We start from the raw sequence: 128214 nt of genomic DNA, 5'->3' as shown, positions 1-128214 counted from the left end.
AGATGAGGAAACAGAAGCTAGAGCAGTTAAGTCACATGTTCCAAACCTCCAGTAGAAGATTCTGTTTGGGTTTTAACTGAGTTGTCTCCAACTCTTTCTTCACACGCTCCTGTAATTTGGTATCAGTCCAGCAGATGGCGACCTTGGCAGGAAAAAAGAAAAAAGATTTTATTATAAAGAGAACGGATTTCTTTGCCATAAGAAATAAGGCAGAAAGAGCAATTTCTTGCAGTGGCCCTTGAGAATTAGGTGTTCTTACTAATCCCTGAAGTCTCCCACATTTTTAACAGTTCAACAATAGACAAAGAAAGACTTCAAAGAGACATTTTAGTCCATTCTTTTTATTTATTTATTCATTTATTTATTTACTTGTTTTTAAAAAAATTTTTTTTTGAGAATGAAAAAATGATGGTCCCAGGGCTAAACACTTAGATATCAGGCCAAGCGCCATGGCTTGACTCACCCTGCAAGTGCCGGGATCCAACTACTCCACTTCCCATCCAGCTCCCTGCTTGTGGTCTGCAAAAGCAGTCGAGGATGGCCCAAAGCCTTGGGACCCTGCACCAGTGTGGGAGACCTGGAAGAAGCTTCTGGTTCCTGGCTTCAGATTGGTTCAGCTCTAGCCATTGCGGCCACTTGGGGAGTGAACCAGTAGATGGAGGTGTCGCTCCTTCTCTCTGTAAATTTGACCTGCCTTTCCAATAAAAATAAATCGTTAAAGAGTGAGAAGCAAAACTGATAGACTTTTTTAAAAGTCTAGGGATATTCTGAGATTCACAGATGGAACATAGAAGTTGGGCTAAAGTTCCGTTTACAGTAGGAGTTGGCAATCCACAGCCTGTGAGCCTTTGTATGGCCTATGCATTAAGAATGTTTTTAGACATTTTTTAATATTCTATTTTCTTAAGATTTGTTTGTTTTCATTTGAAAGGAAGCTTTACAGAGAGGAGAGATCTTCCATCTGCTGGTTCATTCACAAATGGCCTCAAGGCCTGGAGCTGAGCTGATCTGAAACCAAGAGCTTCTTCCGGGTCTCCCACACAGGTGCAGGGTCCCAAGGCTTGGGACATCCTCTACTGCTTTCCCAGGCCACAAGCAGGTTGCTGGATGGGAAGTGGCGAAGGCAGGACACACACCAGAATTAATATGAGATCCCAGCACTTGCAAGGTGAGGATTTAGCCAGTTGAGCCATTGCTCAAGGGTCCCCTTTGTTGTTTTTGTTTTTGTTTTTAACCTTCTTTGATGGTAAAAAAAAAAAAAAAAAAAAAAAAAAAAAGGCAAAAAAACCTTTAAAAAATGGAGGCCCTATGTGAAAATTGCATGGAATACACATGTCAGTGTGGAAAGTTTTCATTACAATACAACCCCACTGGTCAGTTCCACAGTTGGCCTGCTCTCGGGGTACTGTGAGGCACGCAGAAACTGGCAAAGACGAGAAGATGGACTTTCCAGGAAAAGGTCGCCAAACACAGGTTCAGGGTGACTTTCCATGTGAGAACTTCTCTGAGAGAAACAGGATTGTGTTTGCTAACACTTAAAGTGCTCTGCCGGGTTTCTCACCCTACCCACTTCATCCCTCCTCTGCCTTCCTGGGGCAGAACTTGTAAGAAGTGTGCTTGGTAGAATTCACCATCCTTTACAACTCTTAGGATGAAGTGCCGCCTCCCGTGTGGGCACCGTACCCGCGAGGGTAGCCTGCCCTCTGCGGGTCGGACCCTCGAAGGCGCCATGCGGTTGCCCGGCCCTTTAGGAAAGAACCAAAGGCAGGTTTGGATGGAGACGGGAGAGCACAGAGAGCACCATGCCGGGGGTGTTTCTCCCGGGCCTGGGCCCTGATGTCTGAGAACTCTCCTCTGTGACCCCTGGTGAGAGAATCAAACTGACACATCCCGTGGGTGAGGACTAGTGGGAGTAAACAGACCCGGTGCGTAACGCCCACTGACAAGGGACAGCTGTGCCAGCTGCTCGCCAGCTTGGGGCAGTCCGCCAGCATCCCAGCAGCACCCTAGCAAGGTCCGCCCTACCAGGACTCAGAAGTCTGGTTGACAGCTGGCCTTTTATCGTCATCCTCATTTTTTCAAGGGGAGGGTGAAGACAGACAGAAACAGCTTCCATCTACTGGTTCACTCTCTGAAGGCCCGATACAGCCAGGACCAGGCCAGCCCTGAGCTGGAAATGCAGTCCCAGCCTCGTATGAATCATCCCTACCACCTGTCAGGCATTAGCAGCATGCTGGAGTTGGGAGACCAGGAGTCAGATCCAGGGCACTCCGCAGCAGGCAGCAGCGGGCTGCCTTTTCCAAACCCTCCGAGTTTGGTTAGTGGTGAGTGGAACCGTGGTCTGACTCTTGGGATGTGTGTGGTCGCCAGCTGGGAAGAGGGTTGAACTTTTGTGAGATGCTGCCATGTTGGTGTGAGGGACGCGCCACCTGCCAGAGCCCAGAATTGCCCAGGAAATGAGAGGCCCTCACCGGGCTGGGAAAGGGAGGTTAGACAAGGAGCTTCCCCTTGCCAGGCCCCACAAAGCAGAGGTAAGAGGTAGCAGGCAAGCTTCCAGCACCTGCTAGAATTGGCACATCATTTCCTATTGTTTGGAGTCGAGTGTATTTGGGGACCAAGAGCAGTAAAGGAAGCTTGAAGCCAAGTACTCAAGAGCCTTGTGTGAGGCAGGGTTGGTCTTCATCTGAGAGGCAGCAGATACACGACTCCCACAAAACACTGGTAGCAGCCAAATGCCAAGATGTGATCTGTTATGTAGAATCCCACCACAGCTGCAACGTGGTGACGGGGTACCCAAATGGTCAGCAGCTGGGACGTTATAAAGAGGGCCAGCTCAAAAAACAAACAAAAAAAAAAAAAAAAAAAAAGAGGGCCAGCTCTGTGAGGGTAAGCTCGAAGGTAGGGAGGAGCCTGGGGACTTGGGGTGTGAGGGGCCGAGAGGTTATTATACCCCGTGACCCCTGGAAAGTGCGGGGCAGGACCTGCCAGAGAATCGGTGTGTTTATTGTGCAAAGTGATAATGTCCATTTTCTAGAAGTTAGCCATGAGCTCTTGAGGCTGAAGCTATCCAAGAGAGGCAACATTTGGAGAGCCTGTGAGAGGTTGGGGATTGAATAAGCATGCTGTGGCTTCACCAGCAGGTGGAAGTAGAGACCACACCAGAGCTGCAGTGGTCAGGCTGAGTAACTTAAGAGTTAAGACATCCCTGGGCAGCTGGTGGCGCTGTGGTGCAGCAACTGAGCTACCACCTGAGATGCTGGCATCCCCAATGGGTCCCAGCTGCGCCTCTTCTGATCCAGCTCCTTGCTTATGACCTGGGAAATCAGTGGCGTGTGGCCCAAGGCCCTGGAACTCTGCACCTATATGGGAGACCTGGAGGAAGTTCCTGGCTTCTACTTAGCTTCCATCCCCTAGCAGTTAGAGGATGGAAGATTTTTCTCTCTTTCTGTCCCTCTGTAACTTTGCCTTTCAAATAAGTAAAACAATTGAAAAAAATTAAAACTTTCCCAATGGTCTTTTGCCCCTCATGGACACGGGTTCTTATCAGAGAAGCCAAGAGAGCCTCTTACAACGTCCACCTGTGCCGACCTTGTGCCACCTGCCCCAGAGTGGGTGTGCCTGGGGCTGTCTAGAGGACCATCCTTGGGAAAAGGAAGAACTCCTCCACCTCCAGGGTGGAAGAGAGCAGGCTACAGAGGTAATTAGTATTTGTGCAACCAAGGGTCTGGCCTATGTCCCACTCTGAATTTAATCAACTCAATGCCTGGAAAGATTGGGAAACAAAAACAGCGGGAGAGAGATGCTTGCACATGAAGGCTGCCTCTCTGGGGACCAACTCCACCGGCTGCAGGCAGAGCAGGTGTGAACCCAGGCTCTCGCTCGAGTCTGCGTGGTTGAGTGATGGTGAAGGGGGGCAGCATGGCCTGGCTGAGGAGCAGAGGTCCAGGGGCACCCAAGTTAGGCCCCCACGTATGGGAGCGGTCTGCTCACAGAAGTGCTCCAGGACATTTGCATCATCCCGGCAGCACCTCACATTGCCTGGAGGCCTCAGGAAGGCACAGAGGAGCAGGTGGGAGTGGAACTTCCAGGAGGGATATGAATGTGAGTGTTGAAGTTGGCCCAGGGCCAAACAATTATACAAGGTGTCACCCAGATGATTCTACACATTCGAATAGTACACACATTGACAAGTGTGTGTGAATAGTTTTGTTTGTATGCAAAAAGTATTAGTTGCATGACCAGCTGGTGATTCGAAGAATAATCTGCTTTTAGAACATAGTTGAGGTGGATGTAAGTAACAAACAAACAAAAAACATCAGGGGAGGGATCCATTTCAAGAAAAATATTCAGGGAAGAACTCACACAGGGAAAGTATGAAAAGGAAAAATCAGAGAGTGGATGCAAATAACAAGTAGCAAACAGAAAAATAAAATGAAAATAAAAAGAAATCTCATGCTTACCTGTGGTCAGAGAACGAGGTAGATGTTGTAAATGAAATCCCCAAAGGGCGTGGGCGCTGCCCGGTCAGCACAGAGCACACAGCTCACAGTACTGCTCCATGAGATCCCACTGGGGCACCTCACTGAACCCCCACTTTACAGATGAGGAACTTCAGGCTGAAGGACTTTGTTCCCCAAGGTCATGGTCAGTTAGGCGCCAAGATCTGACTCGAATGTGCAGAGCCTTGGTGAGACAAGACGGGCGAGGCATAGCCAGGAGCCTCATCAGGGATGTGCTGGAGTCCAGCTCTAGCCGAGTTCGGAACTTGAGAAGGATGCGTGGATGAGGCGTAAAGAGGAAAGAAATGGACCACTACGATTTCGTGATGATAATGGACAATGTGGGGAAAGCTGTCCGCTTTATACAGAAACAAACTCCGGCTCAGACTTTCTACGTCAAGTGGGTATTTCTAAGGATAATTCTGCCATCTGTTTTGCCTAAAAACAATAGAAGTTCCTACTACAATTTTTATTCTACAACTTAATCTTGTATCACAAAGAAGAGGACCTAAAGATCAAGGAAAGAATGAAAGCCTAAATATAGATCCCTTGATTAGCATAAGGTCAATGGGGACAGCTAAGACAGTAGGAATAATAGAAGGCCCTTTTGCAAGATATTATTATTGACATTAACCTCCAAGCTCGCATTGAGTAAAAAAGCCAACTCCACAGTAGCAAACAATGCCTGAATGGATTAGAGTTCTTCAGCGGGGTGGTCCAGTGTCCATGCAAAGGAAGGTGGAGCTGCATTCAGGTGGTTGTAGAGACATCCACCGGGCCCTGCCAAACAGCGGGAAGTTCCTTGCAGCCCTGCCTGCAATGGAACAATAGTCTTCACACCTTTGCGTCTCCCCCCACATCAACTGCACAGACCCCAACAGGGATGTGACCCTCTGGGACCCCTGCCTCTTCCATCATCAGCTAAGGGGCTCCTCCTGTTGCACAGTGGCCCCCGGCCAGCACAGGTCCTCCACACGGCCCTCTCCCAGTGCCCACATCCATCCTCAGGTTCTGCTTGTGGCATGTTTGCATCGCTTGCAATGCCTCCATAAGTTGTCATTGTACTCTGCACCAGGACACTGTGTTAGAAGCTGGGACACGGAGGTAGTAAGATGCAAGCCTCCCTCCTGCAGCCGCTGGTCCGATAGTAGGGGCAGATAAGAAGCGAGGGACCTCTACCACCAACAGCTGGAGAAGAGGTTCCCAGGCAGCCTGAAGGTGGTGACAGCCCTGAATCCCACCAGCAGGAGGAGTTAACTCTCCGGGGGTGTGTTCTGGGCAGAGAGAGGAGCAGGTGCAAAGTGGCAGAGGACAGAGGTACTGGCACTCTGTGGAAAGAAACCACACTAGGTTCAGGAGCAGGCATCTAGCCTGGCACTGAAGATGTGCCCACTTCATATCTGAATACCTGGGCTCAGTCCTGCCTCCAGCGAGGATGGCTCAAGTAGTTGGGCTCCTGCCATTGCTGAGGGAGACCTCAGTGGTCCTCTCCGCTCGCAGCCATGGCTGTGGTGGACACTTGGAAAATGAATCAACAGATAGCAGCCCCCTCTCTCTGTCTAGCTCTCCCTACCTCTGGGCCTCATCAATACGTTTTCTTACAAAGGAATGGGACATAGTTTGAACTCATTCCATTCAGAGTAATAAAATCATAAAATACTTGCTGCATGCCAGGTACTATTGCCAGCACTCTACACACATACACAAACACATATGGACACTTACATAGATGCACATGTATATACAGGCATGTAAACTGCACATTAATTCATTATACATGCATCAGTATACACACGAGATATGAGTTAATTATGTTCATGTACATATATATACCGTGGGACGATGAATGCATGGTTTAATGTTCACTCTTCCCCTGCCCAGAAGCAAGCGCGGCTACTATTCCCATTTAACAAGGACAGAACTGTACATCCCCAGGCCACACAGCTGGGCTTTGAGACCAAGCCGTGTGACTGCAGAACCTGGCCTGTTCTCCACCGTCTGGTTTAGGGGCAGTGAGGCCTCCCAGGCCTCCCATGGTCTGTGGAAGGGCCCTGACTTGAGACGTTCTGGAAGTTAGGTTTGGAGCACAGATGGAAGAGGCGGCTTTGTCTTGGGGAACGCTGCTCCATGACAGTGTCGGGGATGGTGGGATCCCAGGTTGGAAGCCAGATCAGGGCTTCAGGAGAGGCCTGGCCTGAGGGCACAGATGGGGGCACCATCAATGAACACACTGGCCCCAAAGTCTTACTCTTAGCTATTTTGAATCATGCCCAGGCAGATCTTGTATAATTTTTTAGGGACAATTTCCACAGGCATCTGTCACCCACCCAAAGGTTAATGTTCCCTGTGCTGCCCCTTCTCTGCCTCTACAAACCCTCCCTCACCTTTTGGGATGCCACCTGCTCCTGTTCTCATTCTTCCTGCCACTCTCCCCATTTCCCATGACTCTTTCAGATCCATGGAAGCACTGGGGTTTCCTAGGTTACATTCTCAGTTATTTCTTACCCTGTTTTCTTGGGGAGCCTTCCAAGTGGAACTGTCTTCCCCTGCGTGTTCGTGTGGCTAAGTCCCTTGCCTCCTTTGAGCCCCACTTTCCATGGAGCCTTCTCAATGAAGCCTAGCCTGACTCCTGCACTCAAACTGCAGACTGCATCAGCTTCTGGCTGCCCCACCTGCCATCCTGACCTCGTGGTGATTTTCCCATCAGACCTAGCACCTGCTAAAGCAATAACCAGTGTGCTTACCATTGAACTGTTGGTCTTCCCTTTGCAGACGGTGGCTTCCCTAGGGGTGGGGACTGTCACATGCCAGTTCACACAGTCCTCCAGCCTGCAAGGGAGATTGCTGGTCACACAGTCAGCACTTGAACGTGCTCAACAGTCCCCCAGGTACACACTGGCTGATCAAGCCTCTGTTGGGCCATGACATTGGAGCTCAGGCGTGTGATCATCAAGGTTGTTTTGCTCTTCCTGACCTATGTAGGAGGCTCGGTCTTCAAACTGGGACTGTCCAAGATTTCTTTCCTTGGATACATCACTCGGGATAGGCCAGACAACTCCAGGAGAAGACAGGGAAACAATCTGCATTTTGGAATTAAAAAAAAAAAATCTAATTTTCCTGAATCTCACACACTGTCTTTTCAAAATCATCTCTGGTGGTCCTCTCAGCAATTCTCCTTGTAGCCCCCACCTCCCCCACCCCAATCCCTGGAACATGCCACCAGTGTCAAGTTGATGGCAATTTGCAGCCCCAGGACAGGAAGGTTGGGCCAGGAGCAAACAGCATAGTTGTTTTCATTACAGTACACTTCAAAAGCCAAGGATAACAATATCAGCCTAGAAAACAGAGTGGGTCTCTGCTTTGGGTATTTCCCAATAACTAGCCTGCGGTGGCAGTGGCTCAAAGGAAAGCTCTAACTACATGAGAAGTCAGGAAGAACGCGTTTGGCCTCCCCGTAGAGCTGGAGAGCAGCCGGGACACAGGGAAGGGGCAGGTGGCGCTCTCTGCTCACGCACGCATTATTCCTTCTCTCGCATTGTATGTTTGAAGCTGGAATTTCCTGTGTTGACTGGTGGATGGCCTTCCTCCCCCACCCCCTCCCCAGTGCAGTGTTGCAAGGTGAACTCTCCCCGGAGCATGCTCTGAAATGCAAGCTCCAGCGGCAAGCACAGCCCTTCACGGTCACCCAGGGCCTGCGGCTCTCTGCAGGGGTGTGTGGGTGCGTATACCTTGTCCTGCTGTCCTGTTCCTTTCGCTTGTGTATCTTAGCCTTTTTGTTCCAAGAACTGATTTTGTTGTTTTAAAGAATGCGGTAAGTGTAATCTTATGAACTCTTCCTTTATTCTTTTCCCTTCCTTGATGGTTTCATTTTTTACACTTTTCACGTGTTTCTGTAGTTATGCAACTGGCATGCATTGCAGTGTATGACTGATTATGGCTTCACCTTTGATTGGACTTTGTGGGGTGTAAAACATGTGAGATTTTCTTGATTCCTTCCAGAAGCATGCTGTGACCTTACAATATACTTTGCGTTTCTTCTCGTTCATGTAACCCTTTGTAGCTCCAGGTTCCACATGTGTGTTGGCAACGTACTTAAACCTCCTGACTCGACAGACTAGGGTGTATTCATTTGTCGATCCATTTGATGTTAACATGGTGTTTAGTTCTTATCTTCTGAAGTTGAAGGAGACACACAGAGGTGGTTTAGCGCCCAGGAACTTCCATTTCCACCTTTGGGGGTCTGAGGCCTTTCTCCATCAGGGCCCCCTGCATGTACTGGGTCCTCAGCTCCACTAGAAAAGGAGGCGCCTGCTCTGGCTAGCTTACGGCCTCCTTGCCAGCGCCTGAAAAGCAGGAGCGCCCTGAATCAGGAAGGATCTTAAATACTCCGGGGACTTTTTGTTATTTCTAAAAGGCAACGGACACATCTAAAAGATGCCTCACAAAAAATGTTACAGGCAGGTTTTAGACCATCGTTTTTGTGGCCGTGCTTGCAGAAGACAGGACTGGGCCCCAGAAATCACTGAGACGAAGCGAACATGACGAAAGCTTGATCTGAGGGAGGACACGAAGGACTGAGATAAGGAGTGGGAGGACTTGGTGACCTACTGGGGGTCCCCATCTTTAGACATCTTTAGGGGTGCCGAAAGATGACTTCGTGGTTCTGACTTCATAGCGGCTGGTGAAACCCGCTATGATCCCATACCTGTGCATGTTTGCCTGTGGGTTTCGCCCTAATCTGAAAGTAACGATTTTAGACGCTTTGTTTTGGAATCTTTATATGACCAGTGTTACAAGTATTATTGTGTGCGGAGAGCAATGCATGCAGTGAATGAAAGTAGCCAGAATAGTAAATACGCAATTTTCGGATCCAGTCAAGGCCTACATATCCCATTCAATCATAGTTTTAGCTGACAACCAAGAAGAAAGCCTGGGTAGACTGGCTTCCCAGCTGCTGCTTTTGTACAAGTAGGAAGTGAACAATAAAGTTTAGTTGAACGTCGATGCGCCTGGACGTGGCCCCGCCTCCCGCATCCGGATCCGCGATTGGTTGGCAATGGCCGCCGGCCGCCTTTGGAAGCCCTGATTGGCGAAGGCCGCTGTCGTTCCGGAGCAGCGTCGCGGCGCCGGCCCGCCCTCCTCGCCGCGTCGCCGGTTCCTCGGCCGCCAGCTTCGCCTCGCTTCTCCTCTCCCGGCCGGACTCCGGGGGGCCAGAGCGAGAAGCGGGGACCATGTTCCGCCGCAAGCTGACGGCGCTCGACTACCACAACCCGGCCGGCTTCAACTGCAAAGGTGAGGCGGCGGCCATGGTTCCTCCCTGGGGAGCGGCGGGACCCTCGGCTGGCGGCCGCGTTTCTGCCTAAAGTCCCTGGGCCCCGGCCCCTGTTCTCCCCGACGCCCTGTGCCCCCCGTCCCTGTGCTCCCCGACGCTCCGCTGGCCCCTGTGCTCCCCCACGCCCTGTGCCCCTCGGCCCCCTGTCCTCTCCGACATCCTGTGCTCCCCGACGTCCCCCGGCCCCCTGTGCGCTCCGACGCCGCCCCCCCCCGTGCTCCCCAACGCCCCCTGTGCCCCCCGGCCCCTTGTGCCCCCGACGCCCCCTGTGCCCCCCGACATCCTGTGCTCCCCGACGTCCCCCGGCCCCCTGTGCGCTCCGACGCCCCCCTCCCCGTGCTCCCCGACGCCCCCTGGGCCCCCGGCCCCCTGTGCTCCCCAGCCCTGCCTCGGCGTCGCCGCTCGCCGTCTTGTGCTTGTCACACCGGCTGCCACCTGTGCCTGGGTAGCTGCTAGCCGGGGTGGTGAGGCAGAACCTCGCGCACCTGCTGGGGGCCGGGGACGGTGCTGAGTTAAGTATCGCTCATTGCCAGGCACCGAGCCCAGGGGCTGGGAGGCCTAGCTCGCAGGTGCAGGGAAGGAATGGCAGCTGGGCGGGCTGCTGACCCGGCCTAGGGTCATGAAAGTGGGTGGCGGGAAAGCAGGGAGACCGCGTCGGGAGAACTAAGGGATAAGGCTTTTAATGGTATTGAAATTATAGAGGGCGACGATACTGCTGACGAACGTAGCTGTTGCTAGCTTGCTAAGTTTGAAGGGGATCATTAGGTCCAGCTTCTGGTTACCTGCTCAGCTGGGCACTCTCAGCTGGGTGGGTGTTGTTTACCCCCCCTCGTCTCCCTGTTGCTTTGTAGTGTCTGGTTTTTCTTCCTTGCCTTTTACTTAATTGCAAAGCGTCAGTGGCAGTGTAGCTCAGTGGGTTTGCATGCTCAAGGCTCGGTTATCTTGTGTGTAAATCAGGACCATCATGTGGTTAGGATGTGCGATGGGGCTATGCCCAGTGTGCACTAAATTGGCAGGTAACAACACGTTGCCTGTAGTCCCAATGTGTGCAGGCTTTAGTTTCTTTAGTGTTTCACTTTAGCTTGTTACTATGTTAAAAATTTAGCTTTGTCCCATCTCTCCTCTCCCCCTGGGAAGGAACTGGAATGTTAGTAGCATTTAAAACAGAAAAGCTGTGTGCTACATAGGCACTTGGTTCCTTGTATGAAAGTTCCGTGAGGATGCTAAGTCCTGTTCTTAACCCATTTTGTAGTTGGGAAATTCTGGGACATGGAATATGCTGGTGGGGTGTCCGGTGCGGTAGCCTAGTAGCGAAAGTCCTCGCCTTGCATGTGCTGGGATCTTAAATGGGCACTGGTTTGTGTCCCTGTGGCCCCGCTCCCAGTCCAGCTCTCTTGTGGCCTGGGAAAACAGTGGAGAACAACCCCAAATCCTTGGGACCCTGTACCCACATGGGAGACCCGGAAGAAGCCCTCCGGCTCCGCTCTGGCTGTCGCTGCCGTTTGGGGAGTGAATCAGTGCACAGAAGATCTTCCTCTCTGTCTCTCCTCCTCTCTGAACATCTGACTTTGCAATTAAAAAAACCTGCAGGCAGCTTGTCCGCATTCCACATAACTGGTGCTTGAATGTTATTCAAGTGTTTGCTCATGCGTGACTCCTCCAGTGTGTACTTTAAAAAAAACTATGTTTATTTTGTTTGAAAGAGGAACGGGGTGGGGAGGGCCGTCGATCTTCGGTCACTCCGCAGATGGCTGCACCAGCCCAGGCTTGGGCAGGTGTGGAGGTTCTGGGTCTCCCGTGGGAGCGCAGGGGCCCCGAGCGCGTGGGTCGGTCCGCGTGCAGAGCGAGCTGGATGGGGAGCAGGGCAGCCGGACCTGGACGCACACCCTGTTGGGTTTTGGGTGCTGCAGGTGGCGGTTCACAGCACTGACCCACCGGTTTTTACTTCAGCTCCTTCTAGCTCCGTGAACTGTGTTTTGGCAATTGGCAAAGTCGACAGAACCAGTTATCTGGAGAAGGAAGTGTTCTGGTGGATATTATTGGCGATGTAATTAATGATAATTTTTATTGCAGATGAAACAGAATTTAGAAACTTTATCGTTTGGCTTGAAGATCAGAAAATCAGACACTACAAGATTGAAGACAGAGGAAATTTAAGAAACATCCACAGCAGTGACTGGCCCAAGTTCTTTGAAAAGGTAAAGAGTGAGGGGAAGTAGAAGAAAAACGGGAGCTTTCGTAAAAACAAGCCTGCGATGGCTTTGTTCTTTAAAATAGTGATCACTGCTGCAAAAACTGGTGTCTGCGGTTCAGGGTTTATTTTTTGGTTTTTTTTAATCATGCCGCTTTTGATTGTAGAGAAAATTATATTATCCCTTCCTAACCTTCAGTATTACCTAGAAATAGTTCACTTTGCAATTCCTGTTCTGTGTCCTAATAAGTAGTTTTGCATTGTTTTTCATAAATGGCGCAGGGCAGAGTGTTCATGTTAGGGACTTGGTGTTGTGTGTGGCAGGCCAAGCCAGCAGCGTGCGTGAGCACCTGTCAGTCTCCTGGGGCAGGCCGAGCTGGCAGCCTGCGTGAGCACCTGTCCGTCTCCTGGGCAGGCCGAGCCAGCAGCCTCGGTGAGCACCTGTTCCTCTCCTGGCTGCTCTGCTTGCAGCCCAGCTCTCAGCTGGTGTCCTCAAGAAAGCAGCTTGAGGTGGTCTCAGGGCATGAGTCTTTCGTCCTGGTGGGAGACTCAGAAGATCCTGGCTTCGTATTGGCCCAGTTCTGGCTGATCTTTAAAAAAATAAAAACAAAAGGATTTTTATATTTGGCTAAAAGCGTAATAATCATACATTTTAGTAATTTATCTTATGAGATAATGAGGCATTACTGATATATTGAAAAATGAGACTGTCATGTTCAAGCTAATTTTTACATATTTATTGTACATGCCCTTTGCATACAGTAGAAGTAGTTTTTTTTTTTAAGATTTATTATTTTTTTTTTATTCGAAAGTCAGATTTACAGAGAGGAGGAGAGACTTGGTTCACTCCCCAAGTAGCTGCAACAGCCAGAGCTGAACCAATCTGAAGCCAGGAGCCAGAAGCTTCTTCTGGATCTCCCACACGGGTGCAGGGTCCCAAGGCTCTGGGCCATCCTCAGTTACTCTCCCAGGTCACAAGCAGGGAGCTGGATGGGAAGTAGGGTTGCCGGGATTAGAACCAGTGCCTATACGGGATCCTTGTGCAAGGAAAGCGAGCACTTTAGCCACTAGGCTACTGCGTTGGACCCAGATGTTGTCTTTAAAGGGTCTGTGTGTATGTCATGGTTTTGTTGCTGAATTTTTTTCCGTTGAGGTAGTTTAATTTGGTGATGTTTGTATGGAAAGTTTTTTTTTTTAAGGTGTATTTTTCATGTATTTGAAAGGCAGAGTTAGAAGAGACAGAGATCTCTTGGGTTCCTTGGATTACTCCCAAATGGCCTCAGTGGCGCTGGCTGGGTCAGGCCTAAGCCTCGTAAGATGCCACTTCCTCAGGTGGTAGTTTAACCCATCATGCCGCAATGCTAGCCCTGGAAAAAAATTATTTTCAAATTAGAATACAAATCAAATTTTACAATGTCCCTACTTGTTATTAAAGGTTTCCACCACCTGTTGGTTTGATTTTTTAAGAGCAAAGTGATTAAACAGCTTTGTCCTTATATGCAGTGGTTTTTTGAATTGGGGGAATGGTTAAAGATAAACCCATGCTGTGACCTTGGGTGTGTACATTTTGGTTTTTCTCATAAGTAAATGCAGGTGGCAATGCCAGGTGCCACAGGATGCGGGTGGCAATGCCAGGTGCCACAGGATGCACGTGGCAGTGCCAGGTGCCACAGGATGCGGGTGGCAGTGCCAGGTGCCACAGGATGCGGGTGGCAGTGCCAGGTGCCACAGTGTTAGTGTTGTCTGTACATGCGCTTCATTAGCGTTGTACTCAAAGAGTTCTTTGTAGAGGGAAGGTTGGTCTGTTCTGGTGCAGGAAATGGGAGATCTGTGTCCACAGGGGTTCATTGTAAAGGTCAGAAAATGTGTGTTGTGGAAACCGCATGAATTTAAAAAAAAACCCTTTTTGTACCAAATAACGCTAATTTTGTTTAAAGGTTCATGTATTTGAACATCTCTTTGAAAGCTGGAGTTAGAGGGAGAGAGGTTTGCCATCTGTTGGCTCCTCACTTGGCTGCGACAGCTGGAGCCAGGCCATCTGAAGGTCAGTGTAGGTGACAGGCGTCCCAGGGCTGGTCCTTCTGCTGCTTTCCCAGGCGCGTTAGCAGGGAGCTGGATTGGAAATAGAGCAGCTGGGACTTGAACCCATGCTCGTGTGGGATACTGCTGTTGTACGATTACTCCCTTTGCTGTTCAGGAAATACTTCTCGAGTTTTCATGGGTTTCTTGAGACTTTGACATATATTTCAGGATTTTAATCTTATGACATGTTCGTGTGTGTAAGACAATAGGAAATCTCACATACAGAAGAGTGAGGAATAGTTGTTTCTGATGTAAGTTCCAGGAGTGACAGTAAAGTTAGAACTTGCAGGTGAATGTGTTGGGACTCACCACGTCCCTGTGAACTGGTCTCCTTAGAGAGAATGGTGATGTCATTTTGTAAGTTCTCTCTAGAACTTCTCCTTTGGAATTACTTTACGCATCGTGTGTTAGATCTTTTCAGTATTTTTTTCTTTTTTAAGGTTTATTTATTTTTATTACAAAGTCAGATATACAGAGAGGAGGAGAGACAGAGAGGAAGATCTTCCATCCAATGATTCACTCCCCAAGTGAGTGCAACGGCCGATACTATGCTGATCCAAAGCCGGGAAACAGGATCTTCTTCCGGGTATCCCACATGGGTGCAGGGTCCCAAATCTTTGGGTCGACTGCTTTCCCAGGCCACAAGCAGGAAGCTGGATGGGAAGTGGAGCTGCCGGGATTAGAACCAGCGCCCATGGCACTGGGCTTGGATCTTTTCAGTATTCTTAATATTGCTCTTTAAAAAAAGAAATAGTTGCAAGGTTTTTCTAAGAGGATAGTTAAAAATATGATGTGGTTAATGATTGCTGATTCCATTATTCCTGAAAAGATTTGTAAATGGAAGTTCCAGAATTCTGCCTGAAAATATTGTTGGAATTTGAAAGTAAGCGCTAACACAGGGCCTTAGGTTTGTTTCGGGTGCTCAGTTGTGGGATGGGTGTTCCGTGGAGTAGTTGGGCATGCGTGTGGAAATGCCATACCTCAGCTGTGCTCGCTCCACTCCCAGCTTCCTGTGAGCCACGTCCTGGGGAGCGGCAGACAGTGGCTTGGTCCCTACCACCTGCATGGAATACCAGTAGAACTGACTCTTGGCTACCTGCGGTTGGGCCCAGCCCTGGCTTTAGGGAGCATTTGTTGAATGAGCTGGTGGATAGGTCTCTCTTTGTCTTTCAAATAAACACAGTGGATAAACTAAAAAAGTTTTAAAAGTCCCATTTAATTGTTTAGTGTGTCTTGGGAACTCTAATCAGAAAATTCAGTTTGGAGTCCCAGATGGGTCTTGAACAGTGACTGGCCAGACTCGGTCTCTGTGTCTGTTCAGTGCACAAACTGCCCTAGATTCCGTGTCTGCCTGCAGCCTACAAAGGTACAAACTTCAGAAAAGCATGACACAATGCTTTTCTTTTCTTTTCTTTTCTTTTTAAAGATTTATTTATTTATTGGAAAGTCAGATATACAGAGAGGAGGAGAGACAGAGAGGAAGATCTTCCGTCCGATGACTCACTCCCCAAATAAGCGCAACAGCCAATGCTATGCCGATCCAAAGCCAGGATCCAGGAACTTCTTCTGGGTATCCCACACGGGTGCAGGGTCCCAAGGCCTTGGGCCGTCCTTGACTGCTTTCCCAGACCACAAGCAGGGAGCTGGATGGGAAGTGGAGCTGCCGGGATTAGAACCGGCGCCTATATGGGATCCTGGTGTGTTCAAGGCGAGGACCTTAGCTTCTAGGCCACACCGCCGGGCCCGACACAATGCTTTTCTTCCTTTCACAGCTTATTTAATGTTTTGTAAAGGCAGAGAGATAGATTTCCCATCCACAGATTCCCCCCTGCCCCAAAAGCCCTCGGCAGCAGGGGCTGGGGCAGGCCTGAGCCAGGGGCACAGTCTAGTCTCAACCTTGCATGGCCAGGACACAGCTGAGCCGTGCTGCGGGCAGAGGTGGGTGTGAACACAGCCGCTGGAGCACGGGATGCCCGCATCCAGGTGGTGGCTTCACCTCCTGCTAACGGCTGGCCTGCTCATGTTTTTTTTTTTTTTTCTTTTGAAGACTTTTTAAATTTTTGTTGGAAAGTCAGATACACAGAGGAGGAGAGATAAAGAGAAAGATCTTTCATCTGCTGATTCACTCCCCAAGCAGCCGCAATGGCTGGTGCTGTGCTGTTCCGAAGCCAGGAGCCTGGATCCTCCTCCAGGTCTCCCACGTGTGTGCAGAGTCCCAAGGCTTTGGGCTGTCCCCGACAGCTTTCCCAGGCCACAAGCAGGGAGCTGGATGGAAAGCATGTCTACCAGGATTAGAATTGGCACCCATATGGGATCCTGACTCATGCAAGGTGAGGGTTTTAGGTGCTAGGCCTCCACACCGGGCCTGCTGTTGGTGAATGTTTCCTTTGGATTACTTCATTGCATGGGAAGTGCGGTAATATAAATATTACAAGAAATGGTTAGACAGCCAAAGAGCTCTTTGAACTCCAGGATTCTTTTGGTTTGTAACCGTGGTAATGAAATGATTTTTTTTTTTCTCCTCAGTATCTTAGAGATGTCAACTGTCCTTTCAAGATTCAAGACCGACAGGAAGCAATTGACTGGCTCCTCGGCTTGGCTGTTAGACTTGAATATGGAGATAATGGTATGTTTTGTGGGGGCTCGGTGATTTAAAGAGAGTGAGAGCAAAGTTGGGGAGCGAGGAGGGACGTACACAAGTCTCGGGTCCTTCCTGTGTATCATTGCTTGGGTAAATTTGCCACCTTTCATGGTCTGGTTAGTGTTCCCGGAGTGCTGGTGATGTGGGGTGTTGCTCGCAGCTGGCGTTTCCACTAGAGCTGCAGCGAGGGCCCAGCACCAGTACACACTACTTCCTGTTTTACCACAGATTCGTACGCTGTTGGAGGCTTTTGAGTGTTCATGTCCATCTAGCAAACATTTCTCATTCAATGGAGTATCTCGTCGCGCCTGCCGGCACCTGGCTGCAGCGTGCCCTCTGGCCTGCGTCCTGTGTTCCTGGGCACCGGCTCGGCAGGCGTTTGTGGGACAAGGACTTGCCCTTTCCCTCTCCTCGGAGCTGTGCAGACTCCTGTCACTCCTAAACCCTCTGTTATCAGCTGCTGGGCCCGGCCTGCCAGCTTGCTCAAATTGAAATCTGCTCAGGAGTGCTGCGTGGTCCTTGTTTCCAAAGAGTAATTCCAGTTACACAGACTCCTCACTAATAACTGATTCTCTACCAACGCCCGAGGCTCCTTCGTGTGGTAATCAAGGCCTTTGCTGACTAGCCAGGCGGCCCGAGTGACGGCACCACGTCCTTACAAATATATAGATTATAAATAAGGCTCACATCCTTGTTTTCTCCCTTGGCGTGTGTGTAGTCTAAAGCCTGCCCATCCTTTTAGGATCCTGCTCCGGCACCTCTTTAGCAGTGCTATTTCCTGGAGCTTGGAGTCCTGTTGTAGGTTTTACAGTCATGTACCACTGTGGATTTTGCTTCTGTTGCCTGGCCCAGCATGTCGCAAGCTGACCATTGGCTTTGTTCCATGTGTGGTACTTCTGTTAGTCTCTTATTGCAAATCGCCACACACCTGATAGCTGAGACACAAGTTGCCACTTTGGGCCAGAGGTCTGACATTGATTCAGGAGCTGAAGTTGGCAGCAGGGTTGCTTTGGTTTGGGGACTGAGTGCCGCCTCCCTGCTGGCCTCTCGCCCCTCCGTCTTCCCGCTCCGGCAGCAGAGTATCTTGCTGTCTCTCCAGCAGTGCCCCCATTGCACGTCTGCTCTGTGCTCTGCACCTCGTGCCTCATTCTGAGGGGGCCACTGCTCACCTCAGCCCACGTGGGTCATCCGGAGCCCTCGGTGTGGCCCCGGTCCTTCTCCAGCGCGAGGCGATGTCTGCGCAGGTCTCAGGCATCAGGATGGCATTGCTTGGCAGATGGTGCATTCCGTCTGCCACAGCACCTGGCGTGGTTTCCACTGTGTCACTGTCACAGCGGCAGTAACTGGAGAGTGCAGGGAGTGAGTGTTGCACACACCGGCTTTGTGGAGCAACCGCTCTGTCCTTGTTCAGGCTTCAGTATCAGAAGCCTATGGCAAACAAGTTTAAGGAAATCTCTAAGTTTAGAGTTAATGTATTTCAGTTTTAGTTTACAAAGAAAATTCTTGGGCTTTCCTTAGTAAATATCATAGTTAAGCCTTGTGGCCTTGCAGTAGCGTTGGTTGTCGGGGTGTTTAACAAAGTTCTTTTTAGCTGTCCTGTAGTGGGGTGATAGAAGTAAAGCGGACTGTTGTTTCAGCTGTCCCTAGGAGTCACAGCCGTGTCACCGGGCAGTGTTCATCTGTGTTGAGCCCTGTGTTGTGTCCGTATTTCATGTCTGGCTTTTGACGGGTGTAGTTCACGTCTATCTGATGTGCGCCATATGATCCTGTACCTACAGTTGCTCACAAGTACATTGGTGTCTCAGAAACAAAAGCTTCTGAGATACTACAGACTTTTTGATATTTATAAATTAAATGCTTTGGGGAAGATAACTGTTATTAGAAGCATGTTAGAAATGTAGCAAGGAACATATTTTCATTACTCTTGTTTTTAAAGATTTATTTTATTTATTGGAAAGTCAGATATACAGAGAGGAGGAGAGACAGAGAGGAAGATCTTCCGTCCGATGATTCACTCCCCAAGTGAGCGCAACGGCCGATGCTATGCCAATCCGAAGCCAGGATCCAGGAACCTCTTCTGGGTATCCCACATGGGCGCAGGGTCCCAAAGCTTTGGGCCGTCCTCGACTGCTTTCCCAGGCCACAAGCAGGGAGCTGGATGGGAAGTGGAGCTGCCGGGATTAGAACCAGAGCCCATATGGGATCCCGGCACGTTCAAGGCGAGGACTTTAGCCGCTAGGCCACCGCCGGGCCTCATTACTCTTATTTTTTAATTACTATTTTCCATAATAATATTGTAGGTTGGAGGGCTTCCTCCCTCCCTCTCCTCTCTCCCCACTTGCTCCTCCTGCCGTCTCCCCGCGTTACCCAGCAGTGCAGGCCCTTAGTCACAGGTGCAGGAGTAACTTCCTGCCATTCACATATGGATGGGAGGTGCAGGCCGAGGTAGATATGTCATTCTGCAAAGGCTGGATGTTTCATTGGGAGCCATCTCATTTGTGAGAAGAGGCTTACTGCAACGGATCTGCATCCAGTGTGGCTTCCTCACGATGGTTATCTAGGAGAATCTATGGATGTATTATATTATCTCTATGTATTTTGTACTTTGCATGAAGGCTGTCTTATATCAGAGAGGATATAATGATATTTGTTCTTTTGGGACTGGCTTATTTCATTGAGAATAATGGTCTCCAGTTGGGACCGTTTTGTTGCAAATGATAGGGTTTCATTTTTTGTTGTTTTGGGATTTCATTTTTTATGGCTGTGTAGTATTCCATAGTTGTGCCATGACTGAGTAGATGTACCAGTGGTTTTTTTTTGTTAACCCATTCATCTGTTGATGGGCATTTGGGTTGTTTCCACGTCTTCATTGTTTGGAATTGTGCTGCTACAAATAATAGGATTGCAGCTTGTTGTCTCACATGCTGATTTCGTTTGGATGCATTCCTAAGAGTGGGGGAGCTAGGCTGGATGGTAGGTCAGTTCTCACTGTCTGAGCACTCCACCCTGCCTTCCGTAGTGGCTGCGGGTCTACCCCCGGCAGTGGTGGCTCCGGGCCTTTCCCCGGACCCTCGCCCGCAGTTGTTTGTAGATGTCTGCATGCAGGCTCTTCTCACTGGAGTTGGCTGGAACCTCAGTGTGGTTTTATTTCTATTTCCCTAATAGCGAGGGAACCTGAGCATTTTTTAGCATGTCTAGTAGCCTTTTGAGTTAGTTCTTTTGAAAGCGTGCTCACTGCCCTTGCCCGTGTCTGGGGGTTGGGTCTTTGCTGCTGTTCCGGTTCTGAAGCTCTCTGTAGGCCTGGAGTTAGCCCCCGTCTGCCTGCGCTCTGTGGATCACTTCCTCCTGTTGCTTGCCTCTGTGTTCGTCATTTCCTTTGCTGTACAGAAGCTTCGAGGTTTGACTTAATGGCCTGAAATTCCTGTGCTTTTGGGGGTCTTTTATAAGAAGTCTTTGCTTACACCTATGTCTTGTAGAGCATTCTTTATATTTATCTCTAATAATTTGATGGTTTCTGGCTGATTTTTGTTTAAGATGAAAGGTGGGGGTGGGGTCTTGTCTTACTTGTAAAGACAATCTAATTATCCCAGCAGCCTTTGTTGAAGAGACCAACCTTTCTCCCTGGGTGGTTTTTGTTCTCTTGGCAAAGATTAGTTAACTCCATGTGTGGGCTCCCCTCTAGGGTTTCTGTTCTGTTCCGTTGATCGGCTCTGTTTTTGTACAAGTACCAGGCTGTTTTGGTTAGCACTGCCCTTCTATACACCTTGAAATTGGTTTGGTGATTCCTTTAGTTTTATTTTTGTGGTTTGATACAGCTTAGGCTATCCATGGTCTCTTGTGTTTCCAGGTGAAATTTTGTGTCATCCTATCTAGCTCTGAGAAGAGTGTTCCTGGGATTTTGATTGGGATTGCATTGAATCTCTGAATCACTTCCTGTGATATTGCATTTTGACAATGTTGATTCTGCCGATCCATGAGCATAGTAAATTTCTCCATCTTTTAGTGTTTTCTTCTATTTCTTTAATGTTTTGTAATTTTTATCATGGAGATTTTTTATCTCTTAGATTAGGCTTATTCCAAGGTATTTAAGGTTCCTTTCTGCTATTTTGCATAGAACTCATTTTTACAAGTTCTTTCTCAGATGTAGAGTTTGAAAATTGTAAAGAACAAAAGCATTTTTTTGTTGTTAAAGATATATTGATTTTTATTGGAAAGTCAGATACACAGAGAGGAGGAGAGACAGAGGAAAATCTTCCGTCTGATGTTTCACTCCCAAAGTGACAACAATGGCTGGAACTGAGCCAGTCTGAAGCCAGGAACCTCTTCTGGGTCTCCCACACAGGTGCAGAGTCCCAAGGCTTTGGGCCGTCCCCCAGCTGCTTTCCCAGGCCACAAACAGGGAGCTGGATGGGAAGTGGAGCTGCCAGGATTAGAACTGGCGCCCATTTGGGATCCAGCACCCTCAAGGAAAGGACTTTAGCTGCTAGGCAGTTGTGCTGGGCCCAAAAGCTTTCTTTGAGTTGGTTAAAGTAGTAATACTGTCTGTCATCAGTAGTCGGCGCTGTTGTTCTTTTGTGGTTTTACAGTAATTGACTGCCATCTATTTTAGGATTTATATTTGTCAAAACCATTGTGAAATTTTGTGCTTTTAACTTTCTTAAGCCCTTCAGTGGCTTGACAATTTATTTGACTATTTTACTTTATTGGTGGAGTTTTAAATTTACAGAAAAATTATAATAGTATACATTATTTTAAATACTCATTCTAGAAATTCAACATTTAACTTCATTTCCTTTTTTAATATGATTTTATTTTGCTTTTTTTTACCTTTTTAAATTATGTTTTTGATAATCTTTACATAATTAATTGGGGTAAAAATATTCAAGGGCTACAGGAAAGTGGGTAAGACTATTATTTCCCTATTGTTTCTTTCATGTTTCAAGGAGGTATTAAGGGAGAAGGCCCACCCAATTTCCCACCCTCCCCAGGTCCCGGATGTAGGGTATGTTCTGAGATACTTGCTCAAATGGTTTTGATATTTCACCAGTTATGAATTGCTGTCAATCTTGCCACTCCAAGCACTATGAGGTCTTTGAAGAATCCACTGATTGACATAGTCCATCATAGAGTCTCTGTTTGCCCCATATTTCGCTGCCAACATATAGCTGAGATGGTTGATTGACCTGTTCTGTCTTCTCTCTTTTCTTAGTTAGGGTTCTGACCATTTTGATTGGGGAGATCCCCAAAGAAACTTTGAGGTGTTCCCAGACCAGATTCTTGTATGTACTAGCAGGTACAGGGCTCGGCACAGTCTATGGCCCTGATCAGCTGGTGGTTGCAATTGCTGGGTTGGTTCTGTTTTCAGCCTCAACTTCCACTGGAACCAGCCAGCCTGGTGCTGCCCAGCACATTCTCGGCCCTCACATAAACAAGTGGGAGCTGCAGCCTAGTTGGAGTGACCCGCAATAACCCCCATCAGGTCCGCCCCCTACCCTGGTTTGCCAGTATGTGTAGCAGTAGTCCAGTCTGTCCCACACCCTATTCCACCCCAGCCCCTGTCCTGGTTTTCATGCCCTCCCGTGGAAGTGGTAACCCAAGAGGGAGGAGCCCACTATTTCCCTCCCAGGCCTTTCCCACTCCCAGATTGTGCACTCTCCAGGTAGTTCTGTGGTTTGACTTGACAGATTTAGTCCCCAGTGCCAGCTTCTGCCAGCTGATGCTGTGGCTAAGCCCAACCAACCCTCACCCACTCTGATTTTGTTTGCACCAGTAGGAATAATCAGCCCAGCCTGGCTTTTCCCTGATCTAGTCCACATGAGGCGTACAGGTGTTGTAGCCCTGCTTAGTCTGGTCTGCCCCTATCCCAGCTCATGCTCTCCAGCGGGAGTAGCTGTCCAGCAAAGGAACCCCCCTATATTCCCCCTGCTAGCTCTGCCCCCTCCCTTCCTGGTTCTCACGTATGCTGGTTGGGTGCTGCAGTCACTTCTGACACAGGCATCCTCACCTTGGCATTCCGAATTGTGCACTGGTTTTTGTTGCGACCGAACCTGGCTCGACCCACACTGTTCTGGTGCCTGGATTTGCCAGTGGATGACGTGAACTGATTCAGCCTGGTCTTCCCCCGATCCATGCCAGATGTATGCCTGTGGGTAACTCCATGGCCTGTTCTGAGCTGTTTCCTATCATGCTTCTTGTGCTTACCTGCGGGGACCATGTCCTGCCAGAGGAGTTGCCCAGGCTCCTCCATCAGAACCTCTCCCAATGCCAGATTTTGCGCATACCAGGGGGTCCATGAGCCAGCCCTACTCAGTTCACCTCCTGTCCTAGCAGGAACAGTGGCTTTTCCTGACTGGCCTTCAACCCAAACTGGTCCTTGCTGTTGGATGTTTCAGCCCAGCCATGGCTGGTCCATACCCACATATGGCTCGCACATGGCTCAGTAGGGGTTGAGACCTTGCCTAGTCCATCCCACATCTACCCTGGTCCTCCAGGACACCAGGCGGTGTTGGAATCTGGCCCGGCTCTGTGCATCCCGTCCCAGTCCACAATTGTGCCAAGGGAGACTACAACCATTTCCCCATTCAGAACGCAGCCCCCATTTCAGCCCACACACCCCTTGATGGGAACCTCAACCCAGCTAGGGTTGTCCCCTTAGCTCCCCAACCAGGCCTGTTCCCAGCCGTAGATCACACGCATGCCAGTGGTCGTTCTGACTCAGCTTGGCTCAGTCCTTCATCTGTCCCGACCTCTGCCTTAGACACTGTGGCTTAGCGTTCCTGGCTCATGCAGACCACTAGGTACAAGAGCCTAGCTCAGCATGACCTGTGCTCCCCTCTGGTCTCTAGTTTCGCTTGTGGCTAAGGTTTGCTCAGTCCTGCCCGGTCCTCCCTGTTCCATTACTAATTGACACATTACCCAGCTGTTGGAGCTACTTTGTCCAGCTTGTGCGACCCTCAGGTCTGGACCACATGTTCACCAGTGGGAGCTATGATTCGCCGAGGGAGTTTCCCAAGTTCCTTCACTTAATCCACTCCCAGACCCAGTTCTTATACATGCCATTGGGTTTAGGCCAGTTTCCGGTGAAGTCTGGCCTTCCATTTAGTCTTGTATGAGCTGGTTGCAGCCTGGCTCACCCCACACCTTATTCAGGATGCACATTTGGGTGCTGCTGCCCTGACCAGTCCAGACTGTTGGGGGTTCCTTTACCTGTGGTTGATGGCAGGCTCCTTGGTGACACCTAGCTTAGTCCATCACCACCCCATCTCTTGAGCTAACCAGTGGGGCTAGAATTTCCAAAGGGTTTGGCCCACACATCCCTCACAGAATCTGCCCCCGGTTATTGTTCTAGTGCTAGTTAATGTAGTGGCCCTGCTTAATGTGACCCTTCTCCTGATCCATCATCATGTCAGGTAACAGGGTATGATCTTGCTGGACAAGCTCTGAGCCATAGCTTTTGCATGGACTGGTATTTGGTGGTCAGCATTGTTCAGTGATTACAAGTTTTTCAAAGGAAGAGTTACTGCCATTGGAGATCTTTACGATTGCTTCATGTCCTAGAAGCACAGTGGGTTCAACCTGGATCTACCTAAGCAGCGATTCAAAGAACCAAAACCCCAGAGTTCCCCGGCCGGGTGGCCAGCAGGCGGAGCATGGCACCAAATGGCGCACTGGTCACCCGGGGACAGCTTGCCACGTGCACATGGTGGCTGGCGTGGGATCCAGGCATGAGACGCCCCATCCTGAGACCCCATTTCCTTTTTATTAAGATGTATTTTTATTGCAAAGTCAGATATACAGAGAGGAGAAGAGACAAAGAGGAAGATCTGTTCGATGATTCACTCTCCAAGTGACCGCACAGGCCGGAGCTGAGCCAATCCGAAGCCTGGAGCCTCTGCTGGATCTCCCATGTGAGTGCAGGGTCCCAAGGCTTTGAGCCGACTTCTGCTTTCCCCGGCCACAGACAGGGAGTTGGATGGGAAGTGGCGCAACCAGGAGTAGAACCAGCACCTATATGAGATGCCAGCATGTTCAAGGCTAGGACTTTAGCTACTAGGCCACTGTGCTGGGCCCAGCCCTTTTTCTTTCCTTCACACATCCAGACACGTATATTTTCTTAACTCATCCTCATACACTTGTAGCTTTTTTCTAAATCATTCTCTAGTATAACAGATGATTTTCTTTTCTCACTAAGTGACATTTTTATAACCACAGTACTTTGATCAGAATTAGGAAACAAACTTGGCTACCATACTGTGATCTATAGATGTTACATTTCATCCACTGTCCCAGTAGCATCTTTGTAGTCTGTCCCATCCAGGACTCGGCACACCCTGCTCCCTAACAGGAGCACAGATCAGCCCTGGCTTTTAGGAGGTGTTCTCTTTAGTCTCCTGTAATCTGGAACACTCAGTGACACGTTACTTTGTAGAGTGTTCCTTGAAAGTGTTTCTTGGCTGTATTCCTGGTTTATTCTTTGATTAAGAATGACTCCGGGATGATACATCAGCTTGGACCACTTGGTGCAGGTCTCCCCACGAAGAGGCCGATTCCCCCTCCGCATTAGCACACTGGCTTGTGTGGGTCTGCGCATTTCCCTGCTTGGAAGCATCCCCTCAGTGTGGGTCAGCTTCATGAACTGAGTGTTAGCTACTGCCAGAAGGTGTTCTAGTTTTAGCATTGCTTCTGCAGTCACTTAATGGCCTTGCACTCTAAGGAGTTGTGTGTTTCTGTAAAGCTGTTCCGATGCGTGGGTTCTTTGTTCATTCAGTGGATCATAATGCTTGTCATGGTGTGGTTCTGGATGGGGCTAACTGGGTCCCTTTGACTCCTGACCTCAACTTAATGCTTCTGTTTTCCCCTTGTGTTTCATTAGCAAATCATACAACCATTATATCCTAAGATACTGTTTTGGGCATTTAAACAGCTGAGTGAATTATTAAGTGTCTTTATTAGTAAGTTATTCTTAACTATTTTTCAAATGAGAGTTGTGAAATCTGCCTAAGTCTGAATTTCAAGTTTCCAGGAATGAGTTGTAGGTTTCCATGTCGTGGTGCACTTGATCTGTTCGTTCAGCATACAGCATTCAGAAGGTTTGGGAGGAAGCTTAGTGTTCAGTGGTCTCTGCTTGGCCTCCTCCCACTCTTCTGCCTCCAGTGACACGGGGGGCTTACAGGGACACTTCTGCCTCCCTATAGTTCACATGTTTGAAATTGTCTTCATTTATAAAAATATTTGTGTCCTGTATTTAAGTAATCATTTAAGTTAATTTAAGCCGTGGACACATCTTTTGTTAGATTTTCATGTCAAGAAATAATTCTGGTCAGGTGGATTGCATTATGATTAAGTTTGACACAGATAAATAGCAAGTAAACATGGCGTAAGAGTTTTGAGTGTGCAAATTACATTTTTGCTTATTTTTTACAGCTGAAAAATACAAGGACTTAGTACTGGATAATGCAAAAGCCGATAATGCAACTAAAAATGCAGAGCCACTGATCAATTTGGATGGTGAGTATTTAAAAGGGTGAAATTGAATATCAGGTTTGTTTGTTTTTTAAACTTCCTAAGGTTTAGGTTTACACAGGTCTTAGTATATTAAGCATACTTTGGGACTGGCACCATGGTGTTAGTCAAGTGTCAAGCTTCCATCTGTGCTGCTGATGCCACGTTCGGGTGCCGGTTCAAGTCCTGGTTGCTCCACTTTTGAGCCCGCACCCTGCACCCACAGGGGAGGCTGAGGAAGCGCCAGGCGGTTGCCGCTGTGGCCCTTTGGGGAGTGAACCTTCTCCCTCTCCTTCCCCCCGTCCTCCCTCCTTCTCCCCCACTGTAAATCTGCCTTTCAACTAAAATGCTTAAAAATATATCCGTCTTTGTGCTGACAGTGATTTTCATTGTTAGGCATGTTACCATGCTCTTACTTGATTAACTCCTAGTAATTTTGATCTCTTGCTTTCTATTTAGTCACGGAGGTCATTGTTCTGCCTCCCTGGGTATACAAGGAGAGAAGTCCTCACATTTTGTTCTTGTCTTAGATCCCAGGTGTCTTCTGGTGTGGAGATTCTAATTACCTAGATTGTAATATGTTAAGTACTCTGCCTGCTGGTTCCTTGGGACGTAAAACTGATGAATTATCCTCAAAAATGAGGAAGCCTGTTGGACACTTCAGGGCTGCTGCCTAGAGAAAACTGCCCATTGATGGGATCTGTGGGTTGGAAGGAATAACCTTGGGAAGAAATGTTAATTAAAAATGCTGCCTATGATGAGCCTTGCAGAAATTTACAGGGAAAACTAACAGGAGTTCAGTCATTTTGACTGATGAAATGTATTACTGGAAAGACCAGTTATCTCATCAGTCTAACTGTTGACATTTTTAAGTTATGTGTTCATCAGTTTTTTCCATAATTATGTTTGTGGAACTGTAAAGGGTTTTCTTGTTGGTTCACTGTGTTCATGCTTAATCTGTTATAGTAAATAATCCTGATTTCAAGGCTGGTGTGATGGCTTTGGCTAACCTCCTTCAGATTCAGCGTCATGACGATTACCTGGTGATGCTTAAGGTCAGTTTCACACTCTTAATTCTTGACAGAAACTCTGTGTATACAGAAAAAAAAAATGTATTTATTTTTCTAAATATGAGCCACTGGATGGACATTTAAACTTAGGGTTGAGTGACTGGAGTACAGGGGAGGACTGTATGGGCCACGAGACAGATTTCCTCACTGTAGATTGCCTAATAGCTGATACGGAGGAATGTTAGCTCCATGCTGCCCCTTACTGGACCCTGACAGAGACGGTCCCCCACACGGCCCCTGACGGAGATGATCTCGTGCAGTCCTCTCAGCAGTCAAAAAATGACATACAGGAGCCCGGGACAGTGGTCTAGCAGTTGAAGTCCTAGGCTTGAACATGCTGGGATCCCAAATGGGCACCGGTTTGTGTCCCGGTGGCCCTGCTTCCCACCCAACTCCCTGCCTATAGCTTGGGAAAGCAGTTAGAGATGACCCTAAGCCTTGGGACCCTGCACCTGCGTGGGAGACCTGGACTAGGCTCCTGGCTCCTGGCTCCTGTCTTCAGATAGGCTCGGCTCCAGCCGTTGCAGCTGCTTGGGGAGCAAATCATCAGATGGATCTTCCTCTCTATCTCTCTTCCTCTCTGTATATCTGACTTTGCAATAAAAATAAATCAATCTTAAAAAAAAGGGGGGGGGTGGCATACAGGAAAAAAACAGACTGTAAAGAGGACGCAGAAAGTGATGCAAAGTGATAGAACCAGTGTTTAATATAAGAACTCGGAGTGCTGCGCGTTCACGGCTTCCCGGATGTATTCACTGAGGTTACAAGAATGGCTAATGGTGGTGGAGGGCAGTGGCCAGCAGTCCGGGGGAGTGGCGCTCCAGATACCAGGCTTTGTTGAGGTTTTTCCTGAGAATTGTTACTGATTTTACAAGAGGTTAAGAGTTTTTGATAAGACCTTGTGCCTGTGAATTATTTTAAATTAAGCACTTTTGCATTAAAATGACAATTTTGCTGAGGTTAGATTAAACCAGAATTGATAGTATTTAGGATTATATATATTAAATATATATAATAGGTATCATGTGGGAAGTGCTGATTCTTAGACTCTGATAGTCTGCACTGAATCCGCAAGTCATCTTGGATTTTCTGAACCCAGATTGGATGTCAGGACTAAACTTGCTGTAATGAAATTTAGCTGTTTCAAAGTCTTGTTCCTTCCTCGGTAATATATGTTGTCATGGAACGGTTCGGTTGTCATCAGAAACTGGAGCAAGACAGCACACAGTTAACGGGGTGCGGGTTCCTGTGTTAGACTTTGAAAGTATAAACCAGCTATGGCAAGAAGTTGTCTCTTGTGAATTATCTTGAGGTATTCAAACAGTGCCTGATAGTAAGGAAAAGCTTAATTGTCAAGCATGAGTATGTACCCTGTGGCAGTCAATGTGTAATACATTTGTAACCACAAATATGTACAGAACCAGTAGTATTTTTAATCAGACCAAGTGCTGAGGCTCTTTTCTAGACCCAGAGGAAAAGAGCATTAAACTGGGTATAAAAAGTAAACATGTTGTTTTGGGTTTCTTAGGCGATCCGCATTTTGGTTCAAGAGCGCCTGACACAGGATGCAGTTGCTAAAGCAAACCAAACAAAAGAGGTGTGTATGTACATATATTGTTAGTGCCTTGTTATTGAAAGTCCATCTGGTGTTAGGGTAGCACAGAGGATTCACTTGTTTCAGTGCAATTGAGTTGGTTCCAGGTGCAGTGAACACACCCAGTCTCCGGGCTGCATGCTGGAATTTAAAAAACAAAGAGCACTTAAGGGAAGATGCCGCCAGTGATGGTGCATGGCGTGCGGGCCAGTGACTGCCCGGTTGGAAGGGTCTCCCCTTGTGGAATTTGGTCTGCATTTTCCCTGACTTGCTTTAGCTTAGGCCAGCAGGGTGAAAGGTTACATGTCAGCGCTGTGAGGGTCCCCTGAAACACTTGGCTTCATCTTTAGCATTTGGGGTGCACCGGGCTACTGGGAACTGGATTCGTGATTCAGCTTTTTTCTCCCACCTTGTAGAACAATCTGTGGTTCTGACTTCACAGTGTGAAGTGTGGGAGGCAGCGCACAGTTTGCATGATAAAACTTGGTTTTGCTGTTTCAGATCTTCACGTTACCTCAAACACCAGCCCAGAATAATGTAGTAGAGAAGTTCTCAAATTCATTGTGCTTATTTGTGATTGTTACAGCTAGCATTTGGGGCTTGTGGTCATTTTCAGGACTAGCTGTGCTTTTCCATTTTAGATGACAAAACAGTGTTGTTAACTGTAGTCTCCTGTGTCTCTCCCCCCCATCTTTTTTAAAGGGCTTGCCTGTTGCTTTAGACAAACATATTCTTGGTTTTGACACAGGAGGTAAGTGAATTTTAATTCAGACTCTGAGACACAGTGACTATTTGAGGGAAACACTGTAGGGAAAAAAGGTCTGGTCTAAGTAATGCTTGCAGTTTCCTGTGAACTTTTTCAAGATCTCTGATGGAATGTTTTTCTGAAACCAGATGCAGTTCTTAATGAAGCCGCTCAGATTCTGCGACTGCTGCACATAGAAGAACTTAGAGAGCTGCAGACAAAAATCAACGAAGCTATCGTAGCCGTTCAGGCGATCATCGCTGATCCAAAGACAGACCACAGACTGGGCAAAGTAGGCAGATGAACCGTGAGCTCAGCCTTCCCCGCTACGTCACTGGTGGCATGTATTTGGGAATCTCATGGGAGGAAGCCCGGGAAATTGTTCTAGATATGCCACCACTGCTTTTTTTCTTTAATAAAGTTTGTGAAAGTGGACTTTTTCTTGTAATATTACAAGAAACTATAGATCCATAAGTTGTAGGAAAATTTAAATTTTTATTGGAATAATCTAGAAAAATTGAGAACTATAACATTACATCTTTGGCATTTATAAATGCAGTACTTGTGGTACTTCAGAGGCACTGAAAATTGAATCCTAGCACCTTTTGATAGGAATGCACTTCCGCAGAGGTAAAAGCTTATAAGTTTGGCCGGGAAGCTAAGGGCATCGCTTCCCATCAGTTACACAGAGCCTCTCAGGGTCTGTGACCACATGTGAGTTCTTGGCCAGGTATGCTCTTAAACTCTTAATTTGTTCTTAGATGAATTTGGTTTTTTAAATACTATATAAATGTTAATAAAAAGTTGCTTTAATAAGCAACAGTTGTTACCTGTTTTAACTTTCAGTAACAACCTTTGCTGAAATATACAGTAGTAGTAAAGATTGAGGTATAAACTTTTCACAAAATATACTGTCTTTTCACAAAAAATGTTCATTTTGTAGATCCAGATACTGTAACCGCCAATTCCTTTTTCACTTTCTTTGCAGCGAATGTTCTTTAGGGTCAGGATTCTGGTTGTAAACGCCAAGTCCTCTGCTGGTGCAGTATTTATTTTCTTCCTGGGAGGGAAACGGGCAAAGTAGGTATTTTGTTACTGAGTTACAACAGCAAGTCTGTGTATGTATAGTTGAGCTAGGAAAACAGGGTTGTGAAGACTGGCTTCCCTGTGTATGTGCTGCCCTTAAAGTTTGCCAGCTTCTAGTAGCTGTCTCTATTGGCAGCAAGGTCTGTATCCGTTACCATGGAAATTGCAGCCCAAGCATTTACCTGTGGGGCAGAAGGGGTGGACGGCAGTGATCCCGTAGAGATGAGAGCGCTGCTCAGGGAGATACTCATCCGTCAGCTGGCCGGAGTGTCTGTCCACTGACAGGACGCCATCCCTGTTCCCAGGAAGGAAGGCAGGCAGAGAAGTCAGACACAAAATGTGAGCTTCCATAGAGAAAAGTGTTGGCTTCCTAGCTTCATTTTAGGTATGAAAAGTTGGTTTATTAGTTCACAATGTAGCTCCCAGACCAGTGTCACCTAGGCACCTGTTAGTTTGGGGGACACCTCTCTGAAGTAGGAGACCCTCTGGTCGGAGCTCACTGCTGCCAAGTCCAGCAGGATGTGTGTGGGTACACCCGGAAAGCTGCCTGCTCTTAGAGGAAGACTGGGATTGTTTCAGAGAAAGAGTAAAAGCATTCCTGTTCAGCAGTAAGTGATGTCTGCAGTGTCAGTACAGCTTACAACAGTTTGGACATCACGTCGTCTTGGAAGCCCAGACTTCAACTCATGTGCTTCCTCTTTAGATACAGTACTGCCAGACAGCTTCCTCGCTCTAAAGCAGAAGCACTTCCAAAGCACCACCTTGAGGAATGCTATTGCCGGTGGACAGTGAGGGGGCTCAGCAGAGGACTCCCTTATTCTTATTCTTATTCACTCCCTTATTCTCAGGATGGCATGTGCTCTGGGACAGTCTGCACCTCGCCTCACCTCCTCCAGTCGGTGTAGTAGAAGTGGTTCAGGTGGCTGACCACGCTGAAGGGGTAGTTGAGGTTACTCTGGATGACGTGCCGGCCGCTTCCATCACGCCGTGTACACTCCAGTTTTCTGGTTCCTTTTAAAACATCAAAGGGCAGTGGTGGAAATAAAGTCCTCTCATGCCAAGGAAGAGAAAAAAAGCACTTTTTCAATTACACTTGTTTGGCTTGAGGAGTCTGCTACTAGGGCAGAATAGCAACAGAGTGTATACTGCCACCACATCAATTAGCAACTAAAATTTCCCATTCTATCACTTGTCCAATTTATTGGGTAGCATTCTTGGTTTTTATCAAAATTTGGGAGCCGGGGCTGTGTTGCAGCAGGTAAAGCTGCTGCCTGTGGCACTGGCATCTCATCTGGGGACCGATTTGGCCCTGGCTGCTCCACCTCCACCCCAGCTCTGCTAACGGGCAGGGGAACACAGCAGAGGACGGCCCAGTGCTTGGGCCCCTGCACCACATGGAGACTGGGACAAACTCCTGGCTTCAGGATGAAGCAGCGGGGTCACAATCTAACTCTGCCATTCAAACAAGCCAATCTTTAAAAAGCAAACCCTTGGTTTATTATAAAAACCATTACAAAATATTGCTTCTCACACCCACTGGCACACAGCGCCACCTCCTGCCCACCGGTAGCATTACCTGCATCTGCCCAGCAGAGCATTTCGGAGACGGTATCAAAGGTTAGGCCATTAGGTAATCCAATGTCTTTGCTAATCAGAATTCTTCGACCGGCTCCATCTAAAGAAGATGTTTCAATTTTAGGAGCTTCTCTATTCCAGTCTGTCCAGTACAAGTTACTGTAGATAAATTTTAAAAATCAAGATTGTAAAAGAAGTTAATAGAAGATAGCATCCAGGGTGGCCTGTGATCGCAGGCCCTGGTATTCACAGCCTGAAATGACCTTGAATTTGGGCTAGATTTCGTGTCCTGCTTCTTGCACTTGAGGATGGCAGGAGCAGTGTGCTGTCCCTCAGCATTACCGCTGGGTGCCTGGTTGGTTTGCTAAGGAAGCTGGGTGCTGGGGATACACAGCAGCCTGTGCATACAGGCCCATGTGGTACTGTCAGGGCAAGTGTGTCACTAGAGTTACTCCACAGCCTTGCAGTCTTCTGGTTATTGTAACTGTGTACAGACCCGTGCACATCCTGGCCCTGCCCTGGATCCGCCTAGGTTGTACACTGCATCTTGGGTGGAAACCCTCCACACGACCCGCCTGCTGTACCTCGTCCCTCCTCAGCAGCCCTTGTTACATCTACATAGCAGAATCCAATGGTGCAGGCAAGGATTACAGGCTGACAGTTAAAGCACGGGGAGTCAGGAAAGCCCTTAGACTTGCAATGAACGGGACGAGCAGCTGAGACCAGGAGCGGGAGAGAAGGGGTCACACAGGCGTCACCTCTTCCTGCCGGGCAGGGGAAGCCCAGAGCACTGAGTGCCACAACACAGCTGGAGGCTTGTCCATGCATGCTCAGCTGGGGGCGGGGAGGCAGGGCCTGTGTGTGTCCTTCCTGTGCATCCTGGGTTCTGGCTCCTCCCACCCAACCTGATTTAAGGCCATTCAAAACAGGAAGCCCAGAACGAACGCACACAGAACCTCAGCATTTGGCACAAGCTACTGCTGGGTTCTTTCCGAGTGACATCTACGGAGAGAGAAATACTTAAGAAAGCTTAACTATTCCACCAAGCAATGGAGGAAGACTGGGTCACATGGTCCCATTCAGGCCTGGCTCAGGGTGTTAGAGGGTATTTTTTTGGCTGACGTGACTGGAAAAGACAGACATACTCGCCCAGTGTGGGAAACCACTGAAGTCCAGCATCGAGCTCTGGGCACTCGGGCCATTCAGCAGCAGGAAGCCCCATTGTCAGGCTGAACCCCACTTTCTAGACCTGCTGCCAAGAGGCCTACCTCACTTCCCAAGGCAGCCCGTTCTCGTCAGTGGACACCGTTGTCTTGCTCACTCTAACAGGATGCAAGCTCTGCTTTCAACAACAGCTAGCTTGGCCTGGAACGGCCCCTGGAGCCTACTCAGGCCTTCGGCCATCTGACTGTGTATGTGTGACCTCAGACCTGCTCCACCCAGGCCTTCCCATCTGAGGGCTTCAAGTCGGTCTACAGGGGAAAGGAGAGGCGGGGAGCCCGGCTGACCCTCCGGCTGGATCCACGGCGATGGCGCGGGGATTCACCAGGTCCACGTCGAAGAGGGTCCTGCGCTCGGAGCCGTCCAGGTTGGCCCTCTCCACTCTGTCCCGGCCACTGTCCGTCCAGTACATGGTTCTGTGGACGTAGTCAACAGCGAGTCCTTCGGGGCTCAGGAGCCCTGCAACAAAGAACATGTGTAAGTTAGGAGCAGCGCCCTGAAGCAGAGCATCAGCTACAGCTGACCAAGGGGCTCCGAGTCCCAGGATGAGATCCTCTGGTTCCTTTTTCTGCCCTCTTCCTCTTCCACACTAACAGACCTCCCAGCCTCTGGGTGCTGGGCGCCTGCATGGTAAACCCTGGCCACAGCCTGGGGCTCCAAGTCCAGAGTGTGTGTGTAGAACTGCACCTGCCCCGTAGAGTCCCCGGCATGGACGTGGGCTCAGGGTGGGGCTGTGGAGGGAAGCTGACCTGAGCTGATGATGGTCTCGGGTTCGGCTCCCGCCTGCAGACGGGCGCGACTGATGGTTCGCCCTGCGACATCCGTCCAGTACACTGTGCCTTCCTGGCAGTCGTAGTCAATCCCCACGATGATGGAACCCTTCACAGACCAAAACCACACAAGTCAGCATTCTTTGTACACTTCTCCGACACTGGATCCACAGGCAGCGCAGTCCTTGAGGTGACGCTGGGCCAGGTCCAGCGTGTGACGTCATTCATCTATAGCTGGACCAAACCCGAACGCTTCCAGTGCTGCCCACGCTTTCTGGAAGGGCCTCCCTAAAACTTGCCACCTGTGTCAGCTCCCGCCCCAAGTGCGTTCTGCATACAGCAAGGGCCAGTAGGTGGATACCAAGGGAGCTAGGGATGGTGGGGACCCAGTTTCCGGCTAGTTCAGCTCCCCTCCCTGCTGCACTGGTGACAGCCCTTTAAAAGGCCACACGCAGGACTCAGCTGGATGCACCCCAGTCCGAGAAACACTGTAGGCCTGGGGCCCTGGTTGATATCCGCTCAAGAAATGATGAGTGGAGAAGAGGGGATTTCATGTCCACTGACTGCCAGGGTTCTCAGAGGAAAACAAAATGTCCCAGTCCCAGATTTTTCCTTAAGTGGCTGTGGACGGGGAAGTGCTGGGCTGCAGGGCCACGGACTGTCCATGTGGACCTGAAGCCCATGCCAAAAGGAACATGGGTTTATCATTCAGACTGACCAGCCAAGGCCACTCTGTGGATTGGCTCATTGAGGGAAAATGGACACTGAACCCTAGTCCCCAGTCGCAGCCACGGGGTAGAGACCCCCTCCTCCCCGAAGTGGCAGCCCTACAGGGTGTGGCTCCTGTGCAGCTGAGGTCCCCTGGCCGTTTCTGGGACCTGCTTTGCCTAACCTCCCAGCTGAAGAGCAGGGTCCCTAGGACACGGCTCCTGCTTCCCGAGCCAGCAGGCCCCTTATTATAGGGTACCGCCCCTCCCTATAGAGAGGCCATTTTTGCATAGTGGGGAAGGAGAAAGGGCCTCCCCAGTAAGGTATCCCCACCCATGAGGGAGACGACTCTGGCACCACTGCTGGCCTTCCCGCTCCGGGACCCGCTCAGCCCTGAGCAAGGACAGCGTGGAGCAGGATGACTGCACAGGCTTGGAGGCGGCCATGCCCCTGGTCAGTCCCAGCATGCTGCCTGGCACGAGCTGGCCAGCAGGGTGTGGAGGCCGGGCCTTCTGGCCAAGTCAGTGGGGGTGCAGGCCCCACCCCTGGCTGGGAGAAGTCCCCCTTACATGCACTGACAGCAGGGTCTTGGCCTTGTCCTTCAGAAGCGTGGTGCCCTGCAGGGGCACCTGGCCGATGCGCTGCACCTGGGCATAGAGCAGGAAGTCACCCACGGGCGGAGCAGTGACATCAGGCCGCGGCATGGGCAACATCGGGGGAGGCACCGTCCCAGGGAGACCTGTGTGGGAAAGCAGCGGGCTGTGAGGGGGTCAAGTTGCCACCCGTGATGCCTGCATCTCCTGTTGGTGCTGGTTCGAGTCTCAGCTACTCCACTTTGTACCAGCTTCCTGCCAAAGTGCCTGGGAAAGCAACAGAACAAGGTCCAAGTGCTTGGGCCCCTGCACCCACGTGGGAGTCCCTGAAGAAGCTCCTGGCCTTGACCTGGCCACTGTGGCAATGTGGAGAGTAAAGCAGCAGATGGGAGATCTTTCTTGGTATCTCTCCCCCCACCTAACTCTGACTTTCAAAGAAACAAATACTAAAAAAAAAAAAAAGAGCCAGAACTCTGGTGTAGCATATGAAACCTCTGCTGACGGCGTCAGCTGGTTGGAGTACAGCTGCTGCACTTCCAATCCTACTCCCTGCAGATGCTTCTGGGAAAGCAATGGGAGATGGCCCAACCCTTTAGGCTCCTGACACACGGGGGATCCGAAGAAGCTTCTGGCTCCCAACTTTGGACAAGCCCGGCTCTGCCTGTTGCAGCCACTTGGGGATGACCCAGCAGATGGAAGATTCTCTCTGTTGTAGCTTTACCTTTCAAATAACAATAAATCACTGGGGGAGAAAAATCAGCCAATGCTGTGCTTCTCCTGGGACCCCAGCGTGGCACGTGTCCTGCAGTGTTCTCCGGTGCCCTACACGCCACATGTCTGCTTTACAGAAAGGGTTAAGGGCAAACCCCAGCACCTCGTTCAGATGGTTAGGGTCTGACCTGGCATCTGAGCGACTCTCCTGGCAATCTTTCCCCACTGCCCGGAGGGAGGGCAGCCCGAGTGCTTACATGCGGGAGTGATGCCCGGCTGGGAGCGTGTGCCTGCCACCTCTCTGCCGTCTTTGTCCACACACCAGCAGAAGTCGCTCTTGCCGTGACACTGCAGGGGCACGAAGTGGCCCAGGTCATCACACTGTGGCACGTACTGGTCGTCCCGGGCGCTGCCCCCGTAGTGTTCGAGCAGGCTTTCCTTCCAGCGCTCACACACGGTCCGGGGCCTCTGGGTTGGTCCTGGGTAGACAGGAATAAGTGCCACCCGACAGGAAGACCAGCAAAGGCTGACAGGTGGCTCATGACCCCCCACCTCTGCCCTCTGCCCTCTGCCCTCTGCCCAGCACCAGGTTCTCAGCCAGCCCCTGAGGACTGCACCAGGGAAGTGGGTGGTTCTGGGAGTTCTCTGTGGCACTCACTGTGGTTCTGTCACCTCGGGCCAGGTCCATCAAGGCCACATGGAAAAACAGACAGGTCAGGTGTGCAGTGTGGAGGGCAGCAAGCTGGCTCTGGTCACGAGAGGCCCACAGGCCACTCCTAGCCCAGTGCCTGAGCATGCTCTGCAAGTGGCTTTCACCTTAAAGCCCGCCCTCTCCCGCTTGTTCCAGGACCTGCCACCGCACAGTGGCCTGTGCTCCCTGCAGGACATCACCCAGAGCCTGGCCTTGCCCGGGGCATCTGTGTCTGTGGACAACTTGCCGGCAGTGAGCGAAGCATGATGCAGTTGTGGGAAACAGCTGTGCAGACTCTCAGGACAACCCATTCCCATTAGTCTCAGTCATCTTGCTCCAGGGCCACCCTCAAAGCAGACCCCTTGTTGCCGATCCCTGGCACCCTGTCACAGTGTCACAGCCCCACTCTCTCAGTGTCCTCCCCTCCTTGCCCCTCCCTCACTGCCATGTTAAAGACCGGCCACACTCGGGGGCAAGCTAATCCTCTGCCTTATGGGCAGCAGTTGGAGTCCCAGATGCTCCACCTCTGATCCAGCTCCCTGCTAATGTGCCTAGGGAAGCAGTGGAGGATGCCCAACCCTGGCTGTTGAAGACATTTGGGGAGAGAATCAGTGGATGGAAGATCTAACTCTGTCTTTCAAGAAAAAAATATCTTTTAAAAAATACAAACAAATCAGCAAATCCAGCTAGTCTGGGCCATAGAGCAGTCTCCAGCCAGGCTTCTGCCAGAAGTGCTGTCCCCACCATGGTGACTCCATCTGAAGATGCTGCTGTAGGGGTCGAAATGATTGCTGTGGCAGCGTAATCCAAAGAATTCAAAGAGAAGGATGGTGCTTCTTCCTTTTCAATTCCTGCCACTCAGCTTACGCTCTGTGGTCACTCAGCTTACACTCTGCGGTCACTCAGCCGAGCACCCATAGGCTCTCCAGATACATGACGGAACCCGTGGTATGACCCCAGAACCTGTCCCCTCAAGCCTGCCCCTGTCCCAGTCTCCAGTCAGCAGCGGCCTCACCAATCTCCATGGCTCAGACGCCCTGGCCAGGCCTCCTCCGCTGCTCTGCCCGTGGTGTGATGGGCCACGAGAGCTTGCAGCTCCATGGTCATGCTCTCCTCACCGTTCCCCACCTCCAGCCCACCGCCCTGGCCATCCCCCACCTGCGGCTCCCGCTGGGTCTTCTCACTGGGCACCGTGCCAAGCTCTGGGGAACAGCTGTCCCCTCGGGTGGCTTGGAAGGGGCCCTCCCCATTCCATCGCTACTTCTCATTCTGGCTTTGGCCATGTCCTCTGCCTCGGACTGAGCAGGCATCCTCACCTGCTTTGAGCGGGTGTTGCTGCACAGACGAAGCAGCTCGGGAATGGCAGCCAAGGCCTGACCAGAGCCAAGAGGGAAGTCTGGGCACAAGCAAGTCAATACCAAAGAATGTGGCCCTACTCCGCTCATTGCCTTGGCAGACTTTCAGCCACCCTGCACGGCCCCATCCCAAACATGTCTGCAACTTAGGGCCAGTGCCGGAAAGCAACTGCCTGCGATGCTGCTATCCCAGATGGGCTCTGGGTCATGTCCTAGCTGCTCCCGTTCTGATCTGGCTCCCTACTAGTTTGCCTGGAAAGCAGTGAAAGATGACCCAGGGGCCTGGGCTCCCGTACCAGGTGGGAGACTCGAAGAAGCTGCTGCCTGCTGGCTTCAGAACGGTCCAGCTCTGGCAGTTGCAGCTGTTCGAGGAGTGAACCAGTGGATGAAGGATGTCTCTCCCCTACTCTCTATAATTCTGCCCTTCAAATAAGTAAGCCTTTAAAAAAAACTTTGGTTTATGTATTTATTACACTTTTCATCATATTAGAGCTGGAGTAGGGAACCTTTTTTATTGCCAAGGGCCCTTTGGTTATTTCTAATGAGTCACACACAATTATTAGCTTAAAAATGAGCCTGCGGGCCCGGCGCGGTGGCGCAAGTGGTTGAGGTCCTCTCCTAGCATGCCCGGGATCCCATATGGGCGCCGGTTCTAATCCCGGCAGCCCCGCTTCCTTTCCAGCTCCTTGCCTGTGGCCCGGGAAAGCAGTCGAGGACGGCCCAAAGCTTTGGGACCCTGCACCCGCGTGGGAGACCCGGAAGAGGCTCCTGGCTTTGGATCGGCATAGTATCGGCCCGTTGCGCTCACTTGGGGAGTGAATCATCGGACGGAAGATCTTCCTTTCTGTCTCTCCTCTCTGTATATCTGCCTTTCCAATTAAAAAAAAAAAAAAAAGAGCCTGCCATAAATTGAGTATAATCGAGTTCTATCCACAGGTGCCTCGGCAGGTTCACACCAAATGATTTCAGAGGCTTCACACACCTGCGGCTGGATGAGCCCCACCCATTTCAGTGCTCTCCTCCTGCTTATAAAGACATCTGCTGTAAGAACCTCATGCCGTCACACGGGCAGCAGCCGCACAGAGCTCATGGCTACCAGGTCTCTCTCTCTCTCTCTCTCTCTCTCTCTCTCTCTCTCTCTCTCTCTCTCTAAATATTTATTGAAAGGCAGAGACAGAGAAATCTTTCCTCCACTGGTTCACTCCCTAAATGGCCACAATGGTAAGGACTGGTCCAGGCCAAAGCCAGGAACTTCTTCCAGGTCTCCAAGGCAGATGGCAAGGACCAAACACTTCATGCATATTCTGCTTTTCCAGGCACATTAGCAGGGAGCTGGATCAGAAGTGGAGCAGCCAGGACTGGAACGGTGCCCATACAGGATGCCAGCACTGCAGACAGCAGTTTTATCTGCTACAACACAATGCTGGTTCCTGACCCATGTCTCTTGCCTATGAGAAGAGGCCCCATCGAGTGAATGATCTATGCCTTCTAGGGCTGTGTACGGGCATTCTGCCCATGACATGAAGACGAACCCTTTGATAATTCACTTGTCAGAACTTGGGCCCGGCAGCTGGGAAGGCCTAACTGTATTTCGGGAAGTCTTCTCAATAGTACCGGGGGCCCATGACTGGCAAGCTCCCACACATCACAACCACATGAGGGAAAATGGCAGCTAACCATTCCTACATTTGTGATACAGTGATAATCACAGCTCTACCATTGCTGTGTAACTCCGAGAACAGCAGGAAGCTGTCCAGAAGCCTACCCTTGGCATCTGCCGTGCCCACTCAATACCCATGTCCCACCAGAGCAGCGGGTCCCGAGGATAACAGCCCACTGCAACAGGTGCAGCTCAGGCTCTGTGCGTGCCAGAGGCAGCAACGGGATGCCCGTGGCAGGCTCGCTGGCCACTGCTAGGGATGGCTGGGGATGTCAGGCAAGAGAAAACAAGCTGGATGCACTCCTGGGGCCTTGAGGGCATTAAGAAGTCCCAGGAAAGTGGAATCCAAAGGCAAGATGGCTTGTGTGCAGAAACTCAAAGCCATGCAGTTTGTTCATCACATGTACCTTAGCCAGAAATGTCTGAAATTTTCATAATGAATCGTTTCCATGAACCTTTAAAAATCCCTGTGGGTTCCTTTTCCTATCCCTCTCAACATACCTTCATATGGCTTCCTGTAATTCGGATGGCAGTTATGCGACCCAGTTCCACAGGAAGCCAGTTTTCCTCTGCACGAAGTGCTGAGCGGATGCCCGGGCTCGCCGAGGGCCACACAGGGGCCACCACCCGATCCATACACTCAGTCTCAACCTCTGCTCTTGCACTTGGCAAAGGTCTGAGAGCCTGAAGTCCAAGGTATAAAGGACATCCTGTATGCCACATGTGCAAATCTGCGCTTCCTATAGCATGCCGTGCCTACGGGTGGGCATACCTCACTGACGCATCCTGCAACAGGCTGCCCAAGGATGGGGCCCAGCCTCTCGTGCACAGCCCTGGTGGCTGCTCCTCCACCCCATGTCCTGTTCTGGAGCTGCGGGCGAGTCGGGCCCGCTGGGCTCACCTGGAGGTGGTCCGCAGTGCGGCGGGGTGGAGCCAGGTGGGGTCCGGGTGCCAGGGACCTCGTGCCCGTCGGAGTTCACACACCAGCAGAAGCCAGTGCTGCCGTGACACTGCAGCGGGAGGAAGTCGCCTTGCTCGCTACACTGCGGGATGTGGAGCCGGGCCCCCGGGTGGGTGTGCTGGGCCTGGGCAAGGCGCTGTTGCAGTTCACAGGGTTTCAGCCCAGAGCTGGGGTCTTGCAGGAGCCAGGCAGAGGGAGACACAAAGTGAGAATCAAAGGCCTGCTTCTGCCAGCTAACCCTGGGGGCTCCTGGGGCATCCCAGGCTGAGCCAGAGGCCTGGGCAAAACCAAGTAGGCAATGGCAGAAATAAAACAAGATGCTTGGACCCCACGGCCTGGTGTGCTGCTTTGTCTCATGTCAAGCTGTCTCCAATTAAAAATAAATTCATTAATCAAGCCTCCACACAGGAGACCTTGAGGTTGGCGAGTATCCTGTTTCTTTGCTCCCAGGGACCTGCTGCATCTGGGGAAGGGATGGGAGTGAGGATCGCGCCAGGGCATCTGCTGCCACGTCGATCTGCATCTACCCCATGTACATCTACAAGTCACTCTGCATCTACGCACCCCCCGCCCCCCACCCCGCGCCGGAGTTCACGAGCGAGAAGCTCCAGATCAACGGCAGACATGGGATGGCAGTGCGACAGCCAGGCGGGCGCCCGGGGCACGCAGGCCAGGCTCACCAGCACACTGGCACCTGCTTCATAAGGTGCCCCTCAATTCTGCATGTACATCTCATGCAGGCAAAGCAGGTCACTCACTGGGTGGTGAGCCAGAGCTACTCCTAGGTAGGAGGGTTGGCTGGGTCTGGCTGCAGGCCGCCCGCAGTGTGAGTAACCAGTGAACTCACAGTGAAGTAGACAGCGAAAAGTAACCATGAAAAAAGCTGAGAGCCTCGAAAACCCTCGGGTACAGCAGAAGGGGCCGGAGTCCCGAGGAGGGCCGGGAGATGGGCTGCACCTGCCCCACCCGCAGCCTTACCAGGAGCGCACTGGAATCCATCCCCCAGGTAACCAGGTCGGCAGTGGCAGGAGAAGGAGCCTGGGCTGTTGTGGCAGGTTGCTGCGGGGTGGCAGCTGCTCTCGGAGCACTCATCGACATCTGCAGAGAGCGGGCACAGAGTGAGTGGGAGAGAGGGCAAGGCCGTGAGGTGGGACATGTGAATGGCATGCAACCCGCGCCCCCTTGTGGCTTCAGGACACACAAGTCCACAGGGACTGTCCACCAACCTGCGCCCCCTTGTGGCCTCAGGACACACAAATCCACAGGGACTGTCCACCAACCTGCGCCCCCTTGTGGCCTCAGGACACACAAGTCCACAGGGACTGTCCACCAACCTGCGCCCCCTTGTGGCCTCAGGACACACAAGTCCACAGGGACTGCCCACCAACCTGCGCCCCCTTGTGGTCTCACAACACGCAGATCCAGAGAGACTGCCCATGTCAGGAGGCCTCTGGGAAGGCTACCCAAGTTCAGTGTCGAAATCCACCAGGTGACTGCACCACAGAGCCTGCTGCTGTCTCTGGGACACCTTCTGACTCAGCAACAGCGCCACGAGGACAAGCCACATGAAACAATGGGTGTGGGTTTATTTTCCCTTTTGGTGTTGGCGTCATCTACCTGTCACTCATGCACGGATGGAAAACAGCCAGGTGAGGTTCCCAATACTTCCTCAACCAAGTAGCACACCAATCCAGCTCCCGAGGCCTGCTCCCTGGATCCCTCACAGCACGCCCAAGTTTCCGTCCTTCCCACTTTTCCAAGAGGGAAAATTAGAATGTTCTCATGAGTAGTGTGGTACAGCACATGAGGGAAAATCTAAATCTGCCAGGGCTGTCCAGTACATGACAATGCAAAAGGCTACTGGAACATGTGTTTCATGAAAACCTATGCTGAGATTCACAGCTTTGGCACAGGAATGGAGCCGTCCTCCGACCCCACATTGCTGTGAATGCTACCAGGCATCTGCACCTTGTCCACATGGTGGAATGGGAACTGCTGTTCATGTTTCCCAAGAAGGCAAAACTGCTTTGTATTCCTTTTGTTGTATTTGTTAAAAAGCAGCACCTGGGGGCAACTGCAGGTCACCTGCCCCACCCCCATGCCTCAGAGGTGACCGGTTAAAATGAGCACCCAGAGAAAGGGCGGAGAGCTGACTGGGGCTTGGCCTTGAAAGCAGCAAAGCAAGCAGCAGCCACAGCCGCAGTAACAGTCAGGAGTTACTCTGTAATCCATGTGAATGAGGGAGATCTGGGCGGGGGTGCTGTGATCCCTGACAGGAACGAACTGGGTCCCTCCAGCCCAGCCGGCGGCAGAGGCTGGCCTCAGCCTGGGGAATCCCAAGTTCAACAGGCGTGCTTCCTCATGCAGTGTCCCTGGACCCAGGACTCTCCCTAGGGATCTTCACCAGGCCCTCATTTGGCCTCAGCTCACCGAGCCACCTCCTCATGCCAACCACCAACAGACACATGGGGTACCCACCAGAGGCAGGCTGCTCTCTCTAGCTACAACGAGCAAATCGGCATGCTGCTTACACTGCTGAACTGATTCACACAACCACATTCTTCAAAATGCTCATGGGCAATACCCACCAGGAAAAACAACTACCCTCCCTCAAATGAGTACACTACCCTTGAATTCTACTTTTTGAAGGACCTTCGTACATCAACTTCCTTGGAGTCCCAGAACCCTGAAGGTTCAACACAGCCAAGGCCAAGGCCACCTGGGAAGGCTGTTCCTGGGTGAGGCTGGCCTCCCGGTTGACTTTCATTCTCCAAAGGAAGCTGACTAGCTACGAGCCAAACCAGGTGATCTGGTTAGCCTCTTGGGTACAGAAAATGAACCGCTACTTTCAGATTTACTCAGCCTCGATGTCGGATGGCCGGCTGGGCAAGTAGATGACCACCCAGTGCCTTGGGCTGGAAGTGGCTGCTGAACTGGCTGCTGGCCAAGGCTGCACAAATGTAGATCTGGCCAAAGGCAGGAAGCCCATGCGGGAACAGGAAGCAGGAATTCCTGAGACACGGGGCCTATTTCTGGAACCCAAGGAGCAGTGTCCTGTGGCCGCTTTTGAATTAAGAGGGGATTCCCCAAAGCTACCAAACCATGGATTAAAGCCTGAAGCTGAGGGATTTCCATCTTCAAAAAGTCCAGACCTCATCCTACTCTGCTCCCCAACACATGTGCCACTGTCTCAGATGCTGACATCATGGGCAGACGACAATGGTCATCAGTGACCCAACAAACAGGGAAAACCTGTGAGGCAGCATGGTGTATCACGAGGGAGAAACCCCAGTTCCCAGAAAGTGGCCGAGGCTGGGGCCCCCTGGCTCACAGGCCTGCCTCACTCCACAGCAGACCAGGCGCTGGCCCTATGGACAGGGAGCACTCTCCCCTACTGCCCAGCATGTCCTGTGTCAGGAAAGAAGACCTGGGAGCACTTCCAGCTGGTCAGGGACTGGCTTTCCTTGCTGAGCCATTGGGATGGTGGAGCTGGGGTGGGCACTGCCTTCTTAGAGCCTGAGAAAAGATGGAGGTCACGGTAGTGGTGTTTGAGAGTGAGCAGGGCCCACTCATCCCTCGAAAGGCGGCTCAGTTCCAGCACGGTTCCCCACACCATCATCAACCTCCGCACGTCCAAGAGTTCTTCTGAAGTTCATGGATGGGGCTGACATGGTGGCACAGCAAGCTAATCCTCTCATTGTGGTGCTGGCATCCCATGTGGGTGCCAGTTCTAGTCCCGGCTGCTCCACTTCCAATCTAGCCTAAGAAAGTAGTAGAGGATGGTCCAGTTTTTGGGCCCCTGCATCCAGGTAGCTAATCCAGAAGTTCCTGGCTCCTGGTTTCAGACCAGTCTAGTTCTGGCTGTTGCAGCCATTTGGGGAGTGAACCAGTAGATGGAAGATCTCTCTGTCTCTCACTCTCTATATATAACTCTGGGTTTCAAGTAAAATAAATAAAATTTTTTTAAAAGTTCAAAGAAAATGCATGCTATGAAAACACTGTCATGGATCCCAAACATTGTATGCCAAAATAAACTCAACCTATATTTCCATTTTACGTGAACTTTTAAAAATTGTATTGAAAGGTAGAGTTACAACAAGAAAGGGAGACATTTTCTATCTTCTGCCTCACTCCCCAAATGACTGCCTTGGCCAGGGCTTGGCCAGGCAAAAGCCAGGAGCTTCCTCCAGGTCTCCTGCTTGGGCCATCTTCTGCTGCTTTCCCAGGCCATTAGCAGGGAGAAGGATTGAGGCAGCCAGGACATGAGGCAGCATTCATTTGGGATGCCGGCACTGTATGGGACAGCTAAACCTGTTACGCCATGCCACAATGCTACCAGGTCCTTCCATGAACTTTGGACTGGGCTCCTGGGAAGCTGGAGAGCAGCTGTTAAGATGGGAGTGCCGCTCGCTCTGGCAGCACATGCACTGGACGTGGAGGGGCCTAGAGCAGATTAGTGAGTAGTGTGCTAGAATAACAAATTCATGAAGAGCTCCGTATTTTTAAAGATCTCTATAAGCTCAAAAATGTACATAAATGAAATGTATACAGTGATTTAAAATTCACATGTCAATAAATACTCCTAGGTTCTGTTCTGTCCAGGGCATTCTAATTACTTAAGCTCTATTTTACATCAATGTTTTAAAAGATCAGCATTATTTAACTCAGGTGATTTTGGTTGTTTAATAAAGGGTCCATGTTTTAAAAATCATAAATAAATAAGTAAATATATACATACATACACACACAAAAACCCTCCCATTCAGGTTCCTGCTCTCATGTTGCAACATCCTTCTGACGGTCCTGTGCTGAAAACTGACTGTAACTCTGTGATGGTCATCCAACCGCAGAGCCCGGGCCCTTCTCATCTGCTTCTCAATAAAAATGTTGTCGAGAGAGACAGGCAGAGCGCTCTATCTGCTGACTACGCCCCCAGTGCTCCCTGGAGCTGGGGCTTGGTCAGGCCACAGTCAGGACCAGGAACTCCATCCAGGACTCCCCCATGGGTGGCAGGGACCTAACGACTGCTCAGTGCTGCCCCACCAGGGGTGTGTGAGCAGCAGGCTCAGGTTTGTGGCCAGAACTCCAACCCAAGCTCTGAGAGCCAGAGTCTAGCACTTGGCTAGACGCCTGCGCCCTTCTGTTTGCTGCTAAGCCCAGCAGCAATTCTCCAGCACCAATGTACCTCTAGCCCACTTGGAACCTACGACAAGACTTCCAGTCACTGGCCCCAGCTCTCCCCCAGTGTGCCTGGTCAAGCCCCTCGGGGGCCCCTGTGTAGCACAGTTACCCGCCCTTCCTCTCCTCTGTGACCAGAATGGACTTTTCACTCTCCATTTTTGTCTCTTCTGTGACCATGCTGACTTTACCACACCTTTCACATCTGGTGTGTGTCATGTAACAATGTTTCAGTCAAATGCAGAACTCAGGTACCACAATGGTCCTGTAAGATTAGGGAATCTGGGGTCAGCACTGTGGGACAACAGCTTACGCCATTTGCGACCACAGCAACCCATGTGAGCACTGGTTCAAGTCCTGACTGCTCACCTCCAATTGAGCTGCCAACCTAAGTGCCTGGGAAGGCAGCAAAAGATGGCTGGAGGGCTTGGACCCCTCTAACATGCAGCAGACACAACTGGAGTTCCTTCCTGGCTCCTGGGTTCAGCCCGACCCAGTCCTAGCTACTGCATTCATTTGGGAACTAAACCAGTGGATAGATCTTTGTTTCTCCCTCTCTTTCTGTAACTCCTGCTTTCAATCCATCTGACCAAACAATCTTCCTAAAAAAAAAAAAAAGATGCCATTCAGTGACACTGCTGCCACCCTCATTAGTGCAGGCACACTCTAGGCTGCCTGTGCAATGATTAAATAACTTCAAGGCGGTTTCTGAGAACCCAGCTCGAGCAGCAGTGACTCACAACTACTGCCTCTCACGGCTCTCCCGAGTGACACTGGCCCTGGGTCACAGGCTGTCCGTCGGGACATGCTGCTTTTGCTCCCAGAGAAGTTGCCGAGCACAATTGCCATGCCCAATTCAGATGCAGAGTTGAAGCCAGTTAGGTGGAAAGAAGCGAAGGGAAGATTTAACCTTGTTTCAATCAAGGCCTTCCTGCTGGCTGGCTCAGAGCAGACTGAAACCCCAAATCCAAGTGCAGCCGGTACTAACACACTCATAACCTTCTTACGGTTGGGTCAAGGGAGTGAGCACCTGTGTGTGAGTTTGCACTGATGCACGCCTTCCCCACAGCACAGCTTCTATCCAGCACCCAGATGCAGTTCCTGGTTCCTGGCTCCTCCTGGATGAGCGTGTTCCCTGGGTGAGACACATGTGTTCAGCTCTGAACACACTGGGGCTGGCACTTTGGCACAGTGGATTATGCCTCCACTGGTGACGCCATATCCCGAATGGGTGACAGTTGAGGCTCAGCTGCTCTGCTTCCAATCTGCTTCCAATCCTAATGGCCTGAGAAAGCAGCAGAGGTTGGACCAAGTGCTTGGCTCCTGAACCCACATGGGAGACCCAGATGGAGTTCCAGGCTTTAGGTTCTGGACTGGCCCAGCCCCAGCTGTGACAGCTATTTGGGGAGTGAACCAACAGAAGGAAGATCAATGGACAGATCTCTAACTCTGCCTGTAAGAAGGTGAATCTTAAACACTGGGGACACATATGCCGATACATTTATCCCACGAGTGTCTCCTGTCATGAGCCAAGCCTGATTCATGCAAGGGTTTCGGGAAGTAACTGTTTACTTTTGGAATTAAGCAATTAGAATAGCTGGAGCAACTGAAGGAAGGGGGACTTCCTTACAGAGTACGTGGGATGTGCTGGGTTCCCCTGCAGCCGTCCCATAGTACCCCTGGCAAGCCTCCTCCAGAAATGACCAGACAGGCTCCCCACCTAGCCAGGGATAAGTGCTGTGGGCCCCACTGTCTACACAAGGCCACCTCTGCCTTGCTCCTAACATCTGCTTGGGCCAAAGAAGGGAGCAAATTGACATGGTGCTGTGCATCCTAGGTGAGTCTGCAAACGTGCCAGGGCTGACCAAGAGGTACTTACCCGAGCACTGGTGCCCATTGCCGGTATACCCAGGCAGGCAGGTGCAGCTGAAGGTGCCGTCTCCATGGTGGATGCATCGTGCCTGGTCAGCAGGTGCACAGGTATGAGTGCCATCCTCACAGGGGTTGGAAGGAGGGGCAATCACTGAAAGTCAGGAAGGCAAGGGTGCCCATGATGCCATGCCTGGGAGGTGTGAGCCCTGCACCACCTGTAGGCCTACAGCAGCCACCCACCTTGGGCTTGTAAAGAATGCAAGTTCTTAGGCCTTATCTAGGAACATCAGAGACTGAATTTTAACAATCTTTCTAAATGGTCACATGCAAGTTAAGGTTTGAGAAGTGCTGATATGACTTTGTGGCTAAAACATTAGACATGAGGGGCCAGTGTTTGGGCATAGTAGGTTAAGTCACAGCCTGAAATTCCAGCATCCCATATGGGATGTAGTTTAAGCTGCTCCACTTCTGATCCAGCTCCCTGCTATTGCACCTGGGAAAGCAGTAGAAGGCGGCCCAACTGCTGGAGGCCCTGCCACTCACATGGGTAGATGGAATTGCAGGGTCCTGGCCATCGTACCCGGGTGGGAAGTAAGCCAGTGGATGGAAGATGTAGATCTTTCTCTTTCCCTCTCTGTCACTTTGCCTTTCAAAGCAATCAACCGTTAAAAAGTAGGCATGAAAATTCAGTACCCATGTACTCTTTGAAACTTACAGTGCTGCTAGTAACCTTTGCCCAACTCCAATTTGAGAAGCAACAGATCTTCTTCCAGAGATGGGGGTATTGACCAGACATCTTCATAACCCTGTTCCATGTCTGGGCCAGGAAACCCACCCTGAGAATACCCTATTCTGGGACCTAGATCCTAAAATAACTATTGGGGGAAAACAACACAAACAAAAAGGATAAACTGAGCCAAACTGCTGGGTTCTATCAGTGTCAACTATGTTTTCAGGAAAACCAGGAGGAGGTGTTGGGGCAGGTGTCAGGCCGCTTGCTGGGATGCCTGCTTCCCATACTAATGTGCCTGGGTGTCAGTCCCAGCTCTGCACCCGAGTCCAGTGTCCTGCTGATTTATATCCTGGGAGGCAGTCATGTCAGCTCAAGTAGTTGGGTCCTTGACACCCATCTGGGAGACCTGGATTGAGTTTCAGGACCCCAGGCTTTGGCCTGGCCCATCTGCAGCTATAACATGCATTTGGAATATGAACCAGTGGGTGGGCAGTCTTTAGCTCTCAAATACGTAAGATTAAATAAATAAGAAAAACACATAGGAGAGTTGGACAGCAGAAGCAAAAACATCAAGAGCAAGATTCAGCACTATTTGGGTCAGAGAGAAAAATGATTTTGTGACTCACAGACACAGGTGTGTTGGTCCTCAGCAAATGCATAACCACTCCTGCACTCACACCTGTAGCTCCCAGGCAAGTTGATGCACACGGAGTTGGGACCACAGCGATGGAAGCCAGCTGCACACTCGTTCATATCTAGAAAGAAATGAGAACCAAAGTGTTGCTTCTTCAAAGGTTCCGGGGATGGAAGGGCTGAAGACTCGGCTGTCTCAGCCCTGCGATGTTTAGTGGGACGGGTGCTCAGTGGACTGGACAGGACTAGAAATGCAGGACTGTTGAGCATCCAGTATGAATGCACTTGCAGATCATCAAACCAACACCAAGTCCCAGTCATCTAGGGTGAGCCACAGGGAGGTATGTTTTGAATGGACATTCTAAGAATTCTTTAAACATTTAATGGGTGCTCAGAGGAAAAACATGCCAACAGGGAGGGAGGGAGGCTATAGTGGCTCAAATCAACAACATGGAAAATATTCCACCATAGTAGCACATGTTTTTACAGCCCCAGCCCCATATATGTGAGTCCAAACTGTGAGACTGAGTTCTGGATTTTAAGTAACTATTCAGATTATAGTCTCTAAAACCATGAATCGGGGAGTTGACAAGATGACACATACTTGTCCTCTATAGACACGAGGCTGAGGAGAGCAGAGAGAAAACCAGGGCAGCAAGAAACAAGCCGACGCAGCTCTTACCTGCACAGCTCCGTCCGTCTCCCTGATACCCAGGTGCACACTCGCAGGTGTAGTGTGCCCCTGGCCCTGGATGGCACCGTGCTGTTGTGTCACACACATGGCTTCCATCATAGCAAGGATTCACTGAAGCAGGGCCTGAGTCACCTGGGTGGGTAACAGGAAACAGAACCCAGTCTGGCTGTAGTAATGAACATGACAGGAAAGCAGATGGAGGGGAGTGGGACCCTGACTGGGTGCTCATGTGTGCTTCACGGCACAGCTCAGCACATCCCTAAATCACGAATACTCAAAACCAGAGCAGGGACCCATGTGCAGCTCAGCTTTTCACAGTTTGTTTATTTACCTGTAAGACACAGAGACCAACAGAGACCTCCCATCTGCCTCCACTGCTCTTTAACAGCTGGGCTGTAACCAGGACCTCAAGCTGGGTCCCTAACACATGTGGCGGCGACCATGCTCCGTGAGCCATCACCTGCAGCCTCCTCGGAGCTGGAGCTGGGAGCAGAGCAGACCTGAACCCAGACTCTCTCGAGAGGTGGCCTAACTGCCGTGCCCAATATTCATTCCCGCAGCTCAGTGTTACGCAGCTCTACTTGTCCACCCTACAGACAACTGGTACATTTTCTTGTTTCTATCAGGTTTGTGTCAGGGGAATAAACATCCAACGTATGCTTTTATCGAAAAGTGCTTCTACTGATCCAGCTCCTGCAATTCTCAGGTAAGTCTGTGAAGTGAGCAGCTGCTCCATTCTGGGTAGCTGTCACAGTAAGGAAACTAACAGATATGCAGAAAATTGCCCAGGCTCATAAAGATAGCAAGCAGTCAAAGTGACCCTAGCTCCAAATTTAGCAATGTTTAAGACTCCCTATTATCTTCTTGAATGTCTAAAACTTTATTTTCTGCTTTTCTTGTTTTCTTTTTCCTTTTCTTCTAAGCATTTTAAAGAACCTTAAAGATTTATCACATCACTTAATGCTTCAACCTGCACTTAACATCCTAGTCCAGTGGTCGTTCACCCAGAACACCTGCAACCAGAGATTATACTGATGCAGCTGAGGGTAACGAGTGGTGGGAATGAGACGTGAACTCAGGTTCCTAGTCATTTGTCTGTTGTCACTGTTGGAGTGTTTTTGTCTTTTTAAAAAAGATTTTTTTATTGGAAATACACATTTTATAGAGTGAAAGACAGAGAAAGCTCTTCCATCTGCTGAAAGTGGCTGTAATGGTTGGAGCTGAGCCAATCCAAGAGGGGCAGGAACTTCTTCTGGTACTCCCATGCAGGTGCAGGGTCCCAAGGCCCTGGGTCATCCACAACTGCGTTCCCAGACCATAAGCAGGGAGCTGGATGGGAAGCAGGTCAGCCAGGGCACAAACCAGCGCGTATATGGGATCCCGGCATGCACATGCAAGGCGAGGACTTTAGCCACTAGGCTATCATGCCATGTCTTGAGTGACTGTTTTTTGTAATGGCAAGATGATGTGGTCTAGTGTGCCCAATGGAAGACTAAGAATGGAATTAGCAGGTGACTTGGGAAGAAAAATAATGGAATGAATGGAAGGCCAAGACTGAAGAGGAAAAACACTGGGATGGGTAAGAACAGGGTTCTCAAAGGGAGATCTGAATGTTAGAGCGCATGAGTAAGTGAAGGCATTTAGTGAAAGGATGTTAAGACAGGACATTGAAAGGAGTAACAAACAGGCTCTTGCTTCTCTCTGCACAACTGGAGGTTTGACTAAACCTCACAATTCCAGTTCATAGCTGTTTGAAGAACATCAGTGGCACACACACATGCATTTGTGTTTTTGGCTTCTGTATAGTCAACTTCCACAAACAACTCAGGAGATTCCTGACAGGACTGTCAGGTAGAGTGGGCAATGGAGCCTCCTTCCTAAGTGCGTTCATACTGCAGAGCCAAGGTGGCCGTTTCAGAGTCAGACAGATCAGTCTTTGAGACGCTGGGGGCAGGCAGGGCATCTTGCACCTCACACTCACCTGTCTGGGTTGCTTCATTCACGTAACAAAGGCTATTTCTGCTGCCGCTGATGGGGTTTTCCAGTTGAAAATTCAGGAGACAATTTGTGAAAGTTATTTTGAGGTTTTACTATTATACTGATTTTCATTTTGTTATGGAACTGGGTGTTGACTAGTTCACAGTGACAGATGTAGCTAATTAGCGGCTGGAATTGTGGCATGGCCACTAAACCTGCTGCATGCAACCCTGGCTCGTGACTTGACTGCTCCACGTCTGATCCAGCTCCCTCCTGAAGGTCTGGGAAAGCAGCCGAGGATGGCCCAAGGGCTTTGAGCCCTGCACTCATTTGGGAGACCCAGATGAAGCTCCTGGCTTTGGACTGTCCCAGCCCCGGCTGCTGCAGCCATCTGGGAAGTGACCTGGTGCCTGGAAGATCTCGTTCTCTCTCCATCTTTCCCTGTCCTCTCTGCAACTCTGACCTGCACGTAAGTAAACAAATATATCTTTAAAAAAAAAAACACTAGGCAACTAAAACTTCTGAAAAACTATTTAAAAAGTGTATAGAAAAATCATTTAACATACAGATAGCCAACCTTCTACCTAATTTTTAAAGTAAGATGAATTCACTGATTTTTTATTATCTATTTTTTGTCCCAAGAGCTTTCCAATAAATCTGATATTTAGGTTTCATGGCTTCTATCAGTTGTGGAAGACTCATTTTGGTAGAAAGGTAAGGAACTCATCTTGTGAAATTAACTGTCTGCCTCTGAATTTACATTTACGTATTATTTACTCAACTTTTGCCAGGGGTCTACCTATCACTGTCTTATGTTTATAATAGGAAGTTGGTCAGAAAAAAGAAAAACCCAGCCTCACTTAATGTTTACAATATTTTTACTTGGGTCTGTTTTAAAGGATGGGGAAGTGCTTGCTGGAGTGAGGACCATGGAGATGACAGGGCTGGGAAACACCTGACAGGAGGCAGAGTTGGGCTGTGGCAGAAGGGCCAGGATATCTGGCCAAGGACAACTTGGATCCGAGTTCTTACCATGAACTATAAACCACACCAACAAGGCCTTGCATTAATGCATGCAAAGTTTTTAAACTTACATGGCTCCAAATAGTTGTCACAATGGAATGATATTCAGCCACACAAAAGAATGAAATTCTGTCATTTACAGCACAATGAAGACATGCTGAACAAGCCAGACAAGTAAAGACAAATACCACATGCCCTTCCTTATATGTGAAAGACTGGGGACCCAAGCAGCTGGCTATCGCCCACTGCTTTCCCAGCTGCACCAGCCAGGAGACCGACTGGAAGGGAGACAGCTGGGAAGCAAACCAGTGTTCACACGAGCTGCTGTGTTCACACGAGCTGCTGGCTTCACAGGTCAACCCACTGCACCACAGGCCAGCCCATTCCTTCTGTCATTCCAGACCGAGTGAGCTCCCATCTGCGAGGGCACAGCTGGCCAGAGGCCAAGACTCCAGCCAGGCACTCCAATTTGGGATGTACCATCTCAACCAGAATCCTAAAGACGAGGCCAAACGGCCACTCCGATACCTCGATGTCAGCACTGTCCCGCTCCCAGAATTCCACGGTGCATTGCTGTGGCCTGCCTGGTGGAAGACGTCCTTCCAAGTCTGCCGACCATCTCCCTGGGGCTTGCTTCGCTGCCCACAGGGAGACCCTGGCAGGCTGGGCTGCTGGGAAGTGGGGTGCCCCGACAGAGGGTAAACACCCATCTGCTTTGCAAGAAGCCCCACAGTGTGCCCCGTGGTGGATTCTTCCCGTGTTACTGACCCCATAATTGCTGCTGGAAAACAAGCAAGGCGGTGCCTTCACCTCGGTTCACCTCAGCGCTGCTGGCTGTGGTCACCCAGCCTCGGCTAACACAGCAGGCCGTGGACAGCTCCGGCAGCAGCCGGCTCCCCAGGTCACGCTGAAGGCCGCCAGGACGGAAACACGCCCCAGGGTGGTGTTTGCTGAGCTAACCTGAGGATGCAGACCCACAGTCCAGGGTCAGTGCCAACATGGGGCACCACCAAGACCCAGGGGCTCAGGAAGCCTCCAGCTCTGTTCTCCCCCTCCTCCCTCCACTTGAAGGCTGCACTCACTACTTGGCACAGCCTGGCCAAAGGGGACGTGACCTTGAGGACGCTTCAGTTGATAAACACTAATGCTCAGCCACCTTCTTCGGGGTTCCCGATTCCAAACTTTCAGCTTGGCACATTCCACGGAAGATTAGTAAACTCACGTGGATGTCAGGAGCTTACCCTGCCAGACACGCAAAGGAAAAAACAAACACTGCAGGCCAGAGTGGTGACCGGCAAACCTGGCCAGGATCTGCCCAGGCCCGAGTGAAGCCACCCACAGCGACAGGTTCCCGAAGTACTGTGTGTGTCACCGCCAGGCTCTGTCACTCAACTCCGAGTCCTGGGTGACCCATGACGGCAGGGCCCTTCTTCAAAGACACTAACTGGGGAATGGCACCCCAGAGCTGCCCGCATGGAGCCCTGCGGGGCACAGCACCCTGTTCCCTCAGCTAGCTTCCCCCAAAGTTTAACATATTTGAAAGTCACAAGGAAAAGTGAGAAGAGGGTGGGAGGCAATGAGTGACCTTCCACTGGCTGGTTTACTTCCTAGATGGCTGCAATGGCCAGGGCTGAGCCAGGAACTTCATCCAGATCTCCCACATGGGTGGCAGGGCCTCAAACACTTGGCCCACCCACCACTGCTTTCTCCAGGTACATCAGCAGAGAGCTGGACTGGAAGTGAAGTGGCTGGAACTCGAACTAGCAGACATATAGGATGCTGGCACCACAGGGGGTGGCTCTACCCACTAGGCCCCAAAAACCTTTCAAAATGCATTTCTGGGCCTTATGTGACAGCATAGCAGCTAAAGCCCTTGCCTTGAATGTACCGGGATCCCATATGGGTGCCGGTTCTAATCACTGCGGCCCCGCATCCCATCCGGCTCCCTGCTTGTGACCTGGGAAAGCAGTCGAGGACGGCCCAAAGCCTTGGGGGCCCTGCACCCACGTGGGAGACCCAGAAGCAGCTCCTGGCTCCTGGCTTCGGATTGGCTCAGCTCCAGCTATTGCGGCTGCTTGGGGAGTGAATCATTGGATGGAAGATCTTCCTCTTTGTCTCTCCTCCTCTCTCCATATATGACTTTACAATAAAAATAAATTTTTTTTAAAAAGTGCATTTCTGAAGCCATTCCTCTGCTTGTCCTTCATGGCCTGCTGGTTTTGCTCCCGCTGGAACAAGCATGGTGAGCGAGCAGCATCCTTCTGCACACACCGCCTCCTTCACCCTGACCCTTTTGCCCTGCCAGACTGACTAGCATCTGGAACTCATTTATCCAGCTCATCAATAGAAGAGGGGCTGCCGGCCCCTCTGCCCAAGTCCTCTCCAATCACCCCAAGACCCCCGAGGTGGAAGGACAGGAGGCCCTCCTGGTATTGCTTACTCTGTGACCCTGAAGACACCCACCAACCCCACAGGAAGCTCCAGCAAGGACAAGGGGCCTGGTGGGCGGCAGGGAACAGGGCTGTGAGCTGTAATGACTCAGTGGAAAAGCCACCCTAATTCTGCACCATGCATCCCAGGAGGACCTCGGCGCCCCCACACCAGGTGCAGCAGCTGCGTGGTTTCAAGGCTGGTGACGGCTCTCTCTAGAGAAAGGGGGAGCTCTTAAAAAGACACTACGAGCGGAAAGAACTGAGGCTTTGGTTTTGCTGGCTTTCTTCACTGTTGTTTTTACTTTTTAAAATACTGAGAAAGACAAATATCCCTTGTGTGCAGGTTTACTCCCCCAAATGTTGCAAGGGCTGATGGTTCAAGCCCAAGCCCAGCAGCTTGGTCAGGGAGTCCAGTGTGGACGGCAGGGCACCCAAGTGCTCGAGCCATCAGCTGCTGCCTCCGAGGGCTCCCAGCAGCAGGAAGCTGGAATGGGAAGCACACCCGACTCAACTCCGGGCACGCTGATGTGGAAAGCGAGGGTCCCGAGCAGCATCTTCACTGCTCGGCCACACTCCTGCCGGCTGACTCCACTCATCCCATTTGCCATCTATTCAAGTAGAAGTAGATGATGACGTATATGACGAGATGAAGCCATTAGATGCACACAGTCTCTCTATAGTTTGGTCTCTCCTGAGCCCACAGGAGCAGCGGGGCAGTGGGGGGTTAGAACGTACACTGTGGATCTGGTGCCCTGGCTGAAGTTCCAGATCAGCTCTCCCTGGCAACGACAGACAGAACTCTTCACCTCTATACCTCAGTCTATCATCTGTAGAATGGAAGAGTAATAACTCCCCTATTTGGTCAAGGTTGTTGTGGGAATTCAATGTTAGCTCATGACTGGCATGTAGAAAAGCCCTCAGCACCCTGTAAACCATCCTTTGCCATTTAATATGAATTACTCTCATTTTACTTGGGTAGCAGATTAAACCATACAAAGTCCTAGACTTGGAAGAAAACTAGCTGGCTGATTCTGTGGCTTCCTCTGTGTCTCCAAGCCAAACACACATCACATCTCAGAACGCCTCCAGACTCCAAAAGGCATGAAATGGGTTGGGAGTCCTTCCGCTAATGGCTGCCTAAGCAGATCAGACGTCTGTACCCAGCCAAGGACAGGCCTGAATGTTCAAAGCTGAAGGCTGCTTTTTCCAGGGGGTGTTGTTGAAATACCTCATGAAATCCGCATGATTTCCCTCTGATGGACATGCACCATCAAAGTCACCAGACACCGTCTTGCACGGATTCACTCCCTGACAATCACCTAAGGACACCTAAGGCTTTGTCCCTTAACCAGGCTCCCGAAAATCAAGCCAATCAGCCAGACTGACAAATGCAGGTGGCCCCCTTCCAGTCACACGTGCACCCCAGACAAGAGCTCAATTTCACCCGGACAGGTTGAAGTGACATTTTCACACTGAGCCCGTGTAGGGTCTCAGAGCCTCAGTCCAGTGCGACAGCGTGCCTGCTGACTCACAGCAGTGCCTCCGGGAGGTACCTGCTCTGAGCACGCCATCAACCCAGGGAGCCCTCCCCTCCAGGCCTCGCACATCCCAGAGGAAAACAAGACTTACTGATATTCAAAACTGAAATGCCCCTGGATCCGATGAAGTCACTTCCTAACAATTCAGTTCCCTGACTCCACAGCATCATCCTTTGGCTGACCTGGAGTGTGTTTTTGGTTCATTAGTTGATTGTTAATATGTGCACAGAAACACCGAGCAAAAAGCAGCACTTCCCCTACTCTCGCCGCTCCTTCAGTTTTCCTGAGCACCAACATCCCGCACTAGCGTAGCACATGCCTTCCAAGTGATGGGTTCGTCCTGACACATCCCCAGTCCAGGCATCGCACCAGGGCTGTGTGTGGTCCCGCTCCGTAGACTAACACATGCGTCATGGTTGTCCCCGCTGTTACAGTGTGGCACAGGACAGGTATGCTGCACCTGTCACCCCCTGCCCTCCCACTGCAGCTCCAACAGTCACTGCTCTTTTGACTGTCTGCAGCATCTTCCAGAGTGACACTTCTTCCAGAGTGTCCCATGGGGGCAAATCAGACAGTGTGCAGCCTTTCCAGACCATTCCATCCACTCAGCAGTAGGCCTGGAAGGCTCTGCTTGCCTTTTTTGCCTGAGCACCATGTGACCTGCACCTCTTAATCCACCTCCACAGCTGGTGCACTGATGGCTAAGAATCCCCGTTTTAGAGGTTTCTTTGGCATACATTCTTCTCTCATTGAGACATAAGTCACACACCATACCATGCACTAACTGGTTTTAGTCAGAGGTGCACAATCATCACAGTAAGTTTTAGCATTTTTTTTTTCATTGTCCTTCCCCAGATCCTTGTGCCCTTGAACTCGCCCCATCACATCCCAGCCCCAAGCAACCATCACCACAGGATCTTTGTGCACTGGCCTTTCTGGGCACTCCTGACACATGGAGTCGCACAGAATGCGGTCCTTCCTGACTGGCTACCTTCATGCAGCACACAAATTTTATTCTATAATATTTGAGGGATAGAGAAAAAGAGATCTTCCAACACCTAGGATGGGGGCAGGCCAAAGTCAGGAGCCAGGAACTCCATCTGGTCTCCCACATGGGTCCAAGTACTGTTGTCTTGCCAGGTGTATTCATAGGAAGGAAGCTTGATCAGAAGTGGAGCAGCCAGGATTCAAACAAGCACACCGTGGGTACGGAATGGGGGTACCGTAAGCAGCAGCTTAACCCACAGCACCACAACGCCAGCCCCAGCATAATATTCTCAAGATTTATCCATGCTGCAGCATCATTCAGTATTTCTTTGCTTTTTATGGCTAAATAATGTTCCATGGTATGGCTGTATCAGGACTTCAAAGGGTAGATGGCAGTTTATTTGGTACCAAAAAAAAAAGGAAAACCCTTTGAAATCCACGAGTAGTTGTTTCATAAAAGGCATTTCCACAAAGTTTTTGAAGACCGCCCCCGTCTTTTTTTCTTGACTTATCAGTTGACAGACATTTAGCCTACTTTTTTGGCTAGCTAAGTTGTTTTAAATCCATATGTATTTTTCAAGGGAACCTGTTTTCACTCAGCTTAGGCATACATTTAGGAGTGCAACTGCCTGGATGGTAACTGTGTTGAGCTGTTTTCAGAGCTGCTGCAGCGCTGTACTCCCACCCCTCTGATGGATGAGACACCTGCTTACCCCTCATCCTCACCAGTACTTGCTAGCACGCTTCCCATTATAGTCACCCACGCGATGACAGGCTGTATCTCACGGCAGCTTGGACCTGCGTTTCCCTCATGACTAAGGATGATGGGCGCCTGCAGATGTTTTTGGAGAAAGGCCCACTTGGGTCCTGAGCAGGTCATTTAATTTAGGTGTCCGAGTTGTAGGAGCACTTTTCTTGTTCCAGAGCAAATTATTTACTGACAGTGATTTGCCAATGGTGTCTTCCATTCCATGGGCTGCATTTCCATTTCATCAATAAGGTCCCTTTTAAACCACATTTAAACTTTGTGATACTCTTTGTGTGTGTGTGGGGGGGCACCTTTAAAATGAATGTCTTGCCAAGGAAAGCATCGCCAAATTCAAACTCACAAAAATTTGCTCAAATGTTTTCTTCTAGAAGTTTGGCTCATTTTAAGTTAGTTTTCACACATGTTGTGGAGCAGGTCTACTTTTCTTCTTGTGCATTTGGAATTTAGTTGTCTCAGCGCCATTTGTCAAAAAGGGGACATGCGTCCATCTATTCTGGTGTGTAACTTCTGTCCCATTGCTTTGTACGTCTGCCTTTCCGCCAGGACCACACTGGTCAGATTTCTCTAAACTTTCAAACTGAGAAGAACACATTTTACACATTTGTGATTTCTCAAGCTTGTTTTGGGCTGTCCTGGGTTGCTTGAATTTTTTTGTGATCAGCTTGCCAAATTCTGTAAAGAAGACAGCTGGGACTCTGAGCACTGTGTTGTACTGGCAGACAAATGTCATCTTAATATTATCAAGTCCTTGGGCTAGCATTGTGGCGCAGTGGATTAAGCCTCTGCCTGTGATGCCAGAATCCCATGTGGGCACTGGTTTGAGTCCCAGCTGCTCTGTTTTGCATGTGACCCCCTGCTAATGAATGGAGAAAGCATCAGCAGATGGGCCAAGTGCTTGGGCTCCTGCACCCATGTGGGAGACCCGGATGAAGTTCCTTGCTTCGGTATTGCCTAGCCTTGGCTGTGGCAGCCACTTAGGACATGAACAGTGGCTGGAAGCTCCCTTACTCCACATCACAACTCTGCCTTTCAAATAAATAAATCTTTTTAAAAAATAATATTAAGTCTCCCGATTCATGAACACAGAACCTCTTATCAGTGAGCAGTCTTCAAAAAGGTAACATAAAATTCACATTACCTTTTAATTCCATTTTCCACAAACTTTTTGAAGTAGTTTCCTATTTAGATCTTTTTAAAATGTATTCAAACATGTACGGTAGGTTTAAGTTTATAAACACTGCATTATGTATAAGTTTCGTTCCCTGAGAACTGTACTTTTGAAATTTCACTCTGAGCTCACTCATTGCAAAATGAAATAAAATTAATTATCTGTCGATCCTGTATCCTGCAACATCGCAGAAGTTGTTCATTAGTTTTATTAATCTTTAGTCAATTTGGTCATTTGCTACATGAAAGCTGACAGGTGCTTGGCTCAGTAGCTAAGCTGGCTCCAACCGGTGTGGGGGGAGGGCACCTGGCTTCCCTCCCGGGATTTAGTCAATTTCTACTTCCAGGTCAGACAGACCCCAGAGAGCAGCAGTGACAACTCGAGGAATCGGGTTGCTGCCACCTTCATGGGAGACTAAACTGAGACCTGGGCAGCCAGCTCCACCCTAGCCCAGCCCAGCCCCAGGTACTGCAGGCATCGGGGGAAAGTGGTAAATGATTCCTCTTTTCCTTTCTTCCTCTTTGTCTCAGATAGTCTTAAATAAATGAAAATAGGAGGAAAATGACCTTTAGAAAAAGATTATGTTAGAGTAATAACATTACCTCTTCATTTTCAATTTGGGTCCCTTTTGTTTCACACTCTTGCCTAAGTGCCCTGCTAGAATTCCCAGTACTATGTTGAATGAAAGTGGCAAGAGCCCACTCTTCATCTTAATGGGAAAGCATCCAGTGTTTAATCACAAATGATGATGTTAGACTGTAAATTCTTTGAACATGACCTTCTATTCTGGTGTATTTATCCGAGTCCTGGCTTTTTGCACCATTTAGTTTGGTGAAATCTTGTTAGTTGTTTTAAGCATTGGCTAAAATGACAATTCTTGGAGACTTCTTCCCTGCACCTGCTCACAGGGCACACAGCACCCTACACTTACCCCAGTAGTGACAAGGTCACAAATGCTTGGCCTACCTTGGCCCCAGCGTGTTCACAGGGGTATCCCCTACGTATGCACACAGGTGGGTGCCAGTACAAACCAGCCCCAGGCACCAATCATAAGGAGCCTTGGGAAAGTATTCTAAGTCCACTTCTAGTAACCACAGAAAGCCTTACCTTCCACGGGGCCAATCTGATTGGCAACTGCAAACCTAAGCACGCCCTCTTCATCACTGTACATGGCAAACACCCGGTCCACGGTCAGCTGCTGGGTGGCAGGGATGGTGCGGTGGCTGGGTGCGTGCCTGCATCCCTGGTAAGTGATATTCTGTTGGATGCGGTAGGAGCCCGTTTGGTTGACTGCACCAAATGTGAGGAAGTAGTCTCTGGAACTCGTGGAGGTGATAGCTGCAACAGACACATCACACAGGCATTCCTAGGTAAGTTTTTAAAAATCTTACACGTAGACATGTTTCTGTGGGGTGTGTTTTGTCTATACCTGTTCCCTTGGGAACTCCTTGATTTTATACGGGAAAGTTGCAGGGGAATCCCAAGAAGCTGAATGCGTACTAAGTCACAGGGCTGGAGAGCAGGGTGAGCTGCTCTTGCTGCTATCATCAGCTGCAAAAAAATGAACGCTACCATGTGCAAGACACTACCATGTGCAGCACACCGCCTGAGAGGTGGGCACTTGCCAGGCAGAGGGCTTCAGGGTTCCAATGGTTCCTTCCATTTCTCAGTCTGAGAGTCGGGTGCAAGTCAGTTAGCTGGCCCTTGGCTTCTCTGGGCACAGAGCAAGTCTCTGATGCCCAACCTCTTCCTCCCATCTCCATTAGTGTCCAGTTCTCGTCACAGAAGCAGGGACCCAAGACAAGGCATAATTCTAACCCCCATGCTGCTGAAGAGCAGCCGAGACTGACACAGCTTCTGGCATGCAGGCAGCATTTTAAACACATCACACCTGACACACATGGCTGGCTGCGCAAGGGTACACAGATCTGTGTACTCTCCCGTCTGCAACATGAGAAAAGAGGCTCTCACATGGGAGGTTATCTTCCTCACAGACATTAACACATTTCTAGAGTTATTATTCACTTTACAGACAGAAAGTACCCACTCGCATCTGCTGGTTCACTCCCTAAATGCCCACAATGACTAGGACTGAGCCTCGTCAACCTAGAAACCTAAACCAGGTCTCCCACATGGGCAGTGCCCAAACTACTTGAGCCATCACTGATGCTTCGGGGTCCACATTAGCAAGAATTAGAACTGGGAACTCGAGGTAGTAATCAGAATTCCCTCTAATGTGGAATCTGGGCGCCCTGTGGATTAACTCCAGGCCAAAGCCTGTTCCATACCCTAGCACACAGATTTTAAACAGTCAGTCTTGAATGGCCAGTTAGAATGATTTAAAACCTCACGTTAATTTTACAACACTATCTAGCATCTCTAGGATTCTGCTTTAGTTAAAAATTTTATTTTATTTTATTTTTTTTATTTTTCATGGTACAGTTCCACAGGCTCAGGGGTTTCACCTTCTACCCTCCCCATGCATCTGCATCTCTATGATTTTTAAAGCCGACTGAGATCAATAGCTGAAATAAGGTCATATAAGACAAACAAATTCTAACCATCAGTACTCAGGAATGTCCCAAGAAGAAGGGCTGCAAACTGTACAATTGTGCCACCCTTGCTACTCCCAGAGACAATCCTGGATTGATTTCATTGCATCACTTACAGATGATGGTGTTCACCCTCATGTACAGAGCAGGCAGCTCTCTGCTCACTAAATATTGCACAATAACAAGAGTAAAATCGATCTCAAGCTCATTTTATGCATCAGCCTGTTCTAGAATATTCTATCTCATCCTCACGCGCATCTAGTGAGAGAGATAGCACCCCCATCCAATGGATGTGAAGACTGATGAGGAGTACCTGAGTCTGAGTAGTGGTAAACCTCCTTGTAGGGAGCCAGGTGGGCTGTGAAGTTGGCTGGGATATAAGGCACCTGGCCCTCAATATTGGTCTTCATGCTCAGATAGTTCTCTGGGTCGAGGCCCTCGGCCGTCTGAAGGATGCGAACCCTCTCCTCTCCCGGGTAGAACGTGACCTCCATGTCTTGCACGAATGTGGCACCTGGAGGGAAAACCATTAGCACAGGATGACGAGAGAGGCCACCTCAGTCATCACCAGGTCAGACCCGCTTCAGCTGCCTAAGGGGACCAGGGACATCCAAGACAGAGTCCAACCTGCAAAATCCCCAAGACGGAGTGGGGCTGCACCTGCCCCGCCTCCCACTGCTTCTCTCGGGAGGACAGTGGGGTTTCTGACAAATGCCTGGGAGCACCTGTGACTTCTCTAGGGCTGTCAGATCTAGCAAAAAAGGAAACAGCAACAACAACAACAAACCACGGTACCCACTGACATTTGTGTTTCAGATGAAACATTTTTCGCCTGTGTGTCATGGCAATATTTTGGGTGCGGACGCGTGCACACACACATCACCTGAAATTCGCTCGTGTACTCTATCTTACCTTTAATATTCAAGCAGAAAAAAGGCAGAGGAGTTCAAGAAGAGAGTCCATACACCAATTCACTCCCCAGATGCCTGATATATGGGGCCCAGAAAGTCAGTGTGTGTCTCCCAAGGGTGGCAGGAGGCCCAGTTCACTGACCCATCACTGCTGCCTCCCAGGGTGTAAACAGGAAGGTCACAGAACTGGGACTTGAAACCAGGCACTGAAATACCAAAGGCAAGCATCCTCAACAGCACCTCCTTGCTATGCCAGACACGCACCCCACTGCCTGCTTTCGATCCTTACTCAACCTTGACTAAAGACAGGCTCCTCTATTTGGTACTTGAAAACCAAATTCATGCGAAAACTGAGTTAGAGATACGTTTATTGGGGTGCAAAAGTACTTTGAAAAGGACACACATGATTTTCTAATTACAAGCACTGTCCGTGAGCTTTCCTGCAGACCCCTGCACCTGCAGTGCAGAGAGAACCTGTCCCCCTGCGTTTGGTTTCCTGCCCAGAGAAACAACCTGTGTGGGATGGGCAGGGCAGCAGCCCAGCAACAGCCAACCCTAGCACCACCCTCTGCTCTGAGCTCCTGGTGGAGCCCACCTGAGGACTCCACCCCCGGGGCCACACCTTTAGAACCCACCTTCTCACAGCACGGGAGGGTGACTGTGTGTGCCGCACGCCATGGGAGCAGTGCAGGGACCCGAGGGTGGGAGGAGAGGAGGAAACCCTCCTGCACGCGCCCTCCAAGCAGCAGCTGGCCGCCCTGCTGCACAGGTGTGCAGAATGAGGCAATTACACAAGCATGCCTCAGCAAAGCAGCTTGAGAAGACAGGGATGTTCCTACGGCCCTCGGTCCGTTTCTCAGAACAGCTGGGAGAAGGTTTAGACAACACCTTCAGGAGGACCAGATGTGTAAGGCCCATCCCCCAGCTACACACCGGACAGGAAGCGGTGGACACCCAGGTTCTTCTCCGGCCAGGCACATGCTCCTTGCCTGGAAAAAAGGCCCTAGGCAGCACCCCAGGGATCCAGCCGGCTGCCCTCCTCACCTGTGAGGCTGAAGCCATTCACAGAGCCTGGTTTTTCTAAAGCAAAGAGCCAGCCAAAGAGGTCTCCGAGGGGTGTGAGGGGAAGCAGGGCCTGGGCTGCGGGCTGCGGGATGTGGCTGATGGCCGTGTAGGCTCTGCCGTCGTTGCCCACGATGTAGGCGTGCAGGTCTACGTTGGTGAAGTGCACGGGGGTGTTGCCCACGCGGAGGTGGCCGCTCACCTTCCCGTTGACTCGATGAGGTGTCCCTAGAAGACAGCAAATGTTCTCAGGCTTGGCCATCCACCCAGGCTGGGCGAAGGGGCCCACGGACAGCACAACCCAACTGGCAGCTCCTCAAGTTCACGCATCAGCCAGGGTTCCAAACCTTCCCCCACCTAGCTAATCAGCCACCTGAGGAATGGTTCTCGGGCCGGTGGTGTGGAGTTGAGCCCTTCCAACACCTCACTCCCTAGCTAAGGGCTGCTCTGAGGCCTGGCTTTTGTTGCCCCTCCCTATCCAGCTCCCTGCTACCGTGCCTGGGAAAGCAGTGGAAGACGGCCCAAGAACTTGGGCCTGTGTCACCCAGGTGGGTAAGCTGGGTGGAGCCCTGGGCTCCTCCTGGCTTTGGCTTGCCCTGGCCCAACCCTTCCCACCTGGGTCACCTGGGGAGTAAACCAGTGCATGGAAGCTGTCTTTGTCCCTCCCTCACACTGTTACTCTTTCAAATAAAAGACCTGAAAGATTATTTTAAGAAAAAATAGCTCACTCGTTGGGGCCTGCATTGTGGCATAGTGGGCAAAGCCTGTGGCAGACATCTCATATGGACTCCAATTCACACTTCCAATCCAGATCCTTGCTACTATGCCTGGGAAAGCAGTGAACAAAGTCCCCTCTGACTGGGCTGCTACACCCACGTGGCAGACCCGGAAGAAGCTCCTAGCCCAGTTCCGGTTGCTGTAGCCGTTTGGAGACTGAACCAGTGGACCTTTCTCTTTGTAGCTCTGTATTTCAAACGAATCTTTCATTTAAAAGAATAGCTCACAGGTTCAGCGTAATAGTCTAGTGGCTAAGATCCTCGTCTTGCATCCACCAGGATCCCATATGGGCGCTGGTTTGTATCTCAGTAGCTCCACTTTCCATCCAGCTCCCTACTTGTGGCCTGGAAAAGCAGCAGAGGACGGCCCAAAGCCTTGGGACCCTGCATCTGAGTGGAAAACCCGGAAGAAACTCCTGCCTTCGGAACAGCCTAGCTCCGGCCATTGCGGCCGCTTAGGGGAGTAAACCAGTGGACAGAAGATCTTCCTCTCTCTCCTTTTCTGTAAATCTGACTGCAATAATAAGAAAATAAAGCTTAAAAAAAAAAAAAAACAAACAAACAAACGAAAAACCAAGCTCACTGCTCAAAATTTGTAGCAAAGAAAAAAATCCAATTTTTTCCCCCTCTTTTCCTCTCCTCTCCTCTCCTCTGCTCTCCACTCTAATGAGCTAACAAAAAGGGAAAAACCAACGAAAAAGGACAGAGACTTTTCTGAATAATCCTTATATTGGGAAATCTGTCCATAGCTGTTTATTCCTTGAATATTTAGGCAGCACCAGAAAGTTGCTGACAACTTTCCGAGTTGCTGACAAGTGTCCGAGCCCGTGGGGGAGAGGCAGGGTCCACACGGCACAGCTCCTAAGGGCCCCTGTACTCCATGCTTACCTTCTGCCAGGCAATGCTGCCCATTGCCGTAAAAGCCGGACTGGCAGTGGCAGCAGAAGCCGGTGGCGTAGTCGGTACAGAAGGCGTGCGGGGAGCACCGGCCGTGGTTGCGCTCGCAGGTTTCCTTGTGGTCCCCGTTGTAGGTGAAGACTGCAAAGTAAAACAAACTTGCATGTTGGGGACTGGGCGGATTGGTGGCTGCCAAGCTCCAGCACGCGCCTGCCTCGTGACTTTGGTGGATCCCAGGATGCACATGTGGGGTCGGACAGGCAAGAGGCAGGAATCGCCTTCAGCTGGGGAGAATCGGCGGGATTCGCGTGGCGAGCAGCTCCGCTTTCTGCTCCTGTCTGCCGCGGCCGAGGCTGCAGCGCCGTGGTTTGCGGGCAGCCGAAAGGAAGCTAACCATTAAGTACAATGTTGGGCTGAACTTTAGGAAACCACCATGTTTGCGGGCCCGGCAGAAGCAATGTCCCAGGGTTCCTTCTAGCAGTGACCTCCTGAGAGGAAGACAGATGTGGATTATGTTCAATCGATCTTGTTTTTTAGGGAACCATGAATTTAAGACCAATAGACTACAGCTGGCCTTGCTAACTACCTTTTCCTTTCCCCTCAACAGAATGGGACCTGGAAGAAGGAACAGATGCAGTGACCTGACAGAAACGGAGAACATGGGGGAAGAGACTGCAAATTCAGCTATGAACATACTCCAGGCCCTTTGGGGGGTTTAGTGTGACGGACACACAGCATGGTACCCATTCGAGAGTAGAGAGGGGAAGCAGGTGTAGGTTGTCTAGAAAACCTTGGTGGCCCAGGCTAGACTCAACACTACAGGAACTGTGTCTTCCACTGCAAAATAAGATAAAAGAGGACCATTTGTGCTGCCCAGAAACGGGATTTACGGAGGGGTGGGGAGGATGCAAATGCCCGTGTCCAGGAGGCGGGCATGGCTGGACAGAGGGTGCCCTCTCCCGGGACCCTGAGGACTATGCCCGAGCCAGCACAGCCCCAGCAGGCCCGGGGGCAGGATGAGATTTCTGAATCTGACTGATGGGGCAAAGGTGGCGTGTAGCTCTCCTGTGAGACGCCCCAGGGCCAGCTGCCAAGGAAGAGCGACACGCTCTGCTAGGAAAAACTCGGTTGGAGCCGAGTCCCGTGTTTTGGTCTAAAAGGGAGGTAATATGAAGGGAAGGAAGGCATCTGTTTTACCCAGGATCTCAGCAGAAAACAAACAAATGGAAGGAAACCCAGCACCAGGAGGCTCTGCTGACTTGCATCAGCAAACACACAGATAACACACTCAACATGAGCTTGTTCCAGGTTCCCCTCCACACGTAGGTTCCCAGAGGAGCCCTGGGATGCTGTACCCCCCTGCTCTGCAGTCCAAGAGGCCGGGACTCACGGGAAGGACACAGCAGTGGATGGCACTGGTGGGATCTTGGCCCCAGGCAGCCTGGTTCTGGCATCTTCACCATTACTCACCCTCACCCCTCCAGGGGGACAAAGTGCCCACAACCTGAGCGCCAGCTTACAAGGTGTTGGATTCGGGGTTCATCAGCGTAGACCTCAGCAGCAAAGCACCAAGTCCGGATTTACCACTGAGGGTCTGTGGCAGAACAAGCTATCGGCAAATCCTGCAACACGCTGGGTGAGAAGGCAGAGCCGCCATGGCGCTTACTTCCAGACTGTGTTGAGTGCCACGTGCAGTGGGCACTGCAGGCAGCGCCAAGCCCAGGGCCAACACCACCACTGAGTCACCGTGAGTGAAGTGGAAGATCAGATGAGGGCCACAGTGAGGCTGCAGTCAGCCACTCAAGACAGGATATGGGGCCTGATGACTTACTTGGCTGAGAAATTCAAGCTTGATAAAAATAGAAAATTAAGCATAACTCACTTCTTTACAAAAATCAGAAAAATGGAAAAGAAAAAAAAGGCAAGACAGAAACAGAACAGCTCAGGACAGAAGTGGAGCGTGCCATCACTGCCCACCCATGGAGACAGCAAAAGGCATTCTGAGCAGAAAGAACAGCAAGCCACCGGGGTGTGTCGGAGCCTCGTCTACAGCTCAGGTAGCCACGGCCGCGCACACCCTTAGGGGACCTATACACGGGGGTGCAGTATCACCCCCGGGACTCCCCAAGACACAAGGGGGCACACAACAGCTTTGGAAGGACCCAGGCTCCAAGCCACCCTCAGCCAGCATGCAGGTGGCTGTTAGGAACCCATGGAAACACTCTGCCTGCCTCAGTTTCCTGAGTTAGCACCCCATCCTCACACCTGCTCTGCCAAAAGTCTTTCATCATCTGTTCCTGAGCACCATGGCAACCTGAGGCAGCTGTAAAGCATCAAGGTTCTGAGGCAAGCAAACGAAAGTTAAACCAAACTACCCAGTGCACTGCCCGCATCTCAAGGAAACGACAGGGATGCCTCCTGTCAGCGACTTCGCAAAAGTATATTCCCTGCCAACGCCCGTTCTAGGACGGGGTTATGAAACAGGTGCTGCTGGGTTCTGAGCACAGACCGTGGATACAGAATAGCGCTTCAGTTTCACAAAAGCACCAGGAGTGATCACAGCTTTTACCTAAGCAACTAAAGAAAGGCAACACAAGTTCATTGGAAACCAGACTCTATTTTTCTATGAAGCAACCATGCCCTAATGTTCCCACGAAGGAAATCACAAGACTCAAATTTAATTACGATGACTTAACTACTGATTGGCAAGCTAACCCGGGAGAGCTGTAGTTTTTGGATGGAACCCACTGATCCAAGAACACATTCTTCCCTCCCCCGGACAGCAAAGAGGAATTCGCTCCTAACTGAGGAATTGAACACTCCCTAATTCCTCTTCCACACCTGCACAGGGACACCAGAGGCAGCTAGTTAGGCCAGAGAAATGCCTTTCTGCAATTCTCTTCCACTCACTGGAAACAATTTCATCCACGTCTACTGAGCACTCTAGGCCTGGCTCTAGAGCTACATCTAGTAACTGGAGACATACCAGGGACCAAGAGAAGTGAAAGTTTCTGTACCACACCAATTTGTCCTGGGCAGCAGCCAATACACAACTGTTTGGTAGGATGGGTGTGGTAAGAGCCATGCAGGAAAAAGAGAGAGAGAGAGAAACTCTTGGGAAGGGAGAGAGCGTTGCTGCTGTGCAGAAGTGTGGGAGACACACACCCTAGCCTGGACAGGAACCTCTCTGACCTTTACAGGGGATTTTCTCCCTGGTGGATTCCAGGGTCACCTGAGATGACACCGAAAATGCAAAACCTAAGCCCCCTTTGCCTCAGACCTGCCACCTGCAGCTGGGTGAGGGCAGACCCCATGAACTGGCTGGCTTTACCCGCTGGTCACAAGCCCCATCACGAAGAGAGCGACACATGGGAGAGCTGGAAATCTCAGAAACTGGGACTGTGCATCTGTGCAGTGAAGGAGCTTCCTGCAAGTGAGCAGCTGTGGACAGGGAGAAGGTACGAGAAGGTGGGAGGCGGCTGGTAAGCTCACTGAGAGCTGGAAGTCAGTATTTCCGGCCCACAGGTCCTTGAGCCGCTGCAGTGCACACCCCGAAAAGGTGCCTTGGGGTTGGGGGTCAGGCTAAAGCCCAGCAGGGAGCACCTGCCCTGAGGGAGAGGAAGGTGACCGGCAGGCAGCAGTGGGCTGCACAAGACTAGACACCCCAGATCTGTGGCCCAGGTGACTTCTTGGTTATCTGTGGGAACTGGGGCTCTGCTCAAAGCCAGCCAGCCAGCCAGCCAGCCAGCCAGCCAGCCACCTGAAGGCTTGTGCTCAAGCTCTGGGTCCCCGCTGCAGGGGATGGCAAATGAATGTCCAAAGAAACGTGGCACGTTTTCATCACAGTGGTCCTTGATTGGGCCCCCTTTGGGCCATCCTTTTCCGTGTATAAGGGACACTTCAAAAAGTTCACGGAAAATGGAATTGCAGAAGTTTACTTCTGTATACTTTTGAAATCTCTGCATACTGTGCTCATGATATGAATTTTTTCAAGAAGTTTTTGTATGTATGGATTTCAAAATTGTTTTGCACCAAATTAAACTTAGGTTTGATTTCATTTTCCAACTCAGGTATTACTCCACATTTTCCCATTTAGGTGAAAAGATCACGTCTCCATTTTACAGATGTGAAAACTGAGAATACACAGAAATTATCCTCCCGTTACACCAGCAGTACTCAAGTTCAGTAGATTTCAGAAAAAAACAAAAGATGTGGGTTTAGAAACAAACATGCAGATTAGTGGCTCAGAGAATGAAGCTTGGGAATCAATGTGTTCAACACGGGGCGCCGGTGAGCTACATACGGGTGGTGTGGAGCTCACCCCTGGAGAAGCAGGGTCGTCAGCTCATGGCTTCCTCTTTTCTGACCTTACCCACACTGGTTGGCTGCAGCCAGCCCATCCTGGACCCACCATTTGCAACAACAGAGTGACAGGCAAGCCAGCATCTCGGGGCACTGAGGTGTGGTGGACACTGGGCCCACTGCAGTCAGCTCTATTGGTCACCAAATGTTCATTGAGGTGTGAGAGCTGTTAAAGGAATCCCAACACAAGGACATATTTATTTTAAAAAAAAAAACCTCACTCTTTGTGTCCCATGCAATGCTTTTCTTTACTCTTCTCATATCCTTTAATAGAAAGCAAAACGGGGTGGGGACAGCTCGGAGAAAACAAACAAGGCATTGCCAAATTCCCTGAAACTTGTCCTAACTAGGAATTTTTAACAAATATGGAAAGCCCTGTTCTGCCTGTGCCCAAGCCCATATTTCCCTCGACACTTTTCCAGAAACACTTGGGCACTCGTATTCTGTGCTCGGCCTGCCTACCCTCTGCATGGCAGGGTCTGGCCAGGCTGTACTGGGAGGACTGAGCCCACTTCCCCAGGAGGCAGTGTGCTGTGTCTGGGTGCCCTGTGGTCGGGGAAGCAGCTTCTACTTCTAACACCACTTCCTGCTTCTTCCAGGAAAGAATGGACATTTCCATCAGGACATGTTCTCCTAAGTGGCCCCTCCTTCCAGAATGATGGACTACTTAGAAAAACAAGAGTTGACATTTGTTGCGGTGGTTAAGGCACTGCTTTGGAAGCCAGCATCCCATAAGGAGTGCCTGGGTTTGAGACCTGGTTCAGCTTCCTGCTTCCCACTTTCTGCTGATATGTATCCTAGGAGCAGCAGGACATGGCTCAAGGACTTGGGCCCCATCAGCCATGTGGGAAACCTAGATATGGTTCTTGGCTTTGGCCTGGCCCAGCCCCTGGCTGTTGCAGGCAGTTGAGGAATGGAACCAGCAGATGGAAGACCTGTCTCTGCTTCTCAAATAAATATAAATATTAAAAGGATATTTTCATCTGACTTTATAATGAACAACAATGGAATGTGCATCTTACTTATTTGGGATGTATGGGTGTGGTCCATGGTGACCCCTCTTGGACCAGCAGTGAGGATCTGGGGGTAGGGGTACATTTGCATCAGCTGTTACCACGTCACCAGACTCTCTTTCCACTTTTGGTAAAGGAACAGGATTCCAGGCAGGTAAACTCACAGGGATGGAGGACACTGCTGTCCACAGCCCCTCTGCAACCAGGAGGAACAACTGGACGGGAGGATTTTACTCGTGCAGCGCTGGGCTGGGCAGTGGCACCTGCCCAGTGTCACCAAGGGTGGTAGCAGAGGGAGCCATACACTTCCTTAGTGCTTCCCAAAACCACAAGACAGGAGGTGGGGAGGACCCTGGGAAAATCCCTGCTCATCGTCCCCCACCCAGCACGCTGCCACCCAAACAGGACAGGATGGGATCCCAGCCGGACTACAAACACCTGAGGCGTGAGTTTTCTCAAAGCTGGCACCCCTGTCTCTTTCTAATCTACCTTGCAGACTGACATTAAATTAGGCTTCCCTGTCATGCTGCCACAGCGTGGTAACATGCTTGCCAGGGTCAGTCTCCCCCGTGCAGTTCCAATACCTCCTTCTCCGACACCACTCTCCTCACATCTTTCCTCTCTCTTGCCACAGACCCTGACTCCAAGGCCTGGTTCCAGCAGCCCCTCCTTACAGAGCCCTTAGCCGGGCTCCCTCTCAGCTTTCTGGTTCTTTCCTGCTTTTGTTACCATCTGAGTTGGCCTCTTCCGAGGTAACTTTAGCTTTCACCTGTGTACGATGGGAAAGATGACATGGTCACCCTCACCAGGCTGTCCCGAGGACTGACTCTGACAGTGCACTCAGAAGCAGAGCGTCTTGTTGGACAGTTACAGGCACTCAAGAAATGCCAGCCACAACTTCCACCAGTGCTAGCTAAGAGGCAGGAGCTTAATAGGAGCTTATATCAGAACTACTGGGGTGGCAGGGGCATCTGATCCTGCAGCCCATATAACAGTGCCTGGTGTTCATTCTCAGCTCTGCTCCTAATCCAGTTTCTTAATCCTGACGCAGACCCTGAGAGGCCCCAGGGATGGCTCAGTCGGCTAGGTCTCTGCCTCCCCGTGGGAGCCTTGCATCGAGTTCTTAGCTCCTGGTTTCCACCTGGTCCAGATACAGTTGTTGTGGGCGTTTGGGAAGTTAACTGGCAAATGGAAGCACCTTGTCTGTCCCTCTGCCACTCAAATAACTTGAAATGTGGGGTCAGCACCATGGCGTAGGAGGCTAACCCTCTGCCTGCAGCTCTGGCACTCTATAGGGGAGCCAGCTTGTGTCCTGGCTGCTCCACTTCCGACCCAGCTTTCCATCAATAGCCTGGGAAAGCAGCATAGTGTAGTTCAGGTCCTTAGGACCCTGTATCTGCACGGTAGGCCTGGAAGAAGCTCCTGCCTCCCAGCTTCAGATTGGCACAGCTCCGGCTATCGCAGCCATTTGAAGAGTGAACTAACAGATGGAAGATCTCTGTCTCTCCTTCTTTCAGCAATTAAGTCTTTCAAATAAAAGTAAAATAAATCTTTAAAATGCACACACACATAAAAAAAATGCACACACGCAAAGCTACTGAGGCTGTCTGGAAAAACAAGATCTTCCCCTCCTCCCCTACCTCCCACAGAGAGAAATGAAGTGTCGGTGTTACTGGTTCTAAGGCTGATGGAAACAAACAAGCAGTGGACATCCCTGAGGCCAAACGCACGGTAACTGATTCTGCTTGGAGCAGACACAATCTGAAAGGAATCTAGAGTTCAGATGGAAAAGAAAAATCTGTAAGAAGGCTCCCTGGAAAGAAAAACAAAGAAGAGATTTTTCTAGGACTCAATCTTTTTATCCTGTTTTAGCACTATGTCCACTATGGAGCTTAAACAGGCTTTACCGTAGGGCTGGCATTTCCCTGGCCCAACTGGGATTCTCACCACTCCACAAGGAGGCCTGTGTTGTCTCTCTTTTACAGCTGAGGCGTGTGCGGGTCAAACAGAGCACATGTTTTGCATCCAAGTACAGGACAGAGCTGAGAAGCAAGCTGAAGGTCAGTTGGCACCAAAGCCCGCGTGCTTTCAGCTCCCTCCATGGGAGGGTGGGGCCGGTTCTCGCAGCTGCTACTCAGCGCAGGGGGAGGCCAGGTTTCTCTGATGACCCTCTGGGGCATCAATGCTCTATTTAAAAAAGATAATAACAATCCACCACCCTTTCCTCAAGTTATTGAATTATTTCATGCTTCTAGACTATACATTTCTAAATCCTCTTAGAAATGCCTCTCTGGTTTTTTCTCCAAGGTTCAAAACATCTTAGTTAGATCTTTTTCCCCTAAATATCTCAGTGGACTCATCAACTGTTTTCCAAATGCATTTGGTTATTTCTAAGATGTCAGTGGGCGCCTCCATCCAGCAGCTGATAAATGTCCCAGTCATAGCTCCCCGCACCCTGGAAGGTCCTTCCAGGCACGCACACCACACGCTGGCAGTCCAAGCCTCGCTCACCACACAAGTCCCCGCCAGCTCCTCACCGGATGACCTAGGGGGCTGCTTTTCGATATGGCCAACTCTTCCCACCCTTCCCTGCCCAGGCTGCTCAGAAATGCCTCTTGGCCTCAAATTCGCTTCATGAAAATCCCGAATACTCGCTTCCCTTAAAGATTCACATTCAGCATTTTTTGAAACGACGTGGGTACCTGAAGGGTGGGAAGCCTCCCAACACTGGCTGCACCCTCCAATCCTCAGGCACACAGGAAGGCAGAACCACCTAACGAGCATGCCCTTAATGTCCCACCCAACCCCCACCTGCTCCCACGGGGCTAAAGTTTCTAACACTGATAACTGCAGCCACCATGATTTAAGAGACAACCTACACAGACACCGGGAATCCACACCACATTACAGTGGGAATCCTCCCAACAAAGTCTGGAGAAGATGGAGGCTTGTGAGCTACAGAAATTACCTCAGTTCACACAACCTGACAGCCAGAAATTCTACTGACACCGGACACCAACGCCCAGCGCCCAATGCCCAATGCGTCCCCCCTGCTCTGTACACCTCAGCCATGCCCTCCTTCATCAGAAAGCATTTTCTTCTTCAGTCAAAATCCTGCTGCTCCAGACCAAGCCAGAAGAACCCAGAAGGTTCTCTTTGCTGAGACAGCTTCCCCCTACTGCCCCTTCCCATCCCCCCATCCCAGCAAGGATGGGAAATAGGAAAATTTGGGGTAGAACAAAGGAAAAGGACTTCACCTCTGACCCCTTTCCTCCTGTCTAGGGTCAGATGGGCAGATCAGGAGAGAGAAGAGAGCGGCCATGACAGGCCCATCCCAGGAAGGGAGGGGACCAGGGCTTGCGTCCCGACTAACGGCACTCTCTCCTCTGACTCCCTCCTCTCCTCCTATTCCAGTCAGATTCTCCAAAATGAGGACAAGGCTCCAGGGAGCTGAACGCCACAGCTGCACGGCCATGAACCAGAAATGACACACACACACACAGGTGTTCCCTAACGTTCCCCCACAGGGACTCTCCTCCCCCACACAAGCCAGGCCAGCAACAGGGTCCTCCTGTTGAGCCAACACAGCCTGTGGCTGGAAATTTGGGTTTCTGGAACGTACCAGAAGCCTCCAGCCACTGTGACCTTGCCCAACTCTCAAACTGAAATTCTTCATTCCATTGTAGCACCAGCTCTCCCCGCCCCCACCCACCTCATGAGGCCCACAGAGTTTAAAATAATAATAATAATAATAATAAAAACTCCACATATGATTAATGGTCAAGAGACTCCAAAGGAATCTGCCGGCCAAGTTTTCCTTGGCAAAAGAAACTCCCTCTCCTTAACAACACCGAGTGAAAATTGGCCCGCGACTTTCCCCTTGTGGGACCTGGCCCCTGGCTCAGGGGTGTGCCAGGGAAATGGCAGCAGCCCTGAGCAACGCGGCCAGTAGTTGTGAAACCCGCGTACTGTGGGGAGAACGGCACTCACCCTCAGCATTGGAGGTCACATCCTCTTCCACACCCCCCACGTAGTGTCCTCCACTGGCAAGAGGTAAGGAGGTGGGGACGGAGGCACGCGGCAGGCCCGCTTCTGCGCCGTCTGCAGGCCCGGCCCTCTCCGAAGGCGCATGCCCTCCATCGGGGTACAGTGTGGGGACTTCCTGGAAAGGAGTCCCCGAGTTCCCTGTCTGGTCCAAAGGACGGGATCGGGGATTCAAGTCCTGGCCATCTCCCTCCGCTGGCCAAGAGGCCTGTTTCAGTTGAGTGGCAGATTTTGATGGCGGGTAGTATGGTCGCTGGCTTGATGCTAGATGTGGCAGAGAGGAGGCAGGCTCAGAGTCTGGGGGAGCCAGGTCCCCCACCACGGGCCCCAAGTTGGTGCTGGGCTGGAAGGCAACATCCACCGCACCGTGAGCATGCGAGGAGGCGGCCCCAGGCTCGGCCGGCGGGTATTCCACTTCCTCCTCGTTTTCCTCGTAATAGTCCAGACTCTCCTCAGTGTAGTCGGCCTTCAGGGCTGCGGCCTGGCTCAGGGGATGTTTCTGGGGAGCCGATGAGTGCACTGCTGCGGGCCGGACATTGTCCAACGGGGAGGTGCTGCCGATGTGGAAAGCCCACAGGCCCGGAATGCCCACGTTGCTCAGCCTAAATAAGAAGGAAATAGCTCATTTGTTACGGAAACACCTCCTCACCCTACTGAAGTTTCATTTATTTTATCTATCTCTTTGAAAAGCAGGGAGACACACACACACACACACACACACACACACACACACACACACACACAATCCATCCACTGCTATACTCCCCAAATGCCTGCAATAGCCGGGGCTGCCCCAGACCATAGCCAGGGTCCTGGGACTCCATCCGGTCTCCCATATGGGGGGCAGCGAGCCAGGCACTTGGGCCATCAGCTGCTTGCTGCCTCTTAGGTGCACATTAGCAGCAAGCCGGGATTAGAAGCAGAGCCAGGACTCACTCCCAGGCACCTGCACATGGGATGTTAGCATCCCAAACAGGGTCTTAGCTACTGTGCTGCACACCCACCCCAGCCATTTTATTTCAACCCGAAGAAACTCTTTGGGACCATATTTGGAATTTTCCTAGTATATTAACACCATCTAATAAAAGGCAACTGACATGCTAGCCAAAAACATCACGTGGCAATTTCGATATAAATACCTTTCAACATTATGTTTCAAATATCTGACCGTCAAGTTAAAAAATCTGCTCTACCACCCAAATGCCATATTTAAAATCTGGCTATTTGAAGCTAGCATTGTGACACAGCAGTTGGAACTGGGCCGATCCAAAGCCAGGAGCTTCTCCCTGATCTTCTACACGGGTGCAGAGGCCCAAGGATTTGAGCCATCCTCTGCTGCCTTCCCAGGCTATAAGCAGGGAGCTGGATGGAAAGTGAAGCAGCCAGGACTAGAATCAGCACCCATGAGGGATGCCAGCAATGCAGAAGGAGACAGACTAATAATACACCAGGGCACCAGCCCTTAGATAAATGAATCTTTAAAAAATTGTTTAAAAACTACAAAAATCTGGGTCTCTGAAAACCATCAGGGCCTGTGAGGATATTTTATCTTTCCTCTGCTTAACAGCATGTGGCACACCCATGAGGAAAGTGTAAGATTAACAATCTGCCAAATCCTTCCACAGTAACAACCACCATGTGCTTTTGGTTCTCGGCCTGCCTCCATGCTAAGGGTTCAATACCTTCCACTATAGTACACAGCACAAGAGCAGTGATCACGCCCAGTTGTAGAGGAAAGCGTAGGTTTAGAGAAGCTAAGTCTGATGAAAGCATATAACAAATAGTTGGCAGAAACCGGACCTGTATTCTGTGGGAACGCTAAAGCCCATGTTCTAAACTTATGCAATACGATCTGGTAGAAAACCAACACACCACAGCCAAGCAGCACCTGAACGCTCAGTGCCCTACAGAATGTGGAAGACACCTCACCGTTCACATGGACCGATCAATCAGCTAAGAATGAATTCCTGTTTTTTAAAAAAAATACAAAGGCAAAGGAACATAAATGTCTAGGTCTGAAAACCTGCTGAGCAAACATATAGTTTAGGGAAAAGAAAATAGTTCAGTCAAGATGCAAGGGGGTCATAGGTGAGAAGTCTTTCCAGAAACATCTGGCAATAGATCACTCATTTTTCCCATGAGAGAAGATTATGGATTCCATTTGGTCTTCCAAATACTATAACCATCCATGATTTAAGAATTAAAAACATATTCCAAGGAGAACAATTTCTTGTAAGAGTTCCAAAACTAAGGGAGAAACTTGAATAAACAAGGGCCTGCTTGGCTTGAATACATCAAATTTTGTTCCCTTCCGCTGTCATGCTCCAACTCTCCCATGTGATAAATTTCCTCAAAATCAACAAGGAATAAGAGTGAATGACTCGTAAGATAAGAAATTCATTTAACTACAGAAGAATAAGAGACCTTCACTCCTTTGGGTAGGCACCCATTATGTTCATGTGGATAATATTCTTCAATATAGGGCCCGGCGCGGTGGCTCAAGTGGTTAAGGTCCTCGCCTTGCACGCCCGGGATCCCATATGGGCGCCGGTTCTAGTCCCGGCAGCCCCGCTTCCCTTCCAGCTCCCTGCCTGTGGCCTGGGAAAGCAGTTGAGGATGGCCCAAGACTTTGGGACCCTGCACCCGTGTGGGAGGCCTTGGAAGAGGCTCCTGGCTTCGGATCGGCATAGCATTGGCCATTGTGCTTACTTGGGGTGTGAGTGAGTCGTTGGACGGAGGATCTTCCTCTCTGTCTCTCCTCTCTGTACATCCGCCTTTCCAATAAGAAAATAATAAAAATAAATCTTTTAAAAAAATATTCTTCAATATAATTTGGGAATGTCTGTCTCTTTTATGGGTGTATACCCATTTGAATATGTACAGGGTATTTTCAAAAGTTAGTGGAAAATTAAAAGTTAAGTTTATTTTGGTATAAAGATATTAAAATCTCTACATAATCATTTCACAATACACAATTTTAGATGAATTTTTGTGAGTATTTTTGGAAAAGGCATAGAGACAGAGAGATCTTCCATCTGCTAGTTCATTCCCCAAATGCCTGCAGTAGGCCGGGCTGGGCAGGGCAGGGCTGGACAGGGCAGGGCTGGGCAGGGCTGGGCCAGGCCAGGTTGGATAGGGTCGGGCTGGGCAGGGTTGGGCAGGGCTGGGCTGGGCAGGGCCGGGCAGGGCAGGGTTGGGCTGGGTTGGGCTGCACCAAGCTGGGCAGGGCTGAGCTGAGTCAGAGCCAGGACTCAATCCATGTTTCCCGTGTGTCAGTGATCCAAATACTTGAGCTATCACTGCTGTTTCCCAGAGTCTATAGAAGCAGGAAGCTGGAACTGGGAGCCAGAGCTGAGCTTCACATGTAAGTACACCAACATGAGATGCAAGCATCTTAACCAGTCCATTCCTATATGATGTGGTAGCTGCAGCTACTGCTGCTACTGTTGCAGTTAGAGTAAGAGGAGCACAAGGAATGAAACTGTGATCCTATGTGCAAAATGTGGGGAATTCATACAAGTAAATAAGAAAAACTAAGAATGAGAAAAATCTTAGAGATTTGAGGCTAGGGAGCTTATTATCACATGAGAGGTGCCATAGCTGTGAGGTTTCTACTCAAAGTTAGAAACCTATAAAGCTTCAAAGTGTAGGAACATATAAATCAAGGCAGATAAAAAGCTAAATAAAAGAACCTTATAATTAAACATAAATTGCAATGCTGGTTTTGGTTATTGTACTGGAATGGCAAATTAACCAATCTGGGTTTATGTTACAACACAAGGTCATTTGGAAAGCTCAGTGATAGAAATAATTTATTTCCTAGAAAGGGAAATTGGGCCACAGAAGGGAATTGGAGTTCTTTCTTCTGGGGTTGTTGAGGATTAAATGAGAAGATCACATGAAATGCTTACTAAGCACATCTTCGTGTTTTAGTTATTATGGGAAAAGGTGTTCACATGTACTCTCCAATTCAGCTTTGCAGGAGAATATGACAAATATTAATAATTCTATAATGTGTGACCTTTGTGTTAACAACTTTTAAAGATTTACTGTTTAATTTCTTTGAAAAGGCAGATTTACAGAGAGAAGGGAGACACATATGCACACATGCAGAGTCCCTTTGCTGCTATACACCCCAGATCTCAGATGGCTGCAAGAGACAGGCCTGTGCCAGATCAGAACCAGGAGCGTGGAGCTGCTTCTGCTCTCCAATGGTCATTAGCCAGGAACTGGATTGGAAGTGGAACAGGCAGAACACAAACCGGTGCCCACTCAGGATGCCAGTGTCATAGGTGGCAGCTTTGCCCTTATACTACAATACTGGCTCCTATTTAAGAAAAACAAAATCAGAGGCCAGGATCCCATTGCAGCGCCAGTTTCTCATGCAGGCACCAGTTTATATCCCGGCTGCTCTACTTCCCATCCAGCTCTCTGCTTGTGGCCTGGGAAAGCAGTGAAGGATGACCCAAGGCCCTGGGACTCTGCACCTGTGTGGGAGACCCAGAAAAAGCTCCAGGCTCATGGCTTTGGATCAGCTCAGCTCTGGCCATTGCAGTCATTTGGGGAGTAAACCCACGGACGGAAGAGCTCTGTCTCTCTTTCTGCAAAATCTGCATTCTCGATGAAAATAAATCTTTTTTCTCAAGAAATTAAACCATATACCTTTTCTCAGCAATCCCAGTTTGAAGAAGAAATGAGAATGTGAGCAATATGTATTATGTTGCATATTACAACTGAACAGAAACATTGTAAACATGTTACATGTCATCAATAAATTTTCTTTATGATACACTTTTCCACTGTAAAGTGAAAATGGGAATATAGATTGATCTCCAACGGAGCAGTGCCCGTAAGACAGTGATCACATGGAGATGGCTCTGGCGGAGGAACGTTCTTCACAGGCTTTTTGGTCCCCACTGCCTCCCGTACCCTGTGTGGACATCTGCAATGCTCTGTGATCCTAGGTCTGTTTGCAGAGTTCAAGTAGTAGACAGTGTGTGCTGGGGTCCGTGCAGTAGGTGTGGATGACACGAAGGTGTGAAGAGAACAGCTCCCTGCTTGGCAGGGCCTGGGGAGCTTCCAGCTGTTTGGCAGGGCCCGGCGAATTTCTCTCTGACCTTGATGCAGTCTCACCCCGTTTGCATGGACGCTCAAGTACCCCACTAAGAATTCTGTAAGCTATTGAGGCATTGTTTGCCCCTGTGAGATGGCTTTGGCAACTACTGTGAGCTTAAGAGTTAATGTTATTGATGTCTTGGTGAGTGGGCCTTTAACTGCGCACAGGAGTACAATTAAACCCATGCCATTTCTGGACACCTTATTGTGTGCCTACCCATTGCCCTGAAATTGGCCCAGACATATAGCATGCCTTCTGGGAAACGGCTTAACAAGAATTTTACAAAGTATTGGAAGTGATGGGAGTATGAGTGGAAACTGCTATGGCAAAAAATACAGTTACTGTGATCCTAAAGGTTCGCCTGTCCTTGCAACTCTTTAGAGCATAGAAAATGTAGCTGTTTTAAACGTTTTCATAATTTTTTAACTAGAGGAAATATAGCATGATTCTATTAACATCACAGAGATATACTTTTGATTATTGTTTGATTGCTTATGAGGTTGTAGAGCCTGCAGTTGTAGGGGGATTTAATGTTTGAAACTTTTTGTCTTAGATCCTTATATTTTTTCTCTTTTGATGTATTTCTCCCATTAAGTGATAGATAAAGTTGTGAAAATAAAATGTAGTAGGAATGTTTTACTAATTAGTAGGTAACCATCTGTGCCTTGGCCTTGGAGTTCTGGCTGTCACCTAATGGCCACTTCTGAAGAATGAATAACGGCTTACTTTAAAGAAACTGATTATAGTAACTTACAGAATTATCTTAAAGAGCACCTGGTTGACCATGAAGTAAAAATTAATTGAACATCTGTGTGTGCTGTCTTAGTTCTAAAGTAAAAGATAAAAAATCAAATGCTTGTGCAAAGGCTGGTGATGCGTCTAAGAAAATAAAAAGGACAGCTTCTTCTTGAGCAAAGGAGGCAGCAAAAACGCACCAAGTGCCTGTGTCTGTGTCTTTATCACCGACTCCACGCACCTTTCCCGAGCTCCCAACTCAGCTGGAGCTGGACTCCGGCAAGTGTGGGACCTCTACCTTACAAATCTTTGTAGGTCAAGTGTTCGGCTTGCTGTGAGCTAGGTCAGAGGAGGAAGGCATCTTTGAGTTCCCAAGTGGAAGGGGAGGTGGGAGGAGAGAAGGTGCAGGGTCTGGGAGGGGCAGCAAGTTCACTGGAACCCTATGAAGACTGCCTGTGGGTCCTAAGACAGGGAAGGAGATCTGAGTCAGCGTAAAATACACGGGGTCTTATAAAGGCTGAAGGAAAACATATTCCATGAAAAAACTACCTATGCGATTTCAAAAATGTTTTTTTGCAACCAAAATCAACTTATCTTTTAGCTCTATTTTCCAAACACTTCTCAAAATGCTCTTGGTGAATAATTCTGAGCTGCAGATTTCTTGCTTGGGTTTGGGTTTGGCCACTTCACTTTGTGATCACCAGCAATTTGCTACCTTTCCCAAGTTCATTTGTAAGATCAAGAAAACAGGAGTGTTTCTCTCCTGCCACCAAAGCAGCAAGTGGGAAGTGTCTTGGGCAGTGCATGGTAAACAACAGGCTCTCTATTTAGATGTCAATTCCAAGCACCCATTGCTGGCTTCAGTGTCCACCCTCCAGCAGCCAAGCAAAGCACATAGCATGAAAAGGGGAAAGAATGAGTTAAAGAAGCCAAGAAGCTGTGAAGGGAGGCCCGGAAGTAATCAAGGGATGCATCTGGTTTCTGCACCTGGATTCACCGGAAGCTACCAAACACGACACTGGTGTGATCTGAGCTGACAGATCACAGAGGTGCTCACCACTGCACCAACAGAGGAAGCCACTGCCAGCACTAAGGAATGGGTTCCATTCTGGCTGTTTCTGGGGAAGCCAGCCAGGATGACTGAGTCTAGATATAAAACCACAGAGAAGGGCCAGCGCTATGGCCTAGCAGCTAACGTCCTTGCCTTGAAAACACCAGGATACCATATGGGCAGCAGTGATAACCCCAGCAGCCCCACTTCCCATCCAGCTCCTTGCTTATGGCCTAGGAAAGCAGTCGAGCATGGCCCAAAGCCTTAAGACCATGCACCCGCGTGGGATACCTGGAAGAGCTCCTGGCTCCTGGCTTCAGATTGGCACAGCACCATCCACTGTGGTCACTTGGGGAGTGAATCATCAGACAGAAGATATTTCTCTCTATCTCTCCTCCTCTCTCTACATATCTGACTTTGCAATAAAATAAATACATCTTTAAAATCACAGAGAAAATCTGAGAACTTCTAAAAATCTACCAGCCTATTTTTACCTTTTTTCCAACAGTGATATAACTCCCAATTTTTGTTGTCTTTGTAGGCATGTCTTCAGTTCAAGTATAGGCTCAAATGCCATTGTTATTCCTTGGACATGAACAGAGGCATCCCTTGCAAGAGTTTAGGAACTTGAAAGACCGAGGCAACCCCCAGCTCAGTCCTCACTGCTGACCACAGAAAGGAGTTCCGAGTAGACTCAAGTAACAAGAACTCATGGGGGCAGGGGAGGGCTCCCCCTGCGGTGACTTCCCCTTGCCATCGGGAGATCCTGGGGAGACCACAGTCCGTAGACTGTTTTTGGAAGGCTCAAATACAGCACGGGAATTCCATTCATCTGCTTGTCTACACCCCTAGCTGAGGTGCCATGGGGTCAATGTCCCTCAAGTTCCTGACAGCACAGAGTCCCAAACTGAGGTTCAAGTTCCTCCAGAAAGCATTGCTACGAGTGAGTGGCAGAGTGGGAGCAAAATTGTAGGGAGTTGGGGAAGCTTCATTCGGGAAGGCTGCAGCACTGTTACACTAGAAGCTGTAATAGCACTGCTGTGTCGCACACCACTTCAACTTGAATGGTTTCTAAAAGACTACATCAGGTTCAAGCACAAGAGCAAAGGTGGTTAGGCTACAGGTCAGGGCACCCACCTCCCACGTGGGAATGTCTGGGTTCAGCTCCCAGCTCTGCCTCCTGACTCCAGCTTCCCACTAGCATGGACTTGGGGAGGCAGCAGTGGCTCCAGTATTCACATTCCTGCTGCCCTCATGGGAGACCCAGGCTGAGTGCCCACCTCCTAGTCAACAGGGACACTTAGCGGGGAGCAGACCAGTGAATGCAAGCCTTCTCTCACTCCCTCCCCCCTCTCTAAAATAAATAAATGGCAAAATATTTAAGTAAAAGATCAGATCACAGTACTTCCTCCTATGAAATGATTAACTTAAAAAAAAACCTTCAATCCAAGCAGTGACATTCCTGGACATTTTTATGCGGTTGCAAGAACAATGTTTTTTCATAGCAAGCCTCAGTAGCTCTGCAAACACATGCACACATATACTGATCTATTTCCAGTAACTACACCCAGTAGGGCAGAAAAATAAGGGCCTTTTATACTGTGAAGAGTTTGATCTCCCAGGTCTAATCTAGTTCTTGGTTTGGACATGGGACCCTCAAAGTCCTTGGGCCACTTGAGTTTGGGTATTGCTCAAAACCCTTCTGTCCCACTGGGAAGGCCTCGAGCTGGTGGTACTCACTGGTAGAGGTTTTTCACAGACTGCTCATTGCGAGTCAGGCTGAGATACTGTCCTTCCCGCTTCGGGTCGTCGGTCTCGCCGCGGCAGAAGCCCACCCGAGCTGGCAGCTGCAGCTGGACGTTGTAAGCTTCCTTGGGGCGAGTTCCAAAGAACTGAAGGCCATTGGCAGGATACAGAAAGAGGGCGTAGGCATCAGACGCGTCAGAGGCCAACACTGCCTGGAAAGTGTTCAACTGTGAAAAGAAAATATAGGGAACCTCCTTAAAAAAATAAACAGAAGAAGAAGAAAAAAAAAAGCCCTGAACGTAAGCAAAGCATCACAGAGCATGCAAAGAATTTCTCCTTTTCTTAGAACTTTTTCAACTTGTTGTAAACAATATCCCGGTAAAATAACATCCTCATACTGCAAATATGATTTAAAATTTTTTTTTCCTTTTTTTAAAATCACAGCATCTCTTACCAATTTGGATCAACAGTTGAAATATGTAGAGGCAAAACATAGGCTTAAAAACTACTTTTGAAGTTTTCAAATCTCTCTTACCCCAACCTCTCGTGTAGCAGAACCAGCTCAGCAGAACCACTCCCAGAGAACAGTCCTGTGTCAACCCTAGGGCCCAGGAAGTTCATGTCTGGATCCTTCATTCATTTAGCTATCTCCCACTCGCCCATCACATGCAGACACGGTCTTAGGTACTAGCTGAGCAAAAGACCTTCTTCCTGTTCTTTTTTCCTTCGCATCTGCTGTCTCCTATTGTAGAGTTTTCCTCAGGCCACAGTTGAGGAACCAGAGACCCAGGAACCAGCAGATAAGCCCAAGGCCAGAGAGCAGGTGCAAGGAGACCAGTGGGCCTCCCGGTCCCAGCCCTGCCTCCTGACCCCTTTCTTGACGACTGCAGTCCGGGGCATCTGTAACATTGCCCACGCTCATGCTGCACCTTCATCCAACTACTGTAAGGGTGCCTTAAATAGTTCACCACTGCCTTTGATGATTCTATATGAAGGAACTCAGAAAAGCACATGGGGGCAAGGAGAAATGGAATTATAAGTTAAATTTATTTGGGTGTAGAAGCTTTTTGAAACCCATGGAGAGCTGTTCGTGACATGCATTCATAATGGATGCTTCGAGGACTCTTGGCTCTGTACTTGGCTCCTGTTTTGTCAGCACCTGGAATCCCTCCAACCCTGCTGGAACTGTCCCTCAGGTGCCACCCATCCGAGCCAGTTTTCTACGCCTCCCAACATGGCTGTGGCATTTCTACTTTGATGGTCAGGTGCTGGCTGTCTGGGAATGCCACTCATCTATTCACTCATACCCTGACCAGCCAGTGCACCAACTTGCCCTAGACACTATGCTCTATGCTAATGGTGCCGAAGGGGAAAGCCCAAGAATATTCCTTGGTGAACGTTCAGCAGCCTGACTGTAGGGACCAATGAGGAGGGTACATGCCCAGGGCCTGCCTTGATGAGTATGGAAGGTTCCTTGGAGCAGCCCAGGAATGTGAACAAAGCTGGTAGGAACCGGGTGGGCAGATGGAACCTGGATCACCCACAAACTCAACACCCAGATCCTGATGAACCGGGAACTCAACACTCAGGTCCTGAGGATTGCTCTGGAACATCCCTTTGACTTTCACATTATCAACAGGATGCCTTTCTCCCTTGACCTTCATCCATCTCTCCACACCCTCCTCCCAATGTGGGAGTATTTCAAAAAGATAGTTGGCCAAGGGCTCTTGGCCAACCTCTCTCACTACATCACAGTCCCTTGACATTCAGTGCGGGGGCTGGAAAGGCCGTTTGGAAAGAATGCTTCATGTAGAGTGCACCGGTGAGACACGACTCACTCACCGGGGTCATAAGTACCCCATGGTGCACCAGGAAGAACCTGCCGCTGAACTGCAAAAAAGCATGGGGAAGGAACATGTCCTTCTTTGGTGCTGCCCTAAGCTGCCCTGCTACGCTGGCCCAGTTCTTCTCCACGGTTCATTTTTCCACCCTAGGCTTAATTTTATAGTTCCAAGGCTTTGCTGATAGGATAAAAGAACCAGGCATAGCATGCTTCTAGAAAAGTCAGCCACTTTGCTAGTTCTCTTGTCACCTTGTGCTGTTTGTTGTTGTTGTATTCAATTGGTCCCCTAAATAGGAAATTCAGAGGATCTCTTACTGCTGTTCTTTCCTCTGCAAAGTTAGACTTTCATGCAAACAAAAGGCAAGGAATGTTTTCTTTCTTATTTTTAAAAAGGTTTTATTTATTTTATTGTAAATGGAGAATTACAGAGAGAAGGAGAGACAGACAGAAAGATATTCCATTTACTGGATCACTCCTCAAATGACAACAGCCAGAGCTGGGCCGATTTGAAGCCAGGAGCTGGGAGCTTCTGGGATTCCAATGCCTAGGCCTATCCTCTAATGCTTTCCCAGGCCATAAGGAGAGAGCAGGATGGGAAGTGCAGCACCTAGGACATGAACCAGGGTACACAGGGGATACCAACGCTTGCAGGTGAAGGATTAGCCAGTTGAGCCATTGTACAGGCCCTTGTTTCTTATTTTTTTTTAAGCATGTATTTGCTTATTTAATTGAAAGGCAGAACTTCAGGAAGACAGAGAAAGAGAGGGGGATGGAGGGAGAGGAAGAGAGAGAGAATGAATGAATGAATGAATGAATGAATATGAATCATTTGTCTACCAGTACACTCCGCAGATGGCTACAATTGGCTCTGTGCCAGACCAAAAGCAGGAGCCAGGAGACTCCTCCAGATCCCCCATGTGACTGATGGATGCCCAAACACTTAGTATCTTCTGCTTTTCCTAGGCCATTAGCAGTGAGCTAAATTAAAAGTGGAGCATCCAGCACATAAACTGGCACCCATGCAGGATGCCACTGTAGCATTTCACTAGCTATGTCACAACACTGGCCCCAAGGAATGTTTTCTAGATTTTGTGTAACAGCCCAGACAATAAAAAGTGGTGACAGTAGGGCTAGATCTCTCATTTCCAGGATGTGTCTGTAACCTTTGTTCTTGTAAAAGTCTCAAAATGGGAGTAAGAATACTTATCGTAAGGAAATGTCTCATTCCAGGATGATGGCCTGCTTTTCTTTTACAGCTCATGCAGTAGGTTGGCTGCCCCAAACTGGTTCTGGTACACGGAAATGGAAGGAGTTGTGTGCCTGGTTCAATTATTTGCTATGAACAGGATAGCAGCTCTTACTGATTGGATAGTTTAAAAATGTATGATGCTTAAACTGATTGGCTATTTGTGTTTCATGCCACTACAGCTGACTGGATCATTTGTATTGTGCACTGATGTAAGCTTGGTTGATTGAATGATTTGTATCATGTACCACTGCTCTCTTAACCGATAAAATCATCATTGCTTCAAAATCCCTGAACACAACTGATCAGAACTCATCCTCTTCCACCTGTGGTGGAATGCAGCAGCTCACCAGCTGACTCCTGAGCTTCAAAGAGTCTATCTCTGGTTCATTTGGGGATAGATTTGGTCAACCTGCAACATTTGTTGAAGCTAACAAACCTGAACTTCTGCCAATGTAAACAAAGGCTGTTCTGCCATGTGGTTATATAATATACACATTATCAATTAAATGGACTTAACTGCTTTAGAATTTTACTTTAGTCAGAGTAAATGAAGTTTGTGTGTGGGTATTTGGTACAGCTATTAAACTTCCCACACCCTATATTAGGGAGTGTTGGGTTCACATCCCAGTTCCACTTTTAATTCCAGTTTCTTGCTAATGAACACTCTAAGAGACTGACACATTCTCCAGAAGTGATAACGGCTCAAGAATTGGCTCCAGGTACCAACACGGGGAGCCCTGATTGAGTTTCCAGCTCCTTCTGGCTTCAGACTGGCCCAGCCTTGGCCATTTTGGACATCTGCAGAGTAAATGAATACATGTAAGATCTGTCTTTCTGCCTTTCAAATAAAATGAAGAGAAACAGGCTTCTTAAAAAATAAGATTTATTTTTTTAAATTGGAAAGTCAGATTTACAGAGAGAAGGAGACACAAAGATCTTCCATCTGCTGGTTCATTCCCCAAGTGGCCATGACAGCCAGAACTGAGCTGATCTAAAGCCAGGAGCCGTGAGCTTCTTCTGGGTCTCCCTTGTGGGAGCAGGGTCCCAAGGCTTTGGGCCATCCTCTACTGCTTTCCCTGGCCACAAGCCCGGGGAGCTGGATGGTAAGTGGATCAGCTGGGACATATGGGATCCCAGTGAATGCAACGTGAGGACTTTGGCCACTAGGATACTGCACTGGGACTAAGAATTGAAAAACAAAACAACAACAACAACAACAACAACAAAAGAACAAAGAACAAACCACTCAAAATAATTGACTGAGGTAAGGAAAAGTAATCTGGGAAAAAGAAAGAATCCCATTCTTAAATGTTAAGCTTTCACAGTTGCCAGCCAGATCACCCTAAGAGCAGGAGAAGTCTTGATTCTAAATGGAGATATTGTATGACCAGGGGCCCCTCTGGGTCGGGAAGAGCTGAAAGGCTGGGGGTGGGGAGTGGGGGGGCTATTTTCTGAAGGGGAAGCCCTGGCTTTGGCTGTGAGAGCTGGGTATTTAGCACAGTGCAAACTTACCCAGTGACTTCCACACACCATCTTTTTTTTTTAATTGTTGTTTGTTTCAAAATTGTTTGTTTGTTTTTAATCATTTGTTTTTAAATTGTTGTTGATGTTGTTTTGGGGCTTTTAATTGAGCAGGATGATATTCTGCCAGCTCTACCTTCAGACCAGAGCTGATCTCCCCAAGAAAACGTTGAATTTATCTGGACAATGAGATGCTGGACTCTATGCTTGGTATATGCTTGCAATGAAAGACTCCTGATTGAATTAGAACTGTAATACTGCACCAAGGTGGAGGAATCCACCATGGGGGGAGGGCACAGAGAGGGGTTGGGGGAATCCCAAAGCCTATGAAACATTGTCACATAATGCAACATAATTAATAATAATTAAAAAAAGATTTATTTATTTTTATTGCAAAGTCAGATGTACAGAGAGGAGGAGAGACAGAGGGGAAACTTCCATCTGATTATTCACTCCACAAGTGACCACAATGGATGGTGCTGTGCTAACCCAAAGTTGGGAGCCAGGAAATTCCTCTAGGTGTCTCATGTGGGTGCAGGGTCCCAAGGCTTTGGGCTGTCCCTGACAGCTTTCCAGGCCACAAGCAGAAAGCTGGATGGGAGGTGGGGCTACTGGGATTAGAACCGGCGCCCATATGGTATCCCAGTGCGTTCAAGGCAAGGATGTTAGCTGCTAGGCTACCGCACCAGGCCCCCATACACCATCTCTGACACAAGCCATATCTACAGGTGCAGGAGATTCATTTTCTTGTCATACTCAACTGGGCAGGTTACAGAGGAAGAAAACAAGTTCCTTCCAAATAGGTCTTCTGACTGCAGAGCACTCGCCACAGGATCTTGGGTTTTCAAAAACCATTCTTACACCACGACAACCCCCGTGGATATCCTGTCAGGTCTACTGGATTCTCCACCCAACTGCTAAGGGGCCTGCTCAGGCAGCCCTGAAGGGTTCCTCCCTGCAAAGCACTCCTTGTCTGCCTCCCAGCAGGGAAAGGTCCTCACATTCCCAGCTAGGGCCTCTGGGAGGCGAAATCCTCAGATGGGCTGCCAGGCCCTGCACAGGGGTCAACACTTCCCAGCTTCCCCAGGACCCCGGAGGGGGGTGGGAGGAGGGGGAATGAGGGGGGCAGACAGGGAAGGGAGCAAGCGGCAGGCCAACAGCTGGCCCTCTTCAAGGGTCCTGCCTGCCTTCCTGTTATCAGAGACAAAAGCCAGACCAAAGCCAGGAAGCCAGCAGAGGTCTGCCCTTCCCCGCCTAGTAAAGGACATCACCACTCAGTGCCAGTGTGACACTTGCCAGAGCTGGGCTGATGGACTCAAGCCACGCCCCTCCGCAGCTTCTCCCTCTGCAGTTCATCAATAGCAGCCATCTGACAAAAAAATGCAGACCAGGGCCATCTTGCTCCCCAAGAGTGAAGTACAAAAGGAAAAGGGAAAAAATGTAGGGGGACTCTTGCAGGGGGTCCCAGAGTTCTGCCTGTCTTCCTCGGGGCCCATGCTGTCTGCCTTCGCGGGGCTACTGGCTCCTGACCTTCGTCGGGTGTTCCCTCACCACCACTCCATGGCCTCATCTGTCACTGCTTGGAGGACCCTGACTACGCAGGATTTTCCCACATTCATTTTGTTGTTTACCAGAGCCAGGCCAGGACAAAACCAGAAGCCAGGAGCTTCCTGCAAGTCTCCAACATGAGTAGCAGGCGCCTAAGTGCTTGGGCCATCTTTTACTGTTTGTCCCATTAGCAGGAGGAGCTAGCTCAGAAGTGGAACGACCAGGATGAGAACCATATAGGATGCCAGTATTGCAGGCTGTAGATTTAGTCAATGTGCTATAACAGCCTGTCTGATTCATTTTCCTACATAAAATCCTGTAAGGTCGGTGTCAGGGTTGCTGTTCCATGCGATGCTTACATCCACATCAGAGGCCTGGCTCAACTTCTGGCTGTTCCACATCTGCTCTAGCTTCTTGTTAATATGCCTGAGAGATCAGCTGACGAGAGCCCAAGTGATCGGGCTCCTCCACCCTAAGAAAGAGACCTGGATGGAATTCCTGGCTCCTGGCTTCAATTTGGGCCACTGTCTTATGGGAGAGTGAATCAGCAGATGAATGAGTAAATAAATCATTAAAAAAAATTTCAAACATAAGGGGCTGGCACCCCGACACACGGTAGGCTAAGCCCCCATCTATGGCACCAACATTCCATATAGGCAACGGTTTAGGTCCCAGCTGCTCCAGTTCTGATCCAGCACGCTGCTTATGGTCTGGGAAAGCAGCGGAGAATGGCCCACGTCCTTGAGCCCCTGCACTCATGTGGGAGACCCGGAAGAACCTCCTGGCTCCTGGCTTTAAAGCAGCCCAACTCTGGCCACCGCAGCCATTTGGGGAGTAAATCAGTGAATGAAAGATCCTTCTGTCTCTCCTTCTCTCTCTAACTCTGCTTTTCAAGTAAAAATAAAATAAATCTTAAGAAAAAGGGCAGGAGGTAGGTGCTGAAGAGGGGACTCTGGTAGCTCGGAACTTGTGCTGTAGCACGTGGTAACTAGCCCTCCATCTTTAAAGAGAAAACAATTTCAAAATAAAAGCTCAGTGTTATCCTGTGCCTAACAGAAAAGCCTCCTGGCAACTGATTGACCACAAGCCTTGAGTACTTCTCAGGCCTTTTCCACCCACATGGCCCTGTTTTCTGGGTCTCAGCAGCGCAGTCTCAGATTCAAGGCAAATCCTCCCAGACACACAGCAGTCCTCCCCTCTTCGGGAACTCAGCTGCAGAAGTCCAAAAGCTACCATGGAGGCCTGCATCTGGTCTCCGATTCCCCACCTGTAAACCAACCCTTGGTCAATGGCCACCACCGTTCAGACCAGGGTGTCAGGCCCCTCTGGGAGGTCTTGCTTGGGCGACCTCCTGAGCCTCTGACGTATGTCACTTCCATGACTCCTTCAGTTGTTCGCATTCTCACACCCCCAGCTTGGAACACTCTCTCACTACCTCGTTCCCCATACCCGTACGTACAGCCCCTTAACGCAACTTAAATTCCAGGTCAGCAAAACACTTCCCACCTCACACAGATCTGTGTAACTCAGTTCTTCATGACCTCATTCCTAAAACGACAAACTATTCCTCGCCACAAAGGGGACGCAGCTAAACGCCAGTGCTTTCCGTGCCACCATCAGTAAGTTCTCTGAAGATCAAAGCCATGATTTTTACTCTGTTGACACACCTATGACAGTTCCAAAATATCTCAGATTCATTGGGTTGATAAACTCTATTTGTTCACATTTTTTTTTTTCAGATGAAATTACATCTTGACATCCCTACAGTATCAAAAACAACATCTGGTCATGCCTAACGCCAATACCCACGGAGAGAAAAGGAACCACCTGAAATGATTTTAAATGGCAAAGATGCCATTCCTCTGATACGGTCACAGTTCTAGCAAGTCTGCAAAACAAGGTTGGCATGCCAAGAGTGAAGAAAGCCACACAGAACTCACACTGGCCCACAAACAAGAGAAATGACTCCCAAAATCTACTCCCAAAGACTGATTAAAACAACAACTCAAGACCCAGGGCTCTTTCAAAAGAACTTTCAACATAGGTGACTGAAAAAAAAAAAAAACCACCCTGGATCCAGAGTCCTCATTGCCTTTCTAAATGAAACAAATTCTGAAGCCAATCAGCATACAGTAATGTCTGAAGAATGACTTTAATTGACACAGTGGATGAGGGATGGAATTGCCAATGTTTCCCTACTCTAACGCTCTTTGAAGAAAAAAACGACTGACTAGAAAAACATGGCAGATCGGAAAACTTGGTCTGTGAAGAGTGTTGACAAGAAGAGTTAATATCAGAGCATGCTTACAGGTGAGACAAAGCAAGTTTCCAGAATCCATTTTCACCAAGCCAACGGAGGGAACACAGGATGGCTGAGCATCTGTTTGGGGACCAGAATGTGTCTTGTCAGTTCATGTCCACTACAATCCTGTAAGGCATTGCCTCCCTACTTTCCAGACTGGAAAGCCAAGGCTGTGGCTTGGTCAGCTTCCAAGACCACTGGACAACCCCTTAAAGCCACTGCTTGCTTCTTGATATGAGAAGCTTACTTACATGCTGCCAATATAACTGGGAAAGATAACTTTTTTTTGAATTTCAAAGCGGCTCTGATGAAACTGGGGCCTCCAGGCAATGATACAACCTCAGGACCTCCAAGCCTGTGAGAAACTGCTCATTTTCCCATTCATCTTGCTCAACTTTCTTGAAAAAGACAGCTACAACTGGATCCTCTGCTGAGAACTGAGATACTAATTTGGAAGAGAGATTAGCTTCAAAAGTGCCCTTTGCAGCAAATTTATTCCAAATTCATTCTTCCTTAGAATGAAATGTGGGTCCAAGGAATCTCCTGACACTAAGGCCGCCCTGAGACAGTAAGAGCCAGGACTTATTGACAAAACACCTTTGGGAAAGGTATAATTCTCCACCAACAATCCTTAAATCAAGGAAATAATGCCAGAAAAGTCTGAGAATAAGCCCCAAACAAAATCAAAAGAACCTAAGAATTAATAAACCTGTATTCAAAATCTGCTTTCAACTCGCCAAGCTGGACAAAGGTTTTAGATCTCCTATTTACTACCATCCGTGAAATACAAACACTTTTTGTTAAATATATCTAATAGGATCATAATAAGAAAAGCATAGTGAGATACTGAATAGAAATCAACAAGACATCTTAAACAAATAGTATACATAATACTCATCAAAATATGGTGCCTACACCTCCTCCAAATGGCGCATGCACACACAAAAGAGTTCTAACAATATTTTGAAATAGTTTGGAAGGTAGCCCACTGACAAGGAAGCAAGGTCAGCCTCTCCCCACAGCAGGATCTGCCCTGCCCCATGGCCTTTACAGCCCCATGTCCACGACCCTTTCCCTTCTGAAGCAACACAATCGCAAAACACATGCTGTCTGCACACGGCTTACATGTCACAGGGCATCCTTCTATTCAGAATGTTCTACCACTCAACACAGATTTAGAGTTGCTTTCCCACTGGAGCCCCCGCAAAAAGCAGGGTAAGGGTTAATTCATCCAAGACAAGAGGCTACCATGCTTAAAGTGAAAACTCCTCAAAGTCCCTTCTAAACAAGGAGAGCTTGGAGGATAAGAAGCCGTCCTTTCACACCATTTATCTCAGGACTGACATAAAACAAGTGATCCAAAATGGTCTTTCGGCTAATTCTTGACTGTGTTTCAATGTAAATTATTTATCCATATATAAATATGCCATGTTTGAGATTTCTTTTTAACAAAAAAGCGTAGATTAAGAGTAAAGTATGGGCAGTGGTAAGCTCTAAATTAGTGGGATTATAAATCATTTGCCTTTTTTTAAAAGGATTTTTATTGAAAGGTAGAGTTAGAGAGAAGGAGAGACACAGAAAAAGAGATCTTCCATTTGCTGGTTCACTCCCCAAATGGCTGTAACAGCAGAGCTGAACTAATTTGAAGCTGGGAGCTTCTTCCAGTTCTCCCACATGGGTGCAGAGGCCCAAGCAAACACTTGGGCCATCTTCCGCTGCTTTCCTAACACATTAGCAGGGAACTGGATCAGAAGTGGAGCAGCTGGAACTCAAAGCAACACCTGTACGGGATGCCAATACCACAGACGGTAGCTTTACCTCCTAAGCCATGGTGCTGGCCCCAACTTATGATTTCCTAATGTTCTTCTCTAGTTCATTTTGATAGTTCATTTTAAGTCAATTTATGAAGACACACACAAAAATGATTGAATACTAACACAACAAATGCAGTCTTGTTTCGCTCATCTTTGCAGCCTCTGCAGTCTTCCATCTGGCCCAGAGTCCCGCACAAAGGTGTTCAACCTGTTTGTCTGAATGGAATGTATTCCATGAAATCATAATTGAGTTGTCAAAACTCATGCACTTTTAAAGCTATCCAAAAGTGGTGAGCATCTGCACTAGTGATGAAGCACAGTCTGGGATGCTGGCATCGCCTATCACAGTGCCTGTGTGGCATCTCAACTCCCTTCCTGCTTCCAGTTTCCTGTTAATGTTCACCCTACAGGCAACAGGTGATCACTCGGGCAACTCACCCCTGCAATGCACAGAGAGCTGGACTGAATTCCTGGCTTCTGCTTTCCATTTATCGGCCATTGTAGACATTTAGGGAACAAGCCAATGAATAGAGGTTCACTTTCTCTCTGCTTTAAATAAGTAACTAAAACAACGAAGCTGTTCAATCAACAAAACTAGATGTTGCTTGACCAAACTGTTGAATGGTAAAAATTCCCAAGTTCAAATGATTTTTATTTCTAGATCTTCTTTGCTTAGTATGACTTGTAGGAAACAATTCTCTCACTCTAGAGGAAAACTGAACAAGAAGAGTCAGCACTGGCGGCAGGTGTTTGGATCCCAGTTAAGAGACAACTTGGGGTGCGGGGCTCCTTTCCTGGTGTGCTTGGATTTGAGTCCTGGCTCCGTTCCTGACTCTGGCTTCGTGCAAGTGTGTGCCCTTGGAGACAGCACGCGGTGACTCATGCACCTGGGTCCCTGCCACTCATCAAGGTGACTAACAGTTTCCAGCTATTGAGGGCATCTGGGGAGTAAACCAGCAGATGGGACATTTCCTTCTCTCTCTCCGCCTTTCAACTTAAGTAAAACATATACATAAAAAGATACTAAAAAGAAGAATGGTTACCATCTTGAGCTAGTCAGCATCAGCAGACAAGCTTCCTAACTTATTAGGGGGATACAGGCTATCATTCCAAAGCTAAGAAAAAGTTTGAATTAAAAAAAGAATACATCAGCAGTAGGGGGTATCAGAAGCTGTTACAGGCAACAAAATTTCATTTAGACATGAGAAAGTCCAAGAGATCTAGTTAAAACCGATAATGCACTAGTCATCTGTGGGGAGAGGTGTTTGGCTTAACAGTTAATATGCGTACATCTAACAGGAGAGCCCCTGCCTCCAACTCCTAACTCCGGGTTCCTGCGCAGGCAGGTGTCAGAAGCAGCAGTAAGGCTTGCATAACTGTGTCCCTGTTACCCCATGAGAGCTGCATCACGCTCCCGGCTCCCAACTCGAGCTCAGCCAAGCCTCACCTGTCGGGCGTAACTGGGAATGGAAGCAGCTGCTAGGAGCTAGATCGCACTCTCCCATTTCTTTCCCATCCTCTCTCCTTCTTGCAAGCAAAACCAACAAATTTGTTTAAAAAGCATTTTTTTTTTTTCAGTGCTCTCACCACAAAGAACCTGCTAGGTTTAAATGGGACCATACTTGTTCATTAGCTTGTTGCGGCCATTCCACACTGCATTCGTACGTCAAAACATCCTGTTGTTTATCATAAAGGTCCACAATGTTTATTTCTGAGTTAAACATAAAGAAAGGACTTTCTAAACCAGAGATAAAAGGTTGGTGTTCCACTCTTTAAAATACGAGAACTTAGACTGAAGTTCAACTTCACACAAGCAAGCCCGCGCCCGCTCCAGGAACAGGGCAGGCTGCCACATACTAAGCTAGCCCAGCCCCGCCTCATCCATCTGCAATGTCCCAGTGCTGCTGCCAAGCCTCCCAGATGCGAGCCTGGCTTCTCTCCCTCTCTCCAAGTAGAAACCATCCAACAGATCCAGGACCGTTTTCTGTAAACCAGGGAGCACATCAATTGGTACATGGACATGGACAGTGATTCGGCCAAAGGAATCAAGAGCCTTAATAAAAAAAAAAAAAAACCACCTCCTTGCAGGCCTGCCCAGCGCACTTCCTGGAGCATCCACTACAGACATGCATAGAGGGTTAGATTTTTCAAAAGGTGCTTCAAGGCATCACTTGTAATGACAAAAAAAAAAAAAAAAATGATTAACCTTAACTGAGCACAATGGCTGAGTCAAACCACTGGTTGGAATACCACGGAGCCAACGACAACAATGCTGCAGAAATACAGTTATTAACATGGAACCCCATTCACTATGTGTTACTCAACAGAAAACACCAAGTTGCACAACCGTGTGAACTCATCATTGTCAATGACAGCAACCGTCATAGGCATGAGAAAAGTCTGAAAACCTTAAACATAAAACCGTTTAACACTGGTAGAAAAAAAAAATGAGTGGCTGTTCTTTTCCAAGTTCCTTATATTTTCTGATTTTTTTTTCTTTCAACCAACATTTAATTAGAGAAGCCCGTACACTAAGCGGTAATCTCAAGAAGCAACCAAGCTTTATTGGCAAGCTTCCAGAAGTGGATCGCCGTCCTCAGCCCCTCCCCCAGCTCCCAAGCAGGCTTCTTCAGAGAGCAAGCCCCTGGCCGGGCTTCCGCTCACTTTTTCCACTTCCAAGCCACTTCCCCCTCCTCGCCCCCCGCCCACCCCCGGGGTCACCCAACGATACAGCAGGATCAGAGCAAGAGCTAGCGAGCGCACTCCCAGAAACTCAGGCCAATCCTTGGCTTCCGGCCCAGAGTTCCAGCCCAATCTCCAGGGGCTCAGCACAGCCAGCAACCCCCCTTCTCCCGGTCACAGTCACTTACCTCCTCGGAAGGCGCTGCCCCGTGCCTGACCTCCTCGTAGGCGCCCACCTGCTCCCAGGTGGCCACCAAGGCGTGCGTGGGGCTGAAGGAGGCACGCGGGAAGCCTGTGCGCACGTAGCGGGCGGCCAGCCCCAGCACGGCCGGGGAGGTGTCCTGGCGGTACAGCACCCGTCCCCGGCCGTGGCTCGTGTCGATGTCGGCCAGGAAGGGGGCGATAGCCGGGAAGTCCGTGGGGAAATCGTCGTCTACATACTGTGTCTCCCTGGGGAAGTCCTGGGTGGAGATGATGCCGTTGGTGCCCACCTGGGAGAGGAAAGGGACGGGCGGTGAGGGGGGCTGCAGCCCGAGGACGGACACCGCGAGTCCGGACGTGCCCCCACGGAGGCAACTGCTGCCCCGGCGCGACTTTGGCAAAAGCCCCACACTGTGCAATAGCCCCAGGGCGCATTGCAATTTGCTGACCTCCTCCTCCCCACCCCCTCCACCGGCTTGCACAGCAGGAATCCCCTCACGTCCCTTGGGGAGAAGGCTGGCAGGTCCAAGGAGGAGGCCCTGGGGTCCTGCAGACGCCCTTCGGGCTCCTTGCGGGGCGCGCGGCAGACCCCCACCTCCACTGGGCCCTAAAGCAGCCGCAGCTAATTAACCCCCAGGGATGCGGTGGGCCTGAGTTGCCAAAGGTCCTGGCTCCCCAGCTGCAGCGGATCAGGTCACCGCGTCGGGTGAGCCAAGCAGGGTCGCACCCCGGGACTGACGGCGGGGGCAGGCCGTGACAGCTGGGAGAGAGTCGAGGGGGGGACTCCTTGGTCCCTTCCCAAGCTAGGGGCTTCCAGGAGACACCCCGTCCCGGTGACCAGCGCGCCCGGAGACTCACGTAGAGATGGCTGAACTGGCCGTCGTAGAAGCGTAGGGGGACGGCCAGCCGCACGGCCGAGCTTTCGTCGTCGCCCTCCGGCAGGAGCTGGTCGCCGCGCGACTCCCCGTAGGGGAACAGCTCGTCCGGGTGCAGCGCCGCGGCCCGTGACAGCAGCAGCACCCACAGCAGCAGCTGTGGCGGCGGCGCCCGTCCGGACGCACGGTGGCCCGGCATGCTCGCTCGGCCCGTGGGCAGCCCGGCCGCTCCGTGCGTCCCGCCCGTGGTCCGCGGCGTGCCGGCCCCGCTGCTTGCCCGAGACCCCGGCGGGCGGTCAGCCGGCGTCCGCGCGGTGGGGACTCAAGGCCCGCCCCGGCGCGCCGATTGGCCGAGGCCCTGGGCCGGGAGCCAATCACCGGCTCTGAGAAAGTCTGGCCGCGGGCCCCACATCTGGTTCTGGTTAGGATTACTCGAGGCAGCGGTCTCGGGAGCGGCGGGGTGGGCAGCGAGGATGCGTGCTGCTGGGCTGCGCTGCACCCCGGCCTCGCCCCTCGGCTGCTCGGGGCTCCTCGCCATCCCAAGTGTGTCCGCGTCGGGTGATCCCAGGGACCGGACAAGTTTCAGGGCAGCGACGCTGGAGGGGGCCGCTGCGTGCAGGGCCCAGCGTCCGCGCGCAGCCACTGACCCGCGGGATGCGGGGGGCTCCCGCGACGTTGCGGTCCCCGTCGGTACCCATGCCTTTATGAGGATCAGGTGCTAATGGGGGCGTTTTCGCAGCCACCTCTCTCCTGCCCCCTCCCCAAGGGGCCACTCCTGAGTTCTGTCCCCTCCGGAAACGCCGGCGCCGGAGGCACGAGCACCCCACCCTCTGACATGGCCGCGGGTCGGCTCGGGCGGTGCAGTTTAGCCTCCCCGGGGGACACTCCGCACCAGGGGACTCCGGGCAGTGCGACCCGTGGGATCCGCTCCCTCCGGAACGCCGGGCACCTGATCTCACGGCTGTCTGCGCGGTCCCCGGAGGCTACAAGCACGCACGTCCCCTGGGCCGCCAAGCCTCGGGCTCCCCGACGAGGTTTTATTACCGTGTTTTATGAGGGCCGGCTAGCACTTTCCCAGGTAGTCTGTGTTCCCTCTCAGGCTCCCTGTTGGGGGTCCTTGGAAGCAAAGATATTTAAAGAGGAAAGGGGGAGGGGGAAGATAACCCTTGGAGCTATGTTTAAGGAGCTCTGGAGATCTCTCTGTTTCTTTATTCCAGCCACACACGTCCTGCTGAGCTCGCGCGGAGCCAAACATCACAAACTTGGAAAATGGCAGACCCCGAGCCTCAGCGAATCAACATCAAGTGGAAACGTGGTCCAAAGCCGCTTCTTACCTGGGGCTGTGGAGAGTTGTGTGTTCTCTTTTACAAAGCCGTATTTTCGCTTCCACGTGTTTATTTTCTTACTCTTCTGGGGTCAGAAATTTTCCAGTTCACTGAGAGTTGAAAGCACAGAGATTAGGAAACGTGCCTAATCCAAGGTCACCTAAGTTTACTCCCTTGATTGAAAAGGCTTCACCTGGTTTCTCTCCCTGCCCCCATCGCTCAATTCAGCATAATCATAGCAGCCACTATTATTTACTAGTGGCTCTAAGCTATGTAAACCGGGGAGGCTGACCCCTGATGATGCCCGCTTCCTGCTGTCACCCTCCCCCTTGCATAATTCCTGCCCCAGGAATGCGGACTGCCCCCTTGGACTTCCTCCTCCCACCTCCATTTTCTGTCTTATTTACTTGGGAGATCAAGATGCAGACAGAATTTCCATCTGCTGGTTCACTCCCTCAAATACCTGCACAGTCAGGGTTGGGGGCCAGGATGGAACTCAACCCAGTTCTGCCTGGTGGATGGCAGGGATCCAACCACGTGAATCAGGACCTGCTACCTCCCAGGGTGTGCGTCAACAGGAAGTTGAGAGCAGCAGTGGCCCCCGGGGAATTGAAGTCTGGCACTCCCATAGGCCACGGGGATACCAATGTTAGGTCACCCTTGGCCCTCTAACTAACAAAATGTGGCCAAAAGCCACTGAATTCTGTCTACAGATGTATAAGTGAACTTCCCCACTGGGTTTTGAGGTGCCAACTCAGCCCCAGGTGACACTGCACAGCAGAGGCCCCACGGCAGAGGATCCCATTAAGCCAGAGTCCAAATGCCAGACACTGCCCCTCCCCCTCCCCCCAGTGGAGATTTAAATGCATTTTGTTTTAAGCCATTATATTTGGGGATAATTTATCATGGTAGCAACAGATCACTGATACAGCCAGTGTGTAAAAGAAATTAAGACTTAAAAATACTCACTGTAGATTTTGATGTGAGCTTCTTTGATCCCTTGCGATAGAAACCAACAAGAGGCCAAGATGACACGCAGGCAAGGTTTATTGGGAGCTTGTGCATGGGCACAGGGGACAGCACAGGGGTCATAGGTTCCTGGAGGGAAGAAACAGGACAGGGGTGTGGCCACACCTTCCCCGTCTCTGGCATCTTCTACTCTGCACGGGGCACTGTGCTGGGCATCCAGCCTGTGCTGGGCAGACAGCAAACGCAATGCCCTTTGCAATGGTTTAGTGGATCCCCACCTGCTAGGGCATTAACCACCATGTGATTTCCTAGCCAAGCTCAAACTAACACTCACTCTCCTTTCAAGGCTTGAAGGAAATTTCTCCAGGAAGCTTTCCTGGAAACCACAGTCAGAAGCAGAAACCCGCTGTGTGTGCCCTGTGCTTGCCGCTATCCTATGGCCCATCACACACATCTCGTCATCCTTGGCTTGCGCATGCCCCTTCGCTACCTCCAGCATACCTTGAAAGCAGGGATTTTTGCCTTAGTCAATGCCTTCCTGCCTGACTCATTCGGAAAATTTTAAGAAATAGTGTTAGATGAGTGAGTGCCAGCCAGCCTGCCCGGGACCATGACCTCTGTGTGCTGGCTGGGAAAGCAGCATTCTTTTCCCTACATCACCTTTCCTCTTAATCTCACTTTATCTTCCAATCTGCTTTCCCTGGGCTGCCAAGAGCTAACCCATGCCCTGCTCTCCAGTTTTTTCTCATTCATTCAACAACTATTTCCTGTAAGTTGACCGTGGCAAGCCCAGCTCTGCAAGAAATAAAAAGAAGTACAGGATGTGCCCAGTGAGCTTACAGAGCTTACTATCTGCTTGGGACCACAAAGTGTGACTGACAAAAAGAAGCAAGGCTGTTGTGACTCATGCACTGAACAGCAAAACAGGCAAAAGCGACCAACAGGCTGTCCCCCGTTTGAATGTGACTCAGTACAAGGAAGCAAACGCAATGTACAAGAGCCTGAAATGAAGTCTTGTTTCCCTGTGTGCTTACAGTGGCTGAATTCTCCTTGCAGTGTGAGCCTCTGGACAGCTGTGTTACTGAAGTGGTGCATTTTTTAAAATGCTCTGTGGCACCAAAAGAGTAGTTTTGCCTTTAAAATGCCACTTTGTGTCTTGGAAAGACAGAAAAAAAAAATCTGTCACAGCTATGTCACTGACCCAGGTAAATATTGAAGAAATACTTCTCTGTATCCACAGCTCCCTGCATAAGGGTAGAATTTCCATGACCCGCCAGACTGGCTGAGGAGGCAAGGGTGGGGGTGGGGTTCTTTCAGGCTGAGACTTCCAGAAGTTTCTAGTTCCCTTGGATTGGACCAAGTATTGCTGGAGAAGTAAGAGTGCTTACAGGCAGGACTTCACGCAAGCCAATATAGCATCCGAGATTTTGCACAGTGTGTGTGTGTGTGTGTGTGTGTGCATGTGTGTGTGTTTCTGTTATAAATATCATGGCTTCAACAATGATGACACCCCCTTTAATTTCAACCAAGAGAATGAAAACACATTTGTTCCCCGGGGTGGCAAATAGATGCTGGCATTCAAGAGCAAGTGCTATGTATAGCACTGACAGCCCTGTGGATGTGTTTGTATTAGAGGTGGCCTTGGCAGGGCTCGTGGCTGTTCTTGTTGCACATGGTGATTCTTTGCATAACTTGACTATCCATTAGATTCCAGGGTGGGTGTGTGAACATGTGGAAAAAATAGACAAGCCAATTAGCACATCTTTGCAGACTCAGATTTGATGGACACTAAGTCGCAGAAAAATCTTAGAGGAAGAATTTGAATTAAAATGTGCAATATGAAAAAAAAAAAGAGAGAGAGAGAGACTGTAAACCTTTCCGTCTTTTGGTATAAATCACTACACATGTGATTTTTTTTCCTTGACATTTTTTTAAGCAGAGCGAGCTGGGGTGGCAGACAGCCTTGGATGCTTTCCCAGCTGTTGTCTGCTTTTATGTCTTGGTTTTAGAAATTCCATATTGATCAGGTCATGGGTGCAATGAACCCAGGAATGATGGTCTCTCTCAGGCCTGGCAATGAACTATGATCGGCTGAGGCTAACCATGACTGCAGCAGTCTCTGTCTTTGGGGGTTATGTTCATGGGGTACCTGAAACCATGGGAAGTCCCAGACTGCATACATGTCTATACATTATACACACACACACACACACACACAATACACTTTTCCTTTACACATATATCTATAGTAAAGTTTAGTTCATGGGGCCAGCAGATTGGCTCAAATGGCTAATCCTCTGCCTGTAAGCACTGGCATCCCATATGGGGAGCAGCCAGTTCGTGTCCTGACTGCTTCACTTCTCATCCAACTCTCTGCTGATGGCCTGAGGATAGCTCAGAGCCTTAGGTCCATGCGCCCATGTGGGAGACCTGGAAGAAGCTCCTGGCTTCGGATTGGCTTAGCTTTGGCCCTTGCAGCCATTTGGGCAGTCAACCAGCAGATGGAAGATCTTTCTGTGTCTCCTTCTTTCTGTAAATCTGCTTTTCCAATAAAAATGAATGAATAAATAAAAATAAAGTTTAATTCCTAAATTAGGCTTACCAAGAGTCTAACAATAATAGAATAAAGTAACTGCAGCAATATAATAAAAGCTACCTAAGAGAGTATACATTTTTATTTCTGGAATTTTCCATGTAATACATTAGGATTATGGCTGTGCATCAACAAAATTACAAAGAAAAAACCACCATCCCAGGAGTTCTGCGGCCCACCATCTGCTCAGCATTGATCTAGTCTCCTGTCACATCAGTTCCTTCCGTTTCTGTGGCTTCTTTCCCTTCAGCCTTTAAAAGCATTCATCCCTGTCTTACCAGTATATTAAAGAAAAAAATCTCCCTCCTACCTCGTCACCTTCATTTTCTTTCTCCACAGGAGAGGGGTTTATCCTTGCACCTGTTCTGCTTCTCGGCCCTTCCATCCCCGACCCAGAGCAGCTCAGGTGAGCACCAGTGGTACCAGCCCCTTCCCAGTGCCTGGAGGCACTTTGTCAGCTCTATTTTGCTGGATCTCTCTGGTGCCCCTAACCACTCATTTCTAGAAACACTGCTGTTTCTTGGTGGTGTCTCCCATGAGTCCCTCGTCCTCTGTCTCCACTGTCTAAAGCCACAGTTCCCTGGTCTTGCACTCTTCTTGGTCCACACTGTCCCTGAGTGCTTGAGGTCTCCAACCGCCCCATCTCCCACCTGCATGCTAACAGCTGCCCCCGCCCCCAGTCCTCAGCCTTCGCTGCAGTTTAGGCTTTACACCAACCTGCCTCCTCAGGCTCACATCTAGAAGAAAAGAAACTCCACTCACTTCCTGGGTCCTCGCTTTCAGTTAAAGCCAACAATACCCACTGCTTCTGTATTACCAGTTCCTCATCCCCCCCGCCCGCTGGCTTATGTGACAGAAACGAATGGTTGGCATGGCCAGTGCTTGTTCCAATCTCCTACTTCCTTGCCCTTCTTTTCTCTTCAAGTAGAATGCTTGCTTTCTCAGCATCTCTTGCTGTCAAAAGCCATCTGGCGCAGTCCTGTCCGAACTGCCAGACGTCTGTTCAAAGTCTGGGGGTTCCTGGGTTGTTGCTTGTATTGGTAATTAAGGGAATCATTGTTTTTCCCTATTCTTGCAATTTTCTAAGTGGATGTGATGTTTGGAGCTTGGCCAGCTGTCTTCTGACCATGCTATGCCAATTATGAGGACAAAGATATGGCAAGGCAAAAGAACCCTAAGAGGAGGCAGCCAGTGGCTGTCACCAGGCTCCTTGTTATTCAGAGACAGATCCTGTAAGGGGTCTTCAAGGAGTTCCCAGAGGAGCTGGCATTTGAGATGGTGATTGGCTTGCCACTTAGGTTACCTGCAGCCCATACTGGAGTTCCTGAGAAGGGTCTCAGCTCTTTTCCCCGCTCCAGCTTTGGCCACCTGGGAAGCAGCAGGTGATGGCTCAAGTCTTTGGGTTCCTGCCACCCATGTGGGAGACCCAGACTGAGTTCCTGGCTCCTGGCTCCCATCTGGCCCAGTCTTGGCTGTTGGGGGCATTTGAGGTTTAAACTGGCAAATAGGAGATCTTTCTATCTCAGTCTCTCCTTGCCTTTTAAGTAAATAAAGTTCATGAAAACTATGTTATGAAAACACTATGTGTATATCACAAAAAATTTAAATAAAAAAGGTTTTAATTCTGTTTTTCTGCAAGCTGTTTGAAATTGTCTCACATTCGCCGAAGCCATTGCTTCATGCATCGACACCCAGTTGGGCCCTAAAGTGCCTCTGTATGCCGTTCCTTGTCTGAGACACCTTTTCTGTCATCTGAGGAGTTCTCACTCAGTATTTAGCTCAGGCATCGCATCACACAGGTGATGTGTTTCCTTGGTTCCACCTGCCACCAGAAGCCTCTCCTCTGAACACACCTGTCTTTGCTCCTCACCTATACCACTGAGATGCTCCGCTAATGCCTGTCCCTTCAGCAGGCTAGTGGGCCTCAAGCATCATGTTCGTGCAGTGGCATCCTGTTGTTCCCTGTTTTCAGTACCTTATTCTTGTTCTTTTTCTTAAATCCATTCCCTGATTCCTTACAGATTTATTCCATGTGACAAGTCTGTGGAGATAAAAAGGATTAAGAGGCTTGTCTTTCCTGTTAATCCATGAGATGCATCACTGTTAGATGTATTTAAAGAAGCCATTGCCAATGGTGTTCTCCATCTCTGGAAAGCATGGGGAAGAATAGCTGGTATTGGTCTCTCCACTCCTGTAACTCCTGCTGATGGGTCAGAGTGAACTCAACAATGAGGGAGGACTGACTTATATAACATCTGTACTCCTCATCTTCCCAAAGACTTCTCCACCTACCCAGACTCTAAGTTCCTAAAGCTTCTACTTCTCACTCCCATAAAAATGCCTGCAACCACGTAACACAGGCTGAGGAACCAGAGCTGGTCATTTTCTCATGAGTAGCGACTGCCCAAGGTGACATCAGTTTGTGTCATCTCTGTGGGGTGGTGGCTGTGGCTGTGTTCCCAGGGCCTATTGCTCTGGGCTCCATCTGTGCATCTTTTTCCTAGAGCCTCCTGGGTCACCTCATATCTGTTACACGTGATTTGCTAGCCACTGTTCCTTTCTGAAGTTGATGTTCATGAAGCCCCTAATAAGAAGAGCAAGATTTTTATATCACTGAACTTTTATAATGTACTGAGCTCTAGCTGAGACTTGATGGAGAGAGTACTTCAGAAAGTTCCAGTCCCAGCTGCTCCACTTCCCATCTGGCTCCCTGCTGATATAACTGGCAAAGCAGCAGAGGATGGCCCCAGTTCTTGGGCCCCTGCATCCATGTAGGGGACCCTGAAGAAGCTCTTGGCTCCTGGCTTCAGCTCTGTCCCGGTCTGGCCATTGTGGACATTTGGAGAATAAATCAGTAGATAAGACACTTCTCTCTGTCTCTTCTCTCTCTGTAACTCATTTAAGTAAACAAATAAATCTCAAGAAAAAAAGATAAAATTATCTGAGAGGGATTAAACAACATTATCAAGACTCTCACCAGTGAGGTTTGAAAGCAGAGTAAACTCAAGAAGCAGCAGCAGAGTTCCAGGACACAAGCTTTCTACTGCCCTAACCTGGGCAGTTGATACTTTACTATGCAAATCGGTTGTATTTGCTCAGTAACCTGGGGATAGGGCAAGTATCTAATTTGCTATCACTGAAAAAAGTATTTAAGAGATAGAGTTATAGAGGGGGACAGGGTGGATTAGAGAGAGAGAACAAGGAGAGAGAGGGGGAGATGGAGAGAAAGAGAGAGGTAGAGTGGGAGAGAGAAAAAGAGAGGGAGGAAGGGAGGAAGAGAGGAAGAGAGGGAGAGAGAGAGAGAGAGAGAGAGAGAGAGAGAGAGAGAGAGAGAGAGAGAATATCTTCCATCCAGTGGTTCATTCCCTAAATAGCTGAACTAGCCAAGGCTGGGTCAGGCTGAAGCCAGGAGCCAGGAACTTCTTCCAGGCCTCCCACATGGGGAGTGGGAGTCTAAATACTTGAGCTATTGCTTTTCAGGACACATGTGCAGAGAGCTGGATGGAAATTTGAGCAGCTGGGATCAAACCAGCACCTATGGAATGACAGCATTACAGCAAGGTATGGCTTAATCCACTATGCTACAATGCAGGTCCCTGGTGTACTACCATTTATAAAGTTGGACTTACTTTACTAAATATCATCCCACAAATGCTTAGAGAAGTATAAATATCTAAACTTTGTAGAGGAACTATGACTCAGACTCTTGAGGAATCTGCAACTATATTTGGAAATGATGATAACCATCATTTCTTGAGTATTTCTTATGTAGCAGACACTGTACTGTAGTGTTTGCAATCCTTTGACAACCTACAAGATAAAGAGAATGAGATTCTGAGAATTTAACTGAGTTGCATGGGGTGCCACAGCTGGTAGTTACTGAACTGTGAACTGGAGATCACACAGAGAGTTACACTTTATTAACCTGGTGCCAGGAACGAGAACCATAAGCTATCCAAAGTGACTGTGAGCTGTGACCCAAAAGTCTCTAAGTGAACACCAGAAAGTGCCACAGTAACAAACAGAAAAAAAAAGAAACATGAAAGCTACAAAATTCCTTTTTTTGAGTTACTTATTTTTATTGGAAAGTCAGACTTACAGAGAGAAAAAGAGACAGAGAGAAATATCTTTCATTAGCTGGTTCACTCCCCAGATGGCTGCAATGGCCAGAGTTCAGCCAATCCAAAGCCAATCCAAAGCCAGAAGCTAGGAGCAGGATCCCAAGGCTTTGGACTGTCCTTGACTGCTTTCCTAGGTCACAAGCAGGGAGCTGGATGGGAAGAGAGGCTGCCAGGACACAAACCGGTGCCCATTTGGGATCCCAGCACATGCAAGGTGAAGATTTTGCCACTAGGCTACTAAGTTGGGACCCCTTTGTTATAAAAATGTATTTATTTTTATGTATTTTTTTAAATAGAGAGGTAGGGAGGAAGATGAGAGGGAAGTGGAAGACAGAAAAGGTAAGGAGAGGAGGGGAGGGAAAGAAAGAGCAGAGGGAAAGGGGGCTGGAGGGGAGGGAGAAAAGGCAATTCCATTTAGGCTCCCACTTGGATGTCAGAGACTCAAGTATCTGAGTCATCATGTGCTGCCTCCTGGGTGTGTAAGAGTAACCTGGATCAGAGGGACCTGCATGGTGGTGTGGCATGGTAATCCCTGCTCTGTAGCACCAGCATCCCATATGGGTGCTGGTTCATGTCCCAGCTGCTCCATCTCTGGTCCAGCTCCCTTCTTGTGGCCTGGGAAAGCAGCGGAGGATGGCCCAAGTTCTGGGAATCCTGCATCCATGTGGGAGACCCAGAAGAAGCTTCTGCCTCCCAGCTTCAGATCACCTCATCTCTGGCCATTGCAAGTATTTGGGGGAGTAAACCAGTAGATGAAAAACCCTCTCTCTCTGTAAAAATATATCTTTCAAGTAAAAGAAAAAAAAAATCCAGAGCATGCTGAATTAGAAGCAGAGGATAAGGAAGTGAATCCAGGCTCTCTTAGATGAAATTTGAGTGTCCCACATGACAACTTAACTACTGCTCCAAGCACTTTCTCTCTTTAGTTTTGATTGCATTGAGTAGGCAGCACCTCATCAGGGCAATGCCATATCTTTTAAGAGCCTGCCTCAACAGATTCAACACGCTTTTAGGGAGGAAAGACCTAATCTTTTTGTAAGGATAGCCCACTTCCATGGGGAACAGAATGATCTTTGGGTTGACCCCTGTTTGGGGGAAGTGGAAGAAAAAGCAAGGGGTCCTAACATCTCCCAAGTTTCTGAAAGCACAGCTGCGGCCAGAGAAGGGTCTACTGATGAACTCCACTGGGTATGGCCATGAACCAGGCAGAGAATTTGTTCCACAAAGAACCAAAATCCAGCCTGTGGCTGAGAGCAGTTTCCTGCACACCCCTGGCACTTAAGACACAGCCCGAGGGACAAAGCATTTTTCCATGGTCCATCCCTGCATTAAATAATGCATCCCTGCAGGATAATGCATTTAGATTATGTTATTTCAACACTCCCTCCCCCTGCCAAAAAAAATCTTCACTAAGATTTAGTTTCATGTTCTTAACTTCTGTAGAAATTCTTTATGAGAAAAATCAACCTGATAGACAACCTAGGCTCCTCTTTTTTTATACGGATTTTTTTAAAGTTTTATTTCATTTTTTATTGCAATGTCAGATATACAGAGAGTAGGAGAGACAGAGAGGAATGTCTTTCATCTGATGATTCATTTCCCCAAGTGGCTGCAATGGCAGGAGCTGCACTGATCCAAAGCCAGGAGCCTGGAACTTCATCTGGGTTTCCCACACGGGTTCAGGAACCCAAGACTTTGGACCATCTTGACTGCTTTCCCAGGCCACAAGCAGGGAGCTGGAAGGGAAGCGTGGCTGCTGGGATTAGAACCAACACCCATATGGGATCCCAGCACATTCAAGGTGAGGAGTTAAAGCTGCTAGACCTCCATGCCAGGCCCCAAACTTGGCTCCTTTTTGGGGATATTACATTCACACATGCTGTCTATTATTTTCATAAATTTCTCATTAACGTTCATCAGAAGAAAAGTCTCCCAAAATTTGGGACCAAATGTAAATGAGTATCCAATCAAGCTAGAAGCCTCTTTCACTAGACTTTGTGAAGCTTGTAATTATGCATAGCTGATTTGGTATCAAATACTCCATCCAAGAGTTTAATTCGGAGCTTCTTTAATTTTTGAAAGGCATTGGAATTAAGTCCCAACTCTTCAGATTCCCTTGTCACCTATCCCACACACCAAGTCCCTCCCCAGCCTTCCCATTGCACCACTGGTTCCAGATACCAAAGCTGGAAATGGCTGGCTAACTTTGCATTTTTCTCTCCTGGTTAAGGCACCCTTGTACAACTCAATATTTTGTCTGTTTGACTCACCGATGTAGTTCTAGCCCCTTGTACAATATCTGGCATGTGGCAGAAGTTCAATTAATAAGAAACTAATGAAACTCCTAGATTTACATCCTGTAATGACCCTTGCCTCTCTCACACAGTTACAGGTCTTCCCACCTTTGCCTTCCCTGGGCCATGCATCCATCTCATTGTGTCATGCAACCCGACTCCAGGCCACCAACTCCATTCTGTGAAAAGGCAACTGCTGCCAATTAAGTGTTCTAAAATGACTCAACATGTCCCTTCTTTGCTCAAGGGTGCCCCTTGACCTAGCATTCAAAGAGTGTTTAATATTAGTCTTACATCTGCTTCCAATAATAACTACTTGGGACAAGCAAAGAAAAGGGGGAGTGGAGGCCAAACTACAGTGGATATAAAGGAAGAACTAAAACCCTAGACTAGCAACCAAAGTCAGGACAGGGACACAAAGCCACTGCACCTCTCAGATTGTGGGAAGGGAAAGACACTACACACGATGCGACTTCAAAGAGTTTGTGGAAAAGCCGAGTGAAAATTTTTCTTCATAATGTGTATTTTATAAGCTTTTTTGAGGATGCCTTAAATGTACGGATTTCAAATTTTTGGCACTAAAATAGGCATACACACATACCTGTGTATATACATATATATATATACATATGTGTGTATAAATATGCCTATTCTGGTGCATATGTGCTGTGTGAATATACATATAATATATAACATATAACATATACATATATCTTGCATATATTATATACACATATAAGTTGACTGAAAGAGTTCTTATCTATAGATTCACTCCCTAGAAATCCCTAAGAAAGGCAGGATTGGGCCTTTCTTAGTCCCAGAGCCAGAAATTCAACCCTACGGGGATGTCAGGGAAAGCCATCACGAAGGGTATCTGTATTAGGAGGAAGCTGGGTGGGAGACAGAGGTGGGGAGCAAGTTCATGTGCTCTCAGGTGAGATGTGAGCAGCTTAACTAGCATCCTATCCACTTGGCTAAACTCCACCTCTAACCTTTGCTTGCCATTCTCCATGATCTTTTAGAATTATCTCATATATAAAAGCAAGCTAAAACAGTAAATCCCCACAGATGGGGACACTGCATTTCCCAGTACCTGTAGATAACTCCTAATTATTATTAATTTTTTTTTAAAAAGCAAGCAAAGTGTTTCAGCACATCAGAGAAACAGCTGTCCTCTTTGAAAAAGCCTGCTGTTACAGGTTTTAGTTCCTAATCGGGGTAGCGCATGACAATCCTCACGCAGAGAGGAGCTTTTGGTTTGTAATCCAGTTTCACACGTACTCTCTCCTGTATCTCGTTCCAGTATCCTTGAGAGTAAAACATTAGTGCCCGCACACAATTGGTAGGAGATGCTCAAAGTGTCCCACTAGTAAGTGGCAGTGTGTGATGGTATCTGCACTGTGGAATGTTGTTGGAGGGCACACACCGTCCCCCTGTTAGGTCCCATACCAAAGCCCTGAACCTCGGGCGCCAGGTGTGGTGCCTCAGTCTCTCCACTGCAGCCAGCCCTTTCTTGGCATCATCCATGGCTAGGTGGGGTTCTGGGTGGATTGTTCACCTACCTTACCTGTGCTAGTAGTAGGTGTTGTAACAGTAGTACTAGTGGTACCAGTCCTACAAGCAATACCCAACACTACCACATGTTTCATGGTCCACATATGCATGTATGATTTCATTTAATCTAATTCTCCTAGAAACTCTTAGAGGAGAATATTATTCCCCTTTTATATCTGCAAGCTGAGGCTTACAGCTGCTTGGTGGTGCTGAGGTTTGAACCTGTTGGGCTGACTCACAAGCACAAGTCCTCAACACCATTACACCATATGCCTTCCAACTCCAGGTAAAAATCTATGCTTCTAAATTATCCTTTCCTAATATCATTAGTCTTCCTCGGCCACCCCATTGACTTTCATTCTGCACAGTGAATCAATAATGTGCTGACAAACAGGGACAGTTTCTCATGTATAACCCAGAATTTTAAAACTATTTTTAAACTTATTAATTTTACTTTTGATGATGCTTATATAGTTGAGAAGGATGCATGCCCATGCGGACTACTAATTAAGGTGGGAAGGGTTGAGGAATAGGGGAAAGTGAATGAGACCACTGTTTCCAATTTTCTTTTTCTTCTTGTGTCTGGGGGAAAAGGGGAAGAGAAGGGGAGAAGCCACACCCAGTATCCCAACTGCATCAGCACCCAGGAATGGGGGACTGCCACCCAAAGCTATCCCAGGGTCCCCAATGTGGAATATTCTCTGAGGGCAACTGCTCAAGTGGTTTCAATAGTTCTGGAATGCTGTTGACTTCATTGTTCCAAATTTGAGCAAAGCCTTCCAATGTCCATTGGCTGAGCTAGTCCAACTTAGAGTTTTCATTCACCTAGATACTTACTGTCAATGCTTTGCTGGGAGAGTTGTCCAGTTTGCTCTGCCCTCCATGGTATTAGACACCATCAGTGAACTGGTTGTCATGTCCCCCTGTGCATCTGGGCATGCCATCCACTGCACAGTCTTAGTAACTGAGGAGGCCCAGTTCTGACTCATGCACTCTATGCTCAGACCACAGACCCTGTGATTTTTCCCATGGTTGGATTTCTTTTCAGTCCAATGATCCAGTTGGGAGGGTCCCCAAAGAAACATTGTCTGAGGCGATCCCAGACCTGACTCTTGAGTATGCCAGTCAGTGTGAGGTCCAGCTCACTCTGTTACCCACATTGGCTTACACACACACACACTGGCAGCTGCAGGCACCTGGTCTGTTCTGTCCCCAGCCCCATCTCTTATGCAAACCAGTGGATGCTGTGGCCCAGCCTAACCCTGCCCACCACACACTTGGCTCTCACGTACACCAGTGGGAACTGTAGCCTAAGCAGAAAGACACTCTATAAACCTCACTAGACCCATCCTAGCCTTGGTTCCTGTGCATGTCAGTATGTGCAGCAGACTAGTCCGATCTAGCCCACATCCTATTGGGTTTTTGTATATATCCAAAGGGTGCTGTAGCCCAGCTCAGCCCAAATGACTCTGCTTTTCATCCCACACTTACGCAGCTGGGTGCTACCACCTGTCCAGCTAGGTACAGCACTGATTCTCATGCTCACTGGTGGGCGCTGTAGTCCATCAGAGAGGTGCACAATTTCCCTATTAGGCTCACTCCCAGTCCCAAATCTTGAACTTTCCAGGTGATTCTGCAGTCTAGATTCACAGGTCTTGCCCCCATTCCCAGCACTTGCTAGCCAGAGTGCCCAGCACTCTGGCTCGTATCTGCACGAGTGGATATGATTGCTTAGCCCAGCCTGGCTCTCCCCCTTAACCAGCTCACATACAGGCCAACAGGTATTGTAGCTCTGCCTAGTCTGGTCTGCCCCCAGTTCCAGTTCTCATGCTCACCAATGGGAGCAGTGGCCCAGCAGGGTGGCCTGCGCTGCCCTCCTACCTAGTTCACACCCTCCCCATTTTCCCGGGGATTAAATGTACTGGTGGGAGCTGTGGTCCAGTCTTTCAGGCCCACCCCACCTTAGCATTTGCTGGCGAATGCTGTAGCCTGGCACATCCCAGCCTGCCCCCTGATCCAGCTTATGCTGGTGGGGGCTACAGCCCAGCCCAGCCCAGCCAGCCCCAAGCCCTGTCCCTAATGTGAACTGGCTGGTGTTGTGCCCCAGGCTGTCCTGTCCTGAACTTGTCCTGGTTTTTACAACTTCCAGTAGATGCTACTGAATTGGCCTAGCCTGGCCTGCTACTAGACCTGACCGCCAGGGATGCCGGTAGGTACTGTAACCTGGCCTGGTCTGAGCTGCTTCCATTCTTGGTTTTTGCACTCCCACTTTCAAGGACTGCCAGGAGGAATCTTGGGCTCCACTCAGAATATCATTTAATTGGGATGCAGACATTTCCTGCCTTGGAGGCATCCTCCCACCCCATTTTTGAATGACAAATCTCCAACTCACAAAGATACAGTCACTTGAGAAGACATCATAGCACCAACAGGAACGGAACCCGATTTCCAGGTTTTCCAACTCATAATCGGGGAGTCAATTCCCATGCCTTGTGCTCTCACTAAGCCAAGGACAAAGAAGGATGAGAACACAGCCCCTTCTTCCAGGGACACAGAAACGGCAACATAGACCCTTGCTCACTTGATGTGCGGGCAGCCCCTCCAGAGTAGGGACAGAAAAACCCTGCTTTTAGTTCCTACTGGAGGCGTCTGGCAGCCACACTCAAGAGTAGCAGACAGGAGTGCATCACAGAGAGCAAGCTTCCCAATGTGCTTCTCTGGCAGGAGGGAGAAGGGCCCCACTACAGGGCAGGGGAATACCACCACCCACAGGGCACGTCCATTAGCTGAGCCCCTTGGGCGTGCTGCCCTATAAAGCAGTTTCTTCATGAGGAACATCTGGGGTGCCATGACCATTACTCAGGCTGACGTTCTGAGACTTATTTACACTGAGCAGTCTGCTCAGACCATTCTATTTACATCCCCAAATTTGTTGGGCCTGAATCATTAGTTAGCCATGGGAATAAGGGTTGACTTCTTCCTTTTTTAAGCCTGAGCTGGAAAAGTAGATGTAACACACACACACACACACACACACACACACACACACACACACACACCAAACAGCAGCAGCAACAACAACAACACTTGGCCTTCCAGTCTCGAGCCCTGCAGATTTTGCTGTATTGTTATTTTTGAATTTTTCCCCGTTCTCCTCCTCCTTCTCCTGCGTTTGTTTCATTTTGGTTTTCATGTCCCTCCACACAACACAGACACATTTAAAAGAAAAAAACATAATTGGAAACAGTACTTTTATTTTTGTCCATAACTGTGTTACTGGCAACTCAAGAGCTGATGCTGCCCAACTGTTACTGTGAGATGCCTGGGAGTTAATCAGAGAGGGTTGATGCTACTTACCATTCTGGCGGTTTTCAGACTGAGATCGGCAGACTCTGGAGGCTGAGCCACCTGATGAGCGGGGATTGTAGAAGCCTGGGAGGACAAAAGATCACAAGGTGAGTCTTCTTAGAAGAGAGGACATCCCAGGCTACTCATGAAAATCACCTTCTAAGAGCATGGGCCTCCCACCAGAGTCTAACCCCTAGATTCTATGATTGGATTATATTTTCTTCCTGTTAACATCATTAATTTATTACCTGGGGGAAATCACCACCTGCTTGCATTTGGAAACCAGATCTTGTGCAAAACCATGGCACCACCTAAGTAGTTCACATTTGTGACCCTTGGCAGGTGTCATGGGCAGAGTTGGGTCCACAAAGTTGTCACAGCAGAGAGAACTTTGCTTTGCTTCCCAAGTGTCATTTTTATTCATCATTTTGAAGGAAAGGGGGAAGGAACTTGAAGAACTCAATACAAACACAATCAAGTCAGCTAAGTATCTGACTGACTGATGGAATTGGGAGAAGGGGTGCAGTTACGTGGTGTCCATGGCCACGCTGTGCAGGCCTTGGTGACTGAGTGTAGGCACCACTGCACACTGCTTTGCATTTCTACCATTTTCAAGCTGTGGGTCCTAGCTCATCTTTCAAGTAGTGAGAAACAATGGCAAATTTACACTGGGCAACTCTTTCCATCCACCTAGAAGCTGTTTCTTTTGACTATACCTAGAAAATGTGCAAGACTGAGACCAACATGGTGGCATAAGGAGCTTAAGCTAATTTTTAACATGAAATAGCAATTAGATCTTTTATAGTTGCATATTTTGATTTTTTTTTTACATTAACATGCAGTAAAACTCACTTTTTTGAATATACAGTTCTGAAGTTTCCACAGGTGCTTAGAAATATTGAACCACCACAGTTACAGAGCAGATCCTGTCCCCTCCCCGAGACCCCCGTGCCCCCACTTTCCTCATCCCACTCCTCACCTCTGGCTACCACTAACCTTCTAGCAGTGTCTTTGCCACAATGCTATATGAAGGAATAAAGCTAGCCTTTTGAGTCTAGGTTATTTATTCATTTATTTATTTTATTAGAAAGGCAGATTTACAGAGAGAAGGAGATACAGAAAGATATTCTGCCCACTGGCTTACTCCCCAAGTGGCCACCATGATTGAAGCTAAATCAGTCTGAAGCCAGGAACCAGGAGCTTCTTGTAGGTCTCCCATGCAGGTGCAGGGTCCTAAGACCTTGGGCTATCTTCTACTGCCTTCCTAGGCCACAAGCAGGGAGCTAGATGGAAAGTGGAACAACCAGAACATAAACTGGCACCCATGTGGGATCCTGGAGCAAGCAAGGTGAATATTTAGCCATTAGGCTAACATGTTGGGCCCTGAGTCTAGTTTCTTTTGCCTTAGTAAAATGTGTTGAAATTCACCCATGTATTGTCATGCATAAGTAGCTTGTTGCGGTTATTACTGAATAGTATTCTGTTTTATGGCTGTATCAGTTTATCTGTTCTCCACATAAGAAACATTCATTACTTTCCTGGCATGGATGGTTCTGGAAAAAACCATCTATACATTCTTGTATAGGTGTTTATGTGAAAACATTTTTTTTTCAAAGAGAATTGCTGGATAATAATGTTTTAGAGAACTGTCGACCTATTTTCAAGAGTTGCTAAGCTGCTTTACATTGCTACCAGTATTAAATCATCTGGTTTCTCTGCCTCTTCTTCTTCAGTATTTGGTGTTGCCATCATTTTTAAATTTTTGGCCAGTGTTGTGACATGGCGTCTTAAGCCTCTGCAACTCCAAAATTCCATATGGCCCCTGGTTCAAGTCCCAGCTGTTTCACTATTGATCCAACTTCTTTTTATTACACCCAGGAAAGCAGCAGAGCATGGCCCAAGTGCTTGGGCCCCAGTAATCCAAGTGGGAGACCAAGATGAAGCTCGTGGTTCCTGGTTTCAGTCTGGCACAGCCCCAGTCTTTGGAGCCACTTGGATAGTGAAGCAAAAATTTTTCTCTTTTTCAATGTGTTTCTGTTCTGCCTTTCAAATAAATACATTATAGATGACTTTTCAAAATATCTGAGAAATGTATGCTATGAAAAAACTATACATAAATTTTAATATTTTTATACCAAAATAAAATTCTTTTCTTTTTCCACAAGCTTTTTAAAGTATCCATTTTAGATGAATAGTGGTATCTCACTGTGGTTTTAGTTGCATTTTAAAATGTTAATGCTGTCGAGTACCTTTTCATACAATTTTCATATCTTTTCACATTATTTGCTGTGTGCATATTCACATTTTAATCTTCATTTCAGATTTACATGTGCATATCATTAACAAATTTAAAGGTTACAGAAATGTTGCATAGAATACAAGTTTTCTATAATTATTTTTAGTAATAACTTTGTCAAAACGTTAGTGTATTATTTCTCCATATCTTTCTTACATATATGCTAGCATATAATATTTTATAGGAATATTTTTAATGAAAAGTTTGTCACTTAAACATATCACTTGAGCAATGTGCTTCGATTACCTAATAATAATTCTATATAGCTTTCTATCTCAGGATACATGAATTTGACACATATTTTCTCACTACTTTACAGTATTTAAGTGTTATTCACATGTCTATTGTTTTACATTTTCTAGTAAACACTGATTTGCTGTTTTTAATTTTCATTTTGACAATTCAACAAAATAACAGTTTTGTTTCTTTTGACAATTCTTTATATTTCAACAAAATAACAGTTTTGTTTCTATTTTGAAGTTGTACAATCTTACGATGAAATTATCTAACATACCTTTCCCCCATTTTGACATGAAAATTATGCTGCAGCCACTATCATTAGTTTGTAAAGATGTAACCAGCTGAATTGTGTGCAAGTATGGAAAAATCCAGTTAATTTCACATGACTGTCTTAAAGAAACTGGAAGTGTGGGTAGCTGCTGTAACATCAGAAACAGCCAGACTATTTAAAAAATGTATTCCACTGTATAATGGCTCTCAAGGGTTTTCATGTTAAACAAACTGAATCAGGAATACACACCGCATTATTTCATTTAAATGCAATTCCTTTTGGCATCAATTACTCCTGGTAACTCTGATACTATTTTCATGGGGGTTAAAAGTACTACCAGCATCCTCTTTTAGATTTATTTCTAGTGATTTAGCCTTAACCCCCAGGCCTGCTTAGATGCAGAGAGTTAAAAGGAAACCACTGGCGATATGTTCATTCTTAAGTAGAAGCTTCTTTGGGTCTTGCTCAGCACTGATATTTAATCCTAGAAGGCTAGAAAAGAGAAAGGAAATATTAGAGACCTCAGAGGGCATTTCCGCTCTCTCTCTCTTTTTTTTTTAAGAACATTTAATCTTTCAGTTCTCTAAGCAAATCTCTTGCAGCTGCTTCATTCCCTGTTCATGCCAAGGACCCTTTGTTTATACTAACTGCACCCAAAGAATTCTTCCTACACAAGTTGTACCACTTAAGCTCTTTTGCAAGTCCCAGACCTTATCACACTCCATGGGGAAACAGAACCACACTCTTCCGACTCGACATTCCTTCGGGTTAAGGCAGAATGTAGAGGATTTAGTTCCCTAAACATCCGTCTTAATCTGAGTGTGTTCATGATTTGCCTGTATCAGTGTGTGAGCATGCTTTTGTAAAGGTTGTGGCTCGATGTGCCTCCCACGTGTATGCAGAGTCAACTCTGGGTTGACAAGCCTCAGAAGGAACTTCAGAAAATATTCCAGTTGATCTGGATTCAGAGAGTGGTCTACTCTGACCAAAGCATTAGCCCAGAATGTTAAGAAACAGAAGACAACGGGATCACACTCTTGAAGACCGTGTTCCAGGTATTCATGTACACAGTAACAGCTTCTCAATTCCCTGGAAAATGATTATTTTGTGCATGTTTTTAAGATCTACAAGTTGTTTTTTTTAAAACTGGACATCATGGTGGACATTTGAACATGCTTGGAAGAACTGCATCCCATATAGGGGTGCCTGGGTTCAAACTGACCACTCTGTTTCTGATTCAAACTTCCTACTGATGCCCACCTGGGAGGTGATGGCTCAAGTTTGGATCCCCTTTACTCTTTTTATTTATTTATTTATTTATTTATTTTTATTTTTTTATTGGAAAGGCGGATATATACAGAGAGGAGAGACAGAGAGGAAGATCTTCCATCCGATGATTCACTCCCCAAGTGAGAGCAACGGCCGATACTATGCTGATCCAAAGCCAGGAGCCTCTTCCGGGTCTCCCGCATGGGTGCAGGGTCCCAAAGCTTTGGGCCGTCCTCTGCTGCTTTCCCGGGCCACAGGCAGGGAGCTGGAAGGGAAGCGGGGCTGCTGGGATAGAACCGGCGCCCATATGGGATCCCGGGCGTGCAAGGCGAGGACCCTAACCACTTGCGCCACCGCTGCCGGGCCCAGGATCCCCTTTACTCTTATTTGACCAAACTGGGGGCTCTTGGTTCAGTCTGACCCAGCCTCAGATATTGTGGGCACTTAGGAAGTACTCAGTAAACAAAAGATTTTCTTTGTTTCCCTTTTACATAAAATGAAAACAAATCTTTTAAATAAAATTTAGTTTAAGTATTTTCTTACATGACCAACCCAAATTATGAAGCAAAGTGTGCTAATTCTCAACTTCATGTACATCCCATCTTCCGTGACCCACATGACTTTAGTCCCTGAGACAGAAATCCCTTCCTGCCTGTTAATGATGGACAGTGTTTTACGCGCAGGGCTAGCCTCAAACTACCCTTATCTCACCGGCTTCCGCTCTATGTGACCTTCATGAAAGCACTGAAACAGAGAGTTAAGGAGAGTTAAGAAAGACAACAGCAATCTCCAGAGATGACCGAGGGAAAATCCAAAGCCAGAGAATGCATGTGGAGGCTTTAGGGTAATGCCTGGCAAAGGCAACTACTCAGCGGAAGTGCTTCAAGGAGTGCCTTCTAGGAACAAGGACATGCGAGGATAAAGGGCCCGTGGACCGTGCCAGCAAGCAGTACATGGCACAAGTTTGTCCCAAGTTCTAGAGCCCATGTGATATCATTTTAAGAAGCAAGGGAAGCAGCGATGTGTGGGAGACAGCTGGTGAAAGCAAGAATGAATTGTGTGTCTGACTCTGTTCAGTTCAGTTGGTAGCTCGGGTAAAATTTCGCCTCCGTGGGAATAACTGCACCACAGGAAACACGCTGACACTATAAGGCAAGTCTCCCCTTTGCTACTGGAGAGCTGGTGTTACACATTAGCAGACCATCACTAACACAGACCAGATTTGTAGACAAACAAAACTTGGTTTGCATCCAAGCTCTGACATTTCATAGCTTGTTATACAGGGTGTGCTCTTGGAGTAGCCAAGGGATCCCTTGGGGAAACCCACATCCCGTACGAAAGGGTTTCAGCTCAGGTCCCAGTTTTGCTCTGACCTAACTTCTTGATAATGTACATCATGGGAGGCAGTGACAAAGGGCTCGAATAACAGGGTCCCTGCCGTTCACACAGGAAATCTCAATGGAGTTCTTAGGTTCCTGGCTTCACCTGGGCCCAGCCCTGGCTATTGTAGCCATTTGGGACATGAACCAGCAGATGACAGCTCAAGGAGTTTACCCTACTTAAGCTTCTTTGTCTATAAAGCAGGGAGTGTAATATTTAGTTTAAAGGATCATATAAAAGATGAAGTGAGATGAGGGATGCAAAACAACAGAACCCAGCAAACAGATCAAACAACAGATAACTATAGCTGTTCTCAAAACTTCCGGATTACTTTAAATTTCAACTGGCCCTACATATTTCACATCCTTGCAGTGATGCTTAATAAAACAAATAAATAAATGAATAAATAAATAAGTGGAATTTTAAACTATCAGCCCAAGTTGGGAAAGAATGTGTTTTTTTGTGGGGGGGAAATCCTTTTTGATTGTTTCTGTTTGAGAAAACATTTAAACAAATTTGAACATCTAAACAAAGACAGTTGGGAGGCCAAATATCCAAGTGCTCCGTGTCGCCTCTGAGACTTTTTCAACAATGTTGGGCCCAATGCCAGGGCATGTTGCAGATGTCTGGACCCACCGCGCCCTGTCTCATGGCGGCCCGCCCCCAGAGACAAAAAGCTGATAGTGTGCCAACAAGAGCATCTTCCTCCTGGGAATATCTTATGGCTTTCATCCTTTTTTTTTTTTTAAAGCAAAAATTCTCAAAAGACTTCAAAAATATCCAAATGTAAGAACCCAGGGAAAGAATTAAGCAGAACAATCCGTAGTTCAAGAGCGTATGGACAAGGGATCTAAGCCCGAGGCCTCCCTTGCCCTAGTACAGGAATAGCCTGGACAATTCTGGAATGAGTCCTTGTCCAGGCCCATTTCCCCTTCAAGGAAGTGGCCCCTCACCCTGCCATTGATATCCTCGTCCCTTGTGGGGGCTCAAGGCCATACAGCAGGGAGCTGGGGGCAGGGTCCCCCACTCCTTCACTTCTCTGTTGGTGGCACATGCAGAGGGTGGGGCAGGAAAAGGAGAGGGCAGGCGTGACTTCGGGGCCCTGGTGGAGCTCTGGAAGCCACAGCCTTCATACTGGAGCAGGACGGATGTGGGGAAGTTGGGGAAAATCCTGCCACTTCCTCTATCCCCAACATCTGCCTTCTTTCCCTCCTGCTGAATGGTTGGCCGGGAGCACATAACACACCCCCAGTACACCCTTGCGTAGGGCAAATCCTGAGATGATCCATGCCCAGCATTTCTTGATTCGAACATTGAGTTCCTCTTGTACATTCAAATCATAAGCTAGCCTGTGATTCTCCCTTTGCCACAGGAGCTAAAGGACAAACAGGAGCTCAGAAATGAATCTTGTTCTGCTAAAGGGACTTCAAGAGCAGAAACCCTTTTATGGAGTCGCACTGTTCCTTAACCAAGTTTGTGTTTGGAGCTCACATTTTTTTTATGCTTCCTTCCAAGTGCAGTTTCCCCCAATCCACATAATGAGTGGACCATTTCACTTCCATTTCTTCTTCTTCTTTTTTTAATTTATTTTTGTTGCAAAGTCAGATATACAGAGAGGAGGAGAGACAGAGAGGAAGATCTGTCCAATGATTCACTCCCCAAGTGAGTGCAACAGCCGATGCTGTGCCGAGCCCAAGCCAGGAGCCAGGAACTTCCTCCAGGTCTCTCATGTGGGTGCAGGGCCCCAAGGCATTAGGCTGTCCTCAACTGCTTTCCCAGGCCACAAGGAGGGAGCTGAATGGTAAGTGGAGTTGCCGGGACTAGAAGTAGTGCCCATATGGGATCCCAGCATGGTCAAGGCGAGGACTTCAGCTACTAGGCCACTGCACCAGGCCCATGGTCTTCTATTTCAAGTCTCCTTTTCTGAACTGACTTTGAGAAATCTGCCTCTTCAGATTAACCTTGAACTTGATCCTGTACCATAACTTTCCTCCAGTCTCCCCCAACATCCACTCCAACCTCATGGGGATCTACTTGCCCCCATGTACAGGCTGGGTCTGGCTGTGTAGGTCTTGGGTGTCCTCGGCTTTCCCTGGGACTCAGCCCTTGCAGCCTCAGGTTGTAGGACTTGGCTGGGCTGCTACATGTACATTGGTGAGCTGTTTCTCAGAGCCCAGCTGAACCACAACATCAACTGCTCTCAGTGGACATGGTAGGGATTTGTAGATCGCTGCACGGTGGAGGTGCACATGGACTTCAGGGCAGTGCTACCAACACTGGCATCCCATGTGGGAGCTCAGAGTGATGTCCCGGCTCTGCTTCTGATCCAGTTGCCTGCTAATACATCTGGAAAATGGGCAGAAGTTGCTCCCAGTGCTTAGGTCCCTGCCACCCGCTTAGGGGACCCAGGTAGAATTCATGCCTCCTGGCTTCAGCCTGGCCTCGGCCCAGCTGTTGGCATTTGGGAGTGAACCAGTAGGTGAAAAATCGGCCCCTCTGCTTCTCTGTCTCCTCTAGACACACACTCTCTGTCACACACACACATACTCACTGCCTGTCAAATAAACAAACAAAAACCAAGAAGCAAAACACCGTGAGGCAGATTTCCAAGCAAATCCACGTTCCTCTTACGTCTGGCCTGTAAGCTGACATCCATCACCTTCCCCACTTCAAAATACCTGTCCGTTTTCTCTTTTCTTTGTAGGGACTTAAAAAAAAGTTCCTGGAAAGTGAAATTCTAAGATGAGCTTATTTTGTTGCAAACATTCTTGAGATCTTATGCCTAGACTCTTCACAAAATGACTTTTCCATGAACTCTGTGAAGACATCTCATGTACATGGATTAAAAAAAATTCCCCATCAAAATAAACTTTTCTTTTAATTTCATTTTCAAAGAATTTTTACAATACCCTTGCATTTTGGGCATCTAAAAGATTAGCAAGTCACATCCCTCACCTTCTAAAAGTCTAAGTTTACCTTTTCCAGTCTCTTTCTAAATACTTCTCATTTTGTTGGAGGTTAGAGAGTCAGACAAAGGGAAACATTAGCAAACTCGGTGACATCTCCCACCTGTAACAGCCAGGGTTGCGCAGGGCAAAGCCAGGAACCCACAACTCAACCCAGATTTCCTACATGGGAGCCATCCCCTGCTGCCTCCCAGGTATACACTACTAATAGGAACAGAAGAGCCAGGACTTGAATGCCAAGCCCTCTGATGTGGAATGGGGCATTGCCAGCAGAATCTTACCATTGTGCTGGCAATGCCACTCGTCTTTCTTTTCTCTTTTAGATAAGGGAGCCTTCTCACTCCATCAAATGACATTCATCAAGCATATTTATTCAATACTGACCCTAACACTGTTTCAACTTTTTCTTTGTAAAATATGAAGCTGAATTAAAACAAAGATTTACGTATTTTTATTGGAAAGACAAATCTACGGAGAGAAGGAGAGACAGAAAGATTTCCCATCCACTGGTTCATTCCCCAGGTGGCTGTTACAGCCAGAGTTAATCCTATTTAAAACCAGGATCCAGAAGCTTCTTCCAGGTCTCCTATGCAGATGTAGAATCCCAAGGCTTTGGGCCATTCTCTGCTGATTTCCCAGGCCATAAGCCCCAGCTGGATGAGAAGCATATCAGTTGGGACACAAACTGGCACCCATATGGGATCCTGGCACTTGCAAGTGGAGGATTGAGTATTAAGCCATCATACTGGTTCCTGAATATGGACTACTTTTTTTTTTTTAAGATTGATTTTTTTTTTATTGGAAAGGCAGATATACAGAGAGAAGGAGATACAGAGAGAAAGATCTTCCATCTGCCGGTTTACTTCCCAAGTGGCTGCAACATACTCTGCTTCCCAGACTTGTGGAAGCTGGATGAGAAGTGAAGCGGCCAGGATACAAATCAGTACCCATATGGGATCCCGGTAGATGTAAGGTGAGGACTCTAACCACTAGACTACCGTGCTGGACCCTGAAAATGGTGGCCTTCTTAAGTGTCTGTTTTAGACCAAGAGTGGGTAGGTTTCGGGTCAACCATACTTGTGATTTAGCATAAAAAGGGGAACCTGCAGTTACAATCTGTTCTGCTTGTCCAAGAGTGTCATCTCTGGGAACCAGGGACAGGAAAAGGAGGCAGGGGATGAGCATTAATGTATGGGCATTCTAGAATTTTCTGCCATGAGGTTCACGCACTGGCTTGGTCTTATGACTGTCCTTTAGAAAAGCCAGGATATACTTAGTGCGGATAGAGGATGAAGAACCTACCCATCAGCTCCTGTTTTCCTTGGCTGAAAGGTGGGCCCCCGGGGGAATGCATGCCTTCTTCACTCCTAGGCTGCACATATTGGAGGACAGAGCATGCCTCAGTAGGGAATCTCTGAGTCTGGAAACCAGAGGGGACTTGGCAGGGAGAAGGTGAGGCTGTGTCAGAATGGAGCTGTCCATGCCACTGCTGCCTCCCACAGGGCAGGGTGAGGGACCTCCAGACGGAACCCTCTAAGGCCCACAAAATCATTTGGTCTGGACCCCTCAAAAGCAATTGCAAATGATACTATAAACATCCATATGGTGCTTGGCACAAAAAAGTTTCCCTTCGTGGGACTTGCGCAAGACCCGATATGGCATGATGGAGGTGTCTGGTACACCTGCCATTTTCATTTACTCTCTCCTTCTGCTTCCTTGTTGCCTGCTGTCAAGAATTTGAACATATATTCTGCATGCAAAAGATACGTTTTTACTGCAATGGAGTAGCAGTATTCTTTAATCCTGCAAAAGCACTTTTGCCAGAAAGGACAGCGCATGAATGAATCTCAGTGAAAAAGCTTATCTTTGGCATACGTCTTTAACATTCAATCAGATTATCCCTATACATCTGTATAGAAGATATGACTGGCCCTCACTTACCCTACCTGGCAGAAGCCCACTGTTGCTTTAAATGCCATCTCTCATCTAGCAGCTAGTGCTAGATCCTGGACAGCTTATGTCCATCATGGTGATGCCATTCACCTTGCTAGTAATTCATCTGGAGATGGACACATGACACCATTCCAAACAACAAAAAATGAAGGAAATTCAGCTGAATGGCATCACAGACACATTACACTCATCTCAAGGCATATAAGGATGAGGAATGACTGTTTCGAGGGTGAGAAAATAAATGCTTGAAGTGTCTGCAGCCATCTTGTGTCTACAGCTTTGAAGATGCTGCTGTTAACCAAATGAAGCAGGGTAGAAAGCCGGAAAGAACCCAAATCCTAGATGATCTTTGAGTCACTAAACAAAGCTGCCCTGGAGATGCCCAACTTGTGAGTTCATTATTCAGGGTAGTAAGTTTTTGATTGTCTAGGAAAGTTCATTCAAGGTCTTTGTTACTAATAGTTGAAAGCAACCTGGTATAAGATGCCAAATTAAGTGGTTTACCTGAGAAGACAATTTTAATTCATTTATATCAAAGAGGGTGGCAGAAAAGTAAACTGTTTAAAATCAGAAATCTATAGGAATTTTATCTAGATTTTTCTATGATTTTGTGTCCCAGAAGGTTGGAGTGGGGAACATCGATGGCTTAGACTCAGACATGCGTCCTGGGTTGATTCTGAACCTGCAGGGCACAGGAGGAACGGCTTTCCCTTGAGACAAAGACCATGCTCAGGCTCCTTCATTCCAGCAAGAGGAGCGGAACCTTTCCCTTGGCTCCACTGATGACCAAAGTGTGTGACAGGTCTGGATTGCATTAACAACCCAGAGTAGCCCCACTCCAAGTTTGTGCTACATATTACAGCCTTCAACTCCCTAGCAGCCAAGACATGCCAAAGTTCAGCTGCAGGCAGGGAGCTTGCCAAGAGGCATATAATCCATCATTCCGCCAGGAGCTGGAAGCTCTGCCCTGGGCTCAAGGAAATCAGCCAGCAACCCTGACTTTCACATGGCGCTCCTTCAGCCTCCCAAGCTACCCATCAATTATACCTTCAGGTTGTATATTCAATGAAAGATTGTGAAAGGAATAGTCATTTGCATTCTACAATGTAAGGTAGCTCTACTGAAGCAATGGCTCCAAATTTCAGGAACATATTGGTGCAAGGAACATGGTGCAATATGCTATTGATTTCAAAATAATTCTGACCATTAACTTGTGTTTCCTAACTGTAGGGAAGATAGGACATGCTCCATGGCAACATTTCTTAAAATCTCATCGGTTAGGTCTTTATCTTAATGACAGTGGTAGTCTCGTGTGCATCTATGTCTCTCCAAGCTTATCAAAGAGTACACTAAATACATGTGATTTATTGTTTGTCAATTATATCTGAACAGAATGGTAAAATAAGCAGTACCTGAAAAGATATTACATGTTCTACCCTCACACCCCACAGTTCCCACACAGAGTCTTTAGAAAATTCCTGACTTATCCTAGCCCTACCTCCCCACTGCCCGCCCTTTCTGTGTTAGTCAGGGTCCACCAGAGAAACAAAACCGATCAGATAAATAGACAGCAAAGTAAGAGGAGGCTTATTGGGGGGCTCAATTTGTATCATTGTGAAAGTGAAGAAGCAGCCCACCTGCAGGTGCGAGTTGCAGACCCAGGAAGTTCCAGCTGTGTATTCAGCCCCAGTCCAAAGTCTGAGACACAAGGGGCATGGGAAGACATGCCTCAGCTTGGAGAGACCCAATTCAGCCTCCTACAGTCTTTGTTGGAACCAGGCCCTCGGTGGACGGCATGATGTCTGCCTACACTGGGAAGAGCATCTTCAGGACTCACTCTGCTGCCCAAAATGCTAAACTCTTCCAGAAACAGACTCACAGTCACACCTGAAAATAATTCTTGACCAGCCATGTGGGCTTCTCCTAGCCCAGTTAAGCTGACATAACATCAACCATCACATCATCCCATCACCTTCTGAACAGTGTTTCATGTTTCCTCTGGAGAACTGGTCTACCAACACCAAGCCCCTGCTCAGAAAACAAGCGAGGAGGGGTGAACTAATGAAGCAGAGTCAGACCCTCCTGGGGGAGAAGTGACAGCAGGGGAAGCTAGAAACACTCTTTTCTTTTTTTTGCATCCCTCATCAAAAAAAGATTCAAACTAAAGAAATGTCCTATAATCAAATGCTGCTTAGGACAATCCCAATCATGAGTATGTAGATCTGGCCTGTGTTTCCTTTTGGGATTTTCTTAAGAAAGGAAGTATTCATTGACAAGGAAAGTGGCATTTGCATTGACATGGAAAATAATTTCATGTTGGCCATTTCTTGATTTCTTCTTTGTGGTGATTGTGGTTGGTTTGAATAGAACAATTTTTATTTAGTGAACACACAAGAATGCATTTGAATCCCATAGTCTGAAGTGCCCAACAGATTAAGTCTTAAATTTGATTGATTCTGGCAGCCTGGTATGATAGCCTAGTGGCTAAATCTTAACCTGTATGTGCCGGGATCCCATGTTGGTGATGGTTCATGTCCTGGCTGCTCCACTTCCCATGTAGCTCCCTGCTTGTGGCCTGGAAAGAGGTGGAGAATGGTATAAATCCTTGGGACCCTGTACCCATGGGGGAAGGGAGGAACCTGGAATCAGCTCCTGTCTTCGGATTGGCTCAGCTCCAGCTGTTCCAGAGTGAACCAGTGGAAGGGAAATCTTTCTCTCTGTCTCTCCTTCTCTCTGCCTTTCCAATAAAGTAAATAAATCTTTTAAATTTTTTGGTTGGTTCCAATTCCAAAGTTTCAAGACCAACTGTGTGTTTGGCCTAATTGTCTAAGTGACGCCATACTTCCTGCTCATATCTTTGGTATTATTTAAGTCTAGCTGACAACTACAGCATGGCATAGTAGGTTTACTTCCCAGCTAGCAGTCCACTCATAAATACAAAGCAAAACCGTGCTGCATCCTAGGAGAAAACTCCCTGTTGAGGTTTAAATATGATTGGATCCCAATTTCACATGGATACTGAATATCCAAAGTTTTAAGTTAATTATATTATGGGTCTGGTATTATCACATAGTGGGTTAAGCTACTGCTTACATCACTGGCGTTCCATACGGAAGTGCCAGTTCAAGATCTGCCTACACCTCTCTCATCCAGGTTCCTGCCATTACACCAGCAAGAGAGTGGAAGATGGCTGAAGTCCCGAGAACCCTGCAACCCAAGTGGGAGACCAGGATGGAATCCCTGGTTCCTGGGCTCAGACCTGGCTATGGAAGCCATTTAGGGAGGGACCCAAGGAAAAGAAGTCATCTCTTTTTCTCCTCCCTGTTCCTCTCTTTCTCTTTGTCT

The 128214-nt window shown here is 48.8% G+C and overlaps 2 protein-coding genes and 1 long non-coding RNA gene across 3 annotated transcripts; 1 reads left to right on the top strand and 2 right to left on the bottom strand.

Annotated features, from left to right (window-relative positions):
- The first annotated feature begins 9568 nt into the window (after positions 1-9568).
- Positions 9569-30090, top strand: RTRAF (RNA transcription, translation and transport factor). The gene is made up of 8 exons (XM_040969197.1): positions 9569-9791; positions 11905-12029; positions 16631-16730; positions 26169-26252; positions 27213-27301; positions 28845-28913; positions 29613-29661; positions 29805-30090. Exons 1-8 carry the CDS (start codon positions 9731-9733, stop codon positions 29957-29959), a joined length of 732 nt encoding a protein of 243 aa, XP_040825131.1. The 5' UTR covers positions 9569-9730; the 3' UTR covers positions 29960-30090.
- Positions 30091-30492: 402 nt separating this feature from the next.
- Positions 30493-98489, bottom strand: NID2 (nidogen 2). The gene is made up of 21 exons (XM_040970014.1): positions 98274-98489; positions 97403-97705; positions 84250-84482; positions 75554-76209; positions 66180-66329; positions 64498-64743; positions 62856-63056; positions 61098-61328; positions 50085-50228; positions 49396-49524; positions 48044-48187; positions 41965-42084; positions 40927-41160; positions 36577-36798; positions 35585-35754; positions 34287-34416; positions 33825-33996; positions 32318-32475; positions 31629-31752; positions 30924-31036; positions 30493-30715 (listed from the first exon to the last, which is right to left on the bottom strand). The coding sequence occupies exons 1-21, from the start codon at positions 98487-98489 to the stop codon at positions 30705-30707; spliced, it is 4107 nt and encodes a 1368-aa protein (XP_040825948.1). The 3' UTR covers positions 30493-30704.
- A 2146-nt stretch (positions 98490-100635) lies between these two features.
- Positions 100636-117571, bottom strand: LOC121148636. The gene is made up of 3 exons (XR_005882579.1): positions 117551-117571; positions 114504-114578; positions 100636-100713 (listed from the first exon to the last, which is right to left on the bottom strand). It is a non-coding gene; the product is annotated as an uncharacterized LOC121148636 (long non-coding RNA).
- Between the last annotated feature and the right edge of the window lie 10643 nt (positions 117572-128214).

This window comes from Ochotona curzoniae, unplaced genomic scaffold, assembly GCF_017591425.1.
Source record: "Ochotona curzoniae isolate NIBS_2020 unplaced genomic scaffold, NIBS_Ocur_1.0 scaffold_4701, whole genome shotgun sequence".
Classification (NCBI taxonomy): domain Eukaryota; kingdom Metazoa; phylum Chordata; class Mammalia; order Lagomorpha; family Ochotonidae; genus Ochotona; species Ochotona curzoniae.
This window is presented reverse-complemented; position numbering and strand designations above follow the sequence as displayed.

Bases quoted from the DNA above. Each gene is read 5' to 3' on its own strand.
- RTRAF (XM_040969197.1), top strand. From the start codon at position 9,731: ATGTTCCGCCGCAAGCTGACGGCGCTCGACTACCACAACCCGGCCGGC. The intron at 9,792-11,904 runs GTGAGGCGGCGG...TTTTTATTGCAG, and splicing joins GGCCGGCTTCAACTGCAAAG to ATGAAACAGAATTTAGAAAC. The intron at 26,253-27,212 runs GTGAGTATTTAA...AATCTGTTATAG, and splicing joins GCCACTGATCAATTTGGATG to TAAATAATCCTGATTTCAAG.
- NID2 (XM_040970014.1), bottom strand. From the start codon at position 98,489: ATGCCGGGCCACCGTGCGTCCGGACGGGCGCCGCCGCCACAGCTGCTG. The intron at 50,229-61,097 runs GTAAGGCTTTCT...TTACCCACCCAG, and splicing joins TCAGATTGGCCCCGTGGAAG to GTGACTCAGGCCCTGCTTCA. The intron at 41,161-41,964 runs GTAAGGCTGCGG...GGCTCCTGCAAG, and splicing joins TGGATTCCAGTGCGCTCCTG to ACCCCAGCTCTGGGCTGAAA.